Source organism: Loxodonta africana, chromosome 12, assembly GCF_030014295.1.
Source record: "Loxodonta africana isolate mLoxAfr1 chromosome 12, mLoxAfr1.hap2, whole genome shotgun sequence".
Classification (NCBI taxonomy): Eukaryota; Metazoa; Chordata; class Mammalia; order Proboscidea; family Elephantidae; genus Loxodonta; species Loxodonta africana.
The window spans coordinates 36,878,260-37,022,438 of NC_087353.1; positions in this window are offsets into that span (position 1 = coordinate 36,878,260).

The following is a 144,179-nucleotide window of genomic DNA, read 5'->3' on the forward strand; positions in this document are numbered from 1 at the left end:
AAAAACGGAGAAGAACACATACTTTTGTGGTTACAAAGGGGGGAGGGAGGGAGGGAGGGAGAGGGCTTTTTATTGATCAGTCTGTAGATAAGAACTGCTTTGGGTGAAGGGAAAGACAACACTCAAAACAAGGAAGGTCAGCCTAATTGGACTGGATTAAAAGTAAAGAGGTTTCCGGGATACAATGAAAGCTTCAAAGGTCAGCGAAGCAGGGGCTGGGGTCTGGGAAACTTGGTTTGAGGGGACTTCTAAGTCAATGGGCGAAACAATTCTATTATGAAAACACTCTGCATCCCACTTTGAATTGTGGCGCCTGGGGTCCTAAATGCCAACAAGCGGCCATCTAAAATACATTAATTGGTCTCAACCCACCTGGAGCAAAGGCAAAGGAAGAACACCAAGGTCACACGACAACTAAGAACCCAAGAGACAGAAAGGGCCCCATGAACCAGAGACCTACATTATCCTGAGACCAGAAGAACTAGTTGGTGCCCAGCCACAATCGATGTCTGTCCTGTCAGGGAGCACAGCAGACATCTCCTGAGGGAGCAGGAGACCAATGGGATACAGACCCCAAATTCTCACTAAAAGACCACACCTAATGGTATGATTGCGACTAGAGGAATCCCAGAGACAATGCTCTCCAGAACTTCTGATGGCACAGGACAGGAACCATCCCCGAAGACAAATCATCAGGCATCAAAAGGACAGGTCAGTGGGGGGGAGAGAAATGCTGATGAAGAGTGAGCTAATTAAATCAGGTGGACATGGGAGAGTGTGTTGGCAGCTCTTGACAGGAGGGGGGATGGGAAGATAGAGAGAGAGGGAAGATGGCAAAATTGGCACGAAACGAGAGACTGTAAGGGCTGACTCAATAGGGGGAGAGCAAGTGGGAGAAGGGAGTAAGATGTATGTAAACCTACATGTGACAGACTGATTGGAATGGTAAATGTTCACTTGAAGCTTAATTAAAAAAAAAAAAAAAAAAAACCTATGGAGGCTTCTAGAGAATTCTGCTCCATTTTTCATATACGTACAAAGTAGCCTGAAATAATCTGATCAGGAAACTTAATGGGAATGGAGACCACCACTTTTGTAATTTGTAGAATCTTTTCCCCTCTGTAATGGTTAATTTTATGTGTCAGTGTGGCTAGGCTACGGTGCCCCATTGTTTGGTCAAACACTAGTCTGGGTGCCATAGATGATGTATTGATGTATTTACACGTGATTAAATCAGTCGACTTTAAGTAAATCAGATTGCCCTCCATAATGTGAGTGGGCATCAGCCAAACAACTGAAGGCCTTAAGAGCAAAAGGAGAGTTTTCTGCAGGGTGTATTCTGCCTCCAGACTATAAGTAGGCATCTTGCCAGAACTCCCTCACTCTTCACTCTTCCTTTCACCTGATGTATGGATTTTGGGACACCAGACTACAGGACTCTCCAGCCAATCACCTGACCTACAGATTTTGGACTTGCCAGTCCCCCACAATTGCATTAGCAAATTTCTTAAAATAAATATGAGTATTTAGGTTCTTTCTTCTCTCTCCCCCCCACCATATATATACACACATATATAAACCCATTGCCATCAAGTTGATTCTGAGTCATAGTGCCCCTCGTACAAGATGGAGTAAATATATACATGCAGGTAGTCCCGGCTGAATTTACAACAAACTGCACTGACCACCATCCTTTCTTTCTTTTTTTTTTGGTACATCTTATCCTTAGCAATCTGTACTATATACAATGTTGCAGTCCATGATTTGCTGATGTTCTCATTCTCAGATGTTCACTCGCAGATGTTGAATTTTATGATTTACTGTTCAAAACACTGTGGGATAGATTTAATTTTCTAAACTAAATCAGGGGCTTCAGTTGCTTGAAAACATGGACTCTGACGCTGATCGCTTTGCTAAAGTCGATAGCTTTGGGAAGCAGTGAGATGCTGCCACGAAATATATGAAGAAAAAAGAAAAAGAGGGGTACCATACTGGCGACTTTCACTAACTTTCTGTCTAGAAACGCCATCCCCATTCCCAGGGATAATCCAGGTGATCCAGAAGTGGACTTATTACTGCAACTGACAAAATGCCAATGTCAGCCAACATCGTCAGAGTAAATTTTTATGATTTGTGTACTTTTTAATATATGTATTAAAATATATCTGTAAGTGTATATGTAATGTTCCCAATGTCTGAAGACAAATAAAGATCAGATTTACAAAGATACTGATAATAAAAGGCAATAGAATGAAAAAAAAATTTTTAAAGAAGTATTCAACTTACATCAGAGCCAACTTACGAAGGAGTCATGGGAGTAGAGCCTCATCCATATCTATCTGTCTGTCTGTATGTCTGTCTATATCTTACTGGTTCTGTTTCTCTAGAGAGTCCTGACTAAGACACCCCCTTTCCTAATCACAGCTGTATTTTTCCATCTCTAGTGTTCCCATCTCTTTCCCAGTCCCCATATTCCTCAGAGATTATCAGACAGAGGCTCTATAGCTTAGGTGGTGATTCTTCTCCACTCCCTGGAGTATAATTTGTCCTGGCCAAGAGCCTTGAGCTCATTTATAGCACCTTGGTGCTATTATAATCTCTTTACTCATCTTGAACTTCAATTTTCTCTTACCAAAATTTTCTTTTTCTTTTTAGTCAGTGGATTGTTCTTTTTGGCAAAGAAGAAAGAGGGTAAGTTCCTCGTTCTCTCTGCCATTTTAAAATGCAAATAGCATTATGTTACTTGGTCTGCCTTAAACCCATGAGAGGCTGGTTTGCCTTTGCCTCTAGCAGTGTTCTCAAACTCGCCTGGGGTATGTATTAAAAGGGCAGAATCTTCAGATTCACTCTGAGTCAACTGCTTCATTAGTTGGAGTAACACTAGCTGCTAAAACAAACCAACCCAAAAATGTATGGTGACTCAAACACAAGAGTTTTATTTCTTGTACTCATAAAGCCCGAAAATGAGTGTTCCCAGTCAAAGTGGGTGGTCCTTTCCAGACAATAATTCTGGAACCCAGGGCATTTTGAGTTCTGTCACTTTGCCGTCTTCAACATGGGCTTCCAAGATCCCCATGCTTCTCTGCGTGCATCAACCTGGAGAGGGAGGAAAGAACCCAGAGAATATGCAAGGCAGATTTCAATGGACCAGAGCTGGAAATGGCACACGTCACTTCCATTCACATTCATTGGCTCAAACTCAGTCACATGAGTACACCTAATTGCAAAGGAGGCTGGGAAATGTAGTCGGCCCAAGAAGAAGAGGGAATAGTTATAGTGAACAATCTGCCTACATAGTCGTGGAGTTAGGCTTAGGAATTTGCATTTTAACAAGGCTTCAAAGTGATTTCGATGTGGGACCTCACTTTGAGGAACCCTACCCTCTCTGACTCCTGTGCAGAGCATCCAGGGTTCCCTGAAGTGGTCTCCACTTTCCAGCCCTGTCTGTGCTACCCATCTCGCTCTGGCCATAAGAAGCACTAGCAGCTTCCCCAGCCTACCATGCTCTTTCACATCTGTCTGCTTTGTGATTCTTGTTTTCTCTGCCCTTCCTCCTATTGTTCACTTGGCAAATCCCTGCTCATCACTGGAGACTCCACTCAAGTGTCATCTCTTCTGTAAAGCCTTCCCTGACCCATCTGCCCCCAAGTAGCACCAGCAGTGCCTGCTCTAATGTCCCCGTTTTACCTGTACTGAATCTCATCATGGTATCAATCATGCTGAACAGCATTTGTTTATATGTTTGTCTTCCCATTGGACTGGGAGACCTTCTAGGGCAGCAAGCTTTTCTTAATTATCTTTGTGTCCTCAACACCTGACATCTCACCTAGGCCATAGTGGCACTCAGTAAGCATTTGCTCCATAGAAATCCTTAATATTAGACAATTTACCACCACAATCACCCAACAGCTTCTTTCTTGATTCTCTGTTCATGTCAAATAATCAAAACTTTATTGTTATTCTCACAGCTTTGCTACCTCAATTAATTAGTCCTAATTAGCAAACTATGCTTGTGTGGTCCCCCTACATTTATGCCTCTTCTCCCATTTTGCCAGCTGAACTTAAAGGTAAACTTCCCCAGTACCCACTGTGGCTTCATGGATACCATTAGTATTTCTTTTCATCAGCACTGGCAATTATACATTAAGAATTACATAAAGGAGGGATCCTCCACCTTCTTGAACCATTTTCTCTTTCAGAGTCTCACGTCCCCTGATGTTGTTAGTTGCCTTCTAATCTATTCTGACTCATGGCGACCCATGTGTGCAGAGTAGAACTGTCCTCCATAGGGTTTTCAAGGCTGTGACCTTTCAGAAGCCTGTTTTCTAAGGTACCTCTGAGTGGGTTCAAAACATCAACCTTTTGGCTAGTAATCAAGTGCTTAGCTGTTTACTCCAACCAGGAACTCATCGTCAAGCCTGGATTCCTGAAATCAAGTAAAGTAAATGCATTCCACCAGGCCCACCCTCCCCTTTTCTATAAATAATGGACTCTAAGATGACCAATGTCTTAATTACCTAGTGCTTCCAAACTAAGGACTCCTGGTGGCACAGTGGTTAAGAGCTTGGCTGCTGACCAAAACGTCAGCAGTTTGAATCTACCAGCAGCTCCTTTGAAACTCTACGAGGCAGTTCTACTCTGTTCTATAGGGTCACTATGAGTCAGAATTGACTCGACAGCAAAGGGTTTGGTTTGGTTTTGGTCCATAACAGAAATATCACAAGCCAGGGGCTTTTAAGAATAGAATTTTATTTCCTCACAGTTCTGGAAACTAAAAGTCCAAATCAGGGTCTCGGCCATGTTGATTCTTCTGTGAGCCACTTCTGAGATTAAGTTACAAAAGACATTGCAGCTCCTGTCTTGGTCCCTCATATTCTCTCTCTTTTTCTCTCTGTCTCTCGCTCTCTCTCACACACACATCCTTTCTCTTGGATCATTTACTCAGGGAGAACCCAGCTATCATGTCTTGAGGCAGCCCCATGAAGTGGCACATGTAACAAGGAACTGAGTCTATTGTTGGTATTTTTATCATCGCTACATCATTATTCTACATGCTGTCTCCTCAACCAACAACTTTGTTTCTTTTGAATAACACACTCACACACACACATCTACTGACCCATGTCAATCTTGATTCCCAGTAAAAGCAGCCTTGAATACAAATATGAAGCTGCCCTTTTAAATAAATCTTAGATTATATTTTGTATGATTTATCTGCAGTTTGGTATATGACTATCTTAGATTCCAAATATTGTTCTCTTTTCAATGCCTTCTAGGCTTTTCCAAATTCACCTATTGTAAAGTTTTGGTGGTTTCTAATGAAGCTTTCCAGTAGCCAGAACTCCCTGGCCAATTTTGAAATTGCCTTAAAACTGTATTGACATTCCTGAGGGTTTAGACTTTAGCTAGAAGACACCTGTTGCTCTCTAGAAAAATTCACAGCCACCTGAAGGAAATGTGTCCAATTTGCAACACTTTTTCTGAATCTGCAATAACCAAGGATATCATTGCTGATGTCAGATGGATTGTGGCTGAAAGGACAGAATGCCAGAAAGTTGTTTATCTGTGTTTTATTGACCATGCTAAGGCATTTGACTGTGTGGGTCATAACAAATTATGGATAACATCACATATAATGGGAATTCTGAACACTTAATATTGTTCATGAGGAATCTGTACATGGATCAAGAGGCAGTTGTTCAAACAGAACAAGGGGATACTGCATGGTTTAAAGTCAGGAAAGGTGTGAGTCAAGGTTGTGTCTTTTCACCATACCTATTCAATCTGTATGCCGTGCAAATAATCCAAGAAGCTGGACTATATGAGGAAGAACAGGGCATCAAGATCGGAGGAAGAGTCATTAACAACCTGCGATATGCAGATGACACAACTTTGCTTGCTGAAAGCGAAGAGGGCTTGAAGCACTTAATGATGAAGACCAAAGACCACAACCTTCAGTATGGATTACACTTCAACATAAAGAAAACAAAAATCCTCACAATTGGATCAATAAGCAACATCATGATAAACAGAGAGGAGACTGAGGTTGTCAAGCATGTCATTTTAATTGGATCCACAATCAACGGTCATGGAAGCAGCAGTCAAGAAATCAAAAGACGCACTGCATTGGGCAAATGAGCTGCAAAAGACCTCTTTAAAGTGTTGAAAAGCAAAGACGTCAGCTTGAAGACTAAGGTATTCCTGACCCAAGCCATGGTGTTTTCAGTTGCCTCATATGCATGTGAAAGCTGGACAATGAATAAGGAAGACCGAAAAATAACTGACACCTTTGAATTATGGTGTTGGCGAAGAATATTGAATATACCATGGACTGCCAAAAGAATGAACAAATCTGTCTTGGAAGAAGTACAACCAGAATGCTCCTTAAAAGTAAGGATGGCGAGACTATGTCTCACATACTTTGGACACGTTGTCAGGAGGGATCAGTCCCTAGAGAAGGACATCATGCTTGGTAAAGTAGAGGGTCAGTGAAAAAGAGGAAGGCCCTCAAGGAGATGGGTTGGCACAGTGGCTGCAGCAATGGGCTCAAGCATAACAACAATTGTGAGGATGGCTCAGGACCAGGCAGTGTTTTGTTCTCTTGTGCACAGGGTCGATATGAGTTGGAACCAACTCAACAGCACTTAATGACAACAACAATAAAGCATTGAATTTTTTTTTTTATAAGAATCATCTGGTAAATATTGTTCAAAGGTTTAAAAGTAGTGAAAAATGTTAATGTCACAGACCTGTAGCATCATACTTTTCCACGTTTAGCAGTTGTTTCCAAAAGTCTCAAGGAGAAACCTTTTTATTTTTTTGTATTGTACTTTAAATGAAGGTTTACAGAACACATTAGATTCTCATTAAACAGTACACATACTGTTTTATGACATTGGTTAACAACCCCATGACATGCCAGCACTCTCCCTTCTCAAACTTGGGTTCCCTATTACGAGCTTTCCTGCTCCCTCCTGCCTTCTAGTCCTTGCCCCTGGGCTAGTGTGCCCGCTTAGTCGCGTTTTGTTTTATGGGCCTGTCCAATCTTGGCTGAAGGGTGAACCTCAAGGAGAAACGTTTTATCTCAACAATACTACATTCTTTCATTTATAACAGCTTCTGGTTTTTAAACAGTATCTCTTCCAAACATATTTTATTACCTGATACAAATGTGCCTTCCTTTATACAATCAGGTAAGCTGGCCCATTGCCCTTTTTTCCTTAGCAAGCTCCTAATTGTAGAGACCCATTCACCTTAAGTGCTGGAGGCCTCTATCCCCTCCTTCCTTTATGTGGTGTCTGTTCTATTTCCTTCCCTAAATGTCTTATTCTGCTCCATGTTTTAACCTGTAAGTTCTTCAAGATTTCTTGGAAATAGGTGAGTTGTAAATCTTAAATAAATAAATGAATGTGTTTCTGACCAGTTGTATGTGAACAGACTTTCTAACAAATCAGACACAGACTCAACTGCTAAGAGAAAAGCTTCACTCAAGGGAAACCCATATATCCTTCTGTTTTATAATTTTGAAATATTATATATCAAATTTTCTTACAGTAAGGTGCACCTGGACCAGATGGTGGCTAATTTACAGACTTTAGGCTGTTTTTAAGACCCTCAGTAAATATACAGCAGGTAAATTTACTCCTGAGTTTGGAGTCCCTGGGGTACAAACAGTTAACACACTCACTACTAACTGAAAGGTTGGCAGTTCGAGTCCACCCAGAGGTACCTCAGAAGAAAGGCCTGGCAATATACTTCAAAAAAATCAACCATTGAAAACCTTATGGAACACAGTTTTACCCTGACACACATGGGGTCACCATGAGTCTGATCGCCTCAATGGCAACTGATTTGTTTTTCCAGGTGCTATTGCTTTTTGGTGGCTGGTTAAGACATTGCTTACCTTGCCACCCTGGCTTTCTGGGGCAGAGCCTCCTGGGACGCTGTTGTTGACTTGCATTTGTTTCCATAGGGAGTGGCCTCACAAGTTTTTCCTCCCAGACCTCACAGCACAGACAGTGCCTGAAGCTTCACCAACTCTGGTAGGGATAAACACAAAGATGAAGTACAGGATCACCTATTCCAAAGGATTCAAAATAGCTGAAATCATTAGCTACATCACGCTGGAACCAGAGGTTTATCTCAGACTAGGAGAGTGCATGAAGCTTGACTTCCAACACCTCTGTCCGCAGGGAGAATAGAGCATGTGTTCCCTGGAGGAAGTGCTATCTTTTGCTTGTGATCATGACAGGCTGCCTCAGCTTTGGGGTGTGGAGACAAACAATAATTCCTCAGACAGAGCCCGGGACCTGTCCGTGTTCATTAAATAGCTGATGAAAATGAGATTTGCTGCCAAAGGTTTTGCAGTGTTCTCTCTGTCTGCTGCCCATGTGGGCTGTGATGCTCTCTCAGGCAGCCTAAGTCAGGGAGGAGGCCAGAGGACAGCTGAAGGTACTGTCCTGGAGACAGCATCCTGCCCTAGGGGGTCGTGGGGGGGTCACTGGCCTACCTATGACTCAACTCAGGGCTTCCAAATTACCACACTAATGCCATGGTCCCAGCCTCAAGGCCCTAAAGGGAGATAGCAGACAGTGGCACTAGGGGATTCTGGAGTCAAACAGGTAACAGGCAGGCCCTTTACCTCTTTCTTCTTAAAAAAGCTGAAAAGTGTGTTTATGGGAAGAGCTGTGAAGTTTCAATCTTCTCTCAAAAGTCTCCTGAATTTTCCCCTTAGAGAACATGGCTCAATGAGTAAAAGAATCCTCTAAAATTCAAACTAAATTGCCCTCATAATCTCTCCTATTAGCCACTGGGTCTTACTTTCACACTATATCATATAAAATCACTGACCCAACCTTAAGCATTAGAAACATGAAGTGGAATTCTGATCACTGTGGGCAAGCCGACAACCAATATAGACTGAGAAACGATTAAGTTCCATCTCTCCAGACACTATGAACGAAACCGCTCTCCCCAAAGCCTGAGCAGTGTCTGCTGTCAGTTGTATCTGCTGTCAGTTTTGGAGGCACAGCTACCCAGGAAAATTGTTATTGGCTCTGTCTAATTAGCGTTCCTGCCACCTGCAAACAAGTGGTACTAAAAAAGGTGCTGAATTCCTGCCATTGAGAATGCCAAAAAAAGACATGGGTTTTGTTCTGAGTCTCAGAATCTAATGTTTCACTGATTTGGGCAAAAGAAGAAAATACACTTTCACTCAAACAAAATGAGTTTTACAAACAAGTTGCATTCCAAAAACTATTATACAGTGTGATTCCACTAATCCAGCACTCCTGTCTCCTCCTGATGACCGGATTAGGGCCCTTCTGCCTCCCAGGTAAACCACCTCGCTCCTCAGGTCCAGTCTGATGCCTGCTTACCCCAGGAATCCACCCCTACCAGCCTAACTCTTGTCAATCACCCCCTTGACTCCCTAGAGCACTTGGAACTTTTCCCCACAACTGAGCTCTAAATTATATCCTTTGATAACACCTGCTGTTATCTTAACTCCTGTCAAGAACAAGAACTAAGGACTGTATTTGGAGTAAAATGGAACAAAGGGTTATTGTTGTTAATCACCGTCAAGTTGATACTGACTCATGGAGACCACATATGTACAGAGTAGAATGGTACTCCATAGGGTTTTCCAGGCTTTGACGTTTTGGAAGCATATCTCCAGGCCTGTCTTTCAAGGCACCTCTGGGTGGGTTTGAACTGCCAACCTTTCCGAGTTAGTAGTGGAGCACTTAACCATTTGCACCACCCAGGGACTCTGTATTCCTGACAGTACCCAGCACAGAGCTGAGCATCCAGGAGGTTCTCAGTAAATGCCTGATTGAATGATTGGCAAGTGTCTTGTGACACATCACAGAGCAGGGTGGCCACAGTGAAAACTCAGCAGCTGTGACTTCTTACTTCCTGCTTCAATCAACACCACAGGGTTGAAATGCTGGACACATAGTAGGTGCTAAATAGATTTTTATGGATTGATTAACCACTGGAGGGACAGTGGCTTACGCAGGATTTAGGAACGCTTTTGGTGCCAAATGGGGGTGGTTTTAGTGGAGCATAATGTTAGAAAAACAAAACAGCAAACACAAAGCTCCAGCCAGCACAGAGGCTGGCTACTGCCTTGTTCATACCCACTGTGCTCCTGGAAACAGATGTCCTGTCAAATCGCAGTTTCTGATGAGCCTGACACTCTCCCAGTGAGCTGTGCTTTTGGGTATCAAAGAGACTCCTGCCCCCTCTTCTACATCAGTTGTCGTATTCTAAGAACTGACTTCTTCTTCTGGGTCCAGGACTGGCTGTTGATAAAGGCAAAATCAGCGTCCACTGGTTCTACTCCAGGGGAGAAGCACTGGCTAATGACAAAAGAAATTGCATTCATTTTGCAGTATAGGGAACATAGTGACAGAGCATGGGCCTTGGAATCAACCAGGCTCAAACTCCAGCTCTGCTATTAATTGCTATGTGATAGTGGGAAATCACTTGCCCTCTCTGTGACTTAAGTTTTTGAGCCTAACAATACCAATTCCGTTGGTTTTGGTGGTGATTAGCAAGACAACAGGGTAGAGTACCTGGGACAATTCTTGGCGTATAGTAGCCACTCAGTGAAAGACAGTTGTGGTTTTATTATAAATACAAACCATGAAAGAAGTCCATCTCATCCACAGTGGGCATATGGGACATTCCCAGGTGATCCTGATGTGGCCTCCTCTGGTGGTTCCATGAGTCACAATAGTGGCCTTTCCAGCACAAAGCCCCTTGTCTAATTGGCTGCACAAATAAAGTTCTGTGTTCTGAGCAGGGAATGGATGTTCTGGAGTTTTCCATTCTACTTCCTTGCGCATCACAGAGCCTCTCCTTTACAACCCATCTGCTTGGAGCCTGCACATTAGTCTGATCCCACAACCAGGTAGGGGCATCCCTGCCAGGACAGGGAGGGCTGGCTTCTGGAAGGTACTCACAGAGCTGATTCCCAGCTTTCTGGAGAAATCTTTGACCAGAGCAAAAGATATTCCCATGTGCAACACTAAACAAATCCCATGTACCACCCAGAGAGATCCACACAGACCATGGAGCATATTCTCTGCACCACAGACAAGGGCAGAGAACAGCCCAGAACAGGTCCCAGACACCAGCATGATCGAGGCAGACAGAGAACAAGATCCCTTACCCAACACAGAGCACATGACAGGGCACATGACATGAACAACTGCACTTCAGATGAAATGGAGCCCATGTGCAGACCAGAGCAGGCCCTTCATAAAACGGCCATCAGCTGGGCAGTCTTACTGCCAAGGAAGATCTTGATTTCTGACTCTGGAAACTCTTGTTTGCATTTAGACTCTGGGGATGGAAGAAGGGTGGTGCATGGAGAGGGCAGGCAAGCCTACTGTGATTCTAATTCACACAGCTTTTCTCATTCTCCCTGACAAACTGGCAACCCCAGTGAGCTGTTACCAAGCTCCAACCTTGGAGACTTTGCATTACTCAAGAAACTGCACCCTTGGTATCACTGGAGGGAGGTGGTTCCTTAAGGTCTTGGCTGGATGGGGATTCAGCACAGCCTCTTTTCTGATCATGCCAGCTGAGAAACTGGGAGAATCCTTCCACCTTCACGTAGAAATGCAGCTTAGGGAGAATTTTTGGAGTGCGTGTTTTTTCTCTTTCATTTGAGTATCATTCGAGATTATCTGTAAGACATGAATGCCTCAAATTGTCAGATCGTAACGTATCACAGACCCTGCAAGCCTTTGCCACATTTCCGTAATGCCCACACGCTGCCATACACTGCGCTGCTCCAGCATGTAGCCTATGGATTCCTGTGTGTTCACAGTTGCTGGGTCCGTGAAGATTATTCAGAGGGTGGCCTCCTATGGCAGGAATGAACAGTGGCTCACCCTCGCCCTCTTTCTCTTTGCTTTTAGCTGCTTGAGCTCCTACCCGTGTATCTTTTCTAAAGTCCAAGTAATCCCTTTTATCTCCCTTTTACCATTTATGTTTCTCTTCTATCAATTTTCATGCACCTTTTTAAGAACTTAGTATTCAAACCACATCCATCCTTCACCTTCGTGTGTTGTTTGAGAATCCTTGGGGAGTTTTTATTCCCCTACCCCCACCCTGTGCCCCCCTTTAAAGCACCCTCTGTCACCCTCTGTTAATGACATACCAGTTTTCCTGCCTGACCCCATCATCACAGATTAATCCCTCCCTGTGGTTTTTTTTTTTGTTGTTGTTGTTCTCTCCCCCCGCCCCCCACTTCAACACACCAAAACTTCATTGGATTTTTGTCAGGAAATGCAGTTACCCCAGCACCAGTGGTCCATTTCCCTTTGCGTCCTCATCCCCTTTCACTGACACTTCTGCTGCTACTCTCAGTAGATCATTATTATTTATTATTTATCAGCTCCGACACTGTACTCTGCTTCCTACAAGATATTAAAGAAGACACAATCCCCTACACCGAGTTTACAGCCAAGGAGAGCAGCCGCCTGGATTCACACGTCACAAGAGTGACTTGAGAGAGAGAGAGGGATTTACTGACAAAGTCCGTCTTCTGTCCTGGCACGTGGGGGTGGGAACTGACAAAGCCATCCCAGGCCAGCTCCTCCCAGTTCAGGCCCAGTAGGAAGGGTCTCCTCACCTCACCCTCCTCAATTTCCTCCCAGGCCTCAGCGCTGAGGGGCTTTGGCCTGGCCTTGAGACCCATTCACAGTCAGGCTGCGGGTGGGGGGGGGGGGGAGGTTGGGAGAGCTGGTATTTCCTCAAATTCAAAACCAGACTAGGGGAGGTAGGGGAGGAGAGTGAGGTCAGGGAATAAAAAGCGGATCTGAAGAAAGTTACCAAAGGAAAAGAAGTCTCGTGCTGAAATGAAATGTTCGGGTTTAATGGAAAAGCCCTCAGGGGCGGCCACAGGCCTGCAGACAAGCCAAAGTAGAGTTGGAGTTAGGATTTGTGTAGACAGTCTGTGCAGGCAGAGAGGGGATGGGACTGAGGAAATTTCGTCAGTGTAGACAGTGTGAGAGACAGCTTCGGGGCAGGGGGGCGCGTGTCAGTGTAGACGTGACGGCTTGGTGTGGCCGGAGTAGTGGCTGTCTAAACAGGGGGAGCAAGAGTAAGTGTAGATTCAGGAGGGTCAGTGTGAACAGGGAAGTCAGTGTAGACTGGTGAGTCAGTGCGCACTCAGGAAGGGTTTTCGTGGTCCTTCGAAAATGTGGACAATTCCTGCTCCTTCCCGGTGGCTGGAGTGCCACAGGGAGGGCGGAAGCTGAAAGATGGTTGGACTTTTCGTTCTCAAACTTTTCTGCCAGTTTCCTCAGGTGTTGGGAGCAGACATGGAACTCGCCTCAGTCCCCAACCCTGGGCCGGCAGGGCCAGGAGGCATCGACACGGCAGCGGATGCCACGCGCCAAGCGTCCGCCGGGCGCGGCCGCTGACCCGGTGAGCCGCTGCCGGGAGCCACCGCAGGGGGGGCGGGCGCGGCGGACGGACGGATGGACACACCCGCCAGCACTCCGCCCTGGGCCGAGCGCGCGGCTGCTGGGGATCCCTCGGGCCCCCGGAGCAGCGCGCGGTGTAGGGCCGGGGGCGCCCCGCCTCTTGCACCCTCCACCCCCGCCCACTCCGGCGCCCGTGATTGGCTCCGCCCGCCCCTGGCTGCGCGCCGAAGCCCGCCTCCCTCGCAGCTAAAGCAGACGGTACCCGGAGCGGAGCGAGCCAGAAGGGAGCATGGTCCCCGCGCCGCGGCCGCGCCAGCCCTCGCGCCACCGCCGCCGTCACCGCCACCGCGGATCTAGCCGCAGCTCCGGCCCCGGCCCCGGCCCCGCAGCGCCCGCCCGCAGCCCCAGCGGCCGCCACGCCTGAGCGCAGCCCCCGCCTGGAGCCTGAGCCCCGAGCCCGGAGCCAGCCCCAGCCCCGCGGCCGCCGCGGCTGCGGGGAGAGGGCGGGGGCGATGCTGCCGGAGCCACCGCCGCCGCCGCCGCCTCGGTGAGAGCCGCGCCGCGCCGCGCACAGCCGCAAGGCTGACAGGCAGAAGGACTGACTTCCCTCTCCCGGGCATCCTCCCTGGGCTGCCGGGAGGCGGCGGCGGAGGAGGAGGAGAAGGAAAAGGGAGAGAAGGCGGAAAGCAAGAACGCAAGGAGGTGGACCTGGATCCGTTCCTCCCGGCCAGGACCCGAGCGGCCCCAGCTACCGCTACCCGCCGGCGCCGTCGACCCGGTCCCATCAGTCCTCCTGTGCCCACCCGCGACCCCGGGCTCTCTGCGCTTCGGGCCGGGGCCGGAGCGGCGCGGCCAGAGGTAAGAGCTCGGCCGGGCTGGGGAGCGAAGGATGCGGCTCTGGGGACCTAGGATCCGGGCGGCTCCGCGGGGCCGGGCCAGGCTTAGGAGCGGGGCCCGGGAACCCGGAACGTTGGGCTCGGCTCCGGCGGCGGCAGCAGGAGCCTCCCGCGTCTGGACTCGCAACGCTGCAGGAGCCCTTGCGTCTGCGTCGCTTCCGAGGGGAAAAAGGGGGGGAAAAACTTCCTGCCCCCAGGTGTGTATGCCCGGGGCCAATGTCGCGGTGGTAGGGGGTGTTGGAGGCGAGTATGAACTCGGGCCGAGAAGCCCCTTTCCTGCGCTTGGCAGCGCGTGCCCCGCTCCAGGCCATCTCCCCCTGTGCGGCCCAGGGCCCCGGCCAGGCTGGGGGCCGGGAGGAGGCACTGGAGGGCTGGACCTCGGGGGCGCCCGCGAGTCCTGCCCTTTGGGGAGGCGCGCGCCTCGGTGCAGCGAGGAGCTAGGTTGAGGTTTCTACCTCTTCGCGTCCTCAGACCTCTCATTTAGGGTCCTGCTCTCTTCGCTCAATCCCAAGTAACTTTAGAGGTAGACAGGCTTGAAAACCATTGAGAGGGAATCTGCACAGACCTTGTTGTGCCCCCTTTTCCCTTAACTCCTTGTGGGTGCCGGCGTGTTTATGGGGAGGGGGCGGAAAGGAAAGCTTACGGGGATGGTGGAGGGGCGAGAATGTGGTGTCTGGTGAGGAGAGGTTGTTTATGTGTGGGATAGTGTGGACGGGGTGATGTGTAGTGTGGGAGGGTGCCGACTGCTGCGGGGGTGGGGGTGGCGGAGGTTCACGTCACGGTATAGGTGGCCTGGAGCGGGCCGAGAGCGCGAGGGTTATCTCTGGTCGCGGCGCTGGCACCCGCGCTGGGCAGCGCCGACATCGGGTCCCGAGGGCGGGGCGTGCTTGCCCTGGCCCGGAGCGCCGAACCGAGAACCTCAGATAGGTCCGAGGCAGGTCCCAGGCCCGTCAGGTCTGCATTGCCTGGGGAAAGCGAGGGGCGCACTGCCTGCCTGAGGCCAGTGGTCTCGGAGGAGGGAATGGGGAACAAACGCCAGTCTCGGATGCCTGGGTCCGCCCGCTGGGGATCCAGTTATCGTCCCTGGACGCTTGAAAAGAATGGAAGACGCGGTCAGTTGGCAGGTCCTCCCGCTGGTCCCGAGAGAGGCTTTGGGTGAGGAGCCGCCGCCGCTGCCATCTCTGCGGTTCTGCAAAAGCTCTCCTCCCTCCCTACTGTGCTTGTTGCGCCGCGGCTCGCCCGGGGCGAATCGTGGACGCAGGTATTTATGTAGCATTAGGCGAGACCTAGGAGCTGGAGGGATGGTTGCAGACGCCCAGCTGCAGCTGCCCGCGAAACTTCCACTTCATCAGCTCAGGAGCATTGGGGCTCCACTGCTGGAGGCTCTGGCTTCTCAGCAGAGCAACACTGAGACTCGGACTCCCCTTGCAGTGATGAGTCTGTCCTGGTTACAGCTGTATTTACCCTAATTTCAGTCTCTTTAAAGGCATTTGTGTAGTCACTACAGAACTCCTTCCCTTGCCGTGTGGTCTTATCTCTAACTCAGCCTTGGAAGTGCAGGTTTAAGGAATTATTTCCATTTAGAATGAATGACAGCAGATTTAATTTGCCCAACCTACTCTGAAGTTTTCTTTTTTTAATTATGGGAGGGGGGTGTAGAGTTAACTTTTTCCTTCTTTTTTGGAGGAGAGTATTATTTTACACTTTGTTCATCCTGATGCTTAAGGAAAACATCCAAAAACATACAGGTGATCACTTTAAAGGCTGGTTAATATGCGTGTATTTGATCGATCACATACTCTAGGTGTTTATACAGGTATAGAGCCGGATACTAATGAATATCGTCCCTGGTCTGAGCATTGTTCTGGAGTACACTTGATTTATCACCCTGCCATAAATTAAGGAATTACTAGCATATGTGCCCTTAAACTCTATATGAATTAATAGCATTTAAATTGGTTTATGGGCTGATGCATTGAACCAATTTTAATAACTCTTCTGTAAAAGCATGTTATAAACCACATTTGTTCATGATTAAGAAAAACATTTTCTACTGTTCGATCTCTTCATTTCTGGCACAGTGACTGAAATTTATACATCTCCAACTTTCATTTGCAAGCAACAATCCAAACGAAATACCTAGAGTTTTACTGAAATAAAATATCCTATGGTAGTCATGGTAACAAATAGATTAAGGGGTATTGGTTTTCATCTGTATGTGATGGGGGGATGTAGTGTTGTGTCTTTTTTAATTATGTTTCTAATGAGTGGTGGTCATACTTCAGGTACTCAGTGTGGGAGATAAGTGAGCCTGTGAATTCAGTGTGGTGAGAGGTTTATTGGAACAAAGACTAGTAGAGCCCAAGAGAATGACTTCTGCTAACTGCAGCTCCTCAAATCCAGAAAGCAAATGGATGAGACCCTTTTTGTTTCTCAAGTAGGTGATGAGAGTTAAGCCAGTCCCTTTAAGATTAGAAAATGCATTGTGCTTGTAAGCTTGTACCGAAGGAATCTTTAAATCCAGCCCTTGTTTTCTAGGAATAAACATGTTAGAAGTGTGGATTGAGCGTCACAGTTGTTATCAACACCTGTCAGTCTAAGTGAGGCATGTCATTAGTCTATTCAAATCTGGCCGATTTCAATATTCATGCATTTCCATGGTGATCCATCCCGTTTTTGTTTACTTAGTCAGCCTTATAAATCTTTGGCATCAATTTCAGTGTTGCCATCTTTTTTTTTCTTTCTTTCTTTCATTTATCAGTTGATTTGGCTGCAAATCATTCCTGGTTTTAAGTGTTTCCTTTTTTTTTTTTTTTCAGCGAGTTCCTGAAAGTTTGCACTATTCCCTGTTACACACAGATATAAAGGGGTTAATTTTTTTTAATAGACTCAAATAACACCACTGATGCTAATGTAATTTTTTAAGCATCTCATTTGTTTTGTGTGTGTGTGTGTGTGCGCGCGCACATGTGTGTGGCTGTTTTTTTCTTTCAGTAGGGTTTTCATAAAGCTCTCTCTATGGCCTGGAGACTTCAATCGAATCCAGCAGCATTATTTATTATTTATTTTTTTATTTTGGATGTTTTTCCTGCCCTGTTCTGGTTCAGGGATTCTTTATGTCTTCTTCGGCTACATCCGGCTCAGAAAGTCTGCAAGACTTTGCATATTGGAGCGGGCCTGGCCTTCTAGGATCTTTTCTCTCTAGTAGTGGCCCAAGGCAGAAGGCTTGGAGCACCGCACCAGAGGATTTTCCAAATACGATGTACCTTTAGTTACAATGACAGAGCGTCCCTAGGATCATAGTAACATTGTAAGTTCACCGAACAGGCAGTTTTACGTAAGTGCGAGTGATTTTGCTTACCCCATTTAAGTTTGCTTTCTAATGACGCAGTCCCATGCTAATCACAACGCTGTATGTTTCAGAAATATCAAGGCAAGCATTAGCACGCTACGGACTTATTAGGATCGGGCGAAGTAATTGGAACACTTTAGTTCAAAGTCAGATGGAGAAATGGAATTATAACCCATCTTGTGATTCTATAATCAGTCATCTAAGTGCCTACCAGGGGGTAGGGAAGGAAGAAATGTGATGAATAAGAAATCCAGCCCTTGGTAGTGATGATGGAAGATATACCCAGGCAGCAGCCTTGTAGGACAATAGGAGCGGTTGTAACCTCTTTGTGAACAGGTAAATCATATTCCCCCTGGGCTTTCCTTGGTACCTTTCACTGTGCTACACACACATAGACAGAAATGTTTGGAAGTTGGCTGAATATTTGTGGTTTGTGTAGAAGAGTCCTTTGTTATTATTCAGGAAATCTAGGGTCATCGCCTAATGAGCTAAAAAATTAGGTAATGTAATCCTGGAAAGTACTTCCATTTAAAGTAGATTTTGCTGTAGAAAATGGTCTTAATCTTGATGAGGAAGGAAAAGTGTGTCAGAATTCTTGACTTCCTGTTGAATAAAAAATGTGGCCACCCATTTTTATCCAAAAGCAAGCTCTGTGGCTCTTTCTAAACAGCTACTCGTTCACTTTTCTGAAGTACTAGGTTAGAAAGGTGGCCTGTGATTTCTTCAAGGAAATCATAGGGAAAGAGGGAAATTAGAACTCTAAATTAAGATGAGGCAGGTTGATCATTGGACGTAGTAACAAAGCCATGAAATGAGCTTTATTGTAATGGAGAATTTTGGCCTTTAGGATAAAAAAAAAATAGAAAGGGGAAAATTTCTTATTTTCATCTGCATGAAACTTAAACGGTTCATAGACTCTTGGCTCTGCAGCAGCTGGAACCAGAATGACTGGAGCCTTATTCCAGTAGGGGATCAGGTTTAGGGTAAGAGGCCAGCTCCCTGGATATTTGAAGGCTGCCATTGGTCACTGGCCCCATGGGCATCTATTTTTATAGTTTATAGTTCTTTGAAAAATTTTAATCATTGACCCTTTAAAGACACACACACGCACTTATATCTTCAAGTATATATACATGTATATGTGTGTATATATGTGTGTGTTTATGTGTGTGTATATATTACACACATCATGCACATATATATAGGAATGTTTAACATTAGCATATTACGTAAGTCTCTGTTTAAGAGACTTGGTGAAAATGCTGCAGTCAAAGAGCGTACACTCAGATAATGAATGCTGTCAATGTCACTGACGTTTGTTCTTCCCTTTCCTCCCAAGTCTCCCCAGTCTCTCGTTTGGCTTCTAGGGCTTGCTGAGTGGAGGCGATATTGCAGAATGGGTAAAAGCATGGGCGTAGTGTTAGAGTTTAAGTCCCTGTCTCTGGTGCGTTCTGTGACCTTGGAAAGACCTCAGTCTCGCTAAGCCCTGGTCTTCCTATATGAAAATGGAGGTAATAATAGTGGCTGTGAAGGTTAAAAGAGAACCGCAGTAACACCTACATCATGGTGTCTGTCTAGAGAGGTATTCGCAGAGGAGGGCTTAGGTGCAATAGTGAAGGTAGAAAAGGCAGCAGCGTCCCCTAGAGTACTCAGAAACTGTAGACACCTCTCCTGTTACATTTCAATCACAAATATTTTAATGGTATGTAAGGGTATGTAGGTATACTTTATCCGTGAGTCTCATGATCAGTGCTTACTCTGAAAAGCATAAGTGATTTTCATCACAATTCCAATAGTTAAACATACCCTAGGGTCGATTTAATGTATGAACGTTTAAGTACATTTTTAGTACCATAATTTTAGAGTTGAAGTAAATTTTAGAGGTCAGCTAATCTACCTATTATTCAATCATCGAACCTTTATCCAACTCCAATAATATAATAATAATGGCCTCCGGTTATGTCTACCCACTATATTTTAGGACTTTACATGTATTATCTCTAATCCTCATATCAACGCTGCGAGGTAGGGATTATCCACGTTTTACAAATGGAGATGAGGCACAAATTGATAATCAGCCGGTCCAAGGCCGGAAATCTAGCCAAGTTGTATGGCTGGGTTTGAACCCAGATCTGTCAGCCGCCAAAGTCTCTCTTATCTTTTACTTTCACCCTTTCTCTCTCTATGTGTGTGTGTGTGTGTGTGTGTGTCTTTGTTTTTCTGATACTCCAGACTGGGTCTCAGTGCACTTACACCCCTTTACACTGCCAATTGTGTATGAGGTACTGTGTTGTCTGTGCTAATTCACATTTTAAATAAAAGAATTGTATTAGAGGGAGCATGAGCTTAAAGAAGAACGTTAATCGGGTCTCACCAATGGTCGTTGTACTGTTGGATTTGCACCCCTGCTTCTTTTTACTCTGGTTCCTGGAAAGCTAATAAGAAAAAACTTTTAGGTGCTATTTCCATATCGAGCTAAAGTAGTAAATAAATAGCAAATCAAAGAGTAAAACAGTGAAAAAAATGTTAAGGATATACCCAGAACCACTAAAGGCTAACCTGGGCTTGTGCAGGCTTGCATCTCAGTGCCTAGCACAGTGCCTGGCACATAACTATTCAGTAAAAATGTTTGCTTGGGTATATTTATGCCCAGAGAAGGTGTCAGATAATAGACATCAAAACCTAGTTACTGTTTTCCTTTCCACTCAATGGCTGTGAAGTTCTATGTCCATGGTTTGTCATTGTGTGGAATTTTAGATGCTATATTTAGGCGTGTATCTATTAAATATGCTTGTTGATGAATTCTAACTAATCTAAATGGAATCTTCTAGGATTTATGACTGGAGACTTTGAAGACTAATTTTCTCTTGGCACTTCATCATTCCAGTGATAACTTGAATCCATTTGGCACTTTTGAGAGTTGACACAAAGTTCGTCCGTCATATCATGCCTACTTGCAAGGTGTTGTCCCCATTCAGATTTTTAAAGAAAAAAAAAAAAAAACCTGAAATCATAGAGAGAACCATGAAAGGGTATTAACACTGTATTTTCCAAATTCTGTCCTAATTTCTACTCTTTATATTAGTTTTTCTGGAGATGGGTAAAGTATCTGAATAGAGTCTTAAACAAACACCACAAAAAAATGTGTTTTCTCCCTGTTTTAACTTTTCCAGCTCTTGTTTAGCCAAGTAGTGACTTTTGGAGTTTGAGATTGCCCGTGAGAAAGGCATGGTTAGCGTGCCTCTAATCAAACCTGTAATTAAGTGGCCAGACAGGAAATGTTCTGTGAGACTAGTAGACTGCGGAGGGCTGTGCTTGGAGCCCAGAGCCGGGGCCAGGACCCCACAGTGGCTGTCTCTGTGCTGGCATGAGCCAACCCTGTGTGATGGCTGTTCAGCTCCAGCCCCTCTCCCCAATTTTCCTTCTTCATAGGGCTTGTTTCTGCCCCAAAGGTAAAATCAGGTGAGAGGCTTTCCTTTTCTTTTTCTTAAAGCAGAGCTGTCATTCTTGTAAGGCTAGAAATCCCCACCAAGCTCTACAAAGCAGGTTGGGGGCAGGGTAGGGGAAGAGTGTACAAGAGGATTCTGTGTCTCTGTTTTGTGAAAAACAAAAGCTAGCCAAGGTCTAGGCCAAGTCAGAGACCCAACAGTTGCCAGAACTCTGTGTTTTCCTTTTATACATTTAATCCTTGTTGGGAAGTGGTGGGGAATGGTGAAACTTGAATTAAAAAAAAAAACTTACCTTCCCCTTTTACCTTCTCTTTTCCAATTCCCTAGCTTTGAGCATTTACTTTTGGATCAAACCTGCAGCTGAACGTAGCCTCCCAGGGAACTTTAATGATGGATATTCAGCTCCTAGGACTTCTAAATGAGTGTAGATTCCATAACTGTTTACTGAGCAGGCACAATACAGAGAGAACTTCCTTTCACTTGTGGCATCTCATTTGTTGTTCATTCTGTGACATGGATGAAAAGGTCCCTATCCTGTAAATGAGGTCTAGAGAGGCAAAGCATTTACCCAACGTTAGATGAACAAATATGGGTGCCAGACCCATGACGGGTACTGGTTAGATTAAGATAATGAACAAGCCTGTTCTGAAGACAACTGCCTACCTGTGGAGAGGGAGAAGACAGACACACATTCAGTGCCAGCCAATATCCCCTTTTACATGAAATATAAATTGTCTGTTAGAATAACAGAATAATCACATGCTTAGCCACTTTGCTCACTGATTACAATGTTGTTGTTAGGTGCAATCAAGTCGGTTCCAACTCATAGCAACCCTCTCTATGGACAACAGAACAAAACACTGCCCAGTCCTGCATCATCATTACAATTGTTGCTATGTTTGAGCCCATTGTTGCAGCTGCTGTGTCAGTCCATCTTGTTGAGAGTCTTCCTCTTTTTGGTGAGACTCTATTTTATCAAGCATGATGTCCTTCTCCAGGGATTGGTCCCTCTTAATTGTATGTCCAAAGTACGCTTCCAACTTCTGCAGTCTGCAATTAATCAAACATGCAATCAAGATGCATTGATAATTACTGGTGATTTGGAATGTGAAAATTGGAAACAAAGAAGAAGTTTTGGTAGGTGGAAAATATGGGTCTTGGTGATAGAAACAATACCAAAAATAGCATGATAGAATTTTGTAAGATCAACGACCTATTCGTTGAAAATACCTTTTTTTAACAACATGAAGGGTGACTATGCACATGGTCCTCACCATACAGGAATCAAATTGACTACGTCTTTGGAGGGAGATGATGGAGACGCTCAACATCATCAGTCAGAACAAGGCCAGGGGCCGACTGCAGAACAGATCATCAATTGCTTATATGCAAGTTCAAGTTGAAGCTGAAGAAAATTAAAACAAGTCCATGAGAGCCAAAGTACGACCTTGAGTATATCCCACCTGAATTTAGAGACCATCTCAAGAATAGATTTGACACAATGAACATAATGACTGAAGACCAGATAAGTTTGGGGATGACATCAAGGACATCATACATGAGAAAAGCAAAAGGTCATTAAAAAGTCAGGAAAGAAAGAAAAGACCAAAATGGATGTCAGAAGAGACTGTGAAACTGATGACAATAGGTAATTTAATAAGTTGAGGTCCAGCTGATTTTATTTTAAGGTGTGAAATAAATGAAAAGAAACAGAGACCCACTGGTATGATTTCAAGTGCCTTCGCACTTATATTTACTGCCATTATTATTTATAAATTGAGCAAAAGTTTGATTCCGAGTTTACTTTCTAGGCTTAGGTCTCACTGACTACTTTTCTTTGTGGTCAGAAGGCTTCCTGGGGCGTGCTAACTTGAATGAGGATTCAGTATGTAAGGATCCAGTGAGTTCATGTTTGCCAAGTACTTAGAACAGTACCAGGTATATTGTAAGTGCTGTCTGTGTATATCGGTGAATTGGGTTCTGCTCCAAATCCCATGAGCCAGTGGTTATTTTTGGATTCATTTCGGGGATCACAGTCTTCTTGAGGACAAGCACTATCTCTATCTTTTAGCCTTGGACCTGGCACAGGTTGGGTATTCCCTGTTTAGATACCCTGAGTTGAGTGATGTGTGGTGAGGCAAGAGGGGGAAGAGACAACCCAGTCTAAACAGGAGAGCTCCCAGACTGACTAGGAAGCCTGTAGAGAGCAGGGTGGAATAAGATCAATGACTGGTCTAGTCTGAGTTTCCTGGAAAATTCTGTGAGAGTGGGGAGAAATTTTCCTGATCATGAAAGCTGCTACAGCCATGACCCACAGGTCCTCTCAGTTCTGCCTAACCACTTACTAGCTTTGGATGCAGTCCCTCCAAGCCAGCCCACCATTGACCCAGGAGTAGAAAATGATGCTACTCAAAGTATCGTCTGCAGACTGGTGCTAGTCCACAAACTGTTACCAGTTTGTGGCAAGATAACTTGAAAGTAAGCATTTAGAAGCTTTTATTGCATTTGATACTACCTTGACAGCCAAGAGCGTGATCAATGGGCTTATCTCATTGATCAAGGTATAGACTAGTTTGGGAGGCATCAAGCTCAGATGGTGAGTCGCTGATTGAGCTCTATATGGCATGAGCTGTGTTCTAGCTATGCATGGTAGGACCACATTTTGGTTCTTGATGAATTGGGATACAAAAAACAAACAAAAACCTGAATCTTCACCTCAGATAGGTATAGAGCGTAGGTGGGAGTCTAGATGTGGTTGCCTTGCCAAAGCATGAGTAGTGATTTTATATAACTCTGAATCTAGAATCCCTCATCAGTAAGGCCAACTTTGTTATCTTTGGGATAACAAGTGGCTGAATTCTGCCCAGCCCCAGTAGTGGTTACTTTAGTAGCCCAGGCTTCCTTCCCAGAACATGACCGCCATTTTGGTGGGCTTGTGAGAAGGGTGCACGTTCCACACTTAGTGCATCCCCAACCAGCCTTCCTGATGCTTAGTGAGAGAACCAGGGTCTCAGCTCAGGAATCTCACCCATATTGAGGCCATTTTTTAGTAACATATTGTTCTGAGCTTTTAGTGGGTTATTTTGTCATTGAATTAGCTTATTTGAGTGATATGAAGAAATATAAGATGACTACACTCAATGTTGGCCTTATAACCAAAAGCAAGCGCCATGGAATTTGTTTAAGTGCTGCATTTGGAGGCTGGGTTGCTTAGACCAGGAGGCTGTGTGCAGAGTGTGTGCCTGGCTGATCTTGCTAGTGAAGAGCCTGCTTTAATCATCAAAACTTGAATAATATTCAAACTGAGAAAGGAACATATTTCTTGCTGAAGCCTAGGTGTGCCAAGAGGAAGTGCCAGAGCCTCTCAATCTACAGCAACATATTGCAAAAAAGGAGCACCTGGATTGCTTCAAGAGCTGTAGGGAAGTTGCCTTTCTCCACAATCAAATGGCAGTAAGACTTACAATTTCTTTATTTACTCACAGAGGAGAAAAAATGATTTTCATGAAAACTGTGTTTCATGGAAGTTATGTTTTCCCTTTCTATAAAGTCACCATCTCTCTCGCGGCCTGAAGGGACAGGTCCTCCTTGGCCCCAGGTGTCTGACCAGGTCTGCTCTGGCATCCTCAGGGTTAGAGGTCTCAGTGTAGGGGGTCGAAGGGGCTCTCTGGAGGGAGGGGAATGTGGGTTGTGAGATCTAGAAGGCACCAGTGCCTTCTAGGGCACAAGGGAAAGGTTGCAGGCGGCTGTGGTGAGACTGGTCAGGAAAGCAGGCCCATGCTGCTGCTCTGCCAGGATAAACACCCAAGGACCCTCTTTCTCCACCTGGATGTCTAGATCAGGGCTGTGATGACAGTCCCTGCCTCTTCCCATGATCTCTCCCTCACATCCCTGAGTGAGAAGGACATTCCAGAGCCATGGCTCTGCTCGGGTTCCCGCCAAAGAATTCAAAGCTTCCCCCTAGATTCTGCAGAAACCATGAAACATTCAACTCAAAGCCATTTTTGTTCATGAGGACTTCTGGGGGAGGCTGCAAGTGTGGGGTGGGCAGTCACTGAACTGTGAAGTCACAACTCAAGAGCAGCAGCTGTCGGCTGTTTTTATTCCTGGTGTGCCTCCCAGAATGTCTGGTCTCCAGAAGCATTTTCTGATATCTAGAATCAGGTATAGATGCCTGGGCCAGGTATAGTCTCCTTGATCCTAGAAAAAGGGGAGGCAGTTATCCATCTAGTCCTTCCTCCTGTGCTTGGTGTGACCAGTAGGGCACTGAGGGTGGAGTTAGGGGATTGCCTTGTGGGGACTGAACATGTGTCAGTGGAGGGGGGGAGGTGAGGAATAGGACCTGGTTCTCAGACCTGTACAAAGTTACAGTTAGAACTATTCACTTTCGAAGTGAGTAGCGTTTGTGGGTCTTAAACACTTATGAGCAGCCAGCCAGGATACAACTATTGGTCTCTACTTGTCAGGACCAAAAGAGTAAGAAGGTAACCAGTATCTCAGAGAAGACACAAGTCTATAAGGCTGATAGCCTACACTAGCCATGACTTCATCTACCCTGAGACCAGCAGAACTAGATGGTGCCTGGCTGCGACCACTGACCGTTCTGATCGGGGTCACAATAGATGATCCTGGCTAGAACAGGAGAAAAATCCAGAACAAACTCAGATTCTTAAAACAGGCCAGATGAACTGGACCAAATGAAACCAGAGGACTCCCTGGCACTGTTGCCCTGAGACAAAATTTAAATCTTGAACTGAAACTATACCCTGAAATCACCTTTTAGCAAACTAGCAGAGTGGCACACAACATAAAGGATATTACCCATAATGATGGTGCTCTACTAAAAAGCCATCTTATGAGACCAAAAGGTCAACATTTACTCTAAAGCAAAGATGAGAAGATAAGATGGCAGGGAAACTTGAGTACTGGACGTGGAATAACCAGAAGACGGTTAAGGATAATGTTGACGTATTATGAAAAATGTAACTAATGTCACTAAACAATTTGTGTGAAAATTGTCAAATGGGAACATAACTTGCCGTGTAAGCTTTCACCAAAATCACAATAAAATAATAATAATTTAAAAAAAGAAGAAATAGAATGTAGCAAACAACAAACAAAAACTGTTCACTTTAGCACTTCATCAGCCCTTATTGAGCACTTGGTGTGTGCCCAGCCCTATGCTGGGTATAGCATTTGTTTATTTATTTGTTGACTCATTTTAGTAGGTATAATTAGCATACAATAAGATCCATAGATTTTAAGTGTTCAGTTCACTGAGTTTTGATAATTTTATATGCCTAATTGGAAACCCTGGTGGCGTAGTGGTTAAGTGCTATGGCTGCTAACCAAAGGGTCGGCAGTTCAAATCCGCCAGGCGCTCCTTGGAAACTCTAAGGGGCAGTACTACCCTGTCCTATAGGGTCACTATGAGTCGGAATCAATTGGATGGCACTGGGTCTGGAGTATGTAACCATCACCCAAAACAAGATTATAAAAATATTTTTACCACCATAGAAGGATCCGTTATGGCCCTTTCCAAATCAATTCCCCTTCTTTTCCCCAACCAATTTCTGATGTCAGCTATCTTAGCTTAGTTCTGCGTGTTCTAGACGTTCATCTAAACAGAATCATCGGTGAGTTCTGTGTTGTGCCTGGCTGGTTTCACTCAGCACAGCGTTGGTGTGATTCACCTGTGTATCTCAGAAGTTTGTTCTTTATTGCCAAGTAGGATTCCACAGTACAGTGTGCCACAGTGTATGTGTCCATTCTCCTGTGGGTGGACATTTGGTGGTGGCATGGTTTGGAGAAGGCCACAGTGGGTGAGGATGTTAGCTGGCCACCCAGAGGTGTCCCCATGGGCTGGGATTGTCACACTTCAAGGCCTCTGTGCTCAAGGATTTCATAATCAAGTGGCAGCACAGCCAGAGGTGAGTGAATGCCTGGTATTAGTGGTGTTGATTTACACTAAAAATATGACATCACATGGACCAGACACTTGGGTTGCTCCCTTCAGGGTACATCACATGAGAAGCTAAATCACTTGGAGGTTGGGCGGGGGCTTCTTGTTGAATCTTGACTGAGAACAGAGAGATGGTGTTACAGGCCAGCACCCCTGAGCTGTGATAGTCTGCTGCACCCATCCCCAGCTCAGGTGGCTAACTGCTGAACTGACCAGACATCTACAGGCAGAGGCCTAAGGGTAAGAGGAGCTAGTTCTGAGTTTAGCCTCTTCCTTTCTGTTTGGGGGTCTTGGGGGCCAAGCGAAGTGTTCTTTCTTCAGCACGTCTGGGACTGAAGTGTGAGAGCCATCCTGTCTTTGCAGTGGTTTTGCCCTCGGCTGTGACCCATTCTGTGTTGAGTTCATAGTATAACTCTGAGGTCAGCTGGTTCCCCCATTCCACATTTCTGGGCAGTATCTCATCTTATGAAGTAGTGAGGCTTGATGCTTAAGAGCCATGGCCTCATCACTGCATAAATCTGGGCTCAGAATCCTAGCTGGGCTGCCCAGAAATTCTGTGATTCAGGCAAGCTGCTTAGTCTCTTTGAGTATACTTCCCTTGAACCATAATTCTGTTTTGCCCTGTGTACTGCCTGTAAGAGTCCCATAAGGGGCTGGGGTGGGAGGGTAATTCCTGCCTTCCAGGAACTTAAACAAAATTCATCAGCGGGAAACAGCTGAATTCAGCTGAGGTCAGTTGTTTCCTCTGTTCCCACATTTCTGGGCAGTGCCTCATCTTGTGAAGGAGACAACACAAGTTTAGAGTGTGTGGGTGACAATGTTAAATGTTGCTTTATGGTCAAGCCAGTGAAAGCCGCAGACACAAGACAGGGGCCAACTGGGGTCGCTGTGGTCATGGAGGAGGCTCTAGGCAGTACAAATGGTTAAGTACGCGACTGCTAAGGTTGGCAGTTCAAACCCATCCAGAGGCACCTCAGAAGAAAAGCCTGGTGATCTGCTTCCAAAAGGTCACAGCCTTGAAAACCCTGTGGAGCATTTGTACTCTGCACACATGGGGACACCATGTGTCAGGATCGACTTGACAGCAACTGTTTCTGTTTTTTTGGTGGTCATAGAAAAGCACCATGGAGCAGGAAGAATTTGGGGGCTTACTGGTGACGTAGTGGTTAAGAGCTATGGCTGCCAACCAAAAGGTCAGCAGTTGGAATCCACCAGGCGCTCTTTGGAAACCCTATGGGGCAGTTCTACTCTGTCCTAGAGGGTTCGCAATGAGTCAGAATCGATTCAACGGCAATGGGTTTGGTTTGGTTTGGTTTTGCCAAGGACAAAAGTATTTTATGATGTTTTTCCTTCCTTTCTTTATCTGGACACCTCCATCCAGGAGGCTTATTCTGTATACCCCCCAGCCCTCACCCCAAGTCCACAATCTCACAAACTAGGTTTGTCCATAGAGCAAATTAATCGACCCTCGCCTGTGAGAGGTAAGCTTGGAAAACCCAGCATGGATGTATACCTATGATTTCTAGATGACTCGTTCTAAATTCACCTCTGAGAGATCTAAGTGCCCTGGCTGGGTGTGCCTCAGCCCACAGTGACTGTGGTCCCTGTTCTCACCAGAGATCTTGGTGCTCATCTGACTGACAGGGGACAGAGTATGGAGCCCACTTTAGCAAGTTGGGGCCTGACCAGTCCTACCTGTCCACCTGCTCATGGGCACAGGAGACCTCAGAAGGAAGAAATGATCTCGTGAAGATGAGTGTCCTAGGCTGGGTTCTCTAGAGGAGCAAAAACAGTGAAGCATATATATATATCCCATTGCCATGGAGTTGATTCTGACTCATAACCACCTTATAGGACAGAGTAAAATTGCCCCATAGCACTTCCAAGGAGCAGTTGGTAGATTCTAACTGCCGGCCTGTCTTAGGCTGAGTTCTCTAGAAAAGGAAAGCCAGTAAAATGTGTACATATGTATATAGAGAGATTTATATTAAGAAAATGGCTCACAAAGTTGTAGAGGCTGGAATGTACCAAGTCAGATCTCATCATGGAGGTGATCACATGATTATACCATCATTATATGACTGCCAGACTACATCATAACTGCCAAACCACTGAGAATCATGGCCCAGCCAAATTGACACACAACCTTAATGATCATGTGACCTTTTTTGGTTAGCGGCTGAGCTCTTAACCACTGCACCATCAGGACTCCATAAATATGCAGAGAGAGATTTATTTCAAGGAAGTGGCTCACACAGTTGTGGAGGCTAGCGAGTCCCAAATTCGTGGGTCAGGCATCAGGCTAGAGGCTTTTCTTGGCTCATGTGGCTGCTGGGGCTGTTGTTGTTAGGCACCGTTGAGTCGGTTCTGACTCATAGTGACCCCACGCACAACGAAACACTGCCCGGTCCTGAGCCATCCTCACAAGCGCTGTTAGGCTGGAGCTCATTGTTTCAGCCACTGTGTCAATCCACCTCGTTGAGGGTCTTCCTCTTTTCTGCTGACTCTGTACTCTGCCAAGCATGATGTCCTTCTCCAGGGACTCATCCCTCCTGACAACATGTCCAAAGTACGTAAGACGCAGTCTCGACATCCTTGTTTCTAAGGAGCATTCTGGTTGTACTTTTTCTAAGACAGATTTGTTCGTTCTTTTGGCAGTCCATGGTATATTCAATATTCTTTCCCAACACCACAATTCAAGGCCCTCAATTCTTCTTCAGTCTTCCTTATTCATTGTCCAGCTTTCACATGCATATGATATGACTGAAAATACCATGGCTTGGGTGAGGCGCATCTTCGTCTTCAAGGTGACGTCTTTGCTCTCCAACACTTTAAAGAGGTCCTTTGCAGCAGATTTACCCAATGCAGTGTGTCTTTTGATTTCTTGACTGCTGCTTCCATGGCTGTTGATTCCAAGTAAAATGGAATCCTTGACAACTTCAATTTTTTCTCCATTTATCTTGACGTTGCTCATTGGTCCAGTTGTGAGGATTTTTGTTTTCTTTATGTTAAGGTGCAATCCATACTGAAGGCTGTGGTCTTTGATCTTCATTAGTAAGTGCTTCAAGTCCTCTTCACTTTCAGCAAGCAAGGTTGTGTCATCTGCGTAATGCAGGTTGTTAATGAGTCTTCCTCCAATCCTGATGCCCTGTTCTTCTTCATATAGTCCAGCTTCTCGGATTATTTGCTCAGCATACAGAATGAATAGGTATGGTGAAAGGATACAACACTGATGCACACCTTTCCTGACTTTAAACCAATCAGTATCCCCTTGTGCTGTCCCAACAACTGCCTCTTAGCTGATGAATCCAAAACTGGCAGGTCAAGCAGAAGGCTGCTGGCTCACAGGGTTTTAGGAGCTGGTGAATCCCAAAATCTCTAAGTCAGGCAGCAGGCTGCTGGCTCATGTCCCAAGTACTGGAGGTCAGAGAATGAGGAGTCGGATGCAGGATCCAGAGCAAGTGAGCTTTGCCAGAACACGCAGATATATTGGATGAAGACCACACCCCCAAGGAAACTCCCCTTTACATCAGATCACAAAATGGAGGATAATTACATAATACTGAGAATCATGGCCTAATCAAGTTGACGTATAACATTAACCATCACAATGAGCTACCCCCAGAAATGGCTGCAGGGGCAGGAGGAGGTGCATTGCTGAACAGGGCAGGTGAATTGTTCCAAAGAGCCTCTGTCCTGGCCAGGTACACCCTGATTTCCCTGGTCCCATGTTTATTATGTAGAAGTCTCACACATATCTCTGCCCAGTTTAGATCCCACTTGTCCTTTGCAGCAACCTCTAGGAAGAGTCCGCGGCCTGTGGGGATTACCTGACCCAGGTTCTCCAGCTAACTGCTTCACTGCTGCTGTGAGTCCCCAGCTGACCAAATGCTCCTGGGGGAATTGATTGCCTCACCTTTTATTTATATTCCTTTGCTGATTTTCCAAGGTACCTGGGTGGTGCAAATGGTTTGCACCCAACTACTAACCTAAAGGTTGGCGGTTTGAACCCACCCAGCAGCACCACAGAAGAAAGGCCTGACAATCTGCTTCCATAAAGATTACAGCTATAGGAAACCCTATGGGGCTCAGTTCTACTCTAACACATGGGGTCGTGATGAGTTAGAATCGACTCGACAGCAACAATTTGGTTTCAGTTCTTGGTTGATTTTCTTTTATGGGCCTAGACCAGTACTGGAAACATTTTACAGTTTGGAAAAGTGAGGCTTAGAGAAGGGGAATGCCTTAGCTTACCAGACAGAGGCTGAGCTGGGACTGGAATCCCAGCGTTCTAAAACATGGGAACAGCCTGGAACGGTACAAGGAAGGTGAGAGGGCGAGTCTGGATAGGTGGCATCTCCTGCTGAGCGGTGCTGTTTCAAGCAGGCCTGGGCCAAATAAGTGAAAACACTGTGGAATTTTCTCTCTCTCTGTGTTGGTTCATGTCACATGGAACTGTAGGGATGATTTCCTGAAATGTGTGACTCCGTAAGGGACCCCTCACCCAGGGTGTGAATCAACTGCACATCTGAATCTGAGCTAGGAAATAAGATCTTTGCTCCATTTTCCCTTGCACGCCTCACACAAATCTTTCCAAGAGAGCAACTTAGTGTGCATTCATCTTAAGTCCTTGGGCCTTGGGTGTCTCTGGTGAAAGCCCAGCCTGTGTTTGTCCCCCAGTTGTTGCCCGCCGTCCTCCTCCCCCTGTTCCCTCCTTCCTCTTTCTCCCTCCACTGGGTTGTGTCTCATTCACATCCCACCCAAGGTTGGCTCTGTCCAGTTATGAACCACACAGCCTGATTTGTCTTGGGGAAATCCTGTCCTTGGGGTGGGTTTGGAGGATCCAGTACCATTTGCCATAGAGTAGATTCTGACTAATGGCAACCCCATGTATGTCAGAGTAACTTTGCTCCATAGGGTTTTCAATGGCTGATTTTTCAGAAGTAGATTGCCAGGCCTTTCTTCTGTTGCATCCCTGGGTGGACTGGAACCACTCGCCTTTTAGTTAGCAGCCAAGAGCATTAAATATTTGCACCACCCATGGACTCCTGTTTGGGGGACCCAAAACCAAACCAAACCCAGTGCCATCGAATTAATTCTAACTCATAGAGGACCACATAGGGTTTCTGAGGCTGTAAATCTCTACAGAAGCAGGCTACCACATCTTTCTTCCGTGGAGCCTCTGGTGGTTTTGAACTGCCAACCTTCCAGTTAGTAGTTATCACTCACTTAAACCACTGCACCACCAAGGCTCCTTGTTTGGGAAATAGGGATGGCAAAAAGGTGGCATGTAAACCATCCCTTTGCCTTTCTTGTGAAGCCATGAGGAAAAATAAAGAACAAAACACTTTTGGGGGGGACTGAAAACAGAGTTTCTAAAATGAGTATCATGAGTTTGTTTATTTGAGAGAATAGTTTTTAATTAAGAAGCTTGGTTAGCTAAAAGAAATTAGGGACAAAATTATATATATTCTGTGAAGACAGAGATATAAAGAGAACAGAGAAAAAGGCTGAAAACGTTAACAGTGGTTATCATTCTCCTTTTAAATGTTCCAGATTTTTAAAATAATCAGCATATTTTTCATAATGGGAAAAATAAAACTTAAAAATGGAAAGAAATTTAAATATAGTAGTAATGTTAATTCTGATTTTGTCCACCCACTCCCCCCGAATAGTGAACAGTATGTGTTCGTGTACATGGCTGTGCTAATACTGATGAAAATATGAAAAGGACAGGCCGTTATGTAGAAGAAAAATTTAAATAACCAGTTTTTAAAGTGAGAAGAGGAACAAAATTATTTCATATAATCCCATGTAAAATTGTCTCCTGCAGTGAATCTCAGATTCACCTTAAATGAATCATTTTCCCCGGGATTCTGTTCCATCCTGGGGCTCCTGCAAAATCCAAAATTTCAGAGCTGTCTTCTAACCTGGGAAGCCTCCATCGTTAAATGCAATGCCAGCATTCTCAAATAACTGTGCCCCCAAGTGGTCACTCGTACCTGTAAATCACAGCAAGCAAAAAGGTTGCCAGTTAGCCAGGTTCTGGACTACAGAGTTTACAATTTAATGGTAATAATAATACACACACAAGAAAAATAATTGATAAGGGAAGAAGGAACCCAAATTGTGTGTGTGTGTGTGCGTGTTTGCCTGGAGTCAAAGACGGAAGAATTTTCTGAATGTTTACCTTCTCCATGCCCCTCCCAGAAAGATTAAGTGAAAGGCTGTGTATGTGTGTGTAGTGTAGTGTGTGCGTTTCCACTTGCAGAGGGGCCTGGCCACAAGGTGTGAGATGGCTGTTGCCAGAGCCTCCCAGGAATTCAAGAGACTTTGCCTCCTCTTTCTCAGGAGCGCTCCTTGATGCCTTTGCCGTCCTGGTTCTCTGCGGCAATATCGCCATGATAGTCCTTTGGCAGTCTGCCAGAGGCTGTAAGTGTACAGAGAATTGTGTTTTAATAGAAGGCTTTACCTCTGATACAGATTTAAAATGAGGAAGAAACTTTCTGTTCCTCAGCCAGAGCGAAATGCATTTTGCTTCTTGTGAAATGCTGGTGATTACAAGCTCATCTTACATAATTTTATTATTTTCAATTGCTGCCTGTCAATCTCGGGTGGTGGTTTCCTGGGAGCAGAAAAGAGGCACATTCTGGGCGATGATAAAAAAAAGGAAAGAAAAAAGAAGAAGTCACCTAGTCATTAGCAAATCGTACAGAAGTTTAGAAAGGAGAATAATTATCTTTGCAATGTGTTTAAGATAATCAGAACTTGCGTTTCGGAGTTAGACATGCAGAAGTGAACTGAACGCTGTTTAATGGCCTTTTAGAAAATGTATTTTCATTTTAACAAAGGGTTGCTATATTTAAAAAAAAAAGGGAAAAGAAGACTTCTAAATCTAATGAAGGAATTCTCTGGAATAACCATATTTTCAGAAATCGTTGACACTAGCGTGGTGGTCCACTGTCACGCCCACAAGAGGGCATTTTCTCATCAACTACCTTGAAAAGGATTTGTTTTCCAAAGAGGAGCTGGGAGGCCTGGAGGAAGGAGAGTGGTAATCAGCAGCAGGGATGGAGAGCCCCTGTGATTGAGTCGTATGTATGTTTCCTCCTCATACGTCCGTCCGGCGTGTGCGCGGTGCTCCGGCTGGGAGTTCTGCTCTCTGTGTTTACACATTCTTGTTTTAACGTCTTATTCCCAGAATGACTAGGCACCGAAGGAATCTTTTGTGGAAGTTCTCTCCAGATACAAGAGACCACATTTTAGCGCGAGGCCAGCCTCATCGATGACTTCAGTACTGAATTTGGTTTTCTAACATTTTAAGACTCTGGCCAAAGGCCACCAGCACAGCGACCTCTCCTCCTTTTCTATAGCTCCAGGTTCCTTCGTAATTTAACAGCTATTTCTTGAGCACCTACCGTGTGTCAACATTGAGCCCGGCTAAGACCCTATCCTCATGGAATGCACATTCTCAAGACAGAGACTTAAGATAGAAAAAGATAAATCAGTATTGGAGTATAATTTAGATAATTATAAATGCAGAACTGCCCCATAGGGTTTTCTAGCCATTAACCTTTATGGAAGCAGGTCACCAGGTCTTTCTCCTGTGGGGCCACTGGGTGGGTTCGAACCACCGACCTTCTGGTTAACAGCTGAGAACTTCGCTGGACTCACTCGACAGCACCTAACAACAGCAACATGAGGGTAATAATTGGGATAAGGAAAGGGGTGGTTATTTCAGATTGGGTAGTTAGGGATACTTCTCTAAAGGGTGACGGATAATATCTTAATTTCATTCAGTCCCCACCACTGCTAATTGGATTATAAATGTAATAAATCCTTTAAACTTTGTTTCTTTAAAAGAGTTAGTCGTGATTTTTTTTGCTTTTTTTATGGGGCATCAAATGTGATAAAAATGGGGAAAACATCGTGAGGTTGCCAGTTACTAATTTTTTAAACAACATTTAAAAAATTGCCATCTAGTCTTCAATCCATCATTTCAAAAACCAACACGTGATTTAACACCATTGTAGGAAAGATGTATTCCCGGAAGGTAGGATGTTTGAATACATTTAGTGTTTTAGAAAATTCACTACATCGTCTTGAGTTTTCTCATCTTCCATGGATGATGAGAACTTTATCATGGACTGGTTCTGGTTAGGGGTCAGCATTCGATTCCACAGGTCCTTTTAGAATTGTCGTCCACCCTTTCTCCAACCATGAGGACCAAGCAGCCACAGGTCCAATGATGGAGTCTCTGTTGGCACCTGTTCTGTAAGCCTGCCCAGTGCACAGCCGTACCGTAAGGGTGCAAGAGCTGAAGGTGGCACGCTGCTAGCCTTGTGGTTCCAGGAGATGTGGTAGGAAGGTCAACATGTGAGGCCAGTGCTGTCAGAGACCCACATGAGAGATTCTGAAACCAGGAGTCAAAGCACTACTTCGAACACGTGTTTTAGAGGTCCAGGGCAGTGTGGGCTGGGCAAATCAAAGAGAGCTTCATAGGGGAGGTGAGTCTTGAATATGAAGGGTGGGTAAGTTTGGGCAGATATAAGGAAGAGGATCATGAGATCACAGTGGGTGGTGTGTTCATTTTTCAGAGTTGATGTGGAACATATTTTGGTAATGAAAGTAACATCCATTGTATAAAATGTGGCAGGCATAAAGAAGAAAATAATAATAATCTTTAATAAATGTATTCCCAAGAGACGACTGTTGCTAATGTTATGTTTTCTTCCATCGTTTTTATTTTTTTTAATAGTAGCTGGGACCATATTGCATATGAAATTTTGCATCTCACTTTTTTGTTTTAGGGTGCGGTGAGCATTTTCCCATATCATTAGAAATTGTTCTTAAACTTGGCTTTTTAATAACTGCTTGGAACCCTGTGATGCCTGGGTTCTAATTTTCTCAGCCATTCCCATCAGCTTTTCCCTCCCCCCTCCCCGCCCCGCCCCACTATAACAGTGTGGTGGACATTCGTGTATATCATTTTGGTTCACCATTTTGGGGTCAGACAGATCTGACAAGACCTGGCAGTTCTGGTGGTAACATTGGGCACGTTCTCTTATCCACCAGGGCCTCTGCCTTTCAGATGTCAAATGCAGACGATAGCACCAACTGCACAGGGTGGTTGTGAGAGTTAAATGAGATTATGCTTTAGATAGTTCTAGAAATAGAATTACAAAGGTTCGGTCTTTTAAAAATCATGTAACTCTCCAATTATAAGGGTAATATTCTTTATGGAAATTTTAACAAAAAGAAACAGAAACACCGTGCATAATTTCATCACTCAGAGATAAAAACAATTACCATTTTAGAATCTATTATTTGTCACTTTTAACAGAATTTGGTTTTACTATATATATTATTTTTTCTCTTGCTTTTTCCCCCTCTTAACCTTGTATTGATTTTCCATCGTCATTATGCTTTCAGAAACATGGTCTTAAAATGCTGCATTTCATTATATTAATGTGCCATATTTTATTTAACTAATTTCTAATGTGTTCGTACTTAGTTAATATTTATGTAATTGTTTGCTATTATAAATAGCGTTGCAGTGTAGATTATGGAGCATAAATATATGTGGACATTTGGGATTATTCCCTTAGGGTTAATTCCTGGAACTGGAATTACCCAAGTCAGAGATCGGATCATCCTGAAGACGTTGCTCTGAATTGCCAGAAGGCTGTGTTATTTTTCCCTCCCACGAACAGCAGGTAAACGTCCATTTTACCCAACTCTTACCTATTATCATTTTCACAAGTATCTTGGCCGATTGGCTGGATGAGTAATGGTATCTCATGGCCTCAGTTTGTACTTCCTTGATTACCAGTGGGCTTGAGCATTCGTTCTGCCTTTATTGACATTCCTGCCTTCTGTTTTTCAATTTATATTCTTCTTTTTCTTATTGATTTGTAAGAGCTCTTTATGCATAAGAGGATATTAACCTTTTTGGTGTACTGTTGGAAATATGTCTCCCAGCTTGTCATTTGTCTTTTAAATTCGTTTATGTGGCAGAAGTCTTTGATTTGCTGTAGTTCTGTTTATCAGCCTTTTTTACTCTGCCATTTCCTCTTGTTTTCATGCTTAGAAAATCCTTCTCCACCCTGACTTGAGCTATCTATTCATTTATATTTTCCTCTATTTGTTTCATTTTATAGATTCAACCTTTTGTCCAGTTCTGAGTTATATTATTTTGTGTTATGAGATAGGGATTTAATTTTTTTTTTCTTAGTAGTTATCTAATTCTTCCAATTCTGTTTTTTGAATGATTTTTCTTGCCCCCAACTTGAAATGCTGCCTCTCTCATACACTAAATTATTGTATAGGCTACCATGTGTTTCCTGGCCAGCATGCTCCATTTTTCTGTGTGACCTAATGCTGTATCATGTTATTTTAATTACAGAAGCTTTTATATTGCGTTTTCAAATCTGATACTACAAATCAAGGAATCCCTGTGTAGTGCAAACGATTAATACACTCAGCTGCTAGTCGAAAGGTTGGAGGTTTGAGTCCACCCAGAGGTACCTCAGAAAAAAGTCCTGGCCATCTACTTCCGGAAAATCAGCCATTGAAAACCCTACGGAGCACAATTCTACTCTGACACACAAGGGGTCGCCATGAGTTGGAATCGACTTGAGCAGCAATTGGTTAACTACAAACCTATCCTCATTATTATTATTTTCCAGAATACTTTTGGCTACTATCTCTGACTCATCTGATAACCCATACAAACTTTAGAATCCTTTTGCCAGGTAAAAAATATCTTGTTGAGATTTCTTAGATGATATATACATGAATTAGATGATTCTGCAAACTGATTTATAAAGAATTGACATCCTGACTACAATATTGGGCCTTCTCATCCAGGAACATGGCATTCCATTTATTCTCTCTCTGTTTAAGTTTACTTTCATATCTCTCTGAAAACATTTGTGGTCTTCTTCATGGGACCTCTGTACTGTTCTTAGAAACTTCATTCCTAGATGTTACATGCAATAGAGTGAGGTCTTTTTGCCCGTTGTGTTTTCTAATGAGTTATTACTGATAAATAAGAAAGCTGTTGATTTTTATGTATTTATTTTGTACCTTGACAGGTTTTTGAACTTTCTTATAGATAGAACTTTTTCAGGGCTTTGGAAACATGCTGACAGTTTTACAAAAAGATTGTGTGGCCAGTGAGGTCAAGGAGAGCTTGGATTTTAATTTTTAAGAATCTCTGTTAATTTGGAGGAAAATGGCATCTTATTGTGTCCATTACTTTGGACATGTTATCAAGAAGGACCAGTCCCTGGAAAAGGATATCATGCTTGCTAAAATAGAGGGTCAGTAAAAAAGAGGAAGATCCTCAACAAAATGAATTGACATAGTGGCTGCAACAATGGGCTCAAACATAGCGGGGATTGTGAGGATGGCACAGGACCAGTCAGTGTTTTGTTCTGTTGTGCATAGGGTCACTATGAGTCAGAACCGAATTGATGGCACTTAACAACAACAACAACATTGTGTCCTATGTACATTTTCAATGAAACTTGTTTCAGACTCTAAGCCAGAGTTGAGTAATATTGTTTCTTCAGGGCGTACAAGCTCAGCATGCAGCGATGCTTGTATGCAGGCCTGTCCTGAAGCAGTAGACAGTTATGGTGGTTCTGATGTGCTGAAGAACCCAATCTGCAGGTAAGAGTTTGGGGTGCACAGCCCTGCCTTGTAGGGAGAACAGGAGGCGTTAATCATAAAAATGATTTGGGAGCTAGCTCTGGACATAGATACCAGACTGATTGGATGGAATCTGCTGTCGTTAATGCTAGGTTTAATTTCACCCAGATGCATACTCATAGCCACACAAAACTGAATGTGAAGAAACAGCCAGACAGCGCTTGTACCACTCTTGGTCCCTGAAGGATACTCAAGGCTTCCATTTCCAGTACAAAGACAGCCCCTTAAAGTGAGCAAAAAGGAGAAAAACCAACCAGAAATATGACTGTAATATTGAGGCACTTCCTTCTCAGCAGCTGTACCAAGCTCACGTTACATTGCCATCTTCTGCAAATGAAGGCCCTATATCAGTGATGAGAAGGAGCGGATTTCTGCTACCCTGATTCTCCCTAGCATATGGCTGGGGGTGGGGGCGGAATCTCCCCACATCCCCACACAGACGGCGTGTGAATGTACCGATGGCATGCGTTTCCTCCGTTGGAGGAACAACTCATCTTTTACTCCTTGCTTTTTATGCCAGTTTGGGAAGGTTGTTTTTCTCCCGCTGGAAAATCTTCCTCAGAAGGAATATGTTGCCATCAGCATTTCCTCCGTGTTGTCACTATCTCCTAAGAAGCCAGACTGTAAGGCAATACGTCTTCCTTCAATAAAACCAAACCCATTATTCGTGGCCCAACAAATATTTGAGTGCCTTCTGTGTGCCAGGCATTGTGCTTGGGGTTGGAATTCGACAGTGAGTAAAAACATGCCTGGATCTTTCTCTTGAGAAGCTTATAGTCTAGTGGAGGAAACAAACGTTTATCGGCTAAGTTCAAGCACCAATAAATACCATGAAATAAGCTATGTTGTTGTTAGTTGCTGTTGAGTCGGCTCCGACTCCTGGTGCTCTTGTGTATAACGGAACTGAACGTTGCCTGGTCCTGCACCATCTTCACGATCGTTTGTATGTTTGAGTCCGTTGTTGTAGCTATTGTGGCAACCCATCTCAGTGAGGGTTTCCCTCGTTTTCACTGACCCTCTACCAAACACAATGTCGCTTTCTAGTGATGGGTCTTTTCTGATGACACATCCAAAGTAAGCAAGCCAAAGTCTTGCCATCCTCGCCCTAAGGAGCATTCAAGCTGTATTTCTTCTGAGACTGAATTGTTCATTGTTCTGGAAGTCTGTGTATATATATTCAATATTCTTTGCCAGCACCACAATTCTAATACATTAATTCTTTTGTCTTCGTTTTTCATTGTTCAGTTTCCGCATGCATATGAGGTGATTGAAAAGGCCATGGCTTGGGCTAGGCATACTTTAGTCATCGAAGTGGTGTCAACGTGATTTGAGAAAGAAGCTGTACTGTGTTATTATGGAGAGGAACCATACTTCGTCTTGGATTCAGGGAGGAGGTGATAACTGATCTGAGGTTTAAAGGCCTTGTTAGCCTTAGGCTTTAAAGGGTGAGTTGAAGAGGGGAAATGGATGATGCATTCCAGGCAGAGGGCACAGATGTACTGTGGCCCTAGGGTAGGAGAAAGTATATCATGTTCAAGAAAAGGAGAGAAGGCCAGGATAGCTGGAGCTGAGAAAGCAAGGAGGAGAGTGGCACAGGATGAGGGCAGAGAATTAGGCAGGGAGAGACCATGTCATCCACATAACTTACTCTTTATGGCAAGAGCAATGGAATAACTTTGACACCCATAAGGGGTTACAGTTAGGAGACAATTGCAGAAGTCCAGGCGAGAGTTGATGGTAGCAGCTTGAACTAAGGTGAAGGAGAAAAGCCAATGGGTATGAAATATTTAAAAGGCAGAGTTGGCAGGCCTTGGTGGTGGGTTGGATGTGGGGAGGCAAGGGAGAGAGATACATTAAAGATGATGCCTGGATCCCTGGTTTGAGGAACTGGATGGATGGTAGTGCTGTTGATGGTGTTCAGAACATGGGTCAGGAGTCAGGTGTGTTGAAGAAGATCTGAGTTTGGTTTAGGACTGAGTGTAAGAACTCCTGAGACATGTGGTGGTGGCAGGTAGGCTGTGTGGGTCTGATTCTTGCTCAGAGGAGAGGTCAGGGCTAGAGATGAAAATTTTGAGGAATCATCCAAATTAGATTCAGGAAGAATGATCTTAGTGATAAGGGGCAAGGTGTTGGGCCAGTTGGGCCAGGCAGCCAAACCCAATACTCTTGGAATGTCTTGTCAATTGTTGCTCCTACCACACTCTGGCTTCCAGAGCCTGGTGCTTTCCCAGGTAAGGAGGAGGACATTCTCATGTGTATCCTTCAGTATACGCTGGCTGAGTCTAGCTAGAGGTAATAAAAGAAGCATAAACACAGAGAAACCATGCATGTAAACACTCCTCTGTAAAGTCTTGATTGCCTCCCAGGCTCATAGTTCCCACCCTTTGATGTAAGTCTCTGCATAAACAGATGGTACCAGGAGTCTCTTCTGCCCCCTCCTTCTTCTGTCCCCAGCCTTCCCTTCCTCCCCTATTCCTTCATTTCATGAATAATGAGCCTTAAAATACAGCGCCCAATCATTTTGTTACATGGGCCAATTTTTTACACAAACTAATGTTCAGAAGAAAAATAAGTTTGCTTCAATTTGAGATCATTTATATAGTCATATGCTCAATAAATATTTGTTAAACACCTACTTTGTGCCAGACACAGCAACATGAATAAAAATGGTGAAGAAAACATGGTCATACCCCTCCCAAGGAACTTCTCATCTAGGGGAGGAGACAAAGGACAAAAAAGATGGAATTATAATGTGGATGTGACAAACACTAAAATAGGGGGATATCCAGAATCTCATATGAGGCCAGGTGAGGAAGAAGTTTCCTCACGGGAGCTGGGGAAGACTAGGGCGAACGGATGAGCGCCATTACAAAGGCCGGGGCAGGTGGTGTGGGCATTCTAGGTGGAAGAAACAGATGTGTAAGAGCAGATATTTGGGGAATGTGAAGTGGTTTCCATGACTGGAATGTAGTGTGTATGTGTTGGAAATGTGTATGTGTGTGGTTGGGTTAGGGTGGCGAGGGAGAAGGGGTGTGACATCTAAGCTGCTGAGGTGGGCAGCATCCAGGGCCTTATGAAGAGAGTTGGGAGGTCATATCAGATTTCCTTTTGTTGTTTGTGCTGGAAGAGTTTTCTCAGCCTCATACATTTCTGCTGCCAGGAGATGAGCAGAGACAAAAATATCCTTATTCTTCTTGCCTTGGGAAATGAAAGACTGGACTGGAATCTTAACAGGTACTGCTGGTTCTGCCTTCTCTCCTTCCCACATGTGAAAATGGCAGCTCCCAACATCAGCAATGTTGAGTGACTTGTTCTGAGGGTCCCTTTGGGCTGTCTTGGCAAAGCTAAGTTTCAATCTGAGTCACTTTGCCCTGTGATTGGGTGCAGTCTGATAATAGCCGGAGGAGCCAAAGTTTTATGTCATGGATGTTTTCCAACTCACACTCTCATTGGAATGATCTTTAATTCCCATTAGTTTGCTAAGGAGCATCTTGCTTCCAGGCTCCTAAGGAAATGTCATGGGGGCTCTGACCTAGGGTAGCTAAGCTTCTTCCAGCACCTTTGAGCAGATTTAGGGGCTGAGTTGCTGTGGGGTCATCGAGTGACCAGATCTCACTGCGATCTGCTTGGGATTGTTGAGGAAATTCAGAGGAGAAATAGAAATAAATCCATGCCATAGCTCCAAATTCAGTACCCAAACCGTGTGTATGAGTTCTGGACCAGACCCTCAAAAAACCCAAAGAAACCCATTGCCATCAAGTTGATTTTGACTCATAGCTACTTTGCAGGATAGAGTAGGATTGCCCCATAGGGTTTCCAATAAGCAGCTGGTAGATTTGAACTGCTGACCATTTATTTAGCAGTCAAGTGTTTGACCCTCACCAGCTCTTTATTGAGTGCCTTCTGTGCACCCAGTCCAGTTGTACGTAAGTGTAGAAGCATGTTGGCAATAAGGCAGACAGGGGTCAGCATTGCTGACCTGTGGCCTGCCAAGATCAAGGCTTAGCTGATATATATAAATGGGCTATATTATGCAGCGTGGACTGAATTGCCCTCTAAGGCTGGGGTAAGGTGGTAGGACCTGAGCATCAACATCTTGAGGAAAAGAGGGCCTGGGACACCCAGAGCTAATGAGAGAGCTATGAGAATCAGAGAGAGTGGAGATTTCTGTGGGCTAGGGGCATCCAAGAATGCCTCTGGGCACCTCAGCCTTACCACAAGACTTTCACAGGTTCTCTCACAACTTTCCATTCTGCATTTTGGTAGAGGGGAGCGGGGGGCGGGGGGGGGAGGAGCGGTACCATGCTTGAGCCATCATGTGGCACAGGCCTGCTCATGGGTCAAGGGCAATGCTGCAAACAGGCGGATCAGAGGAGGCTGGCCGGGTGGCCCACGTGATACTCTAAAGACCACTTATGTCCTCTTCAAGAAGCTCGTGACTCAAGTACCCTCTCCACAAATAGGAAAATGGCAGGTGTTGGGCCCATCGAGGGAGATAACTGGTTGGGGCATCCTTCTCCCTCTGCTTCTGACTGGCTGTTTCCAAGTCACTTTTAATGTAGTAAACCACTGCTTGTCACTTTGTCAGATGTCCTGTGCTCTTAAGTGTGATTCACACACTGGATGTTTTTGACACTTGAAGATTACTTGGTTCTTTGGGCAATTTTCTTGTTTGCCTTCAGGAAAATGCCTAAAGTTCTCTATTTCATTTGGGGGAAGGTGAGGCCCAGGATGCATGTAATGAACTGGTTGAACTACAAGGTGTTAGACCTGGTGAGCTGAGGTGTGTCTGAGATATAAGGCTTTTGCTACTAGAAAGATCAAGGCAGCTCCTAGACCTCGTGTTAGGGATCATTTGGAAGTAAAGATAATTCATTTGCGGAGTCACACTGGCATCAGGTTGGCAGATGAAGCCTATCTCCATGAAGAGGCCAATCCTGGGACCAGCTGACAGGTGTGGTGTGGGGGCAGTTGGGTGGTACCAAGCTGACTGGTTCTATCCCAACAGCCCCCACATGCTGTGTGATCCTTTTTTCCTCTGTGGCAAAGGATTGATCACTCCAGACTCCTAGACACGGTTGTCATGATATTGTCCTGTCCACACACTGAGCCAGGACTGCTATTACTAAGGAGAAGCTAATTAAGAATTCGTGTAATTATTGACTTACTTATTAAGATTCACCTCCTTCTTCCCCACCCCATGCCAAAACTGAATGAACACCGCTGGGGGGAACAGAAGAATGACCTGTCCTTACCATGAAGGAAACCATTGGCCTGATGGGGACCACCACAGATTCATGGCCCTGTAGTACTTGACTCAAAATGTTTGTTAATTTATTAGTTCTCTATTTAAACTTCCATGACTCTCAACCAAAACCTAGTGTCTGAACTTGACATTCAAGGGCCTCGGTTTGTTCCTAACCACCCCTTTCCCTTCCCTTTGTATTGTTTCCCTCCCTACCTCTAGGTTCGAGGTAAGGTTTGGGGACCCTGCTCTGGGGTAAGGTAGTATCCGGCAAAGATATATTAAGCTGAGGCGGTCTTTGGTAAATGTAAGGTGATTTCCCTTTGCACAGGATCTGAGAAGAGGCTGCAGTTCTTATAGACACAGACACCTGCGAACCCCATGCCTTAGCTCCCTTAGCACTTCAAGCTGTGGTGTTCCCCGGAATGGAGTCCACTCCATTAAAGGACCAGAAAACAGGACTCTCAAAGACAGGATAAAGGATTAGGGATAATTTCATTTTGGAAGAAGGAGGCTGAGGAGGGACTTAATTGTCTTTGAAGGATCCTTGTGTGGAGGAGAGAGATGAGATCTCCATCTCACTGGGAGAGAGAAGACAAAGTAGGTCTCAAATCAATGATCCAAGTTTGCGGCAGTTCGTTAGGGACGCCTCGTGCCTGGCAGGGTTTGGGGAGATTGGGCAGTCAGGGTGGGCAGCTCTGGGGGGCCATGGGGAGCTGTGCAGGCAGCTGTGTTTGTGTGGAGTATGGTATGGGAGAAAGAAGAACCTCGGCTTTCTCGAAAGAAAAATCTAAAAAGCAAGGAATTAATACCGATGGTAGAAAATATAAGACCTCAGGCAGAGAAGAGAGCCCCAAGTGCTGGGGAAGCTGGGCTGAAGGGAGTTGAGAAGATGAGCAAAATTTTTAAATGCAGGAAACAAGATGCGACGAGTGGATAGCAGCAGAGAAGGATTAGCCAACAGGCACAGTAAGCATGGTGCTTACCTTGCTTACCCCAGATCATCTGTAGTGAACAATTTCACATTTTTTCAGCACATCAACGATTCTGCTTCTAGGTTTGGCTGCCATCTGTTTCTCTCTCAAACCCACAGCACCTTCCTGCAGAATCAAAGCCTCTTTTCAAATGTACAGTCCCTGACAGGGGCAGATGACCCAGTAAGCACGAGTTTACTTATGCTTACTTACTGAATTGTAGTGAACAATTTCACATGGGTTTTTGGTGAAACCCATGTGAAATCATTCATCACGGATTAGTAAGTCAGTAAAAGTAAGCCTGTGGTTACCTTGCTTACAGGGTCATCTGCCCCTGGATAGCAGTGAGAATAAAGGGCAGAAGTGGGTGTGTGCTGACCATATCCTATAGACTGAGTAGAAACCATCACAGCAGAAGTACAGAGCTCATGGGGGGGGGGGGAGCAGGAGGTTAGATGGGGCCAGAGGGGTTGGTTTTAACCTCTATCCACAGACAGTGGGAACCATTGCCGATGCTGTTGCAAGAGAGTGACCCACTGTGGGGCTCCCAATTCTGATGTGTAACCCCTTGACTTTGGGGAGGCACGATAGTGCAATCCCAAACCCCACTCCGCAGAGCACTGCCTGTCTCAGATTGGTCTACAGCAAAAGGAGAAAAATACACACAGTGCGTAGTGAGTTTTCCCTTTTTCTTTTCTTTTATAATTAGTTTTTTGATTATGGTAAGAATATATATATAACCAAAAAAATGCCCTTTTAACATTTTTCACAACTATGATTCAGTAACGTTGATTCCTTTCATCATATCATGCAACCATCACCACTGTCTGTTTCCACATTCGTAGTGAGATTTTCTAGAACTAAATGTATTCCATTTGAATTGCTGTCCTTTATTCTAAGATTATGTTCTATCAGTCACGATTCTTAGCAGCAAGCAACAGAAACTAATTCTGGCTGATGGAAGCAGAAAAGGAATTTATGAAGAGGATATTAGGCAGCCCAGAGTTTCCAGGAGGGTGGTGAACCAAGCTTAGAGTCCACTCAGTCAGGAATGACAATCAGTCATGACCAGAACTGGCCAAGTGAGGACTCCACCACTGCTCACCTGGGCACAGACCTCCAGCTGGTACCACCACCACCATTGACTCCAGACAGTGGATGCTGTTACTACTGCCACCCGTGCCTGAGTGGACTCTGCACCATCTTCCTTCTTTGCATCACTAGCTTCTGATTGAAAGTGTGGGCTGATGAGCGCAATGGGTGGAGTGAGGGAGGCAAGTGTGTTCGCGATTTTCAGCTTCTACAGTGGACCATGGACTTTGTCTCCTAAGGAAGGGGATTCCTAGACAGAAGGCAGAGCTTCAAGTACTCAGCAATGCCTTCTGCTGCCTTTTATTACCTTTATCACTCTGTATTGGTTTATTCGTCTTTCCCCTCATCTAGACTGTGAGCTCCTTGAGGGCGCCTAGCGGACACATCAGAAGCACTTGTTGGAGGAGTGAACGATCCGCACCCTCCATGGTTTGGTCCTGCCCACTGTAGCAACAGGCGTTCCAAAGGAAGAGGCCTTAACCTTCCAGCTTACTGTCTTGCCTGACTCCTCTCCCCACCCCACCCTACTCCCACACTCCTCATTGGTACCCAGGGCTTGATCCTTAGTCTTGGTTGCTATTCACCCTATATGGGATGGAGCGTGCACAGGTGCTGTTGGGGCCACCCATTGGAAGGGCATGTCCCAAGGCTGGCCATCCCCAGTTTGGTCTGGGGGCAGATCTCTTCCTTCTGCCCCTTCCAAGCTACCTGTGGCCTGCAGAAAGACAACATGGGAAGCTCCAAGGGGCCAGCAGATCGAGTACTTTTGTTTCAGAATGTTAGACTTCAGCATGATTTAGTGCCCTGGCATTTCTGAGCTAGTTTACAGTGATCAGGCATTTGTTAATGTTCACTTTCTCCTACACGGACTGTTGCTGACACAGGAACTTTCTTTGTTGATTAGATTTCAGCCCTGTGCTAAACAGTAACCACTGTGGGGTACTAGGAAAAGCATGGACTCCAGCAGCTACAGAAAAGTCGTGAGCGTGGATGCCTGCGCTAGCATTAGCTAACTTTGCTAGTGACTTAACCCCTCTGAGTCTCGTTTATTTCCACCATGAAACAGGGATAACGATACCTTCTACTTTGGGGTTATCGTGAGGATTCATCGTGAGAAAATATGTAAAGCACAGTGCTTGACTCATAGTATGTGCTCAATATATACATTTATTCCCTTTTCCCTGACTTTTAGTGCCCATGATAGGTCTGTCTTGTTGGAGCATTTATTCCAGATAGTACCTGATGATAACTTTCATTGTAGAGGAATATGTATGCAATGCAATGAATGGGCTTTTCTTTTCTTCTGAGGTTAAAATGCATTGCTGCTTTTGCCTCCTGTCCTGTCACATCCCCCATTCATATTTTGTTTAGATTCTAGAGTTGTAGACTACAAACACTAGTAGGGTAGCCTACTGACAAATTAAAATGGATGGCATCAGAAAACTAGACTTCCAAATTCCTAGGTGGAGACAGGTAGCTGCCATCGAGTCAACCCAACTCATGGTAGCTTTATGTACAGCGGGATGACACGCTGCCTAGTCCTGTGTCATCCTCACCATAGCCTGATGTTTGAGTCCATCATTGTGGCTATTCTGCTGCTCCATCTCACCAAGGGTCTTCCTTGCCCTCACTGGCCCTCTACTTCACCAAACATGATGTCCTTCTCTAGCGATTGATCCCTCCAAAGCAAGTGATGTGTTCAAAGCAAGTGAGTCAGACAGTGTTCTGTTGTGATCCATAAGGTTTTCATTCACTAATTTTCAGAGGTAGATCGCCAGGCCTTTCTTCATAGTCTTAGTCTGGAAGCTTCACTGAAACCTGTCCACCATGGGTGACCCTGCTGGTATTTGAAATACAGCATCACAGCGACAGGTAAGCCACCACAGTATGACAAACCAGGAGATGGGTGATGGTCTAAATTCCTAAGCCAGTATTATTCACACAAAAAGAAGAGTTTTCAGTCTTGTGACTTGAAATTTTGAACCCTGCAGATACTTGTCCCACCCCATGACTACCCCAAACTGATCTCTTTTTTTCTCCCTTTCTTGTGTCATTTATGCCATGTTAGGAGTCAGTGGAGGCTGAGGTCTGGAGAATGCTCCCTGTCCTTCCTGGTACACTTCTAGCTGGCTGGGTTTTGGTTGGGGGAGGTCACAGCCACAGCTTGACCTGCTGGGTGGTCTACTGGCCCTCGCTCTTCTGTGGGAGCCCGGACTGTGTCTGGATCTCTGTCAGCCGGTATGACTGCGTGCAGCAGTGTGACTCCCCTTCTCTATCCCTCTTGCTCCGTGCTTGGCTGAGATCGAAAAGCCAGCTCTGAGCATGAGAGCAAAAAGGCTGGAGGTGGCCTGGGCCAGCCCCAGGAGGCCATTCTTCCTACAGCTCCAGGGAATGGCGCCATCACTGGGACTCCTTAGAGAGCAACAGCTGATTTATCTCCTCTTATTCACTCTGGACTTGGATGTTTTATGTTATTTCCAGGCGTCTTCTCAATTTCATTCTAAAAATATGTCTTCGTTCTCTTCAGAACAGATTTTTAATTGCCCTTTCCCTGAAACATGTTGAGCAAAATTATTCTTCAGGGTAACAGTGTCCTTAATAAGGAGTCCAGTTTTCAGTTCAGTGCCTGAGGCTCCACGTTCAAGCAGAGCTGAAGGGGTTTCTGGTCAGTCTACACTTTGGGCTGTGGTCGGTTTCTCCACTTTGACCTTCTCTTTAATTCAGCATGTTCTATTACTGGCTTATAGGTAATTTGTTGACAGGGAAGGATTTGGGACCAGTCTATTGTTCTGGGATTTGGGCTCTTGTCCCAGTTCCCCTGTTGCCTGGCTGCGTGACTTTTCACAACCCCCTTCTCCTCTCTGAGCCTCAGCTGTCTCATATATAATGTGTCACAGAGGCTAGATAAGCACTTCCCAAGTTTTTCACCTCATGGTGCATGCGCAGAATAAAATTTTCTACACACTGAGGTACAGGCTACCCATGGTGACTGGCCTGGAGGCCCTGACTGCCCCAAGGCCTGAGGGAGTCATGTGTCAGCACACAGTTGGGAAACTCTGGGCCAGATGATCTTGAAGAGCCCTCCCACCCCAGCTCGGACTGTATCTCCTCCAGTCCACTCGTTGCTCTTTGACCATCTTTGACTACCCCATCTATGTAAAAAAAAAAAAAAAAAAAAAAAACCAAACCCACTGCCATCAAGTCAAATCGATTCCAACTCATAGTGACCCTATAGGACAGAGTAGAACTGCCCCATAGAGTTTCCAGGGAGCACCTGGCAGATTCAAACTGCTGACCTCTTGGTTAGCAGCCGTAGCACTTAACCACTACGCCACCAGGGTTTCTATATAGTAAAGGTCAATTCCTTAATCAATTCAAAGCTGACCACAGTTGGAGCTCATCCAACATTTTGTTTGCCCTTTGATACCATTTCCTCACCTTCCTTGCTGCCTCCAAACTGATGTTGTTATAGCCACCTTTCACCTGGAGTCCTCTCTTTGAGGAAACCCTTGTGGTTACAGTTCCAAGGGAACTCTGCACCAGCTGGCTTCGGGGACCGGATTGTCCCATCAGCACCCTCCCTGCCAACAGTAGATGTTCAGGCATCTTCGTCTTGATGCTCTACCAACAAGGGACTGCTACCCTCTCAGTCCCAGCCTTTCTTTTTATATTTTCGTATTTTTCTTTTTGTTACCAACTGAAGGATAGTGTATATTTTCTGGTAAAAATTCCAAAGGAAGAAAGTCCAGTGGGCTTAACTCACCCCCATTGCCCCCACCAGGAAGAGTGCTTTGTACCCCGGCATCTCTGTAGAATGTCTGCAGGACTGTGTGTTGACTGCCTTTAGGTCAAAGGCCCATCTCTATACCTACCTGTGTCCTCCCTTGTTCCAGTAATGGCCTAGGGCCACAGCCCTCAGCAGGGGGTTCTGGACAGGACACTGTCTTAGAAGAGTAAGGTGGAGGAGGCGCCATGAGTGGCATATGTACTGATCTTCCTGTCATTTCTCCCACCTAAACCCTACCCAACCTTCAAGCCCCAGCATAAACCCATGCCCTACAGGACACCCTGTCTGGTTTTTCCTTTTCTTTTAACAGTCAACAGATATCCCCAGAGAGACTGGGCCAAGCCTTGATCCAGATGCTTTTATTAGATATTTTCTTACTTAATTCAACCCTCATAACAACCTTTGGGAAGTAGGTATCACTACATTCCCTCTTTACAGGTAGGGAAACTGAGGCTTAGAGAGGTTTGGTGGCTCACTCAGTGTAGCCAAGGCTTAAGCCCACCCTTGTGGTTCCCATCCAATGTCCTTTCCATCATAATCCAGCTCCTCTGAACTCCTCCAACCCTTGTTGTCTGTTATACACTAGACCATTGCAGTCTGGCTTGTGGCATCTCCTGGGCTGGCCTGCGTTGTGGCGGATCTATGGTTTTTCTGTTGCTGGAGGTGTGTCTACTCCCTCATCAAATTAGATGGTCAGCCCTTGGAGGTTAGGATGGGGGCACCATCAGGGCTTTCCTATCGAATGGAAGTAAATGGAGGTCAGATTCTTGGCAATCTCCACCTCTGCTCCTATTCTTTGCCCAGCTGTTTTCTCCTCGAGGGACAAAGTGAAGGATTTCTGGAGCAAAGTGTATTATGCCTGTCCCAAATGTTAGGAAGGAAGTTTTAGCCGTGTGTGTGTGTGTGTAGGTAGGCAGGCAGGGCCTGTGCCTGTGCCTGTGCGTGTGCGTGTGTGTGTATAGGTAGGCAGGCAGGGCCCGTGCCTTGAGCTCCTGACAGAAGACGCTGTGATCCCTCCAGGAGGCCTGTAATTTCCCATTCAGTACCAAGCCCGTGAGGGATCCAGTCACTCGCCCACACCTCCATCGGTAAAATGCCAACAAGCCATTTATGTCCCTGATTCTTAGAAAATGAAAACCTCAAGCCATTCAACAAAAGCAGCCTCTGAACGGTTCTTGCAGATTTGCATTCCAGGACCTTGTGGGCTGGCCTCTGAGAACTGGGGGTTCTGCAGGGACCCAGGCCAGAGCCCAGAGGGTAAGCAGAACTGCTTCTGAGGCCACAGTGGCCATTCTGGGGTTTGTCTGGAAGTGAGCTGTGCCTAGAGACAAGTGTTGCTTCTCCTGGTACCTTGCCGGGGTCGGGGAGGACCTGGGAAGAATTAGAGAAGGATTCACTTTAGAATGGGTTAGTTCTCCTGCTGGATCAAAAGATGTATAGGAGCAGTCCCGAGGAGTGTGTGTGTGTGTGTGTGTGTGAGAGAGAGACAGAGAGAGACAGAGAGAGAGAGAGACTGTAGCCCAAGGGAATGCAGCCTGATATTGTGCCTTTGGAAATGTGTTTGAGAGGGATAGCAGTGAGGGGCTTTTCTGGAGGCGGTACTGGTACTCTCTTCTAGCATTATCTAAGGCAGGAGGGGCCTTCAGTGTGGGTGAAGTGTGCAGAGGGCTGGACAGAGTGTGCAGGGGTGGTTCACACTGTGGCTTCGAGCCGAAGGCCCCAGCTACGGTAGTGGGTTTGGCTGGGTTCCACAGGTAGTCTCCCAGGAAGCTGTTTGGGTCATGGGGAGTGTTTTTTGCCAGCCTGCGTATTGTTTCTTTGTTCTCTGGGAATGTGAAAGCTTGTGTGATTCTCCTAAACTGCCAGGCTGAGGCGGAGGCAGTCCAGCCTCCTCTGGGGCTGTGGGAGGTATCTGCTTGCTGCCATAGGCAGTGTTTGCTGAGCAAGGAGAGGCCCCTGCATGCCAGCCTCACTGGCTGACCTCTTCTGGGCCAGCTCCTCATGCCCCAGGGCACATCTTTCCACAGACCGGGCCCCTTCTGCCCTGACTGAGAGAGCTGCCCTCCTAGGGGTTCTCCAGGGCTCTGTTTGCTCTTGCCTTCAAATCCTCTTTGAGAACTTCTTAAGCAGCTGCTGAATAGATGCCTTTCCTCTCAGATTCCCAAATGACTTACAGAACTCTAGACCTATGTTTTCCTCAAAGGGAAATGGCCTCTGTGATTTCTGGAATGTCTGATTCCCCTAGAGTCCCTGGGTGGTGCAAATAATTAACATGCTCAGCTGCTAACTGAAAGGTTGAAAGTTTGAGTCCACCCAGAGGCACCTAGGAAGAAAGGCCTGGTGATCCGCTTCCAAAAAATCAACCATTGAAAACCCTATGGAGCACAGTTCTATTCTGAAACATATGACTTGGAATTGACTCTGTGGCAACTGGTGTTTTTAATACTTGGGGGCTTGTTGCTGGTGGTGGGAACAGCCAGGAGAGGTCCAGCCTCAGAAAAGGGGAGGTGGGGGCTCATGGACTTTCATCTAGTTCTTCACTAGCTAGGGTGTGTTGGAGCTTGCTCTCCCTCCTGGGCCCTGGCTTGTGCTCAGGGACCGACCTCCGAGCTCTCTGCCTGGGAGTGTCCTAGTCAGGTAACTCATGCACAGCTACTTCCCCGGCATGACCCAGTCTCAAGCAGCAGTGAATCTGAAGCCACAGCACATCCCTCTCCCTGAAGAATAATGCAGAGCTTTGGTATGGGTTCCTTCAAAAGGGATGCCACGTATAACATCCCCAAGGCGAAGCCCAAATCTTTGGAAACTTTTCATGTCCTGGAAGTTTCCCAGTTCAGACCACTCGTCCAGACCCCTCCCTTAGCCCACTCACCGTGTATAGCACCCTCACAGATGCATCCACTCTCCTCCTTCTCTTCTCCCTTCCGTGTCCTCCACCCTTCACACCCACTGCAGCCCTGACATGCCCCCCGACACACACACAGCTCCCTGAAGGACAGTTCGTGTCACTTGCCCCACCACTCCCTCTCCAACGAACAGTAGGTAGAATCGACACTTCCAGAACAAGTGTCTGGGGCTCCATGTTGTTAAAGGTAGTAAATGAATCCGCTTCAAAAATACATGTTTTAAAAGTCATTAAATAATTCTTTACATAATTTCCCCTTCAGTGGAACTCTGGGAGCCTCTGAGCGAGTGTGTATCGTGTGGGATTGCAGGATAGTTAATGGCCATCAGACGATTGGGCTCCACCAAGTAGCTCATCACTTTGGCTCCCTTTAACTGCTATATACTTTTAAATTTGTTTTCTTATTTGTCACAGATGGTTTTATTTATAGCCAAAGTGGACTATTGGTTAAAGACAGGAAACATGAAGAACATTTATGTTGAGCCATCCCAAAAAGGAGCCCAAGAATGAGAATTCTGCAAATTTGCCTCAAGGTCATTTTTGTCACATGCATACATTGTGATCATCTGATCCAAATTCTTATATAGGTCATCTGAATGTCTTTAGCACATCAAATGAAGAGGGAGAAAGAACAGAGCCAGAGCGGGGGAGAAAATTTTACCTAGCTTGCCTTCTTATTGATTGGCAGTGAAAATGATTACCAGCAGTGTGCTTTCTTTGAAGAACATACAAATACCTCTCTGAATCCTCCTTTATCTTATCATTTAGAAATAGCATATGAACATTACAAAAATAATGCAGTTGGTTTTTTGTTTTTTTTTTTTCCAGCTCAAAATGTAAGAATTCTAAGGATCGGGTCACAAAAACAGTTTTTTAATCTATTTTTGAAGCTGATGCACATAATTAAATTTCAATTATGTTTTAAATATATGTTGGTCCCAAAACCAAAATGTCATTTTTTATTTGTCAATAAATCAGTCTTTCCCAACACAACTAATTTAAAGGAAAGGAAATGTTCTGGATAATTTGTTAAATGGAGAAACGTTGAAATATGTCTTTATATCTAATGAACGCTATTAAAAATTGTCTTTTGATGCTCATTTAATATAATCTTTGAATAATATACTCATATAAAATATTTAACTAAAAATCTGTTTTTCCAAAAGCCATGCAAAAATGATAAAATGATTTTTTTTTTTTTTTTTGTCTAATTGTATGGGGTTTGCAAAATTATAGATTACTGTGAACAGGGTTCATTAGTCAAAAAACATGGGACATTCCGATCTAGAGACACAAAACCCAGAAACTGGGAGCAAAGAGCAGGGGCCAGGGAAGAGGGGTGAGCCAGGGTGGTGAGGGTAGGAGGGTCCGGCCCAGCGTGATAGGGAAGGCGAGGCTGTCTCCTTGGGCTCTGACAAATCCCCCCCACACATCCAAAACCCACCAGATCTGACCTCCATAGCAAGTGCCCAAAGCTCCCCAGAGGTGGAGGTACTTTTTGGTGACGTGTTTACCTCTTGTTTCCCCCAACTTAGTCACAATGAAGAGTGCACTCTCCAAAGACCACATCCTCAGGCAGGCAGCAGGACAGAGCCCCTGTTCCCGCATCCTGCCCTGTTACAGGAGTGAGGAGTGAGGTAGAGCCATGGATGAAGTACGTGTCTCCCCAAACTGCAGTCCAAAAGGTGCATCCACGGCTAATCCCCAGCTAAGCTGCTTTGCTGGCTGGCCTTAGATTAGAAAGAGTGTACCAGGTGCAGGCGATGTCATTTCTGAGAACTGGCTATCACGTGACTTGGCTGAACATTGGCAGCCAGGCAGGATTTCATCCCCTGCACAGTTTGTGAGAATTGGTCCTGCAGCTCAGGTCTCTTTCTTTATAGGAGAGAAACTGCAGCCCAGAGGTGGGGAAAGCCTTGCCCGTGGCCTCACAGTGGTAACAGCATAGGTGCTACTAAGAGCATCCCAGGTATGATTCTCCCAGGGAATTCTCAAGAGTAGTCTAGTCCAAGATCGATGGATGGCTGCCATTGAGTTGACTACAGCTCCTGGTGACCGTATGTGCAATCACGATCACTGGCATGTTCAAGGCCATCGTTGTGGCTGTCGTGCAGTCTGTCTCCCTGAGGTCTCCCTCACCTTCATTGGCCCTCCACTTCATCAAACGTCATGTCCTCCTCTAGCAATTGATCCCTTCTGATGACTTGTCCAAAGCAAGTGAGTCAGACAGTGTTCTGTTGTGATCCATGTTTTCACTGGCTAATTTTCAGCAGTAGATTACCAGCCCCTTCTTCCTAGTGTGCCTTAGTCTGGAAGCTCTGCTGAAACCTGTCCACCATGGGTGACCCTGCTGGTATTTGAAATACTGGTGGTATAGCTTCCAGTATGGTAGCAACACACAGAACGACAAACTGACAGACGGGTGGTGTCTAGTCTAAGAAGATGTGACATTTAGAAGATACTCATCACGGAGGATTATTGGGAAATGCCATGGAACATGGGAGGTGGCCTCAGGGTCATTGGGAAAGGCTGAGGAGAGAGACAGCACAGGGCTCCAGGGGCTTTGTGGAGGGGGAAAGAGGGGATATGTTCAGGGCAGAGGATTAACTTAACAGCAGAAACTATTACACTGTGATCAGGGCTGTGCAGGTACTTTGTGACCCATCCTGTGAGAACATTTATTTGTATCTATTCCACTTGGTTGACCTGTCACAGCCCATCCTTAAATATATCAATCTGAGGTGCTATTATTTATAGAATCATTGACTCACAAGCTCCCTACGGGCTTCCCTGCCTAGTGACTTCCCCGCTGCTGCTGGTCACCTCCAGGGGCAGGCGCACGCTGCCCATATGGCTGGCGATTCCTTTAGGTACAGCCCTGACTGAGGCAAGGCCCTCCTCCACTAACTTTCCCCCTCTGGTTCCAGTCCTTTCTGCCCCTCGGGGTCTCTGAGAGCACACTGGCCAGCCTGCCACAGGATGGCCTTTCAGGGACATGCAGATATGACGAGGCCCCCACCATGGCTACCAGTAAGCACAAAACCACAGTAACTGCTCTGCCCCACCTCTTCATATAGACTATTCACATCCTTTTGGCATGTCAGCCACAATTCTCCACATGGGCTGCAGTTCGTCAACATACCACCCAGCTCATGGCCTGAGAACCTCAGGCAGTGCTTAATGTGGTGACCAGAGCAGCATGGCCAGGGCAGCAAGGTCTGGTGGCCAGCCCTTTGTGCCAAGATGGTGGTGTACAGCTGGGCCCAGTTGTAGCTGACAGCTCCTCTGGGAGCAATGCAGTTTGTCATGGGGGTGAGATGCATATGCTGGTGGGTGAAATTTAACCTGGAAAAGGACCACATATGTGGTTCAGAAAGAACACATTTCTTCCTAAGCCTTTTTTCTATTGCAACCAGAAAAAGTAATATCACTCTCACAGATGTGGAAATTATGGACTTGAGGCCTGATGTGGTTTACTTAATGATACCCAGGCCCTTTGAGCTGGCATTTCATGCAGTAGGTGACCACCGGGAGGCACCTCCCAACGTCCCTACTCTGTTTCCCAAACCCAAGGACCTAACTGGAGCTTCATGTTCCCTGAAATTTCACAACAAGGCACCAGCTATTTATACAGCAGTAGACAATTCCAAAGCCTCTCCTAAGAGGAGCGCCATGTCCTGCTGATCATTCTAAGCTGAATATTTTCACAATGTTCTATATTTACACCAAAATGGAGGCCAACTTAATAATATGGCATTATCACAGGAAATGAATGAATCTGTCAAAAATCACTCTTTACTAAATGACTACTTTAACCTGAGCTGCCAAGAAAGTCTATCACACCAGGAAGCCATGCTTTGAATTATGTGTCCTGACGAAAAATTGATATTGGTGGAAAAAACATTTTTAAAAATTCTAGGTATTAACGGTAACTTTGTGTTCTCTGTGAGGCTCAGAGGGGTGGTGTGTTCCGCGTGTCCACATACATGTTTATTAGTTTATAGCCTTCTGCAGTGGCGTTCCATCATCACAGCTAAAATTGCAACCTTTCAGTGCCAGCAGACAGTCATGTTAAAATGGCTTTGAGGGAGGGATGGCTCATGAGGTCAGGCATTTCGGTGTCATGCTCAATTGGCTAAACATAGTTATTTTTGGTTCTATTGTTGACTAATTTGGGTAATTCACCTACTGGGAAATATTTAAAGATAAAAGTGCAAAACCCTGTCAGTTTATGAGCGAGGTCCTTGATATCAATTTTGTGACATTTTTAAACACTGTGAGTGGCTCTGAGAAACATTCTGGCATGTTGTAGTTAAGTAAAACAGTGTTGGGAACCCATCAGCTGTCTGTCTGCCCATCTTCCTATGCCCGTGGAGATTCCTATCAGGTCAGCTATTTTATACCTGGGCGGCTCCAGTTTAATAGAGAATGCCATTAACAAGCATGCCCAAGTGTGTTCCCATTTGGAGCCTTGATTAGCCATCAGCATGCTCACAAGCTTAGTTCTTGATTGGCATTGAAATATGTCACACCCTGGTGGAGCATTGCAGACTGTCGCCACTGATGGATTAATGATAGAGCACCTGCCACACAGCCTCACCCATGACAGCAGCCATCCAAATGGAAGCAATGTTTGGGTCATGTCTGAAGGAGGCCTTGGAAGTCCAAGGTGGGCAGATTCTAAGAGTCTGCATGGGCAGAAGTGTCGGGAAGCAGAGTCACTCTGGGACAAGTTGCCGTGTCTTTCCCTGTCCCCTGCATGGGAGGTTTGGGGCCTCGAGGGCCGTGTTCCCTAGGAATAGTTCTGAGGTGTTTGACATTTGGCATGTAGTCCCTGGGTGGTTCAGACAGCTAGTGTGTTCATTTTCTAACCAAAAGATGGGAGGTTTGAGTCCACCCAGAGGCACGTTGGAAGAAAGTCTGGTGATCTACTTCTGAAAAACCAGCCATTGAAAACCCTATGGAACATGGTTCTCCTCTGACACACATGGGGTCTCCATGAGTCAGATCAACTTGGCAGCAACTGGTTTAAGGTCTGGCATGAGTTTTGCTAATTTTACCAGGCTTCCATCCTTCCTTCCTTGCATTCCATAATCACTGTAGCTTGCCTTACGTTATGATCTCATCTCTCACTCTTACCAACCCAAACTCACAAAAACCCACACCCACGTGTGTAGGCACCATTGCCAGAGTACATGTAGCTTGCGATTTCCTTGGGGGCTAGAAGGGCAACCTTTTCTACCCTCCCCCCCCGCACATGTTATGTTACCTTTGGCTGAATTGTGATAGATGCTCCGTGTAAGTGGCTGAAATGAGCCCAGCCGTAATGTCCCTACTCTACTGCCCAAACTCAAGGCCTGATTGGAGTTCAGCATACCCCGAAAATTTCACAGGATTTCACAAGATGCACAGAATGATCTGGGGGCTTTTGCTCTCCCCAAGCCAGGAAGATAGCCACTAACTAGAGAATCTTTGGTACTTGGCTTCCGAAATCTACTGGCCTTTCCCTTTAAGATCCTTCTGTAGACAATCAGTCCTGTGTTCCTTCTCTGTACACGGGCTTGAGCTAGGCTGGACTCTAGGTTCTCTTCCTGATTCTGCTGCTAACTCAGGAGATGGCCTTGTTTGGGCAAGTGTCTTCCCTGCTGTGGGTGTTGGCTTCCTCATCTGAACAACAAATGACCAACTCTTTGAGTTGTGATTTTGAATATCCACCTCCCACCAACACAAGCCTGCACTTAGGTGCACATGTACACATGTGAACGTGCATACGCATGTACACATGTGAATGTGCATACACATGCACACACATACACACACAGGTGTGCACACATGCTCAGCTGGGCCCTGCTCCCTCACTAATGAGCCTTACTCCGAGGCCTTTCCTCTCCATGTGAGCCCCTCTCTGTAGCCCAGGGAGCTGTGGTTGCTGGCATTGGGGCCTGGGTGCCCATGTGTCCCTGGGAAAGGCTGCCACCGCAGCCTGGTATGCTCCTCACCATGTCAGCCACCATCCAGCCCTGACGGATGGAGCAGTGCTTCAATTGAATTAGAAATTCAGTTGAAATAGAAATATTTCCCTTTTGCTTTAAAGGTAATACAACTACCTCACCAAAGGTTTAGGAAATAGAGACGAGAGGAAACAGGTTCCACTATCATTATGTCTGTTTCCTTCTAGTGGGTTTTTCAAATGCATATTTTACTATATTTTTTCAACTGGGCACTGGAGTCGACACTTCACAGCTGTTAACTACTTGAGTCCTCTCAACAATCCTTCTGGCTAGGAATTAATGAATCCATTTTATAGATGAGAAAACCAACTGGAGGCTAAGAGAGTTACTGAAAGCCTTCAGGGCTGTGAACCCTTGCCGTTTGACTCCACAGAATACCGTCCTCCTTCCACTAGTCCAGTGGGTCTCAGATTTCTCTATGTTATCATCACCTAGAAGGAGCCCTGGTGGCACAACGGTTAAGCGCTCAGCTGCTAACCTAAAGGTTGACAGTTTGAACCCACCCAGAGGCTCCAGTGGAAACACCTGGCAATCTCCTCCTGTAAAGGAGCCTAGGCAACTCTATGGGGCAGTTCTGCTCTTTCACATGGGGTCGCTATGAGTTGAAATCGACTTGATCGCACCTAACAACATCATCTGGAAAGCTTGGTAGGCTACATTGTGCTGAGCCCCACTTCCAGATTTTCTGATTCAGGAGGTCTGGGGCAAGCCTTAAAGATTTGCATTTCTGACAAGCTCCCAGGTAATGCCAATGCTGCCGGTCTGGGAACCACACTTTGAGGACCACTGCGCTAGTCTGTCTTGCTTCTTTGTACATATCTGGCTCCCTATCCTGACTTCCTTACTCATTCTCAAAGCATTCCTCTGCGTTGCTCTTTGGCTTCACAAACACTGCTTTCAGTGGTACATGGTGATACATGTTCTTTAAAAGAAATCTATTTGTTGTTTGACACCCTGGAATTTACAAACCATACCTTCAGCTCAGAGTCCAGGAAAATCATCCACAGAACTCCCCGAGATGGACTCCCTGGGCTTCCAGCTGGCCCCAGAGTGTCAGGTAACTTGAATCATTACTTGGATGCCCAATGCCACTTCCAGTTACCTAAATCTGACCCATTCCTCAAAGCATAATTCAGCTTCCACATCCCCCAGGAAGCCCACCCTGACTGCACCACCCTGTGGGGATCTCTTCTTTGCTGAGCGCCTGGTACCTGTGTTACCATGGTGAATAGCCCAATGTAGAGCCTGGGAGCTAATTTTGTCTCTTCTAGAGTGTGAGCTCCTCAGAACACAGAGCCACACACACCAGCCCCGCAAGGCCCTTGGAAGACGTTTGGTCCAGCTCTTTCTTTTATAGATGGGGAAACTGAGGCCCAGTGGGGGGAAGAGACTTGTCCAGAGCCATACAAAGCACTGTCCCTATACAGTCCATTTTGAATTAATTCGTAACAACTATAGTTTTTTTTTTTACCTTACTCTTTATTTACGTTTTATGTTTACTGCTTATTGTGACTCCCCAGATACACCTACACTGAAAGAATGCTGATGTGAGGTAGACCAGATACAGCAAGTGTTCTGCCTCCTGCCATGCCCTGGAGGTGCCACTGCAGGCTTCCCCACTGGAGCACCTGTGTGGGTTGCCACTGGAGAAGGCGCATATCTGGATCCTGTTCCAGGCAATTTATAAGGTGCCCTCTGGGGTAAAGAAGAAACCCTGTAGCACAATGGTTAAGCATTCAGCTTCTAACTGAAAGGTTGGCAGTTCAAACCCATCTAGCGCTTTGCAGAAGAAAGACCTAGTGATCTGCTCCCATAAAGATTACAGCCTAGGAAACCCTATGAGGCAGTTCTCTGTCCTATAGGATCACTGTGAGTGGGAATCAGCTGTGGCACCCAGCAACAACAACTGGGATGAAAGTACTATCATATCAGCTCTTCAGACTCTGGGGGGTTAGAACTGAGTTTACAGGTGCCCAGCGTTTGCAGATGAGTCCTTGATCTAAACATGTGACCCTGTGCTCAGAATTCAGGGTGGAGAACCGTGCTGGCGTGAATGATGTTGGAAGGAAACCTCAACTGGTCTTCCACTGTGGGAAGGACATATGTTTGGAGGCTTCTGTTATTTTTATCTAATAAGTGTATTTTCTCTGAAGCAGCTGGAAATGGGGAGAGAATAATTATCCCCAGCAGCCCCATCTCCGCCCCCCATCAGGGGAGGGGACTGCCCTCCGCCCCATGGTCTGCGGTGGTCCACCAAGTAGATCCTGTGAGTGTGGGTGGTAGGAGATTATTCTTAGTTTCAAAAAATAATTTGTATTTTTTATTACAAAAGCAACCTGTGTTCATTATTTTAAAATCAGAAAGTATGAACAAAAACAAAAATGAATAAAAATACCCCAAATCCTACCACTCCAAAAGTAATCACATTTAAAAACAATGGGTGTCATTTCCATATCACCCTTTCTCTTTTCTTCCTCGCTCTGTTATTTAAGGTTTTTATGCACATATAAATATGCTATATAGTAGTAGAGGTTTTTTTTGTTGTTGTTTTGTTTTCCTTAACATAAATGAAATCGTGCTTCTGCATATTGTAACCTGGTTTTTTTTACTTAGAGTATCTTGGGTGCCTTTTCGTGTCAGTGCTTAAAGCTCTAACTCACCCTCGTTAAATAGCGTTCAGTAATTAATAACGCCAAAGCATTGATTTACCCAGGCCCCTTTGGCTGGCTTTTTAAACTGTTTTCAAACTTTGCCGTATGAACAACACACACATCTTTGCACTTGCCCAGCCACCTCCAGTCATTTCATTGGGTGTTTTTTAAATGCTGAAGCTTATTCATTCATCCATTCAAGCAAATAGCTCCAGAGCCCCTGCTAATGTGCTGACACTGTGCCAGACACTGGTGCTCGAGACCACACGGCCCCTGTGCTTGCACTCCTGGAAAGGGGACAGGGTTCATCAACAAGAGCAAGCAAATTAAAGCAAATAATTGCAGATGGTGATAAATGTGATTAAAAAAAATAAACAAGGCGATGTGATAGAGGGATTGGGGGAAGACAGGAGGTGCCATTGTGGGTGAGAGATCTGGGAAAACCCCTCTGGGGAAGACGATAATTCAGCTAAGACCGGTAAGGGTAGAAGCGAGGGGTGAACCAGGGCCAAGGCCCTGAGGCAGGAGAGGGCTGGTGTGTCTGAGGAATGGAAAGGAGGTGGAAGAAGGTAGGTGACTGGTCTGAGAAGAGGTTGGAGAAGTTGAAGGGGGCCAGGTTACTCGGGACTCCGAAGGCTGCAGTCAGCTGTGTAGATTTTATTCTAGAACAGTCTGATAAGGCAGTGTCAGGGGAATGAAGTGACCTGAAAGGGTTTGAGATTTATTTTGGAGTTGGCACCTACAAGACATGGTGATGAGGAGAAGAGTTCCGTTCCTGAGAGTCTGGTGCTGAGTCCTCGTTGGTTTCCAGAGTGGGTGCTCTTGTTGTCTGAGGGAGGTAAGGCAAAGTTCCTGCACCATGCCCAGTGCTCCTTCAGGAGGATCGCAGACTACCCTCCATCCTGCCGGCACATGCTTGCACCTTGGAGGATGGACATCTATGCTGGACCTGGGTCTTCCCCAGCAGATGTGCCTGCAGAGATGATAAGAAGTGCCTACAAGGCATGTAGTGGAATCCCTTTACAGAGTTACCAAAACCTGTTCGCATCGAGCCAATTCCAACTGAATTATGGTGACTAGGGACCTATTAGAATATGCCATGATCAGAGAGCTTGGACCCCAGCTTTTGTTCTGACTTTACTGCACTACCCGCCCCAGAATGAGGTTGTGTAGGGGGCTGGATAGTGGTCTGAGGGCAGAGGGCTACCCTCCATCCCCATTCTTCACCTCACATGAAGTCCTTACCCCACATGGGACTTGTGGGGTAAGATTGTTGTTGTTGTTGGGTGTCGTTGAGTTGATTCCTACTCATAGAGAGCCTATGATAAAGTAGAACTGCCCTATAGGGTTTTTTAGACTTTAATCTTTATAGGAACAGATTGCCAGGTCTTTGCTCCCCACAGAGCTGCCGGTGGATTCGAGCCACCGACCTTTTGGTTAGCAGCCGAGTACTTAACCATTGCGCCACCAGGGCTCCTTGTGGGGTAAGGTACTGGGAGCAAATTGCATCCCCTGCGGCAGTTGGGAAAGAGAAGGGTGCTGATGGGAGGGGAGGCATGTTACATGGACAAGCGGATTCCCAATCAGATTTTACAAAGCAATAAGGGTGTGTTTTTAAAAGACACGACTGTTGAACAAAGTGCATGGCTTTCTTCTCCTTTCAGCGTGTGTGTGTGTGTGTGTGTGTGTGTGTGAGTGAGTACATATTTGTAGAATGTTTTAAAAAAAAAAAAAAAAGCCAGACACATACATGGGTCATGGTCCAAAGCCAGGAGCTCCGAGCTTTGACAAAGCACAGAGCCATTGTTTTGTTCTCTCAGCGGGGAGAGAAAGCCCTGTGCAAACCCTCCCAGCAGACTTAGGCCACCAGTCAAGAATGCAACCCTAATTAAAACTTTAGGCGTCAATAAATTACAGCTTCCATAACGGACTGACGTTCTCCTAATTTCATGCTTGGGCTTCTTAGGCAGGAAGAAGAAAGAAACAGAGCCACTGAGATTCCTTCCTCCAGGCTATTTCTTGGTGAACCAGTTACTGGGATTTTATACATGTTTGCTACAAAAGGACAAATATTTGGGTCACATGAAGTGGCCTTGCGGGGGGCTGGGTTTTGACATGCTGTAAATAGTAGTTCATAATAGGGCAAGACCGGCTACACTGAGCCATTACCGTGATTAAATACCCCTCCTCCTGGGGGGCCACTGGCTGTCAGTCCAGCTGTGAGTGGAACACAAACATCCTGTCATCCTGTGGTTTAGGCAGGCTGTGCCTGTCAAGGCCTGGGGTGGATGGCAGTGAGAATCTGTGGGAAATGGGCTGTCTTACCACCTGCCTGAGGGAGGATCTAGGAAGTGGGGAGAAGGCTCTGTGCTGGGGCTGCCGGCTGAGGAGACTGATGGCATTGGCATCAGCAAGACGCACAGGACTCATAAAAACATCTAATTGTAGCTGACATACTGAAGGCTAGTGTGAGGCATACGTTGAGTGTGATGGAGGGGTTGAGGCGGGTGTGATTAATTCACTGGGGGAAGTACCTTGAAACTGGCAGCCTTTGAGTGTGGTGTTTGGAATGGGGCATGTCAGCACCTGTGGTGGAAGGGTGAGGTACATTCTGAGTAGTGGGAACTGAGTGATCAATGCCAGAAACAAAACCAGTTGCCACGAGTTGATTCTGATTCATGGTGACCCCATGTGTATCAAAGTAGAACTGTACTCCTTCGGATTTTCAGCAGCTGATTTTTCAGAAGGAGATCGCCAGGACTTTCTTCCAAGGCACTCTGGGTGGACTCAAGCCTTCACTCTTTCCGTTTGCAGCCAAGTGCATTAAGTGACTGCACTACTCAGCGACTCCTATGGCATAGACAGAGAAATGAAGTATATGGTGAACATCAAGGGAACAATGTAGAGTGTTAGGAGATGAGACTGGGGAGATAGGTCAGATTTTGAATGATCTCGAAGGCTGTCCTGAGGTCCATCTCCTTCAGGCTACAGCGAGCCGTGGGAGGGTTCCGTGCATATGAGTGATGTGATCACATGTGCAGCTTGAAAAGATGGCCCTTTGAGGTGGAGGCTGGAAGTTAGGCTGGACTGGGGCAAGGCTGAAGGCCATTGGGAGCCATAGGGTCCAGGTGGACATGACAGGCCTGAAAAGGACAGTCATAGTGGACATGACAAAGAATCAGTAGGGCCTGGGAATCAGTGACACAGTGGAGGGGACAGTCAAGCTAAGACTGAAAATTTGAGGGATGAGCTACTGTTGCACACAAATCAGTTTTCTCCTCCACTAAATTTATTCATTAAGTGCCCAAAGCCTTCTAAATAGAGACCATCGAATATTATCTGCTATGTTCTTAAGCAAAGGAGGTGGAACATAATAGAACCATAGCTTTTTGGGACCAGTGTTGTAACGATCCTCATTGTCAGATGCCCTCAGGGCCTGTTGAGGTGTTTGGGACCCTTTGCCCCAGCACTGAACACCCCAGGCTATTGTACTTAGCTAGTTCTGGGTCTTGTCTTAAAAAAAAAAAAAAAAAAGATTACTTCCGTCTCTGCTGCTCTTTCCTTCTTTGCTTTCAGTTGTAATTTTTCAGTTTTACAGCTTTCAGTACCCTCATCCTCCAGTAAGGAGCCCAGGTGGTGCAAACAGTTAAGTGCTCACCTGCTAACTGAAGGGTAAGCAGTTCAAACCCATCCAGTGGCTCCAATAGAGAAGGACCTGGTGATGTGCTCTTGTAAAGGTTACAGCCTGGGAAACCCTATGGGGCGGTTGTGCTCTGTCACAGGGTTGGTATGAGTTGGAATCACCTCGAGGGCGTGCAACAACATATCCCTGCTGTTTCTAATCTTCCCCCACAAGCTTTCCAAATCCCCCAACTCTTCTCAGAATAAAGTATAGGCATTGCGATGGCTGTTTCCCTAACGAACAGGCTTCTCTCAGTGACTTCACTTCCATGGCTTTATTCCAGGTGACCCAGCTCTGAGCAAATGGGGGTGGTATTGGATTCCTGTTCTGTTACCCCCGGTGCCTAATACAGCACTGAAGCACATTGCAGGTACTCAGTAAACATGTATGGATTTCGGAGATGTAAATAGCCATCTGCTTATTTTTCTCATCATTTAAAGGAAGTTCACCTGTAGTCCCTTGAAAGCTAGTGTTACAAAGCCATATTCAAGAGCCAGTTTTTCCCCTTTTAATGTGTTCTTAATTGTTTGGCATCCTGCTGAGACACTGTGTGGAAGCCTGTGTTTCAGAAGCAGACTCTCTCCTGCCTTTCCTGACTGTCTGTGCATTGAGGCACCAAGTCCAGCACACATGAAAGCTGGTGAGTCACAGGGGCAGCTCCTGTTGTTAGCCGCACAAAGCCACAGGTGTGCATTCAGAGCTGCGGAGCAGGGAGAGGAGCCTGGGCGATTGTGAGGGTCTCAGGTTAAGTTAGTTACCTATAGATTTAAAAATGCCTTGGAGGTGCAGCCAGGCTTCTGCAGCTGAGGAGAAAATGAGAATGATTACTGCTATTTGCCGTTGGGGCACCATTTAAGCCCACATCTTGCTAGGTCAACGGTTTCGTGCCCAGAGCTGTAAATTAAAAAGATGCCTTAAACTTGGGTGCTGTTTCTCTGGCTAGAAGTTGGATCTGTTTATTCCATTGCAGTTGCTCAGAGCATTGTAGACCAAAAAGGAAGAGAATGGAGGATGACTGATTTTAAGGATATTTTCTGAGATCACTGAAATGGCAAACACAAATTCCTACAGACCAGAAAGTAACTGGTTTCCACTGGGGCTAGCAAAAGCTCATCGCAAGATCAAGGCCGTCTGAAAATCAGTCCCCTGTGCTATGGTTTAGTTGGGCCTTTGGTTTGATTCATAGTCCTTGTTCAGAGAAATGTGTGGGCAAGGTGTAGTAAGTAGGCCAAGTCCATGCAAACCAGCCTTTGAATCAGTTACCTAAAACAACGGACTTCGGTGAAATCCACAATTATCCTAATCTAGGTCATCTGGGAGCATCAGTTTATCTCGTAGCCTGTGTAGAGAACCTCATTTAGAGCCATGAGATTGAGGTCGCTTGGTTTCTTGTTACCTGAGTTTGCAATTTCCTGTGGTATTCTGGCCTTTCTTCACTTTAACATGTTCCCTAATGATTTAACCGGGCAATGGTGGTTCAGTGGTAGAATTTGTGCCTTCCGTGTCAACGCACCTCAAGCTAGGCCACCACCCACCTGTCATTGGAGACTTGCGTGTTGCTATGATACCGAACAGGTTTCAACAGTGCTTCTAGACTAAGACAGACTAAGAAAGAAGGCCAGGCAATCTACTGAAAAATCAGCCAGTGTAAACCCTATGGATCACAGTGGTCCAATTCCGCTGTGCCATGAGTTGGGGACCAACGCAAAAGTGGCTAATGATTTAATACCACTTTTGGATGAGTTAAGAGCTCAGCTGCTAACCAAAAGGTTGGCAGTTTGAATCTACCAGCTACTTCTTGGAAACCCTATGGGGCAGTTCTGTTCTGTCCTATAGGGTTGCTATGAATTGTGATCGACCCAACAGCAACAGGTTTGGTTTTGGCTTAGTTTTGGATGACTTAGATGCATCGCTCTTGCTAGAGAGACTAGGAAGAAAGACATTGTCTGTGATGTTGGTGATGTGGTTTTATTTTCACAAATTTAGAAGGGGCTTGATAGGCCACAGTCTCTGTTATCTAATTATTACCATAAAGAAGGACTGCTGAATGATTATTCTAAACCCAAAGTTGACATTTTTTGGTATGTGTTCTCCAGCATTTAACTGGCTTATAGCAAATATATATTGCCGTGTAAAAATCTACCAAAACTTAGTGGCTTAGAAGAACAACCGTCATTTATTTGCTCAGGATTCTGCAGTTTGGGCAGGGCTTGGCTAGCACAGCTCATCTCTACTCTTCACGATGTTGGCTGGAGTGGCTTGAATGAGGATAGGATGAAAGACACACTTCCAAGATGGCTATCACAAATAGCCGACAAGTGGGAGCTAGCTGTAGTCTTTGAGCTGAACTGGGACTATTGACCAGAGCCTGAGTTCCTTTCCATGTGGCTTTTCTTTGTGGCTAGGTTGGGTTTTCACAGCATGACAGCTGGGTTCTAAGAGGGAGTATCCTCTAACTGCTAGAGTTCCAAGAGGGCAAGTCCCTCTGGCAAGCACTCATCAAGCCTCCGCTTGTATCATGCTTGCTTATACCTCATTGGCTAAAGCCAGTCACATGGCGTAGTAGGCAGCATAATGGCCTTCCCAAAATGTTCACACCCTAGTCCCCAGAACCTGTGAGTGTGCTACCTTACATGACAATAGAGACTTTGCAGATGAGATTAATTAAGGATCTTTAGATGGGAAGATTATCCTGGATTATCTGGGTGGCCCAGTGTAAACACAAAGGTCATTATAAGTGAAAGAGGGAAGCAGAAGAGTCAGAGGAAGAGATGTGACAGTGGAAGCAGAGATTGGAGTGATGCAGAGGTTGGCTTTGAAAATGGAAGAGGGCCATAAGCCAAGTAATACAAGCAGCCTCTGGGAGCTAGAAAAGGCAGCAAACACTTTCCCAGAGCCTCCAACGCCTTGATTTTAGCCCAGTGACCCTCAGTTTGGACTTCTAACTTCCAGAACTATAGGATAATAAATTTGTGTTTTTAAGCCACTAAGTTTGTGGTAATTTGTTATAGCAGTGATAGGAAACTAATACATGTAGCCAAGCCCAGAGTCAGTGTGGGAAAAGACATACACAGAGGGGTGAATATGGGATACTTGGTTCATTGGGGGCCATCGAATTGACAGTCTACCACTCAAGCCTGTAGATACTATAGCCCCAGGTATGTTTTGCAAAATAGAATATCAGGATTTTCTCTAGGAAGTGATTTGGCCCAAAGTTTAACATTTTGGGGGTGCCTTTTTTTTTCTGATCAACATGGACATTTAGTTATCTGAGCCTTATAGTTATTCCAAGTTAAAATTGTTACTGCCATGTGGAGTGTAATAGTAGTTTACGACCTTGGGTGTATATTTTTTTTGCGTTGGAGCCAATCTAAGCTTCTTTCTTTCTTCAATATTTATTATGAAAAAACTTCAAATATAGGAAAAACTTGAAAGAATTGTGCCAAGAACTTTTAGATACCTAACACCTAGAATCAATAATTATTACTTTTCTGCCATATTTGCTTAATTTATGTGTATATGCATGTCTATGTCTACATATCCATATATTTCTATCACTGTTTCTGCATGGGGTCAGCAACATGGACTTCCACTCACCAAGACTAACTTGGATGCAGCCACTGCTGAGTGTCCAATCTGCTAGCACCAGCCACTAACACTGAATCCCCAATATGGCACCATCCCTCAAGGTGATCAGCCAGCAACCTGGTGGCAGGTTGATTACATTGGACCGCTTCCATCATGGAAAGGCCAGCGTTTTGTTCTTAAGAATAGACACTCTGGATACGGATTTGCCTTCCCTACACGCAGTGCTTCTGCCAAAACTACCTTCCATGGACCACAGAATGCCTTATCCACCATCATGGTATCCAACACAGCATCACCTCGAATTAAGGGACTCACTTCACAGCAAAAGAAGTGTGGCAGTGGGCCCATGCTCAGGGAATTGATTGGTCTTGACATGTTCGCTATCACCCCGAAGCAACTGGCTTGATGGAATGACCTTCTAAAGACACAATTATGGTGCCAGCTAGATGTCAGTACCTTGCAGGGTTGTGGCAGTGTTCTCCAGGAGGCTGTATATTCTCTAAACCAGCATCCGATATGTGGTCATTTTTCTCTCATAGCCAGGATTCATGGGTAATCACTATTACCCCACTCCTGGTACCAAATGTCTTAGGCTGGGTTCTCTAGAGAAACAAAACCAGTGCAGTGTATAAATATATACAGAGAGAGATTTATATAAAGTAAATGGCTCATGCAGTTGTAGAGGCTGGAAAGTCCCAAGTCCTTGGGTCAGGCTGGAGGCTTCTCCTGACTGACATAGCCACAGGTGCTGGTGAATCCAAGATGGGAAAATCAGGTAGGAGGTTTCTGGCTCACAGGCTGTGGAGTCTGATGAATTCCAAGATTGGCGGGTAAGGCAGCAGGTAAGCTGCCAGCTGACGTTCCAAGAACCAGTGGTCAGATGAACAGGAGCCAGCTGCAAGATCCAGAGAAAGCAAAAGTCCATGAACCTTGTCAGAAAGTCCGCCTATATAGAACTCAGGCCATACGCCCAAGGAAACTCCCTTTCAGCTGATTGCTACTCACACAGAATCCCATATGGAGGTGATCACATTATATGCCAAACTACATCATAACTGCCAAACCATGAGAATTATGGCCCATCCAAGTCGACATACAGCCTTAGCAATCACAATGTCTGTGTCTATGTCTATCTCTGTCTCTGTGTCTATCTCTATGTCTCTATCTCTATGTCTCTATCTTTATATTGCCAGTCCAATTCAAAGTTGCAGGCACCATGATCCTCACCGCTTAATACATCTCATGTGTCCTAACTATAACGACATTCTCTTACTCTACCACCATGCTATTATTACACCTAAGAAAATTAGTAATAATTCCCACTACCATCTAATATCCAGTCTACATTGGAATTTCCCCAACTGCTCAAAAGAAATTTATAGCTTTTTTTTAAAAATCCATTCATACATTATATTTAGTTGTTGATGTCTCTCTAGTCTCTTACTCTAGTATAGCCCCCTTCTTTTTTATTCCCTTTTCATGACATTGACATTTTGAAGATTCTTGTAGAATGTCCCACATCCTAGATTTGTCCACTTATTTCCTTGCAGTGAAATCTAACTTGTCCCTCTAGCCCCTGTACATCCTGAAAATTGCAATTTATGTTTAAAGGCTTAATTAGATTCGAGTTACATATTTTTGGCAAGAATACTTCATAGGTGATGCTGTGTCCTTCATATGGCATCATACCCAGAGGCACATAATGTCAGGTGTCTTCTATTGGCGAAGCTAAGTTTAATCACAGTGTTAAAATGGTGATCTTTAGATCTTGCCATTGTAATGGTAGGTTTTTCCTTCTGTAATTAGCATGTAATCCGAAGTGATACTTTGGCCCTGAGCAAATATGCTGTTTCCCAATATCCTTTCACCTAATTTTTTTTTTTTTAATAACTTATGTTAAGCTTAAAGTGAACGTTTACAAATCCAATCAGTCTGTCACATATAAGTTTACATACATCTCACTCCCTACTCCCACTTGCTCTCCCCCTCTTGAGTCAGCCCTTTCAGTCTCTCCTTTCTTGACAATTTTGCCGGCTTCCCTCTCTCTCTAACCTCCCATCCCCGCTCCAGACAAGAGTTGCCAACACAATCTCAAGTGTCCACCTGATATAATTAGCTCACTCTTCATCAGCATCTCTCTCCCACCCGCTGACCAGTCCCTTTCATGTCTGATGAGTTGTCTTCGGGGATGGTTCCTGTCCTGTGTCAACTGAAGGTCTGGGGACCATGGCCGCCGGGATTCCTCCAGTCTCAGTCAGACCATTAAGTTTGGTCTTTTTATGAGAATTTGGGGCCTGTATCCCACTGATCTCCTGCTCCCTCAGGGGTCCTCTGCTGTGCTCCCTGTCAGGGCAGTCATCGATTGTGGCCGGGCACCAACTAGTTCTTCTGGTCTCAGGATGATGTAGGTCTCTGGTTCATGTGGCCCTTTCTGTCTCTTGGGCTCTTAGTTGTCGTGTGGCCTTGGTGTTCTTCATTTTCCTTTGCTCCAGGTGGGTTGAGACCAATTGCTGCATCTTAGATGGCCGCTTGTTAGCATTTAAGACCCCAGACGCCACATTTCAAAGTGGGATGCAGAATGATTTCATAATAGAATTATTTTGCCAATTGACTTAGAAGTCCCCGCAAACCATGTTCCCCAGACCCCCGCACTTGCTCCGCTGACCTTTGAAGCATTCATTTTATCCCGGAAACTTCTTTGCTTTTGGTCCAGTCCAATTGAGCTGACCTTCCATGTATTGAGTGTTGTCCTTCCCTTCACCTAAAGCAGTTCTTATCTAACTGATTAATCAATAAAAAACCCTCTCCCACCCTCCCTCCCTCCCCCCCTCGTAACCACAAAAGTATGTGTTCTTCTCAGGTTTACTATTTCTCAAGATCTTATAATAGTGGTCTTATACAATATTTGTCCTTTTGCCTCTGACTCATTTCGCTCAGCATAATGCCTTCCAGGTTCCTCCATGTTATGAAATGTTTCAGAGATTCGTCACTGTTCTTTATCGATGCGTAGTATTCCATTGTGTGAATATACCACAATTTATTTAACCATTCATCCGTTGATGGACACCGTGGTTGCTTCCAGCTTTTTGCTATTGTAAACAGAGCTGCAATAAACATGGGTGTGCATGTATCTGTTTGTATGAAGGCTCTTTTATCTCTAGGGTATATTCCTAGGAGTGGGATTTCTGGGTTGTATGGTAGTTCTATTTCTAACTGTTTAAGATAACGCCAGATAGATTTCCAAAGTGGTTGTACCATTTTACATTCCCACCAGCAGTGGATGAGAGTTCCAATCTCTCTGCAGCCTCTCCAACATTTATTATTTTGTGTTTTTTGGATTAATGCCAGCCTTGCTGGTGTGAGATGGAATCTCATCGAAGTTTTAATTTGCATTTCTCTAATGGCTAATGATCGAGAGCATTTTCTCATGTATCTGTTGGCTGCCTGAATATCTTCTTTAGTGAAATGTGTGTTCATATCCTTTGCCCACTTCTTGATTGGTTTGGTTGTCTTTTTGTGGTTGAGTTTTGACAGAATCATGTAGATTTTAGAGATCAGGCGCTGGTCTGAGATGTCATAGCTGAAAATTCTTTCCCAGTCTGTAGGTGGTCTTTTTACTCTTTTGGAGAAGTCTTTAGATGAGCATAGGTGTTTGATTTTTAGGAGCTCCCAGTTATCGGGTTTCTCTTCATCATTTTTGGTAATGTTTTGTATTCTGTTTATACCTTGTATTAGGGCTCCTAGGGTTGTCCCAATTTTTTCTTCCATGATCTTTATCGTTTTAGTCTTTATGTTTAGGTCTTTGATCCACTTGGAGTTAGTTTTTGTGCATGGTGTGAGGTATGGGTCCTGTTTCATTTTTTTGCAAAGGGATATCCAGTTATGCCAGCACCATTTGTTAAAAAGGCTATCTTTTCCCCAGTTAATTGACACTGGTCCTTTGTCAAATATCAGCTGCTCATACGTGGATGGATCTATGTCTGGGTTCTCAATTCTGTTCCATTGGTCTATGTGTCTGTTGTTGTACCAATACCAGGCTGTTTTGACTACTGTGGCTGTATAATAGGTTCTGAAGTCAGGTAAGGTGAGGCCTCCTACTTTCTTCTTCTTTTTCAGTAGTGCTTTGCTTATCCGGGGCTTCTTTCCCTTCCATATGAAATTGGTGATTTGTTTCTCTATCCCCTTAAAATATGACATTGGAATTTGGATCAGAAGTGCGTTAAATGTATAGAATAGACATTTTTACTATGTTAAGTCTTCCTATCCATGAGCAGGGTATGTTTTTCCACTTAAGTATGTCCTTTTGAATTTCTTGTAGTAGAGTTTTGTAGTTTTCTTCGTATAGGTCTTTTACATCCTTGGTAAGATTTATTCCTAAGTATCTTATCTTCTTGGGGGCTACTGTGAATGGTATTGATTTGGTTATTTCCTCTTCGGTGTTCTTTTTATTGATGTAGAGGAATCCAAGTGATTTTTGTATGTTTATTTTATAACCTGAGACTCTGCCAAACTCTTCTATTAGTTTCAGTAGTTTTCTGGAGGATTCCTTAGGGTTTTCTGTGTATATAATCATGTCATCTGCAAATAGTGATAACTTTACTTCTTCCTTGCCAATCCGGATACCTTTTATTTCTTTGTCTAGCCTAATTGCCCTGGCTAAGACTTCCAACACGATGTTGAATAAGAGCGGTGATAAAGGGCATCCTTGTCTGGTTCCCGTTCTCAAGGGAAATGCTTTCAGGTTCTCTCCATTTAGAGTGATATTGGCTGTTGGCTTTGCATAGATGCCCTTTATTATGTTGAGGAATTTTCCTTCAATTCCTATTTTGGTAAGAGTTTTTATCATAAATGGGTGTTGGACTTTGTCAAATGCCTTTTCTGCATCAATTGATAAGATCATGTGGTTTTTGTCTTTTGTTTTATTTATGTGGTGGATTACATTAATGGTTTTTCTGATATTAAACCAGCCTTGCATACCTGGTATAAATCCCACTTGATCAGGGTGAATTATTTTTTTGATGTGTTGTTGGATTCTATTGGCTAGAATTTTGTTGAAGATTTTTGCATCAATGTTCATGAGGGATATAGGTCTATAATTTTCTTTTTTTGTAATGTATTTACCTGGTTTTGGTATCAGGGAGATGGTGGCTTCATAGAATGAGTTGGGGAGTATTCCGTCATTTTCTATGCTTTGGAATACCTTTAGTAGTAGTGGTGTTAACTCTTCTCTGAAAGTTTGGTAGAACTCTGCAGTGAAGCCGTCCGGGCCAGGGCTTTTTTTTGTTGGGAGTTTTTTGATTACCGTTTCAATCTCTTTTTTTGTTATGGGTCTATTTAGTTGTTCTACTTCTGATTGTGTTAGTTTAGGTAGGTAGTGTTTTTCCAGGAATTCATCCATTTCTTCTAGGTTTTCAAATTTGTTAGAGTACAATTTTTCATAATAATCTGAAATGATTCTTTTAATTTCATTTGGTTCTGTTGTGATGTGGTCCTTCTCATTTCTTATTCGGGTTATTTGTTTCCTTTCCTGTATTTCTTTAGTCAGTCTAGCCAATGGTTTATCAATTTCGTTAATTTTTTCAAAGAACCAGCTTTTGGCTTTGTTAATTCTTTCAATTGTTTTTCTGTTCTCTAATTCATTTAGTTCAGCTCTAATTTTTATTATTTGTTTTCTTCTGGTGCCTGATGGATTCTTTTTTTGCTCACTTTCTATTTGTTCAAGTTGTCGGGACAGTTCTCTGCTTTTGGCTCTTTCTTCTTTTTGTATGTGTGCATTTATTGATATAAATTGGCCTCTGAGCACTGATTTTGCTGTGTCCCAGAGGTTTTGATAGGAAGTATTTTCATTCTCGTTGCTTTCTATGAATTTCCTTATTCCCTCCTTAATGTCTTCTATAACCCAGTCCTTTTTCAGAAGGGTGTTGTTCATTTTCCAAGTATTTGATTTCTTTTCCCTAGTTTTTCTGTTATTGATCTCTAGTTTTATTGCCTTGTGGTCTGAGAAGATGCTTTGTAATATTTCGATGTTTTGGACTCTGCAAAGGTTTGTTTTATGACCTAATATGTGGTCTATTCTAGAGAATGTTCCATGTGCGCTAGAAAAAAACGTATATTTTGCAGCAGTTGGGTGGAGAGTTCTGTATAAGTCAATGAGGTCAAGTTGGTTGATTGTTGTAAGTAGGTCTTCCGTGTCTCTATTGAGCTTCTTACTGGATGTCCTGTCCTTCTCCGAAAGTGGTGTGTTGAAGTCTCCTACTATATATGTGGAGCTGTCTATCTCACTTTTCAATTCTGTTAAAATTTGATTTATGTATCTTGCAGCCCTGTCATTAGGTGCGTAAATATTTAATATGGTTATGTCTTCCTGATCAATTGTCCCTTTTATCATTATATAGTGTCCTTCTTTATCCTATGTGGTGGATTTAAGTCTAAAGTCTATTTTGTCAGAAATTAATATTGCTACTCCTCTTCTTTTTTGCTTATTGTTTGCTTGATATACTTTTTTCCATCCTTTGAGTTTTAGTTTGTTTGTGTCTCTGAGTCTAAGGTGTGTCTCTTGTAGGCAGCATATAGATGGATCGTGTTTCTTTATCCAGTCTGTGACTCTCTGTCTCTTTATTGGTGCATTTAGTCCATTTACATTCAGGGTAATTATAGATAAATAAGTTTTTAGTGCTGTCATTTTGATGCCTTTTTATGTGTGTTGTTGACAATTTCATTTTTCCACATACTTTTTTGTGCTGAGGCGTTTTTCTTAGTAAATTGTGAGATCCTCATTTTCATAGTGCTTGACTTTATGTTAGTTGAGTCGTTACGTTTTTCTTGGTTTTTATCTTGAGTTATAGAGTTGTTATACCTTTTTGTGGTTACCTTATTATTTACCCCTATTTTTCTAAGTAAAAACCTAACTTGTATTGTTCTATATCGCCTTGTATCACTCTCCATATGGCAGTTCAATGCCTCCTGTATTTAGTCCCTCTTTTTGATTATTGTGATCTTTTACCTATTGACTTCCATGATTCCCTGTTATGTGTATTTTTTTTTTTAATTTATCTTAATTTGTTTTTGTGATTTCCCTATTTGAGTTGATATCAGGACGTTCTGTTTTGTGACCTTGTGTTGTGCTGATATCTGATATTATTGGTTCTCTGACCAAACAATATCCTTTAGTATTTCTTGTAGCTTTGGTTTGGTTTTTGCAAATTCTCTAAACTTGTGTTTGTCTGTAAATATCTTAATTTCGCCTTCATATTTCAGAGAGAGTTTTGCTGGATATATGATCCTTGGCTGGCAGTTTTTCTCCTTCAGTATTCTGTATATGTCATCCCATTCCCTTCTTGCCTGCATCGTTTCTGCTGAGTAGTCAGAACATATTCTTACTGATTCTCCCTTGAAGGAAACCTTTCTTTTCTCCCTGGCTGCTTTTAAAATTTTCTTTTTATCTTTGGTTTTGGTGAGTTTGATGATAATATGTCTTGGTGTTTTTCTTTTTGTATCAATCTTAAATGGGGTTCGATGAGCATCTTGGATAGATATCCTTTCGTCTTTCATGATGTCAGGGAAGTTTTCTGTCAGGAGTTCTTCAACTATTATCTCTGTGTTTTCTGTCCCCCCTCCCTGTTCTGGGACTCCAATCACCCGCAGGTTATCCTTCTTGATAGAGTCCCACATAATTCTTAGGGTTTCTTCATTTTTTTTAATTCTTTTATCTGATTTTTTTTCAGCTATGTTGGTGTCGATTCCCTGGTCCTCCAGATGTCCCAGTCTGCATTCTAATTGCTCGAGTCTGCTCCTCTGACTTCCTATTGCGTTGTCTAATTCTGTTATTTTATTGTTAATCTTTTGGATTTCTACATGTTGTCTCTCTATGGATTCTTGCAACTTATTAATTTTTCCAGTATGTTCTTGAATAATCTTTTTGAGTTCTTCAACAGTTTTATCAGTGTGTTCCTTGGCTTTTTCTGCAGTTATCCTAATTTCATTTGTGATATCATTAAGCATTCTGTAAATTAGTTTTTTATATTCTGTATCTGATAATTCCAAGATTGTATCTTCATTTGGGAAAGATTTTGATTCTTTTGTTTGGGGGGTTGGAGAAGCTGTCATGGTCTGCTTCTTTAAGTGGTTTGATACGGATTGTTGTCTCCGAGCCATCACTGGGAAACTAGTTTTTCCAGAAAATCCGCTGCGTCCAGTCCAAATCCCTGAGGGACGGTTTCCCGGCTCAGACGCTGCTCTTTCTGCTCCAAGACCAGTCACTGCCTCCCGGGAACTTCTCCTACCGGCTGCGTCCCACTCCGCCCGTGGAACCGGCTGGTCCCCCTCCCGGGGTTAGTTCAGGGGGGTGGAGCCGCTGTCTGTGCTTGTGCCGTACCTGACTGGTACGCTGGCTCCAGGCTCTGGAAACAATCGCTGCTTCCCCGTATTAGTTCGTTCTCCGTCTCTAAATCTGTGTTTGTTGTTCAGGGTTCGTAGATTGTTATGTATGTGATCGATTCACTTGTTTTTCCGTGTCTTTGTTATAAGAGGGATCCGAGGTAGCGTCTGCCTAGTCTGCCATCTTGGCTCCGCCCCCCTAATTTTTTTTTTTTTTTAACATTTTTTGTGTGTTTCAGGTGATGGTTTACAGAGCAAATTAGTTTCTCGTTCAAAAATTTGTACACAAATTGTTTCATGACATTGATTGCAATCCCCACAATGTGTCAGCACTCTTCCTCTTTCCGCCCTGGGTTCCCTGTTTCCATTCATCCAGTTTTCCTACCCCTTCCTGCCTTCTCGTCTTTGCTTTTGGGCAGGTATTGTCCATTTGGTCTCATATACTTGAGTGATCTAAGAAGCACTTTCCTCACGTGTGTTACTGTTTGTTTTATAGGCCTGTCTAATATTTAGCTTAAAGGTGAACTTTGGGAGTGGCATCACTTGTGAGTTAGAGGGGTGTCTGGGGGCCAGAGTCTCGGGGGTTCCTGCAGTCTCTGTCAGACCAGTAAGTCTGGTCTTTTTTGTGAAATTGAATTTTGTTCTGCATTTTTCTCCTGCTCTGTCCGGGACACTCTATTGTGATCTCTATCAGAGCAGTGGGTGATGGTAGCCGGGTACCATCTAGTTCTCGTGCACTCAGGCTGGAGGAGGCTGTGGTTCATGTGGTCCATTTGTCCTTTGGACTGATTGTTTCCTTGTGTCTTTGGTTTTCTTTATTCTGCTTTGCTCCAGACAGAACGAGACCAATAGATATGGTTTTAGATGGCCGTTTTCAAGCTTTTAAGACCCCAAATGCTACTCACCCAAGTAAGCTGTAGAACATTTTCTTTATGAACTATGTTATGCCAGCTGACCTAGAGGTCCCCTAAGATCATGGTCCCTAGCCCTCAGACCCAGTATCTCGGTCCCTTGAGGAGTTTGGTTTTATCTAGAAAACTTCTATGGCTATGTCCCCTTTGTGCTCTATTGTATGTTTGAGTATACATGCTGCACATACAAATATGTATGTAAAAGTATCCCCAGCCAAACCTATATATGTATGTGGGTATGCTCCTATCACCTAATGATTTTTGCTATGGCCGTTGTCGTTAGTTGCCTCCGAGTTGATTCTGACTCGTGGATACCACAAGTGTGCAGAGCAGAACTGCTCCATAGGGTTTTCAAGGCTGGAGCCTTCCAGAAGCAGATCTCCAGGCCTCCCTTCTAAGGTGCCTCTGGGTGGGTCTGAACTGCCAACCTTTCAGCTAGTAGCTGAGCGCTTAACTGGTTGCTCCGCCCTTGATAATCCTTGCCCAAGTCAGTTATTTGGGTGGGAGGGGTAGGCATGGGGTGCTGTAGAATGGTGATTTTCTATTTCTACCATTCTTTCTTTGTTTATTAGCTGAAGTTTTTGTGAAGAAGTGCTCACATCCCTCTTTGGGCCCTTTCTTGCTTTTAGACACAGCAGTCACGTCTCAGGCAAATCTTGTACTTTCACTGCTCCAGACCTAGAGTCAGTCATTTTTCCAAGGAGCTCTGGTTCTTTTTTAGTGAGGGGGGAAAAAAAACCCATTGCCGTTGAGTCAATTCCGACTCCTGGCGACCCTATAGGATAGAGTAGAACTGCCCTAAAGGGTTCCCAATGAGGAATGGCATTTAAAACGAAAACCTAGGCATTGGGGATCCTTGTTCTAGGTCCATTTAGCAGATGGAGCTAGGATGTATATTTATTTTAAAAATTATGTGCCCCTATTGATATTGATAATTATGTGCCCCTATTGATATTGATAATTATTTCCCACACACACATATATGTATCACATATATCATATATATTTTGATATATATATAAATATATCTGCATATATCTCATATGTATCAGAGCACTGTGTGTTCAAAGTCACTTGAAATAATTATTTTCTTTGTATGATTTTTATCATTTTGACAAACAGTTAAGGTCATTAGTTTGCGTTTGTTTTGGATCATAAGTTTTGCCCCCTCCCCAAAATTTTGCTTTTTGAAAATGTAAAACATTTACATGGTTTAAAAGTCAGAACTATATAAAAAGGAAGCCTTGTCAAAAGCTTGATTCCATACCTATCTTTTGCACCCCACACCCCTACAGGTAACCATCATGATAGTTTTTGATTTATCCTTCCAGTGTCCCTTTTTGTAAAAACAAGCAGATTTTACATTCATTCACCTTTCTTTTTTTCTGAGGCACAAGTATCACACTGTATATGCCCTCCTTCAGTCTGCTTTGCCCACTTCTTAGTGTAGCCTTGTACTCACTCCGCATCAGCACATCAAGGCCGCCCCCTTTTCTGTTGAGTGCAGCGCTCTGTGTGGCTGTACTGGAGTGGACTCACCAGTCCCTGCCAGTGGGCTGTTGGGTGGTTTTCAGCGTTTTGCTTTTTCGAACAATGCTGCAATGAGTAATCTCTAGTGCACGTTGTTTTGTACGTGTGAAGGTGTATCTTCAAGTGGGATTAATGGGCCAGAAAATAAAAACAGATGGAATTTTATCAGGTGTTGTTAAATGCTCCTCTCTAGTGGTTGTACCATTTTGTACTCCTTCCAGTAATATGTAAGAATGCCTATTTCTCAACAGCCTCAACCACAAAATGTTTGTCATGCTTGTGGATTTTTACAATAAGTGAGAAATGGCATTTCAGTTTAAATTTGCTCTTATCTTATTATGAGTAAGAGCTCTGGTGGCACAGTGGTTAAGAGCTTGGCTGCTAACCAAAAGGTCAGCAGTTCAAATCCACCAGCTGCTCCTTGGAAACCCTTTGGGGTGGTTCTACTCCGTCCTATAGGGTCACTACAAGTTGGAATTGACTCAACAGCAACAGGTTTTTTGGGTATTATGAGTAAGGCCAGCATTTTTTCTTTAATATGTCTAAGGACTATTTACCTTTCTCTTTCTATAGACTTGATATTTTTTGCCCATTTTTTATAGTGCTTTTCACCTTTTTTTTTTGTTTAATTTTTTAAAGCTTTTTTTTAATATTAGGGAGATTATAAGTTACAAATTTTTTCCTCTCTGTTTTGTCGTGTGTGTTTTGACTTTATTTACATGTATTTTGCCATGCATTTCATTTATTTATTTATTTTGGAGCCCTGGTGGTGCAGTGGTTAAGAGCTAGGTCTGCTAACCAAGTCAGCAGTTTGAATCCACCAGCTGCTCCTTGGAAACCTTATGGGGCAGTTCTACTCTGTCCTGTAGGGTTGCTGTGAGTCAGAATTGACTCGACAGCAACAGGTTTTATTTTATTTTTATGTAACAGACTCATCAATCTTGTATTGTCTCTGGATTTTGGGTCATGATTAGAAAGATTTTCTCATTCCATCTTATCAAAGAATTCACCCATGTTTTCTGCTAATATGCGTATAATTTTATTGTTCATTTAGATTTCTAATCCATTTAGAAGTTACTGTGGAGAATGGTGTGAGGTATGGATTCAATTTTGTCTTTTTCCCCAAAAGGATTTCCATCTTTTCCCCAAAGGTTTGAGATGCCACCTTTATCATATACCAAAATTCCACATGTATTTGGATCTAACTCCCAGCTGTCTCTTCTGTTCCACTGATCTGTCGGACCTGAGATTCTTGAAGACCACCTTAACATACCTCTGGGAGGAGGGACAGTATGTCCCCACCATGTTCTTCCAGTCTTCAGAGTCACCTCAATCTCAGATGATAAAAGCCCATGACTGAGCATTTAACCTGCAGTGTGGGGTAGCTGTAGTCTATAATAGTGGGCCTGTAATTGGTATGATATCAGACTCTCTGCCACCCAGTCTCATCAACAGCTTCGTGTTTACGGAAGGGAGGACAGCCAGCACAGTTATTTCTCTGGGATGGATGTCCTTCTTGCATTGTGCTAGACTATTAGGCTACCATGTAATCTCCCTGTGCTGTTTTGGCTCCCTGTGGAATTGCTTTTACTGAACAGCCTTTTAGTCATGGGTCATGGTCCTATATCTAGGGAAAAAAACCTGTGAAACTCAAGGGTATTATTGAGAATTCACTATATCACTCCTAGTTTTAACTTATTTTTTTTCTGTATTTGCCCTAATTTCCTGACATTACTATTTTTTTTTTAATTATATGCATCTTTGCGAACTGTTTCAGAGTAGTGGTATGTATTCTTGAAGGGAATCACAAGACTGATGGCTTTCTGCTGCTGCAATATGTAAACAATGCATAGTCCTTGATTTCAGGCTAGATTTACTGCACCCTTCAAAGTAGCTTCTCTGACAGGTTTACCTATTGCAGAAAAAACACCTTTGCTTCCAGGTCAAGCAGCTTTCATCCTTTAAACCTTATCATTTTAGATCAGGTGGAATAAATGCAGAAGGATTTTAAAAGCTGATACAGATTCAGGCAAGTGTTTTAGCTGACCAAAGTCAGCTTGAGGCATTTACGCTTAACTTTGTTTAACACATCACACCCTGACTTATCTTTTCCATCATGGATATGCGCTTGAGTGAGCACTGCATTGCCTGTTGGACTAAATGCGGACCTTTCTGCTGGCATTCAATGCCCTCTCAGTCACTGGTTTTTGCATGTAATGTGTTTCTCCGTCACCTCATGGTACTTCTCCCTTGGTTCATCACCCTTGTAACCTGCCCTGGCCCACACCATCCCTAGGAAGCCTTATGCCCTCTAAATCCCCTTTGTGCCAGTCTCCCAACAGTGGACCCAACTTGTACCTAATATGACCAAATTGACCTTGCTTTCCTTCTTCATAAATTCCTTGATGTTTTCCTCACAGGTGTACACACTGAGTCCTAGGACTAGGATAACACTCAGTGAGTGTCCTGTGTCCTGTGGTGTGGGGGACAGGGCTGAGTACGAGTAGGAGAAGGCCCTGCAGGAGCTCCAAGAAAGATGGCCTGGGTGCCAGCCCTCATGGTGTAGGCTCTGTGGAGGGGACACAGTGAGTGCAAAATCATGGGCCTGAGTCTGATGTTTGGGGACACCCAGAAATGTAGATAGAATAAGTCTCAGAATGACACTCCTGTGCCATATTGGTTTCTAGACACTGAGGTTGTCAGTTCAAAGCATGCAACTTCTTCCTGTACTGTCCTCTGGCCATTTTATTCCCAAAGTGATGAAACTGTCTTCTGCTTGGCCAGGAAACGCCTTCCTTTCACATCTTGTCAGCCTGTTCATTTAAACGTTTTGAAGAAAGAAAATAACTTTGCCAGGTCATTGCTGGAGAGGATTCTGCGTTTGTTGCATTTGATCAAGCGTCCCTGCAAATATTAAAAATGCCCTTTCACAAGTCAGCCTGCCGTGTCTTCCTAACACCAATAATTGCGTTGGCTGACACCCAGCTGACCCTCCATGGCTGACCATGCTCCCCTCAGTCTCGGTGCTTGAGCTGTTGTCATGTCATTCCTTATCCAAAGGGTCCCTATCCCTCCTCCAAAATTCTGAAATAGAAAAAGCTCTGAAAACAGGAAATGTTTTAATGACTCATTTGACAGCAAAGCCCGACCTAAACTGACATGAGGTCATTTATAGTCCTTATTCATCCCATTAAATGTGAATATTCATACCTTCTTGCTGTGGCAATATTAATATGTCTGATTCTGGGGTGCTGTCCCAGGACCCTGTGGCTCTGTGGAGGGGTATCATGATACATGGCATTTGTATTCAGAATTCTAAAACAGACCTGGTCTCAAGGACTTCACATACAGGATTGTGGACCTAATAAAACTAGAGACTCAAGCAGCCTGTAATTTCACCCCATGTGACAGATGAGATGACTCATGAATAGAAGTGACCTTGCCGGGCAAGTGAAATTATATGATGCCCAAGACTTTGAAAATATCCAAACCCAATTTGTATACTAAGGGCTTCCCCAGTTCTAGAGGATCAGGGGAGATAGCATCTGAGTGAAGCCTAGAAAAGAAGTCCCCAGATCAGAATGGACCTGGATGTCTAGCCATCCCCAGAGTCTGTCACGTCTGGGTACCCTGCCACTAGTGTTTTCTGGACTTACAGATCTAAGAATAATAAGATTTTTAATGTTTTCTGCACGCCAGGCACAGTTCTACATTCTTAATATGGATTATCTAATCAAATCCTTGCAATGACCCTTTGAGGCAGATAATATCAATATTCCTTTACAGATAAGGAAACTGAGGCCAATGGAGGTTGAGTGTATACATTAGAGTTCAGATAAAAAAAAAAAAACAGAAACCTCTCTATCTATTTTAAGCAGACCAAGATTAATAGAAGGGACTGGGTTTTTCCAAAATCAATAGAAGGGGTAGGATCTGGGCTCAACCTCCAGGAATGACTCCCAATACACCACTACATAGAACTGGACCACCAGGGTTGCTGTTCCTCATTGGGAAGGGTAGGAAACAGAACTGCATTATGGGAACCATCAACTTCAAGAGCACCCACCTTAGCTGCCACCTGGACACAGGCAGAGGTCACCGCAACTGTTGGTTTCATACTTGGATTGCTTCTGCTGCATCTGTACCCTGCTTTCCAACACACTCATAAAGCTGGTGACTGGCCTCCTGGCCTCTGCTTGCCAGAAATGCAGAATCTGCAGCAATATTACCTCCCTTGGCCTTTCAGATCATACATAGGCATGTCTGCTTGATAGACCCTAAAACATAGCCGGAAGTTGGAGGTGCAAGGAAGTCTGGGAAATGCCATTTTAGCATTCTTACCTTTGAAATACAGGAAGGCACAGCAGGAGGAGGGTCAAATGGATGTTGAATGAGCCAGCCTACAGTCCCACACATTTAACTTCCCAAAAATTACTCAGGAAGTGATGGAACCAGGATTTGAAGCCAAGCTATCTGGTTCCAGAGTCTGAGCTCTTTAAACGTACTGCCTCTCCTATCCTATGAACTCATGCCTGGGGTTGGCTAGCCCCCCATAACATGTCTTCTCCATGTTCTTCTCTTCCTTCAACAGGCCTGGTCCATGTGTCTGTATGGTACTAGGCCTCAACAGCTAGACTCTGAATCCTTCATAATCTGGGATTGACAATCTCCATTCCCCATGGACTGGCTTGTGTATCAGTTACCTATTGACACTACAGTGCTGCATAACAAGTCACCCCAAAACTCAGTGTCTTAAAACCATAAGTATCTAGTGTTGCTCACAAGTCTACAGGTTGACTGGTTCGCCTGGTCTCAGTTGGGTTTACTCTTGTGCCTGTGGTCAACTGTGTGTCAGTTAGGTGGCTCTGCCTCTCCTGGCTGGGATCTCTTATGTGCTTGGGTCAGCTGGCTGATCTCGGCCTGGGTAGGCTGTCTCTCATCCTCCAGCAAGCCTCACCAGCATGTTTTTATAGCAATTGCTGAGAAGCAAGAGAGGAAATAGGAATCCACGTGCACTTTTCCAACACAAGTTGCATGGTCAAGCCCATGTCACAGCCAGTTACAGGATGAAGGTTGTAGATACAGGGAGGCAGGCCACTAGTGGAGCTATTTATGTAAGCATTCTCCCTTGCTGGGGGATGTTCGGTGCAACATATAACCTCTCTATGCAGAAATCATGAGGTCTTTGGTGGTTTAGTGGTAGAATTCTCACTTTCCATGTGAGAGACTTAGGTTTGATTCCGGCCAATGCTCCTTATACACAGCCATCACCAGTCTGTCAGTGGAGGTTTGCGTGTTGCTATGATGCTAACCGGGTTTCAATGGAGCTTCCAACTTAAGAGGGACTAGGAAGCAAGGCCTGGCGATCTACTTCCAAAAATCAGCCATGTATCACAATGGTCTGATTTGCAACTGATCATGGGGATGGACAGGACCAGGCAGCATTTCGTTCCATTGTGTGTGGGGTTGCCACGAGTCAGGGGCTGACTCTATGGCAGCTAACAACCAGCAGAAATTTCCTTGTCTGTGAGATGGCTACACTAACCATCGTCTCACCTGTGAGAGATGCTATGAATACCCAACGAGCCCACGCACCTGAGCGCCATAGAATGAGAATGTGGAGCCTGGAGGACCATGCTGTCTGGACCCCACAGGGTCAAATGAACTCGCAATTCAGCACCCGCGGTATCCAGCAAGGCTATGAATAAACGAAGCCATCTTTTATTTTGGCTGCTTCGTTTTGCGCTGCAGCCAGGGCTTGCTGGCTGGCTCGGGGACGCTGCCATTAGCTCACAGGTCCTCTGCTTAACACGGCCGCTTTTCAACAAAGACAGTCTTTTGACATCTCCGGCGGCACACCAACTGGCTCACCAATTAAAAGGCTCATGTCCTAAATGTGACAAATACCAGGGAAAACAGTTTTGTGATTCAGAACACAAGTGGGGAGAACACGAAGCGAGTTAATCATGAATCAAGCGTCAACCTGTAATCGAGCTTTCATCTCACTCGCAACGAAACACAACGTGACTCTCCCACAATTTCCTGGTCGCCGTGCCTCCTTCCAGCCGAGATGATGTGCCCGGCCTCTCAGGATCAGGTGGAGGGTCAGCTCTGTGTTTCTGTAGCTTAGATTTCGGCAGGCAGCTCTTACATTTTCTTAATTCATATTTAATAACCTGGCAGTGCTCTCCGGTGGCCAAGCTGCCAAGGACAGAGCTGGAAGCCGAGGTCCTTTGCAGCCCTGGCCTGGTGGTTCCTCCTAGGCTGTGTCCCCTCTCTCCAGCACAGGAGAGGCTGCCCTGAGGCTGTAGGCCTGAGGATTCAATTAGCAGCTCTGAAATGGGAAGAGTCTGAAGCAGACTAACACGCCTCCCATTTTCTGGTTTGGGTCCATTTCCCTGTGAAGCAAACTGTCTCTCCGGGACCCCAGTGAAAGCAGAGTGGTATATTCTCTGGCCTGCTTCTCTGGAGATTGTTTTTCTAAGTTGGTAAATTTTTCAAAGCTTAGTCTCTGAAAGCAGATGACTGGGTTTGAATCCTGGCTGTGTGGGTTTAGGCAAATGGCTTAAAAAATAATAATAATAATCTCCTCGTGCCTCATCTTCCCCATTTTAAAATGGAGACAGTTCCAGTGCTCACTCCCATTAGTGGGTTGACACATATAAAGCTTTGAGCATGCCTGGGACACAGTAAGGGCTTGGTAAAGGTGGGTTCTTATGCTCTTCCTTGCCGTGGCCTTCCCTGACAATCTTTCCAGCTCTGAGAGTTTGGGGACCCTGTCTCTCTATTTCCTCAGCAAACATTACTGCACTTTACACAGCTCCCTCATGTCATGGATTGAATTATGTCTCCCCCCCCCCCACCCCAAAATGTGTGTATTAACTTGGTTAGGCCATGATTCCCGGTATTCTGTGGTCGTCTTCCATTTTGTGATTGTAATTTTATGTTAAAGAGGATTAGGGTGGGATTGTAATACCACCCTTACTCAGGTCACATCCCTGGGGAGTTTCCCTGGGATGTGGCCTGCACCACCTTTTATCTCTCAAGAAATGAAAGGGAAGCAAGCAGAGAGTTGGGGACCTCATACCACCAAGAAAGCAGCACCAGGAGCAGAGCGCGTGCTTTGGACACAGGGTCCCTGCGCCTGAGAAGCTCCTCAACCAGGGGAAGATTGAGGACAAGGACCTTCCTCCAGAGCTGACAGAGATAGAAAGCCTTCTCCTGGAGCTGACACCCTATTAGACCTACTAGACTGTGAGAAAATAAATTTCTCTTTGCTAAAGCCATCCACTTGTGGTATTTCTGTTATAGCAGCACTAGATGACTAAGACACCCCATATGGCTGCACCTGTGTCCCGGGACTAGGTAACCCTGTGCATGCCCTCTGAATTCTCATCCGTCTCAATGCCTCCTGCATCTCACCCCCTTTCCCAGGCAGTCTTGTGGCCCCTCTTTGAGCCCTGAGGGTCTGCATTTAAGAGAGCAAGAAATTTTATTTTTTCCCTGGGCCCTGGGAGTGAAAGCAGCTGTCCTGTGGCCTGGCCCACTGGCTCTTGGTGGCAGCTTATTCCGCTGTGTCTTCTTGTGTCTTCCAGGTGGGGGCAGGGAGTCCTTGGGTGGCCCAAGTGGTTAAGCATTTGACAAGTAGCCGAAAGGTTGCCAGTTCAAACCCACCCAGAGGCACCTTGGGTGACAGGCCTGGCGATCTGCTTCCGAAAGGCCACAGCCTTGAAAACTCTATGGAGCAGCTCTGCTCTACACACATGGGTTTTCGTGAGTAGGAGTCGACTCTATGACAACTAGCAACAACAACAGGTGGGGGCGGAGGGATTTGGGATCCTGTAGTGTTCTTCCATTTTTCTCCTCAGGCTTTTCTGAGTCAATAAGAGGGGCAGAAGACGTTGATGTAGACCTAGAAGACAGGCCCACTGTTGGGTGGAAAGCTGAGTCAAGTGATACCTACCCCTGAAATAGTTCTGTAAATGTCACCTAGAGGCTGACAACCTGCTTCACACAGGCTACCAGCCACCCCTTTGTATCTTCAATATTTTTACTCTAAAGTCAAGAGAGGGTGAGCATGATCACAGCCCTTATTGCAAAGAACCACAATCCCTATTGCTCTTATTTTTAGGAATATCTCTTGTTGTACAGTAGCACGTTAATATTAAAAAAAAAAAAAAAAAAAACCCAAACCCATTGCCATCGAGTTGGTTCCTACTCATAGTGACCCCATAGGACAGAGTAGAACTGCTCCATAGAGTTTCCGAGGAGCAGGTGGTGGATTCGAACTGCTGACCTTTTGGTTAGCAGCTGTAGCACTTAACCACTAGGCCACCAGGGTTTCCATATTAATACTAAGATTATTAATTATACAAATGATATGAACATATTTAGAAAGAATAAAATAAAATCTATCCCTCAGCCTTGACATACTTACTGACTTCCTTTTGGAGCATTCTTCTTTCCATCTCCTGGTAGGGTAGAATTTTATGAGAATATGTGGGCTCTGTTGGTAGATTCCAATAAGCCAGATTTTCTTCTCCCACCCTAGAGCGCTGGAGCTGCAGCTGTGTGTAACCACCTCGTTTATACTTGACTGTGGTTTCTTTGTGCGTTTTTATGTCTTCTCCATGTCTGAGTTTATCTCCCCTGAGAGATTGTAAACTTCTAAAGAACAAGAACTCTGTTGTCTTCTTTTATAGGAGTGTGTGTTTTGTAAAAAAAAAAAAAAAAAAAAGTAGAAGTAAATTTTTTTTTTTTTTTACAATGCTCCTTATCTTTGCCTACAATGTTCTCTTACTGACTTGAGGGCCCAGACAGTGTCTCTGAAAATTGCCTGGTGAATACTCCCTCGCCCCACTGCTGTTCTCATATAGTTAACATAGTTAACATAGTTATCAAGTCAGTCTGGCTGTGTCTTTACCTGTGTTGTAAATATGGTAGAGAAATGCAGCAATAGCCAGCATAAGGCTAAAAGGCAGAATTTCTCTGAAGCTTCAGGATGCTTTTTGCTTGTAGTACATTTCTCAAATTGAGACTTTTCAGTAATACTATCAAAAATAGAAGTATCAGATATTACATTTTCTTTCCTACCGAATGGGGATTCTGGGAAAAAAACCCACACTTTCTTCCAGGTCTTTGGATATCTAGAGGAAGAAAGAAGAAGCATTTGTGCAGCCTGAGACAGGACCATAATAATAACAGTGGCTAGCTGCGATGGTTAATGTATGTGTCAGCTTGGCTAGACTATGATTCTCAGTGGTTTGACAGACGCTGGACTGGTTGCTCTTCCATAATGTAATAGAATATAATCACTTTCCATGATGTGATCTGATGTGATCAGCCAGTCAGTTGAAAGGGGCATTTCTGGGGGGATGTGACCTGCCTCCAGAATATAAATGGATGTTCTGGCAAAGCTCAGTCTTTCTCAACCGTGTATTCTTCTCATCGCCTGACCTCTAGTTTCCAGGACGTCAGCCTGCAGAAGCCTCCAGCCTGCCACCTGACCTGCAGATTTTGGATTCACCAGCCCCTGCAATCCCATGAGCCAGTAGAGGCCTTCAGCCTGCCGCCTGACCTGTGGATTTGGGACTTGCCAGCCCCCACAATTGCATGAGCCATTTCCTTGAAGTTAATCAACCTCGTATACATATATAAAATCACTGACTTTCCTCCTCTAGAGAACCCAGACTAAGAAAAAAAAAAAAAAAGACACTAGTATTCACTAAATGCATACTATGTACCAGACCCTGTTCTAAACATTTATGTGAGTTTTTTATTATCTCATCTCATCCTTACAAAACTCTATGAGGAAAAGATGATTATTTAGCCCATTTGCCAGTAAGAAAACTGAGGCACAGAAAAGTAACATAATCTTAAAGCCAGTAATGGTGGAGCCAGGATTCCAGCTCATAACAAACGCACATGAAAACCCAGAATAACAGTATCATCCTCCAAAGGGCAGTCCTTCTGGTTTGAACAGTGCTTCATGGTGTACAAAGCACACAACCCCATTTTCTCATCAGATTCTCATAAGCATCCTTGTGAGGAGGGAGGGTGTCAGATGGGCCCAAAGGAAACAGGCTAAGGCTTGGGTTCCCCAACTTTTAATTGTTTGCATTTATTGCTTCTTTCTTAAACATTCAAAAGTAAGGGCAAGATCTTCTCATTTAATCCTCACCACAGTCCCATAGGGTTCAAGCAGTTGTAACCCCAGAAAGGTCATCCTGGGAGGTGCTGTGTGCTTAAATACATTTGGGAAATAGCACCCCCATTCTAGAACTTCATAGGGTGTATTTGTGGGACCAGTTGTTTTCCATACGTGGTTTAGCACAGGAGGTCTGTGAATATGAGTGAGAAAACATTGTCTTTATTTTTTCAAGTGAAAGTTCACATTCCCTTCATTTTGTGAATGTAGACAACAAACAGAAGCAGGATTAGCAGTACCTGTGACTTTGTCGCCAGTAGGAATCAGGTATTTTCATGCTTATTGCACATGTCTCAGAATATCAATTATCACAGCTTTGAAATTGTGGTAGTTTTAGATGTGCCACTGGATGTTATTATTTAATGCATTAATAAAGAAGTACATCAGAGACTATATCAGCCTGAGACCAGAAGAACTAGATGGTGCCTGGCTACAACGATGACTGCCCTGACAGGGAACACAACAGAGAGCCCCTGATGGAGCAGGAGAGCAGTGGAATGCAGACCTCAAATTCTTGTAAAAAGACCAGACTTAATGGCCTGACTGAGACTAGATGGACCCCAGAGGTCATGGTCCCCAGACCTTCTGTTAGCCCAAGACTGTGAACCATTCGCAAAGCCAACTCTTCAGACAGGGATTGGACTGGACTATAAGATAGAAAATGATACTGGGGAAGAGTGAGCTTCTTGGCTCAAGTAGACACAGGAGACTATGTGGGCCGCTCCTCTCTGGAGGAGAGGTAAGAAGGCAGAGGGGGACAGAAGCTGGCTGAAAGGACAGAGGGAATACAGGATAGGCAGAAGGAGTGTGCTGTCTCGTTAGGGGGAGAACAACTAGGAGTATATAGCAAGGTGTACATAAATTTTTATATAAGAAACTGACTTGATTTGTAAACTTTCACTTATAGTACAATAAAAATAAAATAAAGCAGCACATTTATTACTGTAGTGACATTTTAATTTTTGATAACTGCCCTGGTGGTGCAGTGGTTAAGCGTTTGGCTGGCTAACCAAAAGATCAGCAATTCAAATTCACCAGCTGCTCCTTGGAAACCCTATGGGGGCAGTTCTACTCTGTCCTATGGGGTCACTGTAAGTCAGAATCGACTTGACAGCAATGGGGTTTTTTCTACTTAAATGGAATCAGTTTCTTTGTAATTCTAGGTACTTTGTGTGTTTGAAAACATTAGTCTGAAAAGGAGTCCACAGGCTTCACCAGGCTGTCAGTGGTGTCCATTGTCCCTGATAAACACCTATTAGCAGCCTCCCCATCTTCCCCAGGAAATCACTTTGGAGAATCTGAAGATGGGAAATGCAGGGGCGGGAGTCTTACCTCCCCTGTCCCCCATCCCTGCAAGAAAGGTAGGGCTGACCTTTCCCCTGGAGCCGGAGCCTGGCTGCATCCTGGCCATCCTCTGATGCCTGGCTGATCTCGGCTTTTCCTGGTGCTCTGAGAGATGGAAACCAGAACCCCTGACTCAAGACAAAGACACTGTTTCAATTAAACCAGAGAAACACTATTTATTACCAGTACACTTTCAGTTCCAGGCGATGCCTTGAAAAGGTCAGCTTATATGAATATTTAGAAAACACAAGATGATAAAATACGAGGGACTTGATATTTTGTTTTTTTCTTAGAAGAAGAAAATTCCAGCTCACTGGTAACTTAAAATTAGCAAACTCCAGGACTTTTTACTCGACCTGCATTTGCCCTTTAAAAAGGAACTTCTTTTGAAACTGCATTGGAGGAGAAGTTTTGTGTCACTGTGAACTTGCAGCATTTGAGATCAGGAACGTGAGGTCTGTGCATGGTGGGGCCGAAGGTCCACTCAATGTCGAATGTCCGTTAGAGAGGGGTGCGTGCGAGAGCATGCCTGCTTTGACGTTCCCGTGCAGTGCCTAATTGTCTCATATTTGTTCTAGCTGATGGTTACTGCTTTCATTGGGGGCTTTTAACCCGCGAGTCATCCTTTGAAGTACAAATTTGATTGAGTCAGTTCCTCCTTTAAAACCCCTATTGATGCCCCCATACCAGAGGAGAAAGTCAAAATCCTTACCTCTCTGTCCAGGCCTGGCCGCAACCTTTCTTATGAGTCTCATATCTCAGCCTCTCCCATCTGCTCCCCTCCCATCCCCCTCACATCTTCCTGGAGCTTCGATGGATTATACTGTAGGATGAGCTTCTGAAAGAGTAACCTAGTATGTTTATCCTTTATTTCATAGATTTATTGTTTTTTAAAAAGAATTTTATTTTTCTTATTAAAATCAGTTGCCATCAATTCTGACTCATGGCAACCTCGTGCATGTCAGAGTAGAACTGTGTTCGGTACGGTTTTCAATGGGGGATTTTTTTTAAAAATAGATTGCCAGCCCTTTCTTGCAAGGCACCCCTGTGGGGACTTGATCCCCCAACCTTTTGGTTAGCAGCCAAGCATGTTAACCGTTTGTACCACCCAGGGACTCCATTTAAATACCCTGGCTGACTCCGTTTTGTCTATAAAACATATAGTCTTGATGTTTTTGTATAGCCTTGATATATGTTCTTTTTAAAATCCTAGTTTCATTTTTTTTAAAGATACCAATTGTACATTTTAAAGCAGTTACTTAGTTTTTTCCCCTTTCCTTTTATAATCATGTCAAAAAAACTGAATAATAATTTAGTTATTTCATTTGCTCATTTCTCCTGCCTCTTAGAATGCTCTGCTGACAAAATTTCTCCATAATTTTTGCCATCCTTTTATTCTTGGATTTTTCTACAGTCCTCCTCCACGCCCAGATCTCTTCCAAGGGGAGTTTTGTAAGAAACCATTTTCTGTTCCCCTTTTTTTTTTTTTTTTTAACTATTATTATTCTAAACAACAAATATTTGTCGGTGCAACTGGCCACCACGCTATGCCAGGTGCCCGGTAGACAGTAAAGAGTCCCCTGCCCCGTGGCATCTGGTATCCCAGTCCATATAGCCCTCCTTACACTTAAGAAAGCTAAGGGCTTTGTGCTGAGTCGGAAACCTGGCAGAGACACAAGGGCCATGTTTGTTTTTTCTCACATCCACACTCTGTGTTCAGTCAGCTGGCAGTCTCTGGAGACAAACTTAGTGAATAAAATAAGACCATCCTTTAATGCCTCTGGGATGAGGCATTGTTTTCTTCAGTCTCTCATATGATTGGTAACAACGTTTTGGTTCACCCGTAAATTTGGACCTCTCATGACTGATTTATAAAGCCTCTGTAAAAAGGTTAACTAAATATGTATTTCACAAATGCTATTTTTATGTACTGTAGCTCAGAGTTATGCTTTCTAAAACAATGTTTTTCAACTTTAACCAGCTTTATGTTAAAATGGTTTGTAGTTTGGTTTGAGTGGTGAGTTTATTATTATCATTTGTTGTTACTATTAGAATTATCGTCATTGATTTATCCCTGTTTTTTAGTGAAAGCCTTTTTTAAAAACCGAGAGATAAATAGGAATCTGGTTAATATATTTTTGGTGATGCATTCTATTTACGTTTCTGTTTAAGACAGGTTTGCAGTTGGGTGGTGAACAGAAGCATTGACACAGAGACAGTCTCCTGATTCCCTTAGTTCTACCATGATACAGCAGGACAGTCCCACTGGCTGGTCAGTCTATTCCAAAGATCCCTGTTCCCAGCAGATTCCTGTGTGATGGTAGGGGCCGCCATTCTCCCCATTTTCGTAGTCAGAGAGGCCAAGTCAGAGAAGATCCTAAGCCCCAAGCCCTTGGCACAGTGAGGCAGTGGCAGGGACAGTGACAGGGACAGGGCAGTCTTCATATCGCCAAGTGCCCACTGAGGTGTGACAAGGACCCTGGAGGGTGCAGGTGGAGGAGGTCATTCTAGAATCCTTGGGGCAGTGACTTGGGCTTTGCCTCAGGAGTGTTCATTCTCTCTTCCATGGATTTTTAACGAAACATCCAAAGACTGAATCTAAAACTCTTTCTCTAATAAAGGCACGTGATACGTGCGTCTAGCACCCACAAGTGAAGAGCCGGAAACTTCCACCTGCGCCAACTCTGCGGGTTTCTGGTTGTTTGTGCTCTGGTGTAAATGCTCGCATTGCATTTTCTGTTCGTGCCACATTTAACGCTTCAACTGGAATGCAGCTTCGTAGCTGCTTTGGAATTTTCTACAACTTACTTGTGACTATTAGAATTCTGGAGTCTCCCTTCACCGAAAAAAAAAAAAATGGGTGGCTACTTGGCTACTTCTCTACTTTAAAATTTCCCCAGGGTAGTGGCTCCAGAAGAACCCCATGGTGTCCAGGACTCCGCAGGGCTGGCCAGTGAATACTGATTTCCTTGTGCACCCAGGCTACTTCAAAATATGCTGACCTGGCCCCTGAGGCAGTACTGGGCAGAGGGAGGAAAAGGGAGGTGGGGTCACTCCAGGTCAGGCCACAGAAGCAGCAGGCCTGGGGCAGGAGGGAGCTGGGCCACTGCCATCAGCATCTCCGGTGTCAGGGACAGTAGAGCACTGATCTGAAGGAGCCTGAGGCAGTCCACCTTCCCCCAGGCATTTGCTGAGACCCTCCTGTGTGCCTAAGTCTGTGCCTTCCTGACCCAGGGTTTGGAGGGAGCTGGGCCACTGCCATCAGCATCTCCGGTGTCAGGGACAGTAGAGCACTGATCTGAAGGAGCCTGAGGCAGTCCACCTTCCCCCAGGCATTTGCTGAGACCCTCCTGTGTGCCTAAGTCTGTGCCTTCCTGACCCAGGGTTTGGAGCAGGAAGGGGAGACAGAGACAGGAGGTTAGAGCAGGCCCTGCCCTGAGGGAGTGTAGGGTCTGGAGAATATTGATGGGAGAAGAGAGAATCCCTCCTGCAAACCCAGTGACTGGTATAAGATGATGGTTGACCAACGGCTGAACTCAAATGGACTTTGAACAAGGAATGGGCAAGTCTTTGGGGGCTGGAGTGACTAAGGAAATCTTTTCCTGCGGGATGTGGTGGCATTGAGCTATAGGGACCTGGAGGCTTTGGACAAGAGGCAAGATAATAAGGGGTTATTAGTTCTTTTCTGAATCTTCCCCAGTCCTCTCCTTTGGTCTGTCCGTGAAGGGGCTTTAATGTGGCTCTGTGTTCCTTTGCTACCCTAGATCCCTGCTGTGTGGGTGGAACTTCTGTGGACCCATGGATCACCCAGTGTTCCCAGTGGTCAGGGTGGCTCTGGAATTCCGTATTCTTCCTTTAGGACTGTCACAGGGATTGTGACAGAGACCAGCTGGTACCAGAAAGCTAACGAGAATTTCCCACCCTCTGAAGCACCACAAGCAAGGGTCCCAGTAGTCAGATGAAAGGTCCCCTCCTTGCTGGGAGTGACATGTTGTCTGGGAATCCAAGGAAAATTCAAGGATTCCCAGCTTCTTGGAAAGAGAACGTCCCCTTGAGCTCCAGTGTTTCTACTAGAAGTTCATTTATTCAGCTTGCCAGTTTATTCAGTCAACAAATTCAATTGCATGCCTGCTTTCTGCTAGGCACTAGTACTAGGGACTAGAGCAGGGATTGTCAAACTTCTTCTGTAAAGGGCCCAGGTAATAAATATCTTAGGCTTTGAGGGCCATGTAGTCTCTGCCACAGTTACTCAGCTCTGATCTTGTAGGACGAAAGCATCCATAGATAATACATAAACAAATGGGCATGCCTGTGTTCCAAGAAAAAGTTACAAAAACAGGCATCAGGTTGGATTTAGCTCTTGAGCTGTAGTTTGCTGCCCCTAAGATCGAGACCTAGTGGTAAACCAAAAAGGACATAGCTTCTGCCTGTGCAGAGCTTATGCTGTAGGTGAGGAAGAGAGAAATAAATCATTTAGTCACACACATAAATTATAATTATGAGCTCTGGTGCTTGAAGAAAAGATACATTCTCACAGCTCTACGAACAACAGGGGGTTGTGATCTAGTCTCAGGGTCAAGGAAGGTTTCTGTGAAGAGGCGGTGCTTGAGTTGAGATCTGAATCAGTGTTAACCAGGTGAAGAGAGAAGGAATAGCATGTGGAAAGGCCTGTGGCAGGAGTCTGAAAATGTCCAGAACTGAAAGAAGGCCAGCGTGAGTGGCACTTAGAGAAGGACAGGGAGAGTGGGTGAGATTCAGCATGAGAGGGAAGTGGGGGCTAGTCCGTGCAGGGCCTCAGGGCCATGCGGGGGCTCCAGTCTTTACCTGAGACTAATGGGCAGGGCTTAAAGCAGAGGAGAAACAGGATCAGATTTGCATTTTGAAAAAAATCTTTCTGGCTGCAACATCAGAGCAGATTGGGGAAGGGGAAGAAAGAATTCAGAGGCACCAAGTAAAAGGACAGTTGAAAGAGAGGAAGGTGGCAATGGAGGTGGAGAGAAGTAGACAGAGATAAAAGGTATTTCAGAGGTGGTAGTGATGGCTGGGTGGTGCAAACGGTTTACACTAGACTCCTAACCTAAAAGTTGGTGGTTCTGAACCTTCCCAGTAACACTGTGGAAGAAAGGCCTGACAATTTGTTTACTTAAAGATTATAGCCAATAAAACCCTATGGAACAGTTCTACTCTGTAACACCTGAGGTCACCATGAGCCAGAATTGACAACAGTAGGTTTGATTTGGGTTTTAGTTATGGGTTGGGTATAGAGAGAGGGCCTTCAGGATGACTCCCAGGCAACAGAGGATTAGTGGTTATCTTAGTCATCTAGTGCTGCTATAACAGAAATACTAGAAATGGATGGCTTTAACAAAGAGAAATTTATACTCTCACAGTCTAATAGGTTACATGTTCAAATTCAGGGTATCGGCTCCATGGTAAGGCTTTCTCTCTCTGTGGGCTGTGGAGGAAGATTCCTGGTTATCAGTCTTCCCCTGGTTGAGGAGCTTCTCAGGCTCAGGGACCCCAGGTCCAAAGGACGAGCTCTGCTCCTGGTGCTGCTTTCTTGGTGGTATGAGATCCCCTGTCTCTCTGCTCTCGTCTTTCTTTTATATCTCAAGAGATGGCCTCAAAACACAATCTAATCTTGTAGACTGAGTCCTGCCTCACTAACACAACTGCCCCCCATCCTCCCTCATTAACATCATAGAGGCAGGATTTACAACATGTAGAAAAATCACATGATACTGGGAATCATCGCCCAGCCAAATTGATACGTGCATTTTTGGGGGGACATAATTCAATCCATGACAATGGTTAGTGGTGCTATCCACTGAGATAAGAAACCCTGCGACAGTTCATGTTTCTTTGTTTTGTTTTGTTTGGGTCAGAGGAGAGGCCATGATAGGTTTGAGTTGCCTTTGAGACATCAAATTAGAGTCAGATGAGTGGGTGAGATTTATAGACCTGGAAAGGCAGCTTTAGAGATAATATATTTGGGGAGTCATCAGCCTATGGAGGATAATTGAAGGCTTGACACGGAGTAGATTATCTAGGGAGCGAGAATACAGGTAGTCCCCAGTTTACGACATATTCAAGTTACAACAAACCGCACTTACATTGTCCTTTTTTTTGCACATATTGTTATTAATTAGATGTACTACATACAATGTTGTAGTGCATAATTTGCTGATGTCATCATATCTGTAAGTTTGTGTGTAATGTTTCCAACCCCCAAGGACAAAGATGAGGTTTTTAAAGATACTGATAGTAAAAGTCAATAATAAGGAAAACTTAAAAAAAGAATGAAGTATTCCACTTACGTCAGAAACGACTTATGATGGAGTCATAGGAACAGAACCCCATTGTAAGTTGGGGACTACCTGTAGAGTAAAAAAAGAGGTGAGAGCCTAGGGAAAAAATCCACAAGGAACTCTGATATCTAATAGCCAGGGAAAGAGGAAGAGGATCCGGCAAAATAGAGAAAGAGAAGCCAGAGAAGTAGGAATAAAAATAGGGGATTGTTGTGTCAAGGGAAGAAAGTGTTTCAGGCAAGGCTTGCCTTCATCCTGTACACACAGGTACAGTGGGGCTAGTTACTGACACTCAGTGACCATTGGCTGGCCAGTACATCCACTGTGATTGGTTAGTGCCCATGCCATAAAAAAAACAAGTTTCCATCAAGTCAATTCTGACCCACGGCAAACCCACGTGTTGCAGAGTAGAACTGTGCTCTATAGGCTTTTCATGGCTGTGACCTTTGGGAAGCAGATCACCAGGCCTTTCTTCCAAGGTGTCTCTGAATGTATTTGAACCGCCAGCCTTTCAGTTAGTAGTCGAGTGCTTAACGGTTTGTGCCAGCCGGGGCTCCTTTTGCCCATGCCATACCCATTGTTAAATATCTTCATTATCATCCCCAGTTTCAAAGAATGGTGAACATCCTGAAGGTTTCTGAGATACCAAACAAGATGAAGACTGGAAACTATCCATTGGATTTAGCAACATGGAAATCATTGATGGCCCGGGCGAGAGACCTTTAGATGGATTGATGAGCAGAGGAGTGAATGGGAGTTGAGAAAGTAGGCAGCAGGCCCAGGCAACGCTTTGAGAAGTTTCACTGTGATGTAGAGGAGACAAGTAGGCAGAGGGGGCATTGGAAGGGGATGTGGGGTGGAGGAAACGTTTCTTTAAGATATGGAAAAGACAACAGGGGCTTATTTATTCAACGCACCTACTATGTAATTATTCATTTAGCACAGTCTTTCTGTGTCTCATTTGTTCCTTATGTGACCCAACATGCCTATTACATCCTTGGTTAGGATATTTATTGTTATGAGCACTAAATTAATTTTATTTCATTTCATTCTTTTCAACATTTATTGAACACTTACTATTTGCCAAGTACTGTATAAGATTTCGGAGGTACAGAAATAAATGTTATATCCTCTGCCTTCAAAGGGCTTAACGTTCAGTGAAGTGGTTTTCCCTTGAGGGCAGTTTTGCCCCTTCCCCCTACCCCAACCAGAGGACTTTGGCAATATTAGAGAAATTTTTGATTGATTGAGGTAGGACGTGCTACTAGCATCTAGTTAATTGAGGCCAGGGATGCTACTAAACATTCTACGATGCAAGGACAGCCCCCACAATGAAGATTTATCCAATCCAAAAATCAGTAGTGCCAAGAATGAGAAGCCCTGGACCATCCATCACACAGTGTGAAAAGTGCCATGATAAATGTACACATAGCTACAGGGGGTTGAGGATGGGCGCTTAGACCCGCACAGCATTGCTGGCCAAGTAGAAGGTGAAGGAAAGACAAGACAGGCAGAGGCAACAGATGTGGGCCGGCATGGAGGTGTGCAGAGGCAACAGATGTGGGCCGGCATGGAGGTGTGTAGAGGTAACAGATGTGGGCCAGCATGGAGGTGTGCAGAGACAACAGATGTGGGCCGGCATGGAGGTGTGCAGGAGCACGGTGCACACCCCAGAGCTTCACCTTGTGCAGAGTGAAGGCCCTGTGGCTGGTAGGGGTGGAAGTTGTTTGAGTAGGGCTGGGCCATGTATAGAGCCTTGGTGGTACAATGGTTAGTAGTTATGGCTGCCAACCAAAAGGCTGGCAGTTGGAACCCACGTTCCCTGGAAACCCTATGGGGCAGTTCTGCTCTGTTCTATAGGGTTGCTATGAGTCGGAGTTGACTCAACAGCAACAGGTTTGGTTTGGTTTTTTGGTTAGGGCCGTATACGCCATGCCAAGGACTTTGGATTTTGTCATCTATTTAAATGAGAAGCCACTAGAGGATTCCAGATGAGAGAAAATCAGATTTGTATCTTAGGAAGATCATTCTGGTGGCATACAAGATGAATAATCATTAACATCTATTGAGAATTTATTAGGTGTCCGACTTTCTGAGTACTTTATTGTATTACCTCATTTAATTTTACACTAACCCTGTGGGGAAAGTGATCTTGTTATCCCCATTTTACAGCTAAAGAGACTGAGACAGGTGGGTTCAGTAGCTTCCTTGACATCAGGTGACTAGTAAGTGGCCAAGCTGGGACTTGGCTTCAGAGCTGGGCTCATAACCAAGCAGGAGACAACCTGTGGTTCTTTCTGTCTGTCGCTTTGGGTCTGAGCTCTGGAGCCAGATTTGAGCATCCACAGGACCCCAATTATAATTGACATGCTCCAGCACTTCCTGTACCTTCTCCAATAAGGCAGTGTACCCAGAACTGAAGAGTGTGGTCTTGAGATATCCATTGCCATCGTGTTGATTTCAACTTACAGCGACCCCATAGGACAGAGTAGGACTGCCCCATAGGGTTTCCAATCTGTATGGAAGCAGACTGCCACATCTTTCTCCTGAGGAGCAGCTGGTGGGTTCAAACTGCCGACCTTTCAGTTAGCAGCCAAGCATTTAACCACTGCGCCACCAGGTCTCTTGGCCTCGAGATGGTTTAATTCTTCATGATGAGGAGTTGTCATGTAGCTGTTAATTTTTTAGGCACTTTGTGGCTGAAATGTCCCATGAAAAGAGAAACACTCGAGGGAAGAGTGCTTCTGGAAAATCAAATTCAGTATCAGCTGCCTGAGAGTGTCATAGGCTTCAGTGACCCCGTGTGACTCCTTTTCCATGTAGAATACACTGTCTTCTCCATAAGGACATCCCAGCTGACTCCATATGCACTCTTTCCCCTTTATCTTCTCTGGGGGAAAAGGTGGATTTGCATGACTAATAAAACATGAAGGAGGTCTTGGGCCCAGCGCTGCATCCTTAGCCAGCTCAGCACCTGCTTTCCAGAGTTTTAATTACAGCGACTCCTCTGTCAGGAGACCCTGGTCAGGTGTGATAGCCCCTTCCCAGGCCCAGGGTAGATGAGTGTGGCTGACAGGCCCAAATGAGCAGGAAATACAGACTCAAGGGTAGAATGGACGCAATGCTGGCCCAAGAGGGAAGAATTTTTGTCTCCAAGTTCAGCTGCTTAGGGAGGCCAGGGTGATAGAGATGGGACCAGAAGGATGACTGCCTTCTGGCAGATTTCCGCAGTGCTCCTCCCATTTGGAGAGGAGAGTGGAAGTATATTTCCATATTTATGTAGGCTTTTAAATAAATGTTTCTTAATTTTTTTTAAAGCAGTGGCAGGTTTCTGGCAGGGCATAGGAAATGCTACCTGGTCTGTGATCCAGAGGGAGAATCTCGTGAATAGACATCAGGTATTATGGTCCACCAAGTTCTATGATAACACGCTGCACATGTGTTCTTTGAGGCTGGTTTCTCACCTGTGATTTCCCAGCCTCAGATTATCCCTACCTGACAGATGAAGTGAGTCCCTGGGTGGGGCTTCTAACCCAGAAGCTGGAGGTTCCAGTCCACCCAGGGGCACCTCAGAAGAAAGGCCTGGCAACCTACCTCTGAAAAATCAGCCACTGAAAACCCTGTGGCGCACAGTTCTACTCTGACGCACGTGGGGTTACCATGAGTCAGAGTCAACTCGAACAGCAACTGGCTTTGGACAGAAGAAGAGTCCTAGGCCAAGGCCGCTGTCACGTGGGGAGTCGTGGGAGACGTCATGTTTTGACTTCCAGGCTTTCTTCTGTGTTTCCCTTCTTCCTATCGTGATGCTGTAGTAGGACAGAAAATTCTCTGGGCCTCAGTTTCCCTATCTGCCAAATGAAGGTATGGTGGGACTAAAGATCTCCTAGACTAGTGTCCCTACTGGCTTTGACTTGTGAATTAAATTAAGCATTTTCCAGGATGGCACCTGCCCACCTACAGTGCTCAAAAATATTTACTTTTGTCCAAAGATAAGGCAATACCCCCTATTTTCAAAGAAAATGGACCTCTAAAAAAATTTATTGGCCATTCTGATTATTGGAATATAGATGAAAAAAATGTTTACTTGTAATAATTAAATACTTCACTTAACACATATCTATAGTTACAGAATAGATAAAATGCTTATTTAAAAAATATTACCTTTTCCACTTATATTTCTTGAGTTGTTATTCAGACTTGTCCTGTGCAGCTTCAGCTCCAGTGTTCTTTTCTGTCGCTACAGCTGCTTTTGGAGCCCTCTGACAGTTCTATAGCACTTACAAGCCTCGCTTCCATCCAAGTTTTTGAAAGGCGGCATTTTGTGAATTCATGGATTAGGCCTTCCCTGAAAATGTTATCCCAAGCCACAAGTCCCCAGTTCTCCTAGCATCAGGCTGGTTTTTTTTTTTTTTTTTTTTTGAATTGCCTTCAAGGTAAATATTCACGATCTGTTGCAGCAATTAACCATTTGTTGGATTGCTTTTTAATGTGACCTTTAAAAGTCTTGTTTAAAACAATGTCCAAGCACTAGAATTGTAAAGTCATAATCCCTGGAATAATTACTACATCTGTGTTAACTAAATTAAGTAGGAGAGTGCTCTGTAATGTGAGTCTTTTTAAGCTTGGGCATAAGAACCAAAAACCCAAACCGTTGCCGTTAAGTTCATTCTAACTCATGGCGACCCCGTGTGTCATAGAGTAGAATTGTGCTCCATAGGATTTTCTTCGCTGTAGTATTTAGGGAGGCAGATTGCCAGGCCTTTCTTCCGCAGTGCTGCAGGATGGGTTCAAATCTCCAAACTTTCAATTAGTGGATGAGAGCATGCCATTTGCGCCACCCAGGGACCTTTTTGGATATAGGCAACACCCTTTTTATCAAGGGGTAGTTGGGGAGAGGGGAGACAGCCATGTATTTGGGCATAAAAAAATTTTTTTTGATTTACCAAATTCTCACATTTAAAGCCCGTCAGCTATTATATTGCCTGTATGAGCATTTCGTTTCTGTTTGGAGGTCAATGTCTATGAGCCAAGTCAGAGGCCTCTGATGGGGCTAAAGATGGAGGATGGTTCTGGCTGTGCTGGGTCCCCATGATCTCTGGTCACCTCCTTTCCCCGCTTCCCAAACATCAGGAACTGCAAACCCCTTCCCACCACCTTCCTGCCGACCTGCAGCTGGGCTTTTGTGTTTAAAGAACACAGAGTCATTTGGAAATATGCACTGTGCTGCACACAAGAAAATAGTAATATAATCAGAAATGATTATATTCCAGCACTTCAGCACTATTGCTACTATTAATGTCCATTATCGCTATATTACCTGAAATGTGTTTAACAATCACAGTAACCAGTCAAGGTGCCTGTCCTGGAAAATGTGCATTCTCTCCATCTCGATCACACTCTGTATTGTGCTGTTAGTGTTATAGATTTTTTTTCCCCCAGGTAATTGGAACCTGCTACTTCATACTTTGAAAAGTAATGTGGCGGGTGAGGCCCTGAGAGGTTCAAAGCCTCTGCTTCCATGAGGGAAATAATGCAATTTCCATGCAAAATGATTATAATATTATTCAGTGATTACACGGGGGTGGGGGGTAGTCTGTTTTTGTTAGACTTTTGAAAGTGGCAAATTGAATTCCATCCAAGTAATCAGAGGTTATGAGTCTCTAGCACAGCGTGTTCACACTTGTTCGACGCTCATTTCCCGAGAGTCCTTCCAAGCCCAGAGCCCCCCCCCCCAGGAGCCTTGGCTGACCGCTTGGGGCAGGCGTGAAGTGCCAGGGAGTTAAGTCCTTGGCAGCAGCCCTCAGCCTGTGACAAATGGGAGTTGGAGGAAAATACTCCGGCTTCCTTACATCTCAGGTAGAACCACTCTGAGGCCTGTTCCACCTCATCTCCCAGGGGCCCCCAGTGGGACTGAGCCACAGGTGCCTGCAGTGGTAACCTGCTCATTTAGGGCAATCTGTGTTGGCTTCCTTCACTCACCTGTCTTACTTCCCCACTTCCCTACCTGGGCTTTCTGGGCTTGCCTCACAAATAAATTGCTTGCCTCAAATCCTTGTCCAGGTTCTGCCTGAGAAGAGAAGCCCACCTGACCTCCCAGCTCTCCCTTCCCCTTTTTGAAAGTACCCAGTGGCCAGTCCTGCCTCCAGGCCTCTCTAGATGCTTCTGTCCTATAACCTATTTTGTAGGAGATGCTTGGCAGCACCCGGAAGCCGCAACGTTTTAAGGCCAATGTTTTTTGCCATTATGAAAAATGAAAATTCCGAACATTTTTTTGGTCGTGAAAATGATGGTTATGATTTATTTCCCTCACCTCTTCTCTTAATTATTATTACTCCATTCAAGTGAGACAAGATGATTTAATCCAGGTTCTACTTAAAGTGCCCACAATCAGTGTCCTCATTCTGAACGTGTATCCATGTGCTCTCAGGTAATTTATGTATAATTTTAATAGATTTGTCAACAACAGCCCGTCCTCATCTAAGCAGACTGCTTGCAGACAGATCACTTAATTTGCTCCTCAGTGTTATTTTTCATACATGGACTCTGCACGGCTGACAGATAGCAGATGATCCCATTACAGACACATTTGACACAGCATCTATGGGATGAGCAAGCGCGAGGTCTCCTTCTGTGGTGAGCGGCATGTATCTCCCCTTCACTTAGAAGGCTAAGATCCCAGAGAGCAAAGCAACCTGAACAGATGCTGTTTGGTGGTCCCCAGCAATATTCAGGTGCTGACAAGAGCCCTCACTTACGTGCTGTAATAGAAGCTGTCAGGACCCCACCTGTTTCCCAGCAAGGGGATTACCTACTGACAGTTCCCTCTGCTTCCTGCCTGTCTCTGTTTGAGGATACCCAGCCCACCCACAGAGCAGGCTGGAAGTATGGGGGAATTAATACTGCAAAGGCACCCCTCGGCCAATGAGAGGTGGAAGTTGGTGAGCAAATACCCCAGTTTCCTCAGCATCCATTGGCAGGGCAATCCTAAGGTGTGCTCTGCACAGTCTCTCAGAGAGGTCCCAGCAGGATTGAGCCCCAGGCGCCCACAGCAGGAAAACTAAACAAACAAACAAACAAAACAGTTACCTTCGTGTCAGTTCCAACTCATGGCAACCCCATGTGTTACCCTCTCTTTAATGAATCCTTTATTGGCTTTCCTCCCTGCCCTATCTCACACCCCCACTCCCTTATGGTGCTTCCTGGGATTGACTACCAAAGAAACCACTTGCATTCAAATCCGTATTTCAGGGTCAGCTTTGAGGGGAACCCAAACTAAGACACCTGCCCTTCTGAATATCTCTATGGTAATCTTTCAGGCGCTCTCATCTTCCAGGACCTAGCTTACACCCTGACATGAAGCCTTCCTGGCCTCCCCAGCCCAGGAGCCCTCCCTCCTTGGGCCGCCTTGACTCCCACTAGCGGAGTTAACTGCACCCTCACCATCTGCAGCTTTGTGACATCCTGTAGCTCTGCGTGTGGTTGTGTGTCGAAGTCAGTGCCATCTCCCAGCTGACCTGAGCTTTTGTCTTGTGAGGTGATAGTGCTCCCTCCTGGTCCTCAATTTGGAATGAAGACCAGACATTGAGCAGGGTGGAGGATGGGATAGCTTGACAATGTCAAGAGTACACTCTTTAGAGGGAAAAAAAGTACAGAAACCCCTCTTTCTGAAGACTAATGTGAGTGCTGATGGGTTATTCGCACCATGTCCATCCACTGGGGCAATTGTAGGGCAAGTGCATGGTGTTCCAAAGGAAAAACGTTCTCTAGATGTGCTAACCTTCACCGTGCAGTTTTGTGACAGCAAGAACCACATCAGCTTCTACATTTTCTCAATGGAGTGAAATGTGTGCAATGTGTAATAAAATATAAATAAGCCTTCAAGAAGCATCTCTGTGTTTCTTTTTATCAACCTTTAGACGTGTTAAAAAAGCCAACCACAATTTCATATGAATCCTAGATAATATGTAGTATTTTTATTTGCTACTTCCTTGCTAAATGTTTCCTATAAAACTGAAGAGGAAAAAACACACAGTCCCACATATAAAAAAAGAAGCAGATTGCGAAATGTGACCGTGGGAGAGAAGCAGTGAATACGGAGTGGGTTCAGAATGGAGGCACTCCCCCTCCTGGGGACAGCCCAGAATGGAGTGGAGGGAAACCCTTCCATGGCTCCCTGTGTTAACTGTTAGCTATGTGCTTGTACTGTGCTTTAAGTAGGCCGTTAGTATTCATAAGAATCTACAGGTAGCTTTGTTATGGTCTTTTTTTTTTTTATCTTTTAAATGTACATATAAATGAGTATGTATTATTTATAGATGTCTTTGGATTTTAGAAACATCAAGCTGGAAAACGAATGCAGCAAGGAATATTTGATTTAATGCTAGCTGGAGAGAAGAGGGGAAGACGGGGGACTTTCTGCAGGAAGGAAGATGGGATGTGATCCATTATCTAACCGTTCTAAGGGGAGTTTCCTGGAATCTCTTTGGTTACAGTTAAATTACAGAAAGATAACGGGGTGAAAGAAAGGACAGCAGCTGGGAAGATGGGAAACCAGGGTTATCATCCTAGCTCTCCTGCTGACTCGCTGTGTGAGCTTGAGCATGTCACTCGTCCTCTCTTGTCTTGGGTTTCCTGGCTTGGGTCTGCACATCAAGCCATGACAGTTGGTGGCTCCGTGAATTGGTCATTCATATCAGGCTCTGGCCTGACCCCTCAGTTGCTGGTTTCGTTAGCAGAGGCACCAGGAGGTGGTGAGTAGTCATTCCGGCTTTTTCAAATGGAACACAAAGCCATGGTGAGATCCAACAACTTGCCTGCACACGTTGGTAGAGACCAGGAAAACAGGATTAGCTTCTAATTCTATTTTCAGTTCATAGGCTGTTTCTACATTGGCCAAGAAAAGCAAAGTACTTACAGGAATTCCTGGTAATGACTGCTTTCTGCCTGGGTATGGAGAAATGCCTGTCTGTGGTTTATTTTTAAATAGATAACTCATCATATCTGGGTAAAAAGTACTGTAATCTCCTAAGGCTTTTCTTTCACAAAAATTTTTTTTTTTCTTTGAGAGTGTAGAAACAGTCTCGGATCTATTCAAACAAAATCGCTGTTCACTGGGTGGCAGAGCAGTGCTTCTAAGACCCACTTAGAGTTGGGCAGGGGTTTTCAGCTGCTGGCCCTACGGGATTGGGCTCAGGGGAGAGGTGGGCTAAGAGACTAGAAGCCATGGCAGCATCAGCCCTCATGTCTAGATTTTGGTTTGTCAGTTGCTGGGGGAGGCGGAAGAAGGGACAGGGGGTTGGTGAAGGCTGAAACTGCTCTCCAGAAGGAAATTCAGGGACTAGTTGGAGGGAGCGGAAGTGTTAAATAGACCCAGGACTCTTATACCCTAAGACAGCTGGTTGATTCACTTACCTCCCTAAAAGGCCTCTCCCCATCCATTCATCCCCTGAGGGCTCACATCTCTGGAGGGGCAGGCAGAGAGAAGGTGTCATCTAGTGTGATCCCCAGCTCTCTCCCCATGACACCTGTTCTGTGGCTCAGGAGCCCTGGTGGCACAGTGGTTAAGCATTTGGCTGCTAATCAAAAGGTCAGGGGTTCGAACCCACCAGCCGCTGTGCTCTGCTTCCATAAAGATTCAAAAAAAAAAAACCTCTTGCCATCAGGTGGATTCCGATTCACACTAACCCTACAGGACACAGTAGAACTGCCCCACAGGGTTTCCAAGGAGCGGCTGGTGGGCTGGTGGATTCAAACTGCTGATCTTTTTGGTTAGCAGCCGAGCTCTTGATCACTGCACCACAAGAGCTCCTCTGTAAAGATTACAGCCTTTAAAATCCTGTGGGGCAGTTCTACTTTGTCCTATAGGGTCACTATGTGTTGGAATCAACTCGATGGCACCGGCTTTGAGTTTTGGGGTTTTTATTCTGTGGCTCAGTTAGCAAGCATGGTAATAATAATGGGTAGAGTCGCCATTTATAGGTGCCAAGGACTATGCAAAGTGCGTTTCTTACATTAAAACACTCAACTCACAGAACAACTGTGCATGTTTGGTAGTATCATCACCATTTTACAGATGAGGAGGGGGCAGGGAAGGGTGGAGGGTAGGAAAGAGTGGTCACTCTGCCAGTAAATGGCAGAGCTGAGATTTAGACCCAGGTCTCTCAGATTATAAATTGTCCATGCTCTTGACCACTGTGCATCCTGAGGCAACACCTGGTGGGGTGTGTCAGAGACTAAGGTGTGAGTCCCAGTGACACTCTGATTGTGCCAGGCTGGCCATGAGCGATGACCCAGGATTCAAACTTGGGAGGAGGGGTTCCCAGACCTCTCGGCATTTCCGTGAGAAGACCCAAAGCTCACCGAGTCTAAAATCCCATTTGGTTTTACCCAGTGAAGTTGCCTTTTTCCAAGCCTTCTCTTTAAAGCTGTTATAAAGCCAAGGCCCATGGGGTGGGGAGTGTTGAGGGACCCTGAGCAGTAGCAGCCACAGCTGTCGACCAGCAGGAGAACTGAACTGGACCCGCTTGTCCCAGCCTCTGCCAGGTGCCCCTGCAAGTGGGCAGACGCCGGACATAGTGAGCTTGTGGGTTGGGTTGGCTGCTCCTCCTGTCCCCACCCTGTCTTTAACCCCCTGACGTGTACAGCTTTGTTCCCATGGTGGGCTCACTGATGTGGTTGGCTGCCGCAGTGCCTGGGGTATGGGGTACAGGCCCCCCTGAAGGATCAGAGCAGACAGCACCAGGCTCAGTCACCAGGGAAGAGATAGGCTTCAGACAAGAAACCTAGAAGGCAGAAGGGAAGAGGGAAGTCCTACTCCTCTCAAATTCTCTGCCTGTGAAGTCCAGACTGTTGCCTTGGTGCAAATCCCCCCATGGTTGATGCTAAGATGGTACCTACCCCATGGAGCTGAGATGGGCCTCACCAAGGTTACCAGCCTCCTGGAGAATAGGCTGGAAGCCAAGTATTTGGCTGAATGTAGCTTTCTATTTCCACTGCTCTCATGCACCACCTGGAGTACTGTTTTGTTGTGTTCTCCGAGCCTCCAGTCAAGTCTTGTTTAAATGTGAAAGCCTGGCCCCAGAGTGTCATGGAGAATCAAGGGAAGAGACTTGTCTATATTCGAATCAGGTTTGAAACGGGCAGTGCTCCTGAGGCCCACGTGGTGGTAGGAGAGGAGCTCCACAGACGGGCTGCGAAGCCCTGGTGTCCCACGTGGAAGCTGGATGGGGTTGGAGAAGAGAGAAGGAGGGGGAAACTCACACCCACCCCAGTCCAGCTCGGTAAAGAGCAGCTGGCCTGTCAGTGAATTAGCGATGCTGGTGCCCGTCCTGCCTCTCAGGGCTCGCAGCCATCTAATGAAGGAGAGAGGATGCAGAGGCACTCCAAGCAACCCACAACACCCGGCAAATGTGAAGTGTCATCAGGAAAAGCTTAAATTTATGGTCTGAAGAAGAAAACATCTAGAAAGGAATTATTGCAATTCAAAGGGAGAAAAATCTGGAAGCAATGTCTGATTTTTTTTAAACTGGTTTGTATTCAAATCATGAAACTATGGTGTGAACTTCCAGATGTTCGAAGCAAAATTGTAGAAAATGAGTTGAGTCTTTTTGGCATTTTCATTCCTTCAACAGACCTTTCCTGAGTATCTATCACATGCCAGGTACCATGCTCTCTGCCACCATCTCAGGTGCCACCATGGGTAGGTCAGGCTGTCATTGCTTCAGTTGGCACCTTCTCCTCATCTTGTCTCCCTAAGAAAACGCATCGGTCACCCTAGTTCTGGTTCCAGTGTGAGGCACATCTGTGTAACTGGGAGGTTGGGGTGCATATGCGCTGGTGGTTAGTGGTAGGCTAAGTTGGGTGATTCCTACAAGTATCAGTTGCTGTTGAGTGGATTCCAACTCATTCCAACCCCACTTGAGTCAGAGTGAAACTCTGCTCCATAGGGTTTTCAATGACCCTTTCAATGACTTGTTTCAGAAACAAATGTCCAGCCCTCTGTTCTAAGGCCCCTCTGGACTCAAATCTCCAGTCTTTTGGTTGGCAGCCAAATGTGTTAACCATTTCTACCACCCAGGGACTCCAGGGTAAGTCCTAGTAATTTAATTCCTGAAAGGCCTGTTGTATAACAAGAAAATATTTTGGCGGGGAGGGGGTTATTTGCAACTTTTTCCCCCCAGAAATGCCCATCTGGGTTTCTGCAAAATCCTATCATGGCATAACGTAAGATGCAGTGAGGCTGCAGTCACCTATTTCCCTTATCTCCCCATCCCCCTTGCCCAAAGCAGCTGAGAGGGACAAGGAGAGAAGCCCCCATTTGATGCTATGCTAGGACATCAAGAAGCCCCCTTTGGTAACAATTGTTGTTAGCTGCCGTTGAGTTGACCCCCGACTCAAGGCAACATGATGTACAACAGAATGAAACACTGCCCAGTCCTGTCCCATCTACATGATCAGCTGTGGATTGGGCCTTTGTGATCCATAGGGTTCTCCTTGGCTGATTTCAGAAGTAGATCACCAAGCTTTTCTTCCTAGTCTGTCTTAGTCTGGAAGCTCCACAGAAACCCGTTCAGCATCATGGCAACATGCAAGCCTCCACTGGCTAATGGGTAATGGCTGTGCATGAGGTGCATTGAGCAGGAATTGAACCCAGATCTCCCACATGGAAGATGAGAACTCTACCACTGAACCGTAAACATAAACCAAACCTGTTGCCGTTGAGTCAATTCCGACTCATAGCAACCCTATAGGACAGAGTAGAGCTGCCCCATAGGGTTTCCAAGGAGCTGTTGTTAGATTTGAACCGCCTACCTTTTGGTTAACGGCTGAGCTCTTAACCACTGCACCATCAGGGCTCCTGAACCACAGTCGGCCCTTATCTTGATGTTCTCCAGTAATTTTCCTGAAGAGTTTCTACCCACCAAAGAGTAGAGTAAAACTTGTAATGAGGAGTTTACAGAGGAAGACGGATGAAAGTCATTCCAGAGAGGGGAACAGGTGCATGTTAAGTCATGGAAACAGAAGAGCTTGGGTGCCTGGGAACAGGAAGCCCAAACAGCCAAGCTGGAGAGGGGCAGCCACACTGGGAAGAGTCTGGACTCGTCTGGGTACTCTGGAGCTCCTGCCCAGGGGTGGTTTTGGGACAGCTAGAGCGAGGACCTGTTCTGGAATATAGCACCATGCGCCTGGCATCTGCAGGGCCACTTGGGAAGCTGGAGCCTCTTTGGAAGGCTGTTGCTGTGGCCCAGGTAAGTGTTGAGGAGGCCTGCTGAGGCAGTGGCAGCCGAGATTAGAGAGCACAGATACATCAGCCTGGTGCTCTGAGCAATGCTGTGTGTGTGGCAGCGATGAGATGGGGAGGGAGGAAGTGAGGTTTTAATGACTGGGCAGGTGGCGCTGCCATGTCCTGAGATAAAGGTCTAGAAGTTGCAGATTAGAAGGAATGTAGATCAATTGATGCATGTGTTTCGAATAGAGCCAGTATCACCCCAAGGGGGTGAAAATTGGATCCTGGAGAGGGGGAGGAATCTGAGGCATTACAAATGGATTGTGACTTTCCAAAGCTCAACCCTCCCTGACAAAATCTTATTCTTTAGAAATTAATTTCTCGCATTAGGAAGAATTTTAATTTATTTTTCTCCTTGTTTTTGTTAGTTGCTGTCAAGTTGATTCTGACTCCTGGTGACCCATGTGTGCAGGATAGAACTGCTCCATAGGGTTTTCAAGGATGTGACCATTCAAAAGCAGATTGCCAGGCCTTTCTTCCAAGATGCTTCTGGGTGGGTTTGAACCACCAACCTTTCAGCAAGTAGTTGATCACTTAACCATTTACACCACCCAGAGACCAATTTTTCTCCTTCCAAAAACCAAACCTGTTGAGTCAATCCTGACTCATCCCATTGCTGTCAGGTTGGTTCCGACTCGTAGCAACCCTATAGGAAAGAACTGCCCCATAGGGTTGCCAAGGAGCAGCTGGTGGATTTGAACTGCTAACCTTCTGGTTAGCAGCCTGAGCTCTTAACCATTGCACCACCAAGGTTCACCAACTCATAGGGGGTGATTTAAAAAAGAAGTTGAGAAACACTGAGTTAATAGTAACAGAGAACACAGGTGAATTGCATTACTGTCGACAGAGGGTTAGTGGCAGGTGGGGGGTTGTCGGGTGACAGTTCGATGCTTCTCTGTTGTGGGAAGGTCCATGCAGGACTGTGCTCCATAGGGTTTTCAGTGGCCGATTTTTCGGAAGTAGATATCCAGACCTTTCTTCCAAGGCGCATCTAGGTGAACTCAAACTTCCAACCTTTTGGTTAGCAGTCAAGTGTGTTAATCGTTTGTGTCTCACAGAGTCAAGGCAGAGAGAGCTCTAATTTCCTTTATTGGGGCCCCAAGACCAAGGGGGTCAGTTGATTCAGAACGAAGTCATGGGATGAGAAGGCACAAAATCTGGGGTCCCAGTTCTGTCTCCTTCATTTACTTGTTCTATGACCTTGGGCAACTCTTATTTTCCATGAGCCTCAGTTTCCTCATCTATAAATTGGGGATAATAACAGTAATTGCCTCTTAAATTTGTTGGAAGAAGTAAATGAGAAAATGTGAATGAGCTAGGTTTTATAAACTATGAGCATTATGAAAACTTTTATTCCTTCTTAGCCGGAAGTCATGGTTTCTGCAGACTCTTTTCTTTATTTGAGGAACACATGCCCATGAAAAAGCTTGCCAAGTGGTGCAGCCCTAGCAGTTGAAAATAAGTAATGGATTTCATCAGTGGCCAACTCTGGCTTCTTAATGGCTATCGGAAACTTATGCTTTGTGCTGGGTGGACACTCATGACTTACTCCATCTTTGTATCTTTATCCTCCCCTTTTAAAAGCAGTGCCTTCCGGATCCCTCAGCCAGTGAACTATCGTGAACCTGATGGATAAACCTTCTAAGAGAGTTTATTGTTGTGTTGGCAAGATGCCTACCAGCTTTGGTGAACCCATGGTTGATATTATTAATGGATGGTCTATTTTTTTTTTCTCTCTCTCTCTGTTTGTAAAAGAAACAGAATATGAACGAGAGTCCCCTTGCAGGACACAGCCAGAGCAGGCCTCCGAGCCCAGTGCCAGGAATGCCTTGGAGTCCTGCCTCTGTGCTGACAGGAGGCTGGGCATGGGCGCTGGTTTCCTCACTCCAGTTCACAGCCTCCAGTACCTTTGCCTTGCTTTCCCAAAGGAAAAAGGATCTCTGTATCCCAGATTGTGGAGGGGTGGTGAGCTGCCCAGATGCTGGAGCTGTAATTGGGTAGCATGGTCCGGGCCCAGGCAGGGCTGCTGTCTGAGCCTGCATCAAACTGGAGTCTCCCTAATTGGTTTCTCCTCTCTTAAGGCAATGTCTTCCCAAAAATTTGATGTCTTTTATAGAGAAGTAAAAAATCCTGGGGCCCTTGTTTATAATTCTCTTGGCTACCAATTTGGTTCGTGTCAGGAACCATCTTTATTTACAGACTTACAGTTAGGAATTCTAATTTAGAATCCACCTCAAAAATTATCTTTGAGTTTAATTTTGAAAATCTTCCAGCATTTAGGCATTGATTTAACCTAAACAGCCATTCAAGTGTCTTGGTTTTGTATTGGCCTTTGAACCTTGTCAAACTCATTTAGCACCTCTTAAATACTTTCAGTGGTAGAATTCTCAACTTCCGGGCAGAAGATCCAGATTCAATTCCTGACCAGTGCACCTCATGCGCAGCTACCACTCACCTGTCAGCGGGGGCTTGCATGTACCTATGATGCTGAACAGGTTTCAACACAGCTTCCAGACTAAGACAGGTTAGAAAGAAAGGCCTGGTGACCTGCTTCCAAAAAACCAGCCAGTGAAACCCTCTGAATCGCAACGATCCTCTCCATAACAGATCATGGGGATGGTGCAAGCCTGGGCAGTGTTGCCCTGTGCATGGGTCGTCATGAGTAGGGGGTAGATTCAACGGCAGCTAACAACAACCAATACTTTGAGAAGGTGAAAGTCGTAAGACCCTTTACACACAGTGACTTATTACCAACTATAGTTTTATAACTAAAGAGTCTCACATTCTTTGGCTTTTTAATTTTATTTTTCTTAAAACTTGAAGCTGACAATGAAGTTAGTGGAAGGGAAAGGATCAGTTCAATCAGAGATGTCAAAAATTGAGTCCTGAAGTAGGACCTTTACCTCACTTCGTGATGGAAAATCAAACCTACCTCCCTGTGATTTGCTGGCCTTATTCCTAAGATTCATTCTTCCAGGTCATGACTTTTGGAAACTCAAGTTTTTACAAAGCTAACTTGGGAACAAAACTATTACAAGAATTCTCTTTCTAGTAATTTATTTTTAAGTCACTTTAAATATCATGCATCTCATTGAGCAGAATGTGTTTAGGCGCATAGATCTAGCTTATAGGTCTCCTCAGGATAAAAGATTATGCATCAAAGATCTCTTATATACTACCATGTGATGGGTGCTGCCCAGGATCTGCCTGCAAAGGGCAGAGGTTGGGGTGGGGGAAGAAAAGCAAGAAAGAAAAGATGTGAAAACATAAATAAAATCACTGAGACATAAATTAATGCCAAATGTGTACTGAGAACTTTAAGGAACCCATCAAGGGAGAAGTTTCTGGTTGGGGTGGGCAGAGATGTTAGGAAGGAGGTGGTTCTTGCCCAGGACTTTGGGTGATGGAGTTATCGAGGTGGTGATGCTTCTGGCTATGGACCAGGTTCTCTACTTTTAAGACAGGAAATGGAGGTTCACAGGAAATAAGTGACTTACCCAATGTCTTTAAAGTGCTAAAAAGCAAAGATGGCACTTTGATGACTAAGGTGTGCCTATGCAAGCCGTGGTCTTTTTGATCACCTCATATACATGCAAAAGCTGGACAATGAAAAAGGAAGACAGAAGAATGCATTCAAGTTGTGGTGTTGGTGAAGAATATTGAATATATCATGGACTGCCAGAAAAATAAACAAATCAGTCTTTAAAAAAAATACAACCAGAATACTCATTAGAAGTGTGGATGATGAGACTTTGTCTTGCTTACTTTGGACGTGTCATCAAGAAAGACCAATCACTAGAAAAGGACATCATGTTTGGTAGAGGGTCAACAAAAATGAGGAGGAAACCCTCAATGAGATAGATTGATGTAATGGCCTCAACAATGGGTTCGAACATATCAAACATCATAGAGATGGTGCAGGACTGGACAACCTTTTGTTCTGTTACACATAAGTCATCATGAGTTGTAGCCACTGACTCAACAGCAGCTACCAACACATCCAATGTAAATATATCAGTTAGAGCCTTGACAGAAAATGGACACATTCAAATGTATAATTTGAAGAGTGTTAAATAAAAAGACTATTCACAAAGGTGTATAAAGAAACCACAACCGATAGTGCAATACTCCAGTGCTAAAAATGAGGGTGGGGTAGTTATCCCCTCTAAACCTTAGGTGACAAGGGTCAGGAGCTCTCTCTCTGAGATCCAGAGAAAGATCTGTGTGCCCACTCCCCTAGCTCCCTCAGCCCCGCCCCCAGCAGGAGCCATAACCTTCAGTGGAGAAACACAACCAGCCCATGGAGACACTGCCAGAATGGGAATTGGGGAATAAATACCCGACCGCATTTCCCCACCTCCCCATCTCCTGCAGAGCCTGCACTGGCTGAAGCTCACCAGAAGTCTGAGGGTCCAGGCTATTGAGTGGTGCCCTGCATACAGGTCAGGTGAGCCTCCAGGGCATAGACCAGGGTGGAGAGGGTGGAAAGTAGGCCTGGAGGGCCAAAGAGAAGATATCCTGCACAGCTATGTAGTGGCTTATAATGTCTAATGTGTCCATCTATGCTAAGATCTTCTCATAAACACATTAAGGAAAAGTCCCTCAAAATTTGGCCTTGTATCTCATTTATTTTTATTCAGAACTTTGTCCAGTTATCGGTTCTAGAAGTGACCTCGGTGGGCCACAAAGTAGGAAGGACAGGACCGTTGTCATTATAACGAGTTGTAGAGGGCTCTGGGGCTTGCTTCCCACCACTGTCCCCACCAAGCTCCTATTTGGCCTATACCATTCATTTGGCACAGCCTGGTTGTTACATATGAAATGGAACTCGTAAGATCTATATCCTAGGCATTAATGAGCTGGAATGGACTGGTATTGCCATTTTGAATAAGGTGATCATATGATCTACTATGCTGGGAATGACAAATTGAAGAGGAATGGCATTGCATTCATTCATCAAAAAGAACATTTCAAGATCTATCCTGAAGTACAGTGCTGTCAGTGATAGGATAATATCCATACGCCTATAAGGAAGACCAATTAATATAACTATTATTCAAATTTATCCATCAACCACTAATGCCAAAGATGAGCAAATTAAAGATTTTTACCAACTTCTGCAGTCTGAAATTGATCAAACATGCAATCAAGATGCATTGATAATTACTGGTGATTGGAATGCAGAAGTTGGAAAAAAAGCAGCAGCATTGGTAGTTGGAAAATATGGTGATAGAAATGACACCAGAGATTATATGATAGAATTTTGCAAGACCAATGACTTACTTATTGCAAATACCTTTTCTCAACAACAAAAACAGCAACTATATGCATCGACCTCACTGAGTAGAAAACACAGGAATCAAATCAACTACATCTGCGGAAAGAGACGATAGAAAAGCTCAATATCATCAGTCAGAACAAGGCCAGAGGCTGACTGTGGAACAGATCATCAATTGCTCATATGCAAGGTCTAGTCGAAGCTAAAGAAAATTAAAACAAGTCTGTGAGAGCCAAAATATGACCTTGAGTGTATCCCACCTGAATTTAGAGACCATCTCAAGAATAGCATTGTACGCTAATGACCGAGGACCAGATGAGTTGTGGGATGACATCAAGGACATCATACATGAAGAAAGAAAAAGGTCATTAAAAAGACAGGAAAGAAAGAAAAGGCCAAAATGGATGTCAGAAGAGACTCTGAAACTTGCTCTTAAATATAGAGTAGCTAAAGCGAATGGAAGAAATGATGCAGTAGAAGAGCTGAACAGAAGATTTCAAAGGGCAGTTCAAGAAGCCAAAGTAGAGTATTATAATGAACTGTGCAAAGACCTGGAATTAGAACACCAAAAGGGAAGAACACCCTCAGCATTTCTCAAGCTGAAAGAACTGAAGAAAAAATGCAAGCCTCAAGTTGCAATTTTGAAGTATTCTATGGGCAAAATATTGAATGACGCAGTAAGCGTCAAAAGATGAAAGAAATATACAGAGTCACTGTACCAAAAAGAATCGGTCGACATTCAACCATTTCAGGAGGCAACATATGATCAAGAACCAATGGTATTGAAAGAAGAAATCCAAGCTGCACTGAAGGCATTGGTGAAAAACAAGACTCCAGGAAGTGATGGAATACCAATTAAGATGTTTCAACAAACAGATGCAGCACTGGAGGTGCTCACTCATCTATGTCCAGGAATTTGGAAAAGAGCTACCTGGCCAACTGACTAGAAGAGATCCATATTTGTGCCCATTCCAAAGAAAGGTGATCCAACAGAATTTGGAAATTATCAAACAATAGCATTAATATCACACGTAAGTAAAATTTTGCTGAAGATAATTCAAAAATGGTTGCAGCAATACATCCACAGGGAACTCCAGAAATTCACCTTGGAATCAGAAAAGGATGTGGAACAAGGAATATCATTGCTATATCAGATGGATCTTAGCTGAAAGTAGAAATACCAGAAAGATGTTTACCTGTTTTTTACTGACTATGCAAAGGCATTCCACTGTGTGGATCATAACAAATTATGAATAACATTGTGAAGAATGGGAATCCCCGAAACCTTAATTGTCTTCATTAGGAACCTGTACATAAACCAAGAGGCAGTTGTTCAAACAGAACAAGGTGACGCTGCATGGTTTAAAATCAGGAAAGGTGTGTATCAGCATTGTATCCTTTCACCATACTTATTCAATCTGTATGCTGAGCAAATAATGGACAATATGAAAATGAACGCAACATCAGGATTGATGGAAGACTCATTAACAACCTGCTATATGCAGACGACAAACCTTGCTTGTTGGAAGTGAAGAGGACTTAAAGCACTTATGAATGAAGATCAAGTACTACAGCCTTCAGTATAGATTATACCTTTTGATCATTAAGGTTGTGTGTCAATTTGGCTGGGCCATGATTCTCAGTGGTTTGGCAGTTATGTAGTTTGGCAGTTGTATGATGATGTGATTACTTCCATAATGAGATTTGAGGTAATGTGATCACCTCCATGATGGGATCTGCTGTGAGTAGCCAGTCAGTTGAAAGGCAGTTTCCTTGTGGGTGTGGCTTGCATCCAGCATACATGGACTCTCTGGCAAGGCTCACCAGCTTTTGCTCACTCTGGCTCCTGTTTGTCTGACCTCTGGTAGTTGGGACTTGAGCAAGCCCCTTAACTGTGGTCTTGCCTGCCGATCTTGAGACTCGCCAGTCTTTGCAGCCTGTGAGCAAGAGCCCTGCTGTCTGACCTGTCAATCTTGGGTTCACCAGCCCCTGTAGCTATGTGAATCAGGGCAAGCCTCCAGACTGACCTATGAATTTGGGACGTTCTAGCCTCTACAACTGCATAAGCCATTTCCTTGATATAAATCCCTTCATGTAGATATTTATATGGTTTACTGGTTTTGCTTCTCTAGAGAACCCAGCCTAAGACACACCTCCACATAGAGAATGCACAAATCCTCACAACTGGATCTATAAACAACACCATGATAAAGGAGAAAATATTAAAGGATTTCATTTTACTTAGATCCATAATCAACACCCATGGAAGCAGCAGTCAAGAAATCAAATGACCTATTGCATTGGGCAAATCTGCTGGGAAAGACTTCTTTAAAGTGTTAAAAAGCAGAGATGTCAGTTTGAGAACTAAGGCGCACCTGACCCAAGCCATAATGTTTTCAGCCGCCTCCTATGCATGCGAAAGCTGGACAATGAATAAGGAAGACCGAAGAAGAATTGATGCCTTTGAATTATGGTGTTGGTGAAGAATATTGAATATACCATGGACTGCCAGAAGAATGAAAAAGTCTGTCTTGGAAGAAGTACAGCCAGAGTGCTCCTTGGAAGCGAGGATGGCGAGGCTTCATCTCACTTACTTTAGACATGTTATCAGGAGGAACCAGTCCCTGGAGAAGGACATCATGTTTGGTAAGGTAGAGGGTCAACGAAAAAGAGGAAGAGTCTCAATGAGATGGATTGACACAGTGGCTGCAACAATGGGTGAAACATAGTGATGATTGTGAGGATGACGCAGGACTGGGCAGTGTTTCATTTTGTTGTGCATAGGGTTGCTATGAGTTGGAACCGACTAGACGGCACCTAACAATAACAACAGCTGATACCTAGGACATGAGCATTAGCTGGCCAGGGTTGATCCATTTGGGTTGAGGAGAAAGGAAGCAGATCAGCCTGGTATTGACCTCCTAGAATTTTGTCTCGAGAGGTTGAGAGCTCCTTCTAAAGCTGGGTGACCCGGATCTTTGGACTCTCAGTTAGTTAGTAAAGTCCAACAAAGCCCTTCGTGATCTGTATACTCATTGCCTCTCTGGCCTCATCTCCTACTGGAATTTCCCTTATCCAGCCTCACAGGCCTCTTTGCTGGGCTTGAACATGTCAGTTGTATTCCCCACCGAGAGCATTTGCACTGGCTGTTCTCTCTGCCTGGAATGTTCTTCTCCCAAATATCTGCATGGCTCACTGTCTCATCTCCTTCCAATGTCATCTTCTCAGTGAGCCTACCTTGACATCCCATTTAAACTGCAACCACCACAGTCCCCAACACTCATCCTCCTTGTCTTGCTCAATTTTTTTTCTAATAAGCAGCACTTCGTACCTTCTAACATACAGTACAGTTTTAACATATTTATTAATTTCATTGTTTATTGTATTTACACCCGTTAGAATATGAGCCCCATGAGGAAAGGAAATTTTATGTTTTGTTCACTGATGTATCCTCAGTTCCTAGAACACTGCCTGACACATAGCGGCACTCAGTAACTATGAAGCGAATGAATGAGATTCTTTAGGATCTAAAAATTGTTTGACCACTGTCTCCCAGACCTTTCTTTTCACCAACACATATCTGCCAAGGATCTTTCCCGGAAACAACATTGATCTTCTGGTTATCACCAGTATTATCAATACCTTGTGGCAAAAGTTATCAATTTATGCCTGTTCTTCACATAGGCTGGGTAAAAGGAAATGTACTCACGACTTTGGCTTTGAGTCAAAATTAAATGGTGACCTTGGCTTACTTTGCTTCCTGTAAAAATGGCCTGGCGGGGGTGCCCACCTCCTCTAACTTCACAAGGGGGAAAGAGAATCAAGATCAACAACCCAAGGCTGATTCCTCTGAGGCGGAGGGCAGACATAATACCTCTTCTCTCCAAACTTTTTACCAGTCCTGACACCAGCCATCCTTCCCATGCACTCTCCAACTTCTCTGCTGGGTCCAATAATTCATTGCAGTGGCCACACAGAACTCACAGACCACACTTACAGTTATGGGGTTTATTAGGGAAGTAACAGGTTACAGTTCAGGATCAGGAATAACTGAGGATACAGTTCTTCCATCAGGACAGCCTCTTCTCAGCCATGCCTACAGGCAGGCCTCTCTCTGGCCCTCGGCCTTTCAACCCCTCGGCCTGGCCTCTGCTCTGCTGGGGCAAGTGTTACAAAGCTCTTTATCTCTGCCAGTAAGTGCCCGGGGGCACTCCACTCTGCCAAGAAGCCTCCTGCCCAATGGCTCTTAGCGGTCTTGCTTCGTGGATCAGCACACCCACTGTAACTACCTTGCACCGTGGGCTGAAAAGCTCACTGCACCATCTTGCACCAGTCTCCTGGTTCTGCTGCTGCCATTTTTCTGCTGCCGCTTCTCGCCATCTTGTGCCACCTCCATTGTTAAAGCTCTTTCTCTGTGTCCTGGGTCTAGCCAAGTTCTCAGTGTAGAGACCCTGGGTCCAATGGACATGCTCCACTCCCATCTCTTCTTCTTGGTAGTAGTGAGATACCCCCTTTCTGGGATGGCTCATTTAAGCCTAGTGGATGGCAAAACTGCCCAATCCCCTTGTTGGGGTGCCATACATCTTATTTGCATGGTCCCACCCCGACAAGGGTGCAATACACCTTATTTGCATTATTGGCAAGCTTTCAAATTCCCTTATTTGCATAGTTGAACCCAGTCACTTGGTGGGAGTTACAAGACTGTGGAGAGAAAGGCCACATAAAAGTGATCCATGGCACCACGCTTTCCCACAGACGTTATTTTGTAATAGTAAAGGGAAGACTCTATCCTTGGGAAAAATTATATTTTTGCCAGTTTCAGCTTTAAAATGGCTATTTGATGTGACACATGTGTATCTCTGTCAGAATGCACTGAAAAGGCTTAGGTTGAGAGGATCCGAGAAAAAGTTCTGTCGTGTTGTCAGAGAGAAGCTCTGCCATAAGGTGGCATTAGTTTACAATAACCTATTTACCTGTCCAAATCCTCCATATCACATTAAAGCTTTCCCCTGCTACCCGGGACTCTGGAGTGCTAAGAAGAACAAGGAAAATCAATTGATAATGATATATTCAGTTTAAAAAATATATTGATTCCCAGGTAATGGCAGTCATGCGTTTTTTGCTGTGGAAGATGCCATTTCCTGTCACGAAGATTGGTTTCCCATCTATTACATTTGAAAGAAGGAACTAGGTAGAGCCCCATAATGGATAGCTTCTTTTCACTAGGTATTAAATCTATATTTAAAAAAAAAAAAAAATTCTCTCCACAAACCATCCATTGCCTCCTCAAGGTCTTCTTGGCCATTGTCTAAAAAAAGTAATGGTTTGTTTTTGTGATTCAAGAGTTTGTCCCATACTTTCTTTTCATCTTTAGACTAAACTCTTGAATTTCTTATTTTTCGCCACCTCTGGAGTTTTTGGGTTGAATTAGAAGGAAGACAATGCCATTGTTCTCTCTCTTATTCAGTGTTAATGGCTCAACCATGGGGTTTAGGGCTGTGTATTTGGGAGAGGAGTCCCTTGGTGGCGCAAATGGTTAAGCACTAGGCTAACGGAAAAGTTGGCAGTTCGAACCCACCCAAGGGCACCTTGGAGAAAGACCTGGTGATCTCCTTCCAAAAGGTCACAGCCTTGAAAATCCTTTGGAGCAGTTCTACTCTGCACACACGGCGTTGCCATGAGCCAGAACAGATAGACAGCAACCAGTTTGGGTTTTTTTTGTTGTTGTTTTTTTTTTTTGGTGTTTGGAGGATAGGAGGGGGTTACGTATTAAGTGTCCACCGTGGCAGGCATTCTGCTGCCGTATCTCCCCCATTACCTCGGTGTGACATGGCAGGGTTTGGGCATACCGCATGTGAGCCCCTCTTTTCCCAGACAGCAGCAGTGTCTGGGAAATCAAAGGCAAGGACCAGCATCCACCTCGGGTGGAGGTCATTTAAGATACTGGCATTCAAAATAGATCTTTTCGCAAAAGGTGATGTCTTTTCCCCACCCCCACATTTTTTTCCCCTCTCATTTTCTAGACTGTGTGGCCTCCCGGTGCTTCTCATGCAGCTCTGAGTGTTGGTGGCCATCGAGGGTTTTGCATCCTGGGGACAAATCCAGAGCTTGCCAGAGACGGACGACACAAGGTAGGTCTCTGTTCAGCTTACCTGGTCTGCAGATAGAGAAGGCCTCAGACCTTGGCATGGCCAGCTAGGTTGTCTAGCACTAAGTTTCTGGGGGAAATGAAGAAGACATAGCTGGTCCTCTCACCCTTTCGTTCTGTGAGATCTTTCCACAGGCCTGTGGTTAACTGGTGCCCAGGGCTTAGCTAAGCCACCTTGGCCTCAACCCTCCTGGAATCAACCTAAAAGAATCCCATTGACGCTTCTTTTCCCACATGGGTCTTGGGTTTCCTCAGGAGGTTGGATCTGGGGGTGACCAGCAGTTGGGTGACCTTTTAGCTCCTCAAAAACTGTAATTCTTTTTTTTATAATTTAACTTTTTGTTATTAAAATAGTATCAATCTCATTAAATATTATTTGTGTATTGAAAAAGATTTTAAAAGATGGTACTTAAAATTACATAAATCACTTATAATCATATTCTCTAGAGAGAACCATTGTACTGTCTCTTTCCCTGCATGTATACGTAAAGTGTGTGTGCATGAGTGTGTAGCACACAAACGGGTCATTCTGTATCTGATGCTTGGTAATGAGTTATTTTGATTTAGCAATATGTCACAGGTACCTTCCAGTATCAGTAAACATAAACCTATGTCATCATTTTTAAAGACTTTCTAGTATATGGGTATGACATAATTTACCTAATCAGTTCCCTAATGATGGACATTTAGTGTGTTTTGAATATTTCACTATTATGAATAACACTACAACAAACATTTTCCATATGTATCGTGGCATAGTCATTTGATTATTTCCTTGGGTTAAGTTTACAGAGGTCTGGCCCAAAATTTTGCTTCAGAACTCTCAAACCTAGATTCTGAAAACCAGACAGTCAGGAGAGTTGGAGGAAAATACAGCACACATTATGAAAAGAATCTGAAAGGCCACTTTCTACCCTCCAAGTGGATTGGAGAGTGCTGAGTGGGCCCAGCCTAGCATGTCCTTGTGGTACTTGAGCCTTTAGAAGTCACCAGGCCCAAGCTACTTCTGCAGAAACGCATGGAGCCTGGCACTGGAAGAGCACAGGCCATGGTAGCCCAATAACCACTGCTGTGGCCATTCACGGCAGCACCGTACCCTGGTGCCCTCTGATCTGGAGCCTCCTGGTCTCTGCCTGGAGCCACCTTGTGGCCTGAACTCCAGCAACGGCCAGACCATCAGACCAACACATTTCCTGCCTTGTCAAAGGGCCCGCTCTTTGGACTCAGAGACAGTGGGATGGGGATGGCCCTCCACTTCCCAAGCCCTTGCACACAGAGAAGAAGATGCAGCTCTGGGATCCCAGTGGCCAAGGTTACCAGCAGGACATGGGAGGAGGCTCCAGGCTGGGTCTGGATCAGCTGCTCAAATGGAAGAAGCATCCACCATGCACCCAGAGGGGCAACCAGAGCGGGACCGGGGGACTCCTGACCTGTGGAGCTGGTGGGCTGCTGGCACATACCTCATGACATCCAGCTGTTAGCTGTCCCAGGCACTGTGGAAAGGTTCACACCTGTATCTGTCAGTGGGATCAGAGAAGGGAAGTTGGAAAACAAGAAAGTTAATTCTGGGGTTGGTGACCATAGCATTCCCAGCTCCTACAGGGAATGAAGTGTCTGAGAAAACATCCAGGAGATGTTCTTCAAAGAAGTCAACTCTCCAAGGATATGCCTTCAAGTTTCAGACACTCTGCGAGGGGCAGGGGGTGGAGGGAATAGAACGGCCGGACGCGATGTGTTTTGGTTCCTGAAGTGACGGCCCTCAGTTTGGATCTGTTTTTCCCTGCCAGCACATGGCTCTTGTCCATCCCGGCCTTCAAGAGTCGTGTATTTTAGGAGGAGAGGGCCTGGAGGTGGTCTCTCTAGATGTTCCTTGTAGGGTGCACTCCTTGTGGGCTTCAGATCTCTGCTCCCACCTAACTGGTATCTCCACTGTGAACCCGTATCTGACTTCCCTACCACTTGGTCAGTTCCTGGAGGATGGACATCATGTCTGATTCACCTCCGTATTCTTCTCCCTCTACACTTTCAGCCAGTGTCTACAAGGGCTTTCAATAAATATGTCACTGCACACACAGCCACAACTGTTCCTGGGAGCATCAGTAGCACACCAGCCCTAGTGCTGGTGGTGCTTTTCCCTCATGTGCAGATTTTCGTTGATTCCCAAGAAGATAGGAGGGTTCCACAGCCTCCTGTGGCCTATGGTGATCAGTGGAATAAGCTATCGGTTTTCTGTGGAAACTGGGCCACCTCACTGGGCTCTGTGGGTCCTGTTACAGTATGGGGCCTGCTCAGGAGCAGAGCATGAGGGACTGCTCTCTGCTTTTCAGTGGTTTAATGAAAATCACCCAAGTCACCAAACAGCAGACCAGAACCAGCTAAAAAAACAAAAAAAAAAAATCCATTGCCATGGAGTCAATTCTGACTTATGGTAACCCCATGTGTTACAGAGTAGAACTGTCCCATAGGGTTTTCTTGGCTGTAATTTTTATGGAAGCAAATCGCCAGGCCTTTCTTCTGCAGAGCCATTGTGTGGGTTCGAACTGCCAACCTTTAGGTTAGTGGTCGAGTGCAAGCAGGGCTGAAATCTGAAGCCTGTCTTGCAGTGTATGGCTGTGGCAGGGATAGGCATGGCTGAGGTGAGGATTTGAAGTTGAGGAGGACCTGGTTTGTGCAGAACCGAAGGCTAAGCCAAGAATGGCATTAGCAGACTCCCAGGCTTTAGAGGTGATGCAGGGTGGTGCTGGTCCTCATCCACACTGAGAGCTCACCTGTACAGCACGCCTAGCTCCCTCACTGGGGCTGTGGTAGTACTGCCCATCCAGGCTGTTTGTCCACCTGTCCTTAGCAAACTAAATGCCCTGCATCCTCACAGAACACTGGAAATGTCTGCGGAGCTTCAGGAGGTGAACTGTTTGGTTAAGAACTCCGATGTGGTGCCTTGGACTTCCTCATTCACCACAGCACCACCTCCCACAAATCAACCCTGAAGGCACCCTCTCTGACCACACTCTCCTGTCCTTTTCTTTCTTTCACGGCCTTGCTTCGTAAAGATCTCCAGATCTTCCTCCCCTCCTTTTCTTCCTTGTCTATCCCCTTTTGGCCTCCACGGCTTCCACCTGAAGAATGGTCCTTGTGGGCAGCCTTCTTAGTGATGCTCTCGCCAACAGACAACTGTGCAGTCCCCTGTCACTGGACCAGGGCTGCCTGTCCTGGCCCCGCTCTGGGGACCTCCACAGCTGCTTACTTCCTTGATCATCTGGGTGCTCAGACCCCTGAGAAGCTGTGTAACTGTGCCAACCTGCTCAGGCACGGATTTCCTCAGCAGAGCCTTGGCCGGACCCTCAGCCCTGTCCAGGCAATCATCAGTGCGTCTCTGGTCCATTCCCTGCCCAATTCCCTACAGCTATTCCCAACCTGTCCCATCATCCTCAAGACCCCCAACCTGCCCTGCTCACTCACTCTTTAACAAATGACCTCTCCTCCTAGTTTCATGAGAAATTGAGTCTTTCTCCTCAGGCCTGCTGTGGGCTGTATCCTTCTGCTGTCTTTCTGGCCACTGCAGCTCCTCCTCCTCTTCCCACCTGCATATGAGGTTGGTTGTGGTACAAGGTTTTCCTCAGCTTTCCCATGCTTCCCTCTGCTTCAGCTGTGCGCCAGCTTCATCCCAGACGGCACCTCTGTTCTAAGGTTCAGACCACTACTCCAGCCGATTCCTCAATGGCAGTTACCTACTTTTCTGACTTGCATCTCGGACTCAGCCTGTCCACAGCAACCCCTGCTTGACGGCTGTCTCCCACGAAGCCTTTTGTGATCCCTGAGCCTCAACCTCCCCCAAGACTGTGAATCTCTATCTCCTTTCCCTTGGGCTTCTCATCTCCCTTCCTGGACCATGAGCTTCTTGAAGACAGGCGCCTCCCCTTTATCTCCACAGACTCAACACAGGACCCGACACATGCGAACATCATGACATAGGATGATGTCCATCTCAGAGCTCACAGCACAGACTGTCCCCTGAGGCAGTGAGGTGGAGGGGACCCTGGACTGCAGGCAGGCCCCTGGGTTCTAGTCTGCCACTAATTCTGGGCAAGTCCCATAAAACTTCCTGAGCCTCAGTCTCCTCAGCTGTAAAATGGGAATAAGCCCTAGTGCTCCTACCTCTCAGGACAAGATTCAGAGGTTGGGAGAGAGGGATGGTGCTACGTGGACTGGCAGTTCTCAGCCCTGGATGCACATTAGAATCACGGGAAGAGCTTAAAAAACTGCAGATGCCTGGGTCCTTCTCCCAGAGATTTTGAGTTAATTGTTCTTGCAAGGGCGACCATCAGTGTTTTTTTTTTTAAAGCTTAACTACTACTATCAGCTCAAAGGTGTTACCAGACTCCTGGATTCTGAGCCTTGAGTTCGAAGTTATGAAGATTTTGTGAAACAGTATTCCTGGATGATATGCAATTCATCCATTCTTTCAGATTTTCTAAAGTCGGCCCCCTGGACCAGGGCATCCGAAAGCTGGGTACCTGGGCTATCTCATATTGTCAAGCCTGTTTGCCTCATCCTTCCCCAAAACGATTTTGCATGGGCTGTACAGGCTTTTAGAGTATCTGCAGCCCTACAAATCATAACCATGTACCCATATTTAGGATTTTTGTGGTAACTAGTATTTATCAAAGGAGCTCTGATGGTGCAGTGGTTAAACACTTGGCTGCTAATCAAAAGGGATTGACTTGATGGCAGTGGGTTTTGCGTTACTGTTTATCATGTCACCAGTGTCCCCTTTGCTAGCACCCTTGGCAGAAATGTCTCAGATTTCAGCACGGACACATTCTTCTCCCAAGTCACTGTCAAGAGTATCTCATAGACCCCGTAAATCATGTTGTAACGGATCAGCTTCTCGTCTGCATCTCCCAGGCTCTCTAAGCAGTAGTTCTCAGCCCTAGCTGCATGTTAAATCACCGACAGAAATTTCTTAAAATCCTGATATCCAGGCTACACACCAGATCAACTAAATGAAGATCTCTGGGGTTGGGACCCACGCCTTAGTATTTTTGTAAAGCTCCCCAGGTGGTTCCAATGGGCAGTCAAGGCCAGAAGCACTGCCAGGCTGAGAGGCCAGTGCTTGCCCCACCTGTAGCAAATGTCCAAAGTTCTATGTATGTGTACCGTGGAGCTCAGTTTTACTCTGTACCACATGGGGATGCCATGAGTCCCAATCAACTCTACGGCAACAGGTCTGGTTTTGGCTTGGGTGGTTTGTTTCACATCCGCGGGCTTCCTTGCTCCATTTCCTGACCCTACACCTGTTTCTCTCTCTCTTCTCTCTCCTGCTCCTGATTTCCATTGTCTTACAGAGATCCTTTTAAGTTACCTTCTATCCTTCCTGGAACCTGGGACTGTGAAAACAGACAGGATAGAAAGCCTCATGCTTTTCCCTGCCTGGGACCTGGCCACAGCTCTCTGCCCCAGTGAGGCCTCCCTCCAGGGGCCTGGGTTGGAGATCCCCGCCCCCAACCATAGAAGCCAGGGTCAGCACCCTAAGTTCTGATACTTCCAAGTAGGGAGTTGTAGCCAATTCAGCCAAGGGCTCTCCACGGCCCCATAAAAGACAGCATCTGTCTGCTGGGACAGGAGTGGTGTGAAGCTGGGACTGCCGGGGACGGGCTTGCCAGAGCTCAGCTCTGCCCAGGACAGTGTCTGTACTCACCCTTCTCCGCCCTCCTTGGTAGGCCTGACTCAACCCCAAGCTGAACTCCAAGCCGAGATCATGGGCAAAAAGCAGATGCCCCGAGTGGGACTTTCCACCATTCCTGGAAGCAGAGGAGTTCAGGAAGGGGACAGGGGATGTGTGTCAGTGTGAGAGCCCGGCAAATAGGACAGGGCGAGCTTCTCCTGTGAGGCAATTCTGTTCAAAGGAAATAGGAGGCTTCTGGCTATTTCAGGCCGTTCTAGAAAGCAGCAAGGTGGCCCATCCTCCTGCCCTTTGTGCCTGCCAGCCCTGCCTGCCCTGCTGTCCACAGTAGGAGAGGTCAAAAGGCTAAAAGGGCCCCTACTTGGCCTGGTTACCACAAGTTATTGGAAAATGAGCGTCCGTGGAACCGCTGTGGCTTTCATGCACCACGCAGCCTGGCCACAGAGGTTTGTGCAACATTCCAGATATGTGACAATTACAGGGCTCAGCATCCAGCAACCCCACACTGCTCCTTAGAACTCCCGACTCAGGTCGGTTTGGGTGGCGTGAGAATTGTAATCAAGACCTGTCACCACTCCAGGCCTCGGGGAGGCTGGCTGTATGGTGCTGATGATGTCTGCTGTGCTCCTTCCCAGGAGAAACCTAGAGTGGAGCAGCTTAGACGTGGGAACCTCTGGGCAGGCCTTTGAAATGGTCCTGCAGAAAGAGGACAGGCTATTGGTTTTGTGGGCAGGGTGATGGCATGGGAAGGAGAAGAGAAGCTCTCGGAAGAGCTAACCTGTCCTTTCGAGCAACACACACAGCCAGGGTTCATGCCCAGGGTGCCTTCACTAGGATGGAGTTCTCTGAGGGAGCACAACCGGAAGGGCGCAGTGTCTCCTCTGATAAAGAGAAATGTAGCAGCTCTGTTAGAAGATGGGAAGTTCAGGTACAGTGTCTGGAAGATATCCCTTCCCCATCCACTCTGTAGTGTCCTTGGTTTGGCCTTCAAATGCCACTAACAAGCCAGGCAGCTAGGAAGACTGTGGTCTATTAAAAAAAATAAAACCCTTGCCATCGAGTCAATTCCAACTCATAGCGACCCTATAGGACAGGGTAGAGCTGCCCCATAGAGTTTCCAAGGAGCGCCTGGTGGATTTGAACAGCAGCCTATTTGGCTAGCAGACGTAACACTTAACTACTGCGCCACCGGGGTTTCCCTGTGGTCTATACAGAAAAAAAAAAAAAAAAAAAAACTTATTGCCATTGAGTCTATTCCAACTCATACCAACCCTATAGGACAGAGAAGAACTGCCCCACAGAGTTTCCAAGGAGCACCTGGTGGATTTGAACTGCTGACCTTCTGGTTAGCAGCCACAGCTCTTAACCACTACACCACCAGGGCTTTTCTGTGGTCTGCAGCCTTTATAAAATACCTTCTGGGACCCAGCCTTCATGAGGGAGGCTTGAGTGGAAATATAGCTCCCAGGACTCACAGTTTAGCTAGGCAACCATGGGTCACACAGACACAAAGGCCAGACAAGTGATGAAAGGGTAAGGTTATAGCAAAAGGGACACACTGGTTCAGAGTATGAACTGTCATCATACAGAGCTGGGTTCAAATCCCAGACCCAGTGCTTTGAAATTAAATGGTTTTAGGCAAGTTATTTAAACTCTCTAAATCTCAGCTTACTTATCTATAAAAGGGGATAATAGCAGTACCTCCCTCCATAGGGTTGTTGGGAAGATTAACTGAGAAGGGGCATGTAAATTGCTTAGCATAGTTCTTGGCACTTAGTAAGCCCTTAATGAATGTTGCGGTTACAGAGAATAAATCCTACCTCAGCTCAGAGGAGGGGTGGTCCCTTTGGTCAGGGGTAGTGAAAGAGGGCTTCAGAGAGGGGGCCAGGCCCAAGCAGGCTGTCAAGGAGAGCTGTGCGAACACCAGAGGTGAGGAGGGAGCTGCCCTTCAGGACAGAGCTGCACCACCTCTACCGCCCTCATCCTCACCAGGGCGCATTCTAAATGAATTATTGTTTATTGTCGGCTTATCCCATCTCTTGGGTTATGAATTATTTACCGGATAATGACTTCATAATGGCTAATGACAGATGCCCCAAGGACATGCTGACATACCTTCTGAAGCCACAGTGCTAACTGTGGTGGAGCCTCTGCAGCCTCCATGGGGCCACATCCCAAGGGCCACTCCCGGGGACAGATTCTGACTGACCCATGGGATTAACCATGAATCTAACTCCCCCATGCTACAGATAAAGAAACTGAGACCGCAGAGGGGCAGGGACATGACTCCAGGTCCCAAAGCCAGTTAGTGGCAGCCCTGGGTGGGACAGGCCCAAGCGTCCCTGATGGCCTTTTGTCCACTGTCTGGATTAAAGCTGCTGGACCATAGTGTGTACTGAGGAGAGATTCAGATACTCTTTCAGAGGACTGGGGCAGGGGGAGGTGGACAGTAAACAATACGGGCTGTGCTGGGTGTTTGGGGATTCCCCACCAGAAGTGAGTAAAAGGGGCCCCAGGTGTATCGGAGCAGGATGCAGCCCAGTGGCTGTATGGGACCCCTGTGGGCCAAGGAGGGCCATCTCCCCTGGGAGTAGATGTCTGCACTGACTGGATGCACTCGGCAAGCCCAGGTTTCAGATAGAGGTGCGACAACATATTCTTTGAAGGCACATTTGGTCCTGAAGGGAGTATGAGTCAAGTCCATGACTCGGCTGTGATCTGAAACCCTTAGAATAATAATTACAACCAACTCTCCTGTGGGAATGTGTTCCACGCACTATTCTAAGTGCTTTATTTGTTAACTCGTTTAGTCCTCACAACAACCAGATGAGGCAGGTATTATTAGAATCCCTATTTTGCAGTGAAGAAGCTGAGGCACAGGGAGGTTAAATTACTTTGCCCAAAGTCACAAAGCTGGTAAGTGACAAGACCCAGGCTGGGATCAGGACCGGGGCAGTCTGACTCCAGCATCCATGCTCTTACCCACTATCCTAAGCTGCCTCGCTATAAATGTTTCCCAAATGAATGAACAAATGAAGGAATGATGTGAGATCCCTTTGAATATGGAATGTGCCTTTCTAAACTTGTCTCAAATATGAAGTTGATCATATTGTGACCCTGAGGCCTGGCAGGGGCCAGGGAGGCCCGCCTCCATGTGCTATCCTTGGAGCAGCTGACAGGAGGGCTCTGGCCAGGGGTGAGCGGGTCCCCAGGGGTGGCACTCTCACTGCCCTCAGATGGGCAGCTGTATGAGCTGCTCCAGCCCCTGCTACCTCCTGAGCACATGAGGTGACACTGGGTTAAATAAGACTCTCTGAGTGAAGCACTCAGGTTCATTATCCATAAACACCTGAGAGCTTACTTCCTGCCAAGACTTCCCAGTGTTTATTTTGTGCCCAGCTCTACAGTGCTGCTCTCTGTCCCCAGGGAGCTCACAGTGAGTGTGGGATAAGCCCTGACCACTCTGGATGATGGAAGAACTGCACTTGGACTAAGTAGAAAAACCAGTCGCCATCCAGCCCACTCCAACTCATGGTGACGCAATGTGTGTCAGAGTAGAACTGTGCACCACAGGGTTTTTACTGGCTGATTTTCGGAAGTAGAGCACCAGGCCTTTCTTCCGAGGCACCTCTGGGTGGGCTCAAACCTTCAGCCTCTCAGTTTACATCCGAGCGCATTAACTGTTTATACCACCCAATAGACCTGAGTTCTAAATGGGTGCCAGGGAGAGTAATACCATCAGGACATTAAGAAGAGAAAATTTCACGGGTGGGTGGTTTGGGAGCACTTTGCCAGCAGATGGGTAGGGATGGGGAGAGGGCCTTCTGGAAGACTCAGGCTTAGCAGAACAAAAGCCTGGAGGTAGAGAATGCAAACATGTGGGATAAGTTAGTAGCACAAGGGTCTGTCTGGGTGGGCACATAGGCCCTGTGGGCCTGCGGGGAGCCCCGTGGGGGTAGTCACAGCAGACTCACAAGAGGTAAGTTTGTTTAGGTGGTGCGGGGTCAGATGTGCACTACCCAACTCACAAAGTCAGTAGCTGCAGCACCTTGCAATGTGGCAGAAGACTTTGGATGCATTTTAAAGAGCCTTGAACTAGTGCTAAATAAATAATCGCACTGTTTATTCTGGGATGGAAAGGCAGGACGCATCCTCTGCGCTAATGGGTGGGCGAGGCTCTGGCTGGCTGGTGGGGCTGCATCCGAGCCGATCTGAGAAGGGACCCTGCAAAGAACCTCTCCTCTGTTTGCTGACTTTCATTTCCCACTTTAAACACCTGCCTGTGTACATGGAGAAGGGGGCCAGGTTAATTGTTACCTCCTGCACTGTTACTTGGTGGCTTTGTAAAAGCAGAAATATGCTTTTAGTGAATTTTTGTTGTTGCTACCTTAGGAAACAGATGCTTTTATCTAAATGAGTTGCTACAAATCAAAGGCAAGGCCTGTGAGGGTTGCTAGGCTGCGTCTGTCTTACAGGGGCGAACTCCAGCGCTGTGAATGAGGCTTAAACCTCCCCCATTCTCTTACCGTCCAGCTTAAGAGTCAAAATGTGTATTGGCAGCTGTCATTAATGGGCCTCTGAGTGACCTGGAATGAGAGGACTCAGTGAGCAAGTGGAGTGATGCTAATTCTGTCCCCTGTTCAACTTGCTTCAGGCGAGGGATAGCCTGCGTCTGTCCAGCCCACGGTCTTTAGGCCTCTTGGGTCACAGCAAGAGGGAGGAAGGACAACCCAGACGTAGCTGTTTCCTTCCTGGGTCGGGGGTGGGCCTGGGCTAGTCCCAGCCAATGGCCACTCACCGCTGGGCCTGACACAAAGCAGGTGCTCAACTAATACTTGTGGTAGGCAGGCAGGCAGAGGATTAACGCTTCTCAGAGGTTTTTGGGCTTCAGTATAAGGAGTGGCATCTTCATGGCAGGTGGGAGAGAGCTCTAGATTAGGAACCAGGAGACGTGGCCTTCTGCTCTGATTTAATTCACAGTGTGACCTTGGGCAAGACAATGACCCTTTCTCATCCTCAGTTTGCTCCTTGGTATCATAAATGGCAACAGTAATTCCCCTCTGTTTCCCTCCAGGGGTCCCCTCATAACTCAGTGGAGGAAATGGTGTGAAAACACTTTGCAAACTAAAAGCATAAGGCTGTGAGGAGGTAACATTTCTAAGTCATGAGACTTGAGCCTTGGATGTCCTAACAGAAATTAGGGTTGGGGCACTGGCTGTCCAGAGCATGAGGCTGGCAAAAAGTCTCTGTTTTGGGGTCAGGGAGTGCAGAGGGAGCTTGGCTATGAGAATGGTCTCTGGCCAGTGCTCTGGGAACCTTCAGCTATGTCTTTGTTATCTGAGAGGGTGACCTCTCAGGAGAGGTCCTAGCCTTTTTAGCTCCATCTCCAGGCTGTCAGGTCTCCCTGAGCACGTTGCTCTGAGATCTCTAGTCCTTTCATACCTCCAGGCCTTTGCACAAGCTCTTTCCACCGCCTGGAATGCGCTCCACACACATACACGTCCATAGACTTCAGTTTCCATTTTAAAGTCACCTCTGCTTTGAAGCCTGTGCTTTGGACCAAACTAAGGTAGTTGCTAAGTACTGTCATCCCCTCCAGTGTAAGCTCTGGGCTGAGGATTTTGGTCTCTTAGGATCTCTGGTGTATCCCCAGTGCCAGGAACCATGATACCTGGCATAAAAGAGGTGCTCAAGAAATGTTTGTTGAGTGAATGAGCTGTTCTTCCTTAGCACTTCGTATAGATTCTGATTGTTGCGTTTGTCCTGTCAGATTATAAGCATGTATTCACTTTCTGGTCTCCCCAGTGGACTGCAAGCTCCTGTGGACTCTGGTCTGTCCTCTTTGCATCCCAGACCCTGTATATTGCTGGAACAATATACACTGTGGGTGCCAATAAGTGCTTGAATGAATGAATGTTGAAAAAGCCCTTTTGTTTCACTATGTGCTGGGTATTCATCCTACAGCCCCCAAGTGCTCCTGGCATTATCCGTCTTGTTGCTCTTTTGAGAGAGACAGAGAGAGGTAGAGAGACGTTAATTTATGATTAGAAGCCAAAAGTTAAAAGTTCTTCTGAGAGTTCTTTTTAAAAGTTCTTCCGAAGAGTAATGAGATCCCCAACAAGAAACAGAAGTCTGCAATATTGAGGAGCATCCTCACGCAGTCAGTCAACAATTGTGCACATGGTGCTTCCTGCTGAGCAGGAGCCTGGCAGGGCCACTAGCCTATTTATTCAGTGATTTTGTGCTAGTCAGGAAAAGGCCCCTCTCCTGAGCACCCAGAAACCCTGGTGGTGTAGTGGTTAAGTGCTATGGCTGCTAACCAAGAAGTTGGCAGTTCAAATCCACCAGGTGCTCCTTGGAAACTCTATGGGGCAGCTCTACTCTGTCCTATAGGGTCGCTATGAGTGGGAATCGACTTGACAGCAGTGAGTTTGGGTTTTTTTTTGTTTGGTTGTTTCCTGAGCACCCAGCCTACCCCAGGGCACATGGCAAGGCTTGCAGGTAAGGTCAGCCTCCTCCGGCTCGGCCAGGTGCCCTTGTGTAGGGCACATCCTCACAACTATTCCTGGCAGGCCTGGCCACTGGGGCAGGTGCAAGGTGAGGAAGGAGACAGGCTGCTTGGAAAATCAAACTTTGCCACAAAAATAAACTCTGAGGTTTGCAGATAAGCTATTTCTAGCCCAGGTGCCAAACGAGGCTCTACAGTTAGAGTAAACTGCTGGGTGGCCCTCCACCCCACCCATCGTTGCTGAGTGGGACTGCCCATCTGCATGCCATTCCTGACCTCATGCAACCAGGCTTGGAGGAAGATTGCAGTGCTGGGGCATCTCCTGCTTGCTGCCTTGTTTACATCAGCACTGTGGATCTCGCCTGGAGTTCGTCTTGGGCTGAATCAGGCTGACTCAGGAGGGCGGAGGAGGTGCACACAGCCGCTGCCCTGGGCAGAGTTAAGCTCTGGCAAGGTTGTGCCTGTCAGTCCCAGCTTCACCCCAGTTCCGTTCCAGCAGACAGATGCTGTGAACTAACCAACACTCTTTTATGGGACCTTCGAGAGCTCTTGGAAGAAAGGCCTAGTGATCTACTTCCAAAAATCAGTCAATAAAAACCCTGTGGATCACAATGGTCCCATCCATTTGTGCAGGGGTCACCGTGAGTCAGGGGCCGACTCAACAGCATCTAGCAACAACAGAATTGTAGTCTTTGGGTGGTGCACACAGTTAACACACTTGCCTGCTAACCGAAAGGTTGAAGGTTCAAGTCTACCCAAAGGTACCTTGGAAGAAAGGCTTAGAGGTCTACTTCCGAAAAATCAGCCACTGAAAACCTTATGGAGCATGGTTCTGCTCCGACACACATGGGGTCACAAGAGTCAGAATTGACTTGACAGCAACTGGCTTTTTAGAGCTCTCTTGGCAACTCTGGCCACAACTCCCTGGGTCGGATTATCAGAGCTGAGGGTGCTGAGCCTGGCTTCTGTGGTTGGGGGCCTGGCTGCAGGAAGGAGCTGTGCCTGGGTCCCAGGCAGAAGAAAGCACAAGGCTTTCTATTCTGTTTGTTTTTACCTCCCCAGGTTCCAGGAAGGATAGAAGGCAACTTAAAAGGAACTGTATAAGACAATGTAAATCAGAAGCAGGAGAGAGAAGAGAAAGAGAAACAAGTGTAGGGACAGGAAACGGAGCAGGGAATGCCGCCGACGTGAAACAAGCCACATACATAGAATATTATACATTTGCTACAGGCAGGTCACACCTTTGCCTCCACACTTGTGTGTGCCCCTGACCTTGGCTGCCACCTTGGAACCCTCTGGGATTCCAGTCTGCCTCTTGCTTGCCCCAGAGAAGAAGGGGCACATCCCAAAATCCATGTTCAGGGGCTCCTTCCATGGGACTCCCAGTCTGGCAGCTCTGGCCTCAGAGCCCGCTTTGCCAGCCCCTGGAGGTCAGCAAGCTCTCACTTCCAGGCAGGTTCCTCCAGCCCATCGGAACAGGTGGCGATTTTCCATCCCTGGCTGTGGATAGATTGAAAGAAAGCAAAGTTATTATTTGCAGGGGGATATACTCTTCAGCCCAGCAATCAAAGGAAGGAAAGAAATCAGATTTTGTCACAAGGCAGCGAGCATGGCATTTCTGTGGGCTATAACAAATAGAAAGTCTAACCTTCCGACAGCCCCCAAGAAACAATGCTCTGTTACATGTGTGTTCACATGTAATTTGTCCTCCTGTTCCAGTGAGAGGGCACTGTGGGACTGCTCAATCCTGTGCTGTGAAGGCAGCCCCCTGCCCCAGTCAAGCACAGGGGTGGCCCCCTATGCCCACTCCGTCCTCTGACAGTGACCCCTGGGGATGAGTTGCCCCGACACCAAAGCCTGTTCCCAAAGACCTCCAGGGAAGGAAATTCCATCAGCTCCCAGATCCCCTTTCCAGTAGCTCCTGCAGGTTTTTCTTCTATCTGACCTAAATCTCCCTTGCTGCAATTTAAGCCCGTTTTCCCTTCTTTTGTTTTGAGTGGAAATGGAGAACAGTTAGTCCCCAGCAGCCTCCTAAAGCAGAGTGACTCAGAAGTCCTTCGTGCCTCCGCCACGCTAAAGTGTTCTCAGAAGACGGCCTCCAGTGCATCCCTCGCCAGGAAGGCCTCCCGAGAGAACAGCTTTCACGGTAACGTGTGAGGCAAGGCTTCATTCAGGGTGTGCATTGGTGGCAGAGCACCTCCAGCAAGCAGAACGCTGAGCTGGCCACTGGGAAGGCTGATGTGGACCAGTTTGGCCTGGGAGTGAGGGAGGTGGACATGCAACTGCGTCAGCACCTAACAGAGAAAAGTGCAGCAATGGAGGTTTGGCCAGAGTGAGGGGGAGCTTCCTGCAGGAGATGATGCCCCAGCTCTGCCCTAAACGAGAGAGGAAGTCAGCCAGGGAAAAAGAGAACTTCTTTTCAGGCAGGTACCAGCAAGATTCCCATCCATGCCCACTCCAGGTCCACGGTCTGTGGTGTAAAGTCCTCTTCCTTATACAGGCAGAGCTCTGTTGAAATGGTGGTTAAGTACTTGGTTGCTAACCAAAAAGGTCGGCAGTTTAAACCCACCGGCAGCTCCAAGGGAGAAAAGACCTGGAGATCTGGTCCCATAAAGATTACAGCCTACAAAACCCTGTGTGGTAATTTTACTCTGTCACATGGGGTCACTATGAGTTGGAATTGACTCAACAATACACAGAAGCAATTTTATTATACTCCCCCTTAAACAAACAAACAAACACAAACCAAACCTGTTGCTGCTGAGTTGTTTCCGACTCTTGGCAACTCCATGTGTTACAGAGTAGAACTGTCCCATAAGATTTTCATGGCTGTAATCTTCATGTGAGCAGATCGCCAGGCCTTTCCTCTGTGCCACTGGTGGGGAGATTTGAACCACCAACCTTTTGGTTAGTAGACAGGTGCAAACCATTTGCCCCACCCTGGGACCTTCATGCTGCCATCTACCCTGGTGTTTAAATGGTTTTTTCCAGCCTGCTTCAGCTGATGGAGAATCAGGGGTACAGCATCCTTACACACGAATTCATTTATTTATCAAGCATGTGCTTTGGGGAGCCTACCACGGGCAAGGCACTGCTGCAGGCATGTATTCTCTGGAGGTTTCCATTGGCCTGTTTGATCTCCTGGACCAGTAGGTTTCTGTCTTGCTTATGTGCCTTTTTATTTCTAGGAACAAATTAGCCCCCACTTGTTTCTGCTAAACATTATTTTGTAGGCTGTTGAAGCCAGTTCCTGAAAAAGTTGGGTTCATGGTAAAAAAAAAAAAAAAAAAAAGAGAGAGAGAGACAAAAAAAAAGCCTGATTGGAAAGCAGTAGATTGCAGCTAAGCTCACTGATAAACCCATTGCTGTCGAGTCAATTCCAGCTCATACTGTCTTAGTTATCTAGGGCTGCCGTAACAGAAATACCGCAAGTGAATGGCTTCAACAAAGAGAAATTTATTTTCTCACAGTCTAGTAGGCCAGAAGTCCAAATTCAGGGCGCCAGCTCCAGGGAAAGTCTTCTCTTTCTCTCAGCTCTGGAAAAAGGTTCCCGCTCATCACTCTTCCCCTGGTCCAGGAGCTTCTCTGCACAGGAACCCTGAATCCAAAGGATGCGCTCCACTCCCGGCACTGCTTTCTTGGTGGTATGTGTCCCCCTGTCTCTCTGCTTGCCTCTCTCCCCTATGTCTCAAAAGAGATTGGCCCAAGACACTTCCCAGTCTTGCAGATCTCATCAGTACAACTGGCACTAATCCATCTCATCAACATCATAGTGATAGTACTTACAACACATAAGGAAATCAATCAGACAGCGAAATGGTAGACAGTCACACAATACTGGGAATCAGGACCCAGCCAAGTTGACAGATATTTTGGGGGGACACAATTCAATCCATGACACATAATGACCCTATAGGACAGAGTAGAACTGCCCCATAGGGTTTCCAAGGAGTGGCTGGTGGATTTGAACTGCTGACCTTTTGGTTAGTAGTTGAGCTTTTAACCACTGCACCTAGCTCATTGATATTCACGTTCAAAACGCAGTGACAGTGCGTGTCCCTGACGGCTTTCGGACAAGGCAGAGTGAATGCAAGAGGAGAATTTTGATTTTTCCTAGGCCAGTGGGACAGAAACCTCCCCACCCTGAACAGTAAATGGAGAGAAACCTGATCCCTTTTCCCGAGCAGTTATCTAACTGGTGCATTGAGATGGGAGCAAGCTCATTTGACTTTTTTTTCCATTCCTGGGTCAGAAACCCCTCCAAACTACTTGGCTTCCATAACAAAGAGACCAAAAAAAAAGAAAAGAAAAAACACAAAAGCCTGCATTGATTGGATTTAAATAATGGAATTACCATTAATATCTTCCATAACAGATGATTGATTCTGACTTGGATTTATGGGAAGTTGGGGCTTGTAAACGTAAACAGAATGGCAGTCGTTCAATATTAATGCTGGTTGATGCACCCTCCCTCCTCAGGCCTGTTTAAATGGAGGGCTCCCATCCTGCATCACAGGGGCCTCCGGACTGTGGGAGGGCAGCCTGGGCCAGTCCAGTGACCAGCCCAGATGCCATGCTGAGCCCTACCCAGGTCTTCCTTCCTGATCAGATCCTGAGGGCCTCATGGGCTGGACATGTTTGCTGCCCTTTTTGTCAAAGGGCTGAGGCTACTCCAGCCCTTGTGCTGGCCAGCAGGTTTCACCTCCTGCTCTGTGGAGGCCACTGCCTGAAAAAGGTCAGAGGACCCTGATGATCTAGAAAGTTTCTCCTCTGCCTGAACCCCTTAAGAGTCTTCCCCCTTCTATGGGCACACTCCAAGCACCTCTGCAGGTGGGTAGGTGTACAAGCCCAGTGCCGGCCTCCAAACCCTACTGTCCTTACGGCCGTGAGCTTAGATGGACTGACCTTTAGTCCAGGGACACGTGCGTGGGCTGGGGATTTCCCACGTGTTTGTTTTCAGGAGGAGTTCTTCCAGTGACCACTAACTCCTGCTCAGGAAAAGGCGGAGTTGAGGGCCTGCCCCTCAAGGACAGTGGTGGCAGGGCCCTAAGTGGCCTCGGATTCTCCTTTGGAAGAGGCAATGATTGAAGGTGATGGGGATGATGTCAGTCACATCTCTGTGCTGAGTTTTCGCACACGTGAAAGACAACCACACAGTGAGGCCACCACGTCTGCTCCTGGTCAGCGGCCTCTTCCATCCCCTGGGCTAAGCAGCTTGAAACCCTTCTCACTCTCTTCCAGCCCTCTAGGTGCTATTCCTGTCCCTCTGCTATAAACTGCTGATGCCTAGATCTATTCCTAGGATCCACCTGCCTGCTGGCTGGCCCTCACGTGCTGTAAGCCCTCACAGAACTGATCATCTTTCCTCAAGCTCCCTCAAATGGGAAACAGAGGACGAAGAGAGTAAACTTCAGAGAGCGAACATCATCTACCCTTAGTCATCTAGTGCTGCAATAACAGAAATACCACAAGTGGATGGCTTTAACAAAGAGAAATGTATTTTCTTACAGTCTAGTAGGCTACCAAAAGAAACCAAACCCGACTCATAGCAACCCTATAGGACAGAGTAGAACTGCCCTATGGAGTTTCCGGGGAGCAGCTGGTGGATTAAAACTACGCCGCCAGAGTTTCTGACTAGTAGGCTAGAAGTCCAAATTCAGGGTGTCGGCTCAAGGGGATGGCTTTCTCTTTCTGTTGGCTCTGGAGGAAGGTCCTTGTCATCAGTCTTCCCCGAGACTAGGAGTTTCTCTGAGCAGGGACCCCAGGTCCAAAGAATGCGCTCTACTCCCAGCATTGCTTTCTTGGTGGTATGAGGTCCCCAACTCTGTGCTTGCTTCCCCTTCATTTTATCTCTTCTAAGAAACCCTGGTGGTGTAGTGGTTAAGTGCTATGGCTGCTAGCCAAAGTGTCGGCAGTTTGAATCCGCCAGGCGCTCCTTGGAAACTCTATGGGGCAGTTCTACTCTGTCCTATAGGGTTGCTATGAGTCAGAATCTACTCGACGGCACTGGGTTTAAGATAAGAGGTGGTGCAGGCCACACCCCAGGGAAGCTCCCTTTACATTGGATCAGGGATGTGACCTTAGTAAGAGTGTTACAATTCCACCCTAACCCTCTTTAATATAAAATTACAGTCACAAAATGGAGGACAACCACACAATATTGGGAATCATGGCCTAACCAAGTTGACACATATTTTGGGGGCACACAATTCAATCCATGACATACCCAGTCCCCAACTCAGAAACCTGGGAGTCCCCCAGCCTTTTCCTCTTCACTCTCCATTCCTGTATGCCAGGCTCCCAGTTCTCCTTCTTCTCTATCTCTGTCCCTCCATCTTCTCTGCTCTTGCCTTAGTCTGCAAGACCCTCACCAGTTCTGACCTGAATGGCCACAGTGGTCTCCCTGCCTTTCTGCTCTCCCTACCAGTTCCTCTTCCACACTGGCCTCCAGAGTAAGCTCTCTAAAATGCAGTCCATACTCTCAGCCTCCCCAGTTCCAATAGGAAGAAGTCCAAGCATCTGCCTTTCGAAGCTCATCCTTGGTACAGAAAGCACCCACCACAATCACACCTTTTTCATGCTATTTGCACTGCCTGGAATGCCATCCTCATCCCCCTCTCTGGACTTACCCACCTTTTGGCCTCCTCCCAGGGCAGAATTAATTGCTCCCTCTTTTGTGCTCCTATGACATAACTTTTAGTGCAGAAGAGGAAATGCACCTTTGAGTGACTTCAGTATTAGATATGTCTTAGGCTGCTTGTCTTGTCCACGCCACCTTTTGTTAACATCCATACCCACTGATAACCCCTGCTGTTGGATAACAGGTCACATGACCCCACTTCTCCAGCCTCGGCTTATTTATTGGAATAGGGGTGCACACCTGACTTTCAAAGAAACATCTGGCAAGCAGCATGTAGCTTATTGGTCTTAACTATAAAAATGTCGCTGGACTAATTGGATTTCTTTTCTTGGGAATGAGAACTAAGAGAACAGACACAACTAAGAGTGCAGAAGCAAGACAAGAGCAATTATTATGGAGCTCTGTGCATAACAAGGTTGAGTCTCAAAGGTAGCTGATTGGGAGAGCTATGAAAAAGGGACGAGATACCCCGAGAGTAGATGAACCTTGAGCAAGAGACACAGAGCTAATTGTGGATGGTCTCTGAAGCTCTTCCTGCTTCTTAATGTCTGCCAGGTTCCTCTAAGACCTTCCCTTAGCCTTAAAAATACCCACCCCTTTTAACATGAGCTGGTTTGGGTGGGTTCTCTTTCCTGAAACAAACAAACAACAACAACAACAACCAAAAAAAACGCTAACTAGGAGAACTACTTTTGAGTGTCTTGTAGTAGTCCTGTCAAGTAGGAATTATTTTTCCCATTTTTATGGATGAGTAAACTGAGGTTCAAAAATATTAAGTAACATGCCCAAGATTGAAGGGGTAGGAAGTGGCAGAGCCAAGTCGCAGACCAGTCTTTCTGCCTTTAAAGTGAATGCCCCTTTCCTCAGCACATACCTCCTCCTACGCTGTATCCCGATTGGCTGTTATCTTAGTCTCTGAGAGCTGCTATCCAAAATACCACAAAAAACAAAACCAAACCTGTTGCGGTTGAGTGGATTCTGACTCATAGCAGCCCTATAGGACAGAGTAGAACTGCCCCATAAGGTTTCTAAGGAGCGGTTGGTGGATTTGAAATGCCGACCCTTTGGGTAGCAGCCAAGCTCTTAACCACTATGCAACCGGGGCTCCAAAACACCATGCAGGGGGTGGCTTTAAAGAACAGGGAGTAATTTTCTCAAGTTCAGACCAGGGTATCAGCCATGTTGATTCCTTCTGAGGGCCCTGAGCGAGGGGCTGTTCTGTGCCTCTCTCCCCGTTTCTGGTGGCTGCTGGCAATCGTTGGTGTTGCTTTGCTGCTTACAGAGGCATCTGCCTCCATTGTCACATAGCGTCTTTCTTCCCCCATGTGTGCTTGCCTTTTATCAGACGCCACTCAGAAGGGATTAGAACCCTCCCTACTCTGATATGACATTGCTAACTGTTAACATCTGCGAAGAAAAACCCTCGTTCCCCAAACAAGGTCGCCTTCATAGGTACTTCAGCATATCTTTTGGGAGGACACAATTCAATCTGTAACACCTGTGTTTGCTGTTCCCTCGTGCATCAGACTCTGGACTTGAATGAAGAGACTATGTCCTGTTTGTCTGTACCCCACTCCGCAGCACAGGCACCAGCAGGAGGCAGGCACTAAAATATGCACTATACCAGGACCAGGTACCGTCAAGTCATCTCCGACTCTCAGCCACCCATGCGTGTCGGAGGAGAGCTGTCCTGCATAGGGTTTTCAGTGACTGATCTTTCAGAAGTAAATCACCAGGCCTTTCTTCCGAGGCAATTCTGGGTGGACTCAAACCTCCAGCCTTTCGGTTAGCAACTGAGTGCATTGACAATTGGTACCACCCAGGGACTCAAATATCTAATGACTGGGATTTAATTTAGAAAACAACCTTTGGAAAAAGTACTAGATTCTGAGTCCAGAAACTGGAATTCAAGCCTTGGCTCTGTCCGTTACTAGTTGTGTGCCTCAGGCGAATCACTTTAATCTCTCCCTAATCCGTAACTGTGGAAATAGTCTACGATGTCATGGGCAGTGGAATGAGATGCTTCCTGAGGTCCTTTCCTGCTCCCAGGGCACTGTCGTCTTTGCTCTGCCTACCCCACTGGACTGATGTAAATTAGAACATTCACACACTTGGCCAATGTGTGTGTGCCCTGACCTGTCTTTGGACAGAGCACTGCCCTTTCACACAGGCTGTGTTATCCCCGCACAGCTCACTGGAGGTCCCCTTGCCAGGGGCTTTTGTCTGGTTGCTTGTTGTGTAAGAGAGCTTCGTGCCGTGGCTGGGCGGGCTTCCATTTTCAAGCACCCCCGACGGCAGCTTTATCTAATGAGGATGAGATGCTTACACATATTTTCATTCTTTAAAAAAAAAAATCAGCTATTAATTTGTCAGAATTATTCATATTTTACTGATGATATTTTCCATGTATCTAATCAGGGAGCTCATGAATAGAAATGAAACTATTTAAATACAGAGATGGTGTACATTGTAAGATCTTGTTTTCTCAAGCTGTTTCATAATGCAGTGAATACATTTATTTCTTCTAAAAGCAGGTTTTGCAACCATCAAAATTTTTTTTTTTAATCTTTGATTAAATATGACTGTGCAAATATGCTAAGTTGTAGTTAGTGGTATGTGAGTGTGTCTCTTTGTGTGTGTGTGTGTGTGTGTGTGTGTGTGTGTGTGTGTGGGCACTTGAAGCCTGTACATTGTTTTCTGGTCTTCTCCATAGGGGCAGGCAACTGTTATCTAGTGTGAAAACTGGAAACACATTTTGGGTCAAATTTCCAGGATGGATAGATGGCGAAGTGAAAGTACAAATTGAAATTAGGCTGTTTAATACTCAAGATAATTATTTGTACAAAGTAGACTTTTAAACTGTTCGAAATTCCAGCAGCACTTACCTCCATTGAAAGAGGCTTAGAATCATTAAACAAAGCCAGATATTAAATATACTACTGTTATCTCTTGAAACATTAACAAGTAATGTAAAACACATGGCATCTACTCAATGGAAAATCTGAGAATACAAATTATAATAGTTGTCTTATAAGACCTCTGGAAAGCTTGAACTAAATTGCTTAATTCCATTAATAACAAACTATTACTCTAGCTATTAAAGTAACATAAGGTAATAGAGATCATGTCGAGAGATTGCACGGAGCCTCTTTCTTCACCTAGCACAAATTTATTCAGGAGCATTGATAGATTTTAATTGACTATGGCAAC